This window comes from Lutjanus erythropterus, chromosome 23 (assembly GCF_056507025.1).
Source record: "Lutjanus erythropterus isolate fLutEry1 chromosome 23, fLutEry1.hap2, whole genome shotgun sequence".
In the NCBI taxonomy this organism is placed as follows: Eukaryota; Metazoa; Chordata; class Actinopteri; order Lutjaniformes; family Lutjanidae; genus Lutjanus; species Lutjanus erythropterus.
Genome location: NC_139339.1, coordinates 26,768,534 through 26,877,258, shown reverse-complemented (window position 1 = coordinate 26,877,258; position 108,725 = coordinate 26,768,534). Strand labels below are relative to the sequence as shown.

Here is a 108,725-nt window from a genome sequence, read left to right as displayed (position 1 = left end):
GGTTTCACAATCTAGACACGAGTATGTTCACATAAACGAGACACCATTTGCAGAATCTGACTGATCCCAATCGACCAGTTTACAAATGAAGAGCAAACTATAACATTAGACAAATAATAAAGAAGAAGGCGATCATAACCATCATAATCCAGACTGAAAGAAACACTCCTCCAGCTGCTACATGCACGAAGGACAGAAGGCAAAAGAAAAGAAATCTCTGACTTTGTGAATAATAATAATGTTGATACATTTATTCTATAGAGCGCTTTCAGGATCCTCAAAGACACTCTACATACGTTAAAATGATCACAGAAAACACACTAAAATATTTGCACATCACACACTTCATGAAACCTTCCACCCTTTTCTCAAAACTGTGAAAAATGTATATTCACAGCTTAGTACAGAAGATGTTGTGTACTGTAAGTGCCGCAAGTAATACGGTAATACAGATGACATTTTCATGAGCAGAAAATTATCAACAGCTACAAATTCTCTGTGCAACACGTCAGTTTCATAATCTCTATTGGAACTCATCATCAGCCTCACCATCATGTGTTTGTGACTTTGTCTACGTCACAAGAGACGTTCTCCTCTGCTGGACAACGGGGGAAACCCTCGAGACTTGACTCAACTCCAAACCGATCACCACAGGCCAAGTCGCCTGGAGAAAAAGTTTTTCCGGTACAGGGGTTTTGGCCACAGACCATTTACTGTATGAAACACCCAGTTGATGATGAAGTATTCTTATATCTGGAGTCTATTCTTTCCAGTCGGTTAATGTAAGCTACAGGTGTGATCTCTGTGAGGAGTGGGTGTTGCCTTGGGTAAATAAAGCTTGTGACTGTGATTGGTGTTGCTTTCTAAAGAAACACAAGAGATTTTACTGTAGTTTTGAATGTTGTGTATCTGTAGAGAACTTGTGTGTAGTGTTTTACAACAAGTGTGATTTAGAATTGAAAACTGAGTATATGGCAGATTGCATTTCAAGACCCAGTTTTAGTGTGTAAATAGATTCACATCATCAGAAACAAGAGTGAACAATTTTAAGTCACTGTGTGTAAATAATGATGATGATGATGATGATGATGTAAAATGTGTTTGGAGTTTTTCGTAAGAGTGAATGAATCAAAAACTGTACATTGCAGTACACTACAGCACCGGTCTTTATACTGTACGTAAAACTGCACCCTATTTTGGGACATAAAAGCACTAAGGTTTAAAAAATGAGTAAAAAGAAATTTTTGCAGAGTTTCTACACATTTGATTATGTAATATGGCCTCATAATGCAAATTTTGATGGTAGTGTTTTAAATTTAAATTGAGACTTAAATTTGACCACAAACTGAGACGAGACAAAAGCTTTTTCTCAGGAGCTGAATTTAAGAAGTATGGGAAAATGGTCAAAGTCTCATATTGGTCTAAAAAACTGTAAGTCATTCAGGGTTCTGCAGTCACATGAAAATATCTAACAGAACTTGGGAAGAAATATCTGGGAAACCTTATCTATCTTCACTGTGGTTGCTTACTCAGGCCTGCATCTATGTAGTCAAAACAGAGCCTGAGATAATGTTGAAAGTCTTCTGTATCACATGACAGAAAACAGATATCAAGTTAGCTTTATATTTGCCTTTCCAGACACGGTCTCCTGGCTAAATTAAATGATTGATCGCCATGTCCACACTGCCAGCCAGAGGGATCTTCTATTAGAGACAGAGCCGTGGACTCGTTTTACTGTCTCACTGCACCACAGCCTTAAATGGGAAAAAAAGCTCATTTGATTAAAGATTAAGTCCTTCAATCCGCCACATTTTGAGTGCCTCTGATCCACTGCAGGACTCACGGGACACAGCAAGTCAAAGTCACTGTTCAGGAAATATGCTGGATATTTCACGTTCATGAAGCGCCTGAAGTGGAGGAAGAGAGGGAGCACAAACAACAACAAGAGCAGCTCTGGAGAGGATGACAGGCTGCGATTTCACCAGTTCTCAGCTGTATTTCTCATCTGGGCAGAGGGGGGCGGAGGAAGGCCGAGGGCGGGAGAGGATCTGTTTATGGGAGAGCGAGAAGGGGACGGAGAGGATGACGAAGTGAGGGAGGTGAAGGGTGTCCTCTCCATCCCGTAAGGAGCTGACCTCACTTGCTCCCTGAGCCACTTCAGGGTAAAGCCGGTCCGCTCGGCAGCCCTAGCAGCCATGTCTGAGTCTCTATAAATAGCGGTATGCTCCGGCTGAGTGGGAACAAGCTGTACCCGTCACCCCGCGGGCCAGAGAGGAGGATGGGAAGCACTAAATCCCATGGAGCCTCTCTCTGAGGATCAACGCAAACTGATGCTTTCTGTCAGCCTCAGTAGACAGTCAGCCTTAAATACGACTGTCTGGTTCAACACCTTTATGTGCTCAGCGTTCTTAAGCAAAAGTAACTCGCTGCTTGTTAAATCCTAACTTTGAGGTTTCAAGAGGAAAGAGGAGGAAAAGGTCATATGAGTATTTTTGCCGGAAGAGGGGCGGTTGAGGTGTGGTCAGATTACAGATACACTTAAAAATGGGGATCATTTAGCAGGATTACAATTTTAAAATATTTTTTAAAATAAAGAATGATAAAAAATTACAACACTTAACAAATCTCAACACTATCTCATGTCTCGTGTGAAATCTTAGCTTACCTTACAGTTGCCAATTCCTTATCACTTCACTGGATGGAAATCCAGTCAACCCAATCAATCAATTAATAAATCACATACAACAAAGGGAGGAACAGCTGAACAAACTAATTAACCTACAATGAACTTTAAACTTTATATTACTAATAAACAGTTTTACCATATGTTATATTGAGGTAATGTAAAAGTAACTCAGAATAATCACGTTATGTGAGACTTGGATTATGTTTCTAACTACATTTTTTAACAGGTAATTAGTAACTGTATCAGAATACATTTTTAACATAAGCATCCCAGTCCTGTTTACGGGTTTATACATGTAATATTTATGTAATTTATGACATGTTCTGGTTTGCTTTAATTCTTTTAATTTCTAAACTTCCTCTGTCAGAAAACAAGCTTGTTCCAGACAGGAATTCACAACTTCAAACAATTTAAAAATGGGTTAAAAGCCTTCAAAATCCAAACCCAACAATACCAACTGATAACATAGGTGTAAAAATGTGCCATTTGTTTTAAAAAATATATGTTTGTGAAAATGCTGTGTCCCAGATTTCTGTCAACTCCGTCAGATCTTTACAAAAACATGATTTAATCAGGCACAAAAAGGGTTAGCAATACCCTAAGGACCCCTGTCTCTTTTCCTGGTTCAAAAAAGGCAGGAAGAGTAAAGCACTGAAACTTTTTTGACAAATTCATTAAATAATATTGCTATCAGATGTGTCTCAACCATAATAACAACTCTGTAGTCCTTCTAAATCAAAACTAAATAAGAATTATGGTTTAAAAACATGTCTTTTGATTAACATTAAGAGAACTCTGAGACACTTTAAAAAATAGAGTGGCTGCTCACTATGACTATGATGTGAAATTAAAAAAAATTGTCAATTCAGTTTAATCACTTGGAGGCTGGCCCATTACAAGGTTTAATAGCCAAGAGTTTGATCTTTTAAAATAGATTTTTCAGCGTTAAAAAATAAAACTCAAAATGCCCTCAAAAAATATCTTTGTCCCAGTTCTCAAGAATGAGTAGGGTTTTAGGTATAAAATATTTCACTCTATGTAAAGTTTCAACCAAGTGTTTGAACAAGAGGATACACTACATGGGCCTACAGGAGTGTTTTTACAGAAGCTGCGATGTGTGTATGGTGTCCAGTATGCCTCCCATTAAAGTTCAAACTTGAGAGATACTCCAACAGACAGAATTCCCACCACCGGACAACTTTGACTTCATCGTCATCGTCATTCTTTGTCATCCTGAGCTCTGGCCTGAATGGAAACAGAGGTTCCACAAGTACAGAATTGCAACTGAGTTGGATAAAGAAGATGAAGAAGTGCAGGCGTGTACTCTGTTGTATTCACTCGGAAGTGAAGCTGAAAACATCGTTAAGACCTTTGTGTTTGCTAATGAGGGGGATAAAGATGTGTACGACATTGTACTGGACAAGCTGGACAAATACTTTGTACCTAAAGTTAATGTAATCCACGAGATGGCAAGATTTCATCAGCAGGCACAGAAGCATGGTGAAAGTGTGGATGAATACATCCGCAGCCTACATGAGCTGGCGGAGAAGAGTGACTTCAGCGCTTGTGATCGGTGTCCCGGACAAAGAACTGTCTCAGAAATTGCAGATGATGTCTGATTTAACTCTGGAGAAAGCATGCAGACAAGCCAGGCAGTCAGAACAGATCGAAGGGCAGATGTCCGAGCAGAGCGGAGGTGCAGCACTGTGTAAGGCGACACACTCACATACATAAAAACGAGCCTACTCCGTGCAGCCAAAAGGTACGTTCAAGCCCGAGAAGAGAGTCAGCCGCGGGAGTTACAGGCTTCTCAAACAGCAGCATTCAGGCACGGGAAACTTAGCCCATGGCAAGTGCTCAAGGTGTGGAAAAAGGGGCCACTACGCCGTTATGTGCCACGTACTCCAAGTCAGTGATGTGTTCACGGGCCATATGGAGTTTTTTCCTGGGTGCTGTAATTGTGCAGGATTCCAATACACCGTGGCCAGTAACACTCCAACTCCAAGACAGTGATATAGAGTTCAAAATAGATAGCGGAGCAGACACCAGTGTTATTTCACAACACACTTATGATACATTCAAGACAAAGCCAAAGCTGGAATATTCACAAGCTGTGTTGGACTGTCCAGGGGGCAGGCTAAAAAACAAAGGCAAATTCAGAGCTTCCACATACTACAAGGGGACAAGATACTGCTTCAACATACACGTTGCCGAAGGCCCTGCAGTCAATAATCTACTTGGCAGCGAGGTGTCAGCGGCCATGGGTCTCATCCAGAGAGTGGAGGATGTGTCACACACACACAGCGAGACAGTAGGACTTCTGAAAACAACACCTGTGAAAATAAAACTGAAGGACGGAGCAGTACCATATTCTGTCACCACAGCTCAGCTGGTTTCCGTACCCTTACTCCCCAAGGTGAAGGAGGAGCTTAACAGGGTGGTCAAATGCAGAGCTATTGAGGAGAGGAGGTGTGCCCCAATGGTGCCTGTGCCAAGAAAAAATGGACGAGTGAGAATATGTGTGGGACTAAACTGCCTTAATGCACGCTGTGGAGCGTGAAAAATATGTTTTGCCCACTCTGAATGAGCTTGCTGGTTCAAGTGTGTTCTCACAACTGGATGCCGCTACGTGATTTTGGCAAATCCCATTAAACAAAGACAGTGCTAAACTCACGACTTTTTCATCACACCATTCGGAAGGTATTTCTTCAACTGCCTTCCATTTGGTATCTCAAGCGCCCCAGAAATCTTCCAAAGAGAGATGAATAACCTTCTCAAGAACCACAAAGGTACAGCGGCTTTCATGGACGACATAGTAGTCTATGGAGAGACCCCTGAGGTGCATGATAAACTCCTCGAGAGGGTACTTAAAGATGCTGGACTGAAGTTCAATGAGGAAAAATGCAAACTGAGACAAACTCAGATCAAGTTCTTAGGTCACATTGTTGACAAGCACGGTGTCAGACCTGACACTGAAAAGGTCGAGGCCATAAGGAACATAAAGCCGCCACAGAACACCACAGAGCTCAAGCACATCATGTACATGGTGCATTATCTGGGACGCTACCTGCCCAACCTCGCAGACGTCACACACCCACTCAATGACCTGCTCAAGGCTGACAAAGCATGGGTGTGGGCGCCAGCGCAGGAAGAGGCTTTTGCAAAAGTCAAACAGCTGTTAACAGAGGCACCCATACTAGCCTTTAATGATTTCAACAAACCAACAATTGTCAGTGCTGTTATGGGTCGGGAGGTGTTCTACTACAGGTGTTCTACTACAGGACCACAATGGACAACTTTGGCCAGTTGCCTACTGTTCTCACACCCTGACTGATGCAGAAACAAGATATGCACAGATCGAAAAAGGAGTGTCTTGCTGTGGTCTGGGCATGTGAAAAGTTCTCAAAAAACCTGTACAGCCTGGAAAAATTCATTATCCAAACAGACCACAAGCCACTGGTTCCACTCTTCAGTGTTAAGGACATTGATGCTGTGCCACTTTGTTGTCAACAATTACTCCTGAGAATGATGAAATTCAACACAAAAGCAGAGTATGTCCCTGGCAAACTGCTTGATGTGGCAGATACACTCTCAAGACACCCTTCTGCAGTGTTACACCGGGAGACGATTGAACTTTCAGATGACATACAGGCCCTGGAGGAGGCCACACAGACAGCATGGCCAATGTCAAGCTCACGTTTGGATGAGGTTAAAGAGCATACAAAGTCCAACCCAGAGCTGGATGGTGGATGGTGATGCGCTTTGTAAGCAGTGGCTGCATCCAAAGTGCTGGACAGTATCAAACCCTATTATGCAGTAAAAGACTCTCTCAACATGCCACGATCTGCTTCTCTAAGGTGATAGAATCACCATTCCCAACCGCCTGAGGTCAGAGATAGTAGAACAGCTGCATGATGGCCACATGGGCATAGTGAAGTGTCATGAACATGTCAAACAGAGTGTCTGGTGGCCAGGTATCAGCAAAGCTCTGCAAAAGTGGATTGAACACTGTAAATATTCCCAGGTGGCAAAACCTGCTCAGAACAGAGAGCTGCTCATGCCAACCCCCTTGCCAGAGAGACCCTGGGAGATAGTGGCTGCTGATATCTGTGAAGTGGACAAAAGAAATGACCTGGTGGCAAAGATGACACCTACATCTAATGACCCCACTACTTCCTCAGCCTGAGTTTGAGGAGGGAAAGGAAACAGACAGTGGAAAACAGCGAGAGCAAAGTGGACACACAACAACACAGACACCAGCCGATGAACCAGCTACTGTCACAACATCAAGTGGCAGAAAGGTTAGAAAATCATCTCACCTGAAAGACTTTGTCACTTAAAGACCCTGCAGTTAGTGCACAGGTCGGTAGTTGTTAATGGCTGCAAGTTCAAGTTCATGTTATTGTTCTGAGCGAGACAAGAGCTCATTCCCTTAGCAACTAAACAATCTAAAATGTTTACGATAAGATCCAGTATTGAACATTACATAGACAGCCCATCCTCAACTGATAAATATACCCTCTAGACCATACAAGTAGATTATTGCGGGCCATATTTATATTTATTGTTAGACACTGACCTCTAGTGGACGCAGTAATTATGACAGTAGCAGAGGAAGAAGCCAGGTCACGTAGCATAAAGAGCAAGAAAGAAAAGCCAACATTGACTTATTTAAAGTGTAAATTACTTGTGTTACATTATGACTTCTGTGACTTCCATTATGCAACTTACATAGCGTAGTTATTTTAGTCTATATAAAGGAAAAACTTCTAAACACATTAAAGACGTTAGAAAATAGTTGCTGAAAACCTGACAAGACTGAGAACTATGCAGGACTGAATTGTGGAGTTAGAACGTTATTCTGTATTCAGGATTTTTTGGGCGGACTTGACACATGTCCCAGTGACATGCCTGAAACATGGTCCCCCAACACTAAATTAGCCCCACGAACCGAAACATAAACAACACCGCCTCCCCCTGTCCTCACCCTTCCTAACGGTGAGTTACAAACGTACCTTCAGCAAATCTCTCAGTCCAAATCAGCCCAGCAGTTCACTTCAGCTCACTTCAGTTCCAAAACCCGACACATAAGTCACCGTCCTCTGGCTCTGGTGGCTCAAACATGTCTGGACATGTCCAATAAAACCGCTAGATGGGGCGTCCATGTTTCAGGTTGTTTTCAGGTCGTAGTGGTGTTTGACACTGAGACAGTGGAGTGGACATGACCACAGCATTTCAGAGCAGAGAAAACTGGTAATTTTCTATACTTAGTGTTTTTTTTTTAATCATTCAAATTTGGTTGGGTGGTTAATGACATGTTTCTGTGGTGTGATATCCTCAGAACACACATTTATTGTTGTTTTACACAATCTCTTATGACTTATCATGGTCATTTTATGATTCGTACAGTAAATAAATTACATATTACAGAAAAAAAGTGATTATTTTGTCCACACCGTGAATCTTGAATCTTGTTTGCTCAACAAACTTTAAGCTTTACCAAAACCAGATCCACAGAACCAAATTACGAAGGCAACAGGTTTGTATGTAACAGAGTATTGGAACAGGCCCAGAAGCCATCACTGCCTTTTTGTTCACTTTAATGGTTAATCTAGCTTCATTAGTGCGACTCATTTAGACTTAAATGCCTCAGCTTGCATAATCGCAGTGATGGATGGCGGAGAGGAGGCCTCCTGAACGCAGAGAGTGAACCACAGTGGGATGCGGCCTCTGATGGATCTCACAGGAACGCAGAGCAGCTAATGAATGCGAATGTGTCGTGTTGCCTCGTCCTTAATGAAGTGAGGAGCTAGCGCCAGCTGTTTCCTCAGCAGGGCCCAGGTCCCAGCTGTTTACCACTGGAAGGACCATTAAGATGAGATTCATCCACTGATTTGTTCTTATGTGGGATTACTAATTCACCATTATGTGGTATGTTGGTTGTTTCTTTGATTATTGTTGTTGACCAGGCTTTACATTACTTTGCTTTATAAGGAAATGCACATCAAATGCCTCAATCTAATCTTCAAATAGATGAACAGATTTTTTTTCCCTGTATTTTCCTTTTAATATATGAAAATGAGGTCCCTGCAGTCTATAGCTGAAAATACCTTCACCACCGCGGTGCACAATGTGGTTGGATTAGAGTCTGAAATATGCACAGTCAAACTTACAGCTCTCTCCAGTGTGTATTTGTGGCAGTTGAATATGTTAATGAAACAGATTCAAGTCACTCTAGAAGTATAAATAAGCTTGAGTCGATTTAGAGTATTAACATGCGTCATGAGTGATCCAATAACAAGTGGACAGTGCTAAGTACCTCAGTTCACACCTAGAATGTGTCAGTTGTAGCTGCCATTAGCTAGTTAGTTCAGTTAGCCATGTAGCTAGCGGGACTACTAACTTATCACTTAAATAAAGCTTTTTTAACCGTCCGATGCTCCTGTAACCTGGCAAACCAGACACTTTTTACACCGAACCATCTGGGAAGTAGTCTATGGAAATTGTTTGGAAAAGGGCAGGCACAAAAATGCTTGGTAGGTGATTGGATGAACCATCAGTCTATCACATCTAACACGGGCTTACTTCAACCAATCAGATCAAAAACTTGCCAAAGCCAGTCAGGAGAAGAGCGAAAACATCTTTTCCATGGAGAAAAGCCTTCAGTGTTGTTCTTTGCTCTTCTTTCAATGAAGAAATACTCTCTAGTTCTGATATAACTCATGCTACTGCTGTCATCACACCTAAATCCACTTCTGTAGCTGCCAGTAGTCCCTCCTAGTCCAGTGATTGGCTGTGCCACTTTTGGTGCTGATACAAACAGATAAGTTGAAACATGGCAAGATGAGTTGTCGCATGATTTTGTGATCAGCTCCCTCGCAAGGTAAATGCTCTTGTGCTAGCAGTGCGAACAAAAAAAAGAGGGCAAAATTGTCTAATAACAGGGCTTCTGATTTCATGGCTGTGCTAGCTCATGGCAGCTACAGTTAGTTGGGGGTTACTTTTAGCAACAAGTAAAGAAACTCAGACAGCGTGTTTCGTGTGTATATGCATGAGAATCCATTTTGCATGTTGTTGTGGCTTGTGTTGTTGTTTCGCACAAAGATATATGATGCTGTTGGCTCGCAAATGAGTAACTTTTATGTGACAATTATCTAGGCGGTCCTTCAATGTGCCCAATTTGCCAAAGTACCAGAACTCTCAGCAAGTGGTTTGAATATTCGGGTCACAATATCTCTTGGGGGTCATTTACACTAATATTAAGTGCTGCTTTCACTTCTGATCTGATCAGCATGTTAATACCAGGTGTAAACATGGTCTTCATGACAGAACAACCAAAACAGGCGACACTAAGGAGTCATTGCAAAATAAATGAATAAATGGAAATCTTAAAAAAATGTCTAAACAAAACAATCAGTGATGATTTCTTTTCATTAATATCTCTTCCCAAAGTGAGCATCTAGTAATTATAGAAAAACGCCTGTGATTATGATGCCTTGATTATCAGTAACATAATAAGTGGTTTCTCAATGCCTCCCACACAAGGCTGAGAGCGTAGAGCAGCAAAACTTAGATTGAAAAAAGATCAGTTGCCTCTTTTTTTCAGACCACTGACAAAGTAATGCAGTCTTAGATAACTTTAGTCTCATGAAATATGAAATATGTTGACAAACTGACTCCCAGGCTTCTGTACCTGTACCCACAGCACTGTGCTACGTAGTGGGCAACTATCATCTTTAGCTTTTATTTGGCTCCCCATTAGCCTCCATACAGTGGTCATCCTGGCGTCACCACAAATTGGACAATGTGGAAGAAATACTATGGTCATCTTGGATTTTAAACCAGTCAAACTTGTCTGGAGAGGGCTTGAATGTAATGAAGTCCTGCACTCCAGCTTTAAACAGTATAAACTTAAAAGGGCAGCTGCATAAAATCTTGGAGGCAACAGATAACTGGCATCATGCATGAATGAAATATTGATAAATATTTTAAACGACTAGTATTTCTGATGCCGACTAGCAAGGGTGGGGACGTTTAATCGTATAGTCAACTAATCGCACACATCCCCAATAAAAACAATAAAAAACAAAACAAAACAAAAAACAAGATTACCATGCAAAACAAGACAAAAATGACATACAAGACATAAGACCAAATCAACAAAACATAATGAAAACAACTATACTCAACAAGACAAAAACAATGTAAAAGATGCAACAAGACAGATATGATGTAACAAGACAAAAACATTGTAAAAATACACAACAATACAAAAATTATGTAAGACATAAGATAAAAATGACGTAACACAATAAAAAATATACACAAGACAAAAATGATGTAAAAAAAAAAATCCAACAAGATGAATATGACATAACAAGACGTAACAAGACAAAAACAATGTTAAATACAAAATAATATAACAAATAATAACAAGACGAAAACAACATAACATAACAACAATACACAGCAAAAATAAAAATAAAAAGTTGCAACAAGATTAATATTATGAAAATAATGTAACAATGATAATGATACACAACATGATAAAAAATAATGTAACAAGATGAAAATGACATAAAAGATGAAAACTTCATTAAAGACGTAACAAGACAAAAAGCAGACAGAAGATTTAACGGGATGAAAATGACGTGAAAGATGTAATAAGTCAAAAGTTTGGTCAAAAACATCAAGACCAAACAGACAGACAGGGAGACTCAACTAAGGAGGAAAGATGAGGTTCAGTTAGCTTTTCACAAAAACAGTCAGAAGAAATGTCCTTCAGAGGACAACTTTTTACTTTTATACTTTGAGTACATTTCACACCTGTACTTTTTAACTTTTTCTTAAGTAAAGAAGTTGAATCACTACTTCTTCTTTTACCAGAGTCCTTGTCAGTTTCAGGCAGCCTGTGGACATACAGCCAAACAACAGGAGGGTCTCAGGTTCAAAGTTCAGACTGACCCTCAGAAGCAGCAGTTGACAAAACAGTGTTGCCTTCAGGTCCATGTAATAGCTGTTTGTCAACTGTTGTTTCCACAGTCCTGAATGAACTCTGAGCCTCAGCTATTCAGCCAGCATGGATGAGAGGATGCTTGAGTGCTCAGAAAGACACCAACATCTGTAATTCCATGACAACTGAGCAAGCGTCTCACAGAACAGTGAAGTGAGATTGTTTTGCCAACAAAACATTCTTGTTACATGCTAACACGTTCTTATCATCTCTTGAGGCCAGCTCAGCGATGGAAAGAAATGCCTTTTCTCAGAAGGTGAGTGGATTGTGCGACTGCCATTGTGTGTTTGAAAGGACCTGAGGGAGTGAAGGTGGCAGAGGCCACACTTAAAGTTTGATTCTTTATCTGCAACATAATACAGAGCAGACTTTGACCCCTGCACCATCTCCTACACAATCACACATCAGCTATGCAAACATATACCAGATGGTTTCTGATGACCACTTCTAAAGCAAATGTTGATTTGATTGCAGCGAGCTGTTGCTGTCATATTTATATGCATAAGGTGCTGCATGTGTGAGTGCTGATGTGGTGTACGATCAGTTGGAATATGTTTCTTTTTAAGTTTTTTGTTCTTCACTGACTATCAGAGATATAGCGATGTGACGCCCCGGGCTTGCTGCTGTGAGGGAGGAGACGGACGATAAGAGACCACCAGAGTGATGGACAGATGAAAGCAATAGAATAGAAGATTCATGACTGAACACACAGATAAAGTTGAAAGGGCAGCTGATAAAGGCCGTGTACACGCTGTTAGAGCCACCTCTGGAAACACTGCTGCTGCTGTGAACTAAAGAGTGCTGCTTTGAGCCGGTGCTGCCTTTCTGTTAGTGGGATGAAAGTAAAGTGAAGCATTGATGAGGCTTTTCACACCTCATATCCTTAGCCTGCGGCTAAGTGCTGATCCTGGGATAATTTAGCCCGTTTTAACACACACATTGTTAATCCAGGGCTAACGTAAGCACATGTAATATGATTCACACTGCACTTCTACTAGCCCTGTTTTAAATATCTCTACGGTCTGTACAGCAACTACTGTTTATACTGGAATGATGTGACTTTAACACAGACTTTAGCCCCGTGTTTAGTCTATTTTCTGGGGCTAACCCTGCTCAAGAGCAGGCTAAAGTTGGAGTTAGCCCACTTTAGGGCCAGAGCTATCTTTAGTCCTGGGCTAAGAGTTAACTCTGGCTAACTCACCATTAGCCCTGGGCTATATCATTGACACTGTACTTTTTACTAGCCCTGGGTTAAATATCTATTGGTACAGCAACTGATTTGAACATTTTAAAATTCCTTTGATCTTTTAGCCCCGTTTCACACTGGCAGCTTTTAGTCCTGAGTTTATTCTATGTTCAGAAGATAACCCCACAAACGCAGGCTAAGTAAGCCCTAGGCTAAAATTGGAGATAGCCCACTTTGGAATGTGTCGGGATTGTGTCAGGGTGAAAGCGTTTTTAGCCAGGGTCTAAGATGGATCTAAGAATGGTTTTAGGCCTGGGCTAAGTGCAGTTTGAAAAGCCCTTTTGATGCAACACAACTTTTTAATAGTTCCCTATTTATAACTTGTAACTAATGATTTTAGGGCTTTTCACACTACACCTTTAGCTCAGGGCTTAAAGCATTCTTAGAATGTCCTGAGGATGACTGACAGGACAAACCAGGACTCATGATGAAATAAGAAATGCCTGCATTGTCAATTTGTCCATCCATCCAGCATGAGCAGAACCTGACAGTGCTCCACGATGATAAATGTCCAGGTAGAAATTGGGCTGTTTCTTGTCTTTTAACCCGCTGGCTGTATGACCAATCATCAAGCAACATTTCAACCACATGACTTGATCCTTTTGGTGCCCGTTTCTGGTGACACTTTCTAATAATTGTAGTACTAAAGTTTATAACTTGTAACAAGTGAATTTATGACTTTTCACACTGCACTTGAACGCAAGCTAAAAATGTATAATTTTGTATTTATGCAGTGTTCAGATCAGTCAAACTAATGCTCAAACTTTGAATAAACATGAGACATGTCTACTGAGTGCTTTTTTTAAAAAAAATAATAATAATCATTTGCTTCTGCATTTACTAATTCAGTTTGTGAATTCATTATTTAATAATCCAGGTTATGATTCTTCTTATTTGAAGAGATGCTTTATTGAGCCAAATGTTTTAGGGATTATGCAAATATATCACTTTGATCTAGTTTCTACCCAATGCACTGGGATTTTCAGCTTCATATGTGACTGTATGGAAATGACTATTAAGAATAGACACAACACAGATTCAGTATGTTCAACTAGAGGGTGAAGCAGAAAGCAGAAAATCTAAAACCTGTTAAACTTGAGTTGGTTTTATTATTATCTTTTCCACTTAAGGATAAAATTGCAGTGATGTTGTGGTGTTGTTTCAGGCAGTGACAGATTTACAGCAAACCATTTCCATGTTAAGTGAGAAGTGAGGAGCGAACATGACAGTAAGAAAATCAACCTGAAATAAGAAAAGTAAGAGGAACAAGAATACTGGAATTACATATCATATCATATCTAAACGTTCTTTTTATATATTCTAACCTTTGTTTTATATATTCAAGTTTTATTCATTCTATGCATTCAAAATTAATTGTATAGATTCAAAGAAACAATTCTATGTATCCGCACTTCATTCCATATATTCATGTTTAATTCCATATATTTATAATTTCATTTTATATAATCAAGTTTTTCTCATTCCATATATTAAAAAGATAATTCTATATATAAGCCCACTTTAATTCCACATATTCATTTCATTCCATAAATTCATGTTTAACTCATTTCATATATTTTGACTTTCATTTAATATATTCTATAAATTATCCCCATTCCATATATTCAAAATTAATTCTATATATCCTACTTTCATTCCCTATATTCAGATTTTCATTTTATATCATTTCACTTTCATTTCCATATATTTAAACTTCAATTTATAAATTCAAGTTTTTCTCACTGCATATATTCAAAAAATAATTCTACATAATCCCATTTTCATTCCATATATATTCACGTTTAATTCCATATATTTAAAGTTTCATTTTATATATTCTGACATTATTTTATATATTTAAGTTTTCTTTATTCCATATATTAAAAAAAATCTCTATATTCCCACTTTCATCCCATGTATTTGTTTCATTCCATATATTCAGACTGTCACTTTATATATTCAAGTTTCCTTCATTCCATATAGTTAAAATTTTATTCTATATATTCTGACTTTTATTCCATATATTCATTTCATTCCATATATTTATGATTAATTCCACTTAAATAAAATTTCATTTTATATTTTCAAGTTTTCCTTAACTGAATTCCTACTTTCATTCCATATCTTTGTTTCATTCCATACATTCAAGTTTTTTCATATATTCATTCATTCTGACTTTCATTCTTTCTAGTTTTATTCCATATGTTCATCATTTCACTATCATCACTGTGGATAATGAAACATCAGGTTGGGGACATCTGGCCTCATACTGTCATGGACAGGACATGGAGGACGGTGAAAAGTCTTTAAGTCCATCAGGAACTGAGTGGAGCTTGTAGTCAAACACTCATAAAGACAAAGAAGCAGACAAGCCTATTGTTCAGGAGCTTCATTGTGAAGCTGCTGTGTTGTAAACAGCAGACAACAATCTGAGTAGAATCCAAAGCAAAATGACAAAAAGAGAATCACACACACAAAGAGATGCACACACACACACACACACACACACACACACACACACACACACACGCACACACACACAGTCAGTGTTTCCAGGCTGCCGTGCTGTGATATCAGTGATGACAGGTGGACAACATTGTGTTTCATAAAGATGGGCTCCCATGAATCTTCTCACAAGCTGTCATGCTCTGCAACAGGCGAGCAGTGGAGCGTGATGAATGATAACCGTGCAGGATGAGACTGATGCTACAGCGCTGAAAGAGATCCCATCTGTCTGCGGAAGTTACAGCAGCAGGCTGCCCCGTGCCTGGCATCAGGATTCACTATGAATGGGAAAGTGATGCAATGTGTCAAAATGTTTGGAGGAAGCTCAGGAGTCAGGCTGGTATAATGACTGAAAAATCAAAATTATTCATTCTATTTATTTTTAAAACCACAGGAATCAACAGAACAGCTCTTCCTGTTCACATTCACGTGTCAGATTCACACTAAGATACTGAACCTGTGTGTGTGTGTGTGTGTGTGTGTGTGTGCATGTGTGTGTGTGTGTCTGTTTGTGTGTGTGCAAATGGGTAAATGAGAGGCAAATTATAAAGCACATTGGATAAAAGTGCTATTACTACTTAGCTGTGGTTAGGCAACAAAATTACTCATTTAGGTTCAGTCACCAAAAGTTAGATTTATGCACCAAACCTACTCACTTTGGTTCAGACACTGAAACTACTTGGCTGCGGTTAGGCATCAAAATTACTCAGTTAGGTTTAGGCATCAAAATCATCCAGTTGGTTCTAGGCATCAAAATTACTCAGTTAGGTTTAGGTGCTAAAACTTCTTAGGTACCTTGAGCACCACAAACCAAGTGCCATCTTGTTCCATTATATTGGAGAGAAGGCTGAAATCTCCAAAATCTCCAAAACTCTGTAACTCACACCAAAATTATCACTCTAGCTTTTAAAAAATGCAATTTTGATTTTAAGATGAACAGACCCTTCATTTTTCATTTTTTAAGAATATGCTTTGCATAAATATCTATCAAGTTACATGAAGACAAATTATTGAATTTACAAAATGTGCAGAATGAAACTGACAAGAACAGATGTTTCAAGTCATTTTCTGGGCAAGTAAAGCAAATTCATCCAGACTCAAACCTGCCTGTTTTCTTCCCGCTGCAGCTTTAATGAAACAGTGATGAGAAACATGACTGCATAATGACGCACGGGAGAAACACATCCTCGCATACTGCAGACCTCATTTCAGTGTAAGGTAACTGTCCTTCCACACAGCAATGGATTCAAGTGTCTGTGTATGACACTCAGAGGCAGTACCAGCCTATATGTTCTGTTCCAGTTCCCATCAGCCATTGTCCTCCCACTTCATCTGCACCCAGGAAGCTGTTTTCAATAAGGAGACATCATTTCAGAGAACATGTGACCCAACAAGTGGACGTCCTTATTTATGTGAGAGCTGGGAGGTTCGCCATCCCACAGGAATAAACAGAAGAAGATAAATAGAAGAAGATGTCTAATGTTACAAAAATGTTGCTATTTAAAAACAAAAAATAAATCAAGGGGAAATAGTGAACAAATAGACTAATTTATGTCATTCTATTTTTTTTATTTTGCTGTTCATTTTCCCACAGTTATGGACTGCCATTATGGCCTGATTATCATTAATTTGTTTTATCCCTTTAATTCCACTTTTGTTTAATCTTTCTGAATAAAATGATTCCAGTTTTCAGGTAAGAAATTGTCTGTTTCTAAAATATAAGGGGAAAAACCTCATGTCAGTTGAGAACAAGTAGCTCACCTCTAGATAACTAGAATGTTTAATGATGTGATTTGTTATATTCTATAGTGACTCATGATTGATGCCCTAATATTCCTATTTTAATGTGTGATTATTATGCTAAATGGTGGGGGAAAGGGGGGACTTAATGCACTTGAATCAATTATTCCTGTGCCTGAATTAACAGAACATAACATAATATGATATATTAAACATAAGTTTAAAGTTGCTCTAATCACCATTTTTACCTTGACAACTGATGCCAGAAAAAGCAAAACATATCAGTAACAAGTTACAAGGTGAAAATTGTATTACTATACTATACTATAGGAACTACTTTATTACTTTATTTACTTACTTACTTTATTTACTATAACAAGATGTTTTTTTCACATTTTACAACATTATTATTACAACATACAAAATTCTCATGTTACAGCAAGGAATATTTCCGTTATAATATAAATTTAATTATAACATAATGTGAAATGTTTTATGTTATGAAATTATTAATTTTATTATTTTTTGGGCCTTTATTTTGAAATAAATAATAAAATGTTGCATATTTATCATGGCTACCTTAAATGTGGAGCTCTGCACATGCAAAACTGTCACTAGAGAAGTTCCAGTGTCATAGATTTAAGTGCAGGGCCACTGACCAAGCTGCTGTATTTGATGAGTTGGGAGGAAAAAAGAAATACTATGAAACAGTTTTTTGTGCCTTTATTTTGAAAACCTACACAGATGTTGCATATGTATCATTGAACACAGAGGCCTGTATGAGGAAAACTGCCACTAGAGGGGTACTTATAGCATCATATTTGAAGCGTAAGGCCACTGATCAGGCTGCTTGAAAGTAGAGCTCTGCACATGTAAAACTGATGCTAAATGGGTACAACAATCTCATTCTTTTACGTGTCGGGCTACAGACCAGACTGCTGTATTTGATGAGTTGAGAGAAAACTATTATAAAACTAGTTTTTGCACCTTTATTTTGAAAATCTACCCTGCTGTTGAATGTTTATTATTGCTAATTTGAATGCAGAGCTCATAATTTTATGTGTAGAGCTACTGACCAAGCTGACACATTTGACGAGTTGGGAAGAAAAAAAAAAATGCCTTTATTTTATTTCTTATATTGAAAATTTTACCGAAATGTTTTATTATTTTCATTGTTAATTTCACTGTTAAAATGAAAAAAAAAAAACATTGAGAAAACCCAAAATTTCATGGCAACCGACTGCAAGAGATTTTTGGGTTTTGAGCCAAACTCAAATTCTTAAGTTTTGAAAAAGTTTTGTTGAGATGATTAACTTTTCTTCTTTAGATAAATTTAAAGCTTTGAATTTTCAAAAACTAAAAACTGTATTAAAAAAAATATGGATTAAATTTATTGAAGTGAAAGTGAAAGTAAATGTTCAAATTGATGAATTGTTAATATTTTCAATTAAAACTCTTTAATTTTTCAGACACTAAAGAAAAGACAAATCAGGTTCACAGCTCACTGTGACCACTTTTTGATTTTTTTGTTTGTAAAACTCAAAGATTCAAGTTTATCTAAAGGAAAAAACTAAGTTATCTCAACTAAATATTATAGGTCAGCAAAACTTTTTAAAGTTTATTTCAGAGTTAGAGTTGGGCACAAAACTCATTACAGTGCATTGCCTTGAAATTTTAAGTTGTCTCACTAACTAACTGCTGCATTTGACACATTGAGGGGATGGCCATTATTTTGAAAATCCTGTAGCATATCCTTGCTAATTTCAACACAGAGCCCTGCTGATGCCAAGTTGCCATATGTGACAAGTTGGTAGTGACATATTTATGTGTCCAGTTGTTGATCCAGTTGTTTGCGCACACAGAGTTGAACTGGACCCCCTGGATGTTAACCCTGTCCACTGCTGCTGCACAGCTGTAGAGCAGTGCTGTTTGGATCTCTGTTAAAACTTCCATTATCCTTCCACACTGGTGCTTTGGTTTAGGAGACGTTAAGCGCAGTGGATAAAATTACCACCCTGTGAGGTTGTTGAGGAAATACTCCTCTTCAGTGTTTATGTGCTCGGTGCCTCCTGAGATCATTGGAATTACACATTTTGGATAGTTCTCCGACTGTTTGACCTACCTTAGATCACATGTTAGCCCCCAACAATCAGAGCCGCAGGAATCCAGCAGAGCTGCTTCCTGTTGAGAAGGGGGAACCAACCCCTAGTGGAAGGGGGTCGAGGTCGCCGTTGCTGCATACCGGAGCTTGGATTCTCTCCAAATTAAATTAGCATGAATGTAAGTCCATACAGCGTCGGTTCAGAGGGACGCCGGGCTGCTGCAGGGATGGAGGTGACAGGTCACATCACACTTTCTAAACCACTTCACTGTGTTATTCCAGGAGCTCCTCCAGATATGTTTGCTTTGCTAATGCAATCTGAGACCTCAGTCTATCAATATGACATTGTGTATCTACACTAAAGGAAAGGGAATGTCCACCACAAACCATAGTCTTAAAGGGATAGTTTGGATTATTTGAAGTCTGGCCATAATTTAAAGCATAAAGCCCAAAATGTTGAACTATATTAGCCAAGTCCTCTTTGTTCTACAGTCATATAGGTTCAGATCTGTGGCAGAAGAAGCCCCAGTGGACTATAGTGCTGTTTTTGTTTGTTCTCACCATCTACATGCATCGCAATGAGATAGAGGGACATTAAAGAGATATTTTGGATTATTTGCCTGATTATATGCCTCAGAAGTCATAATGTATGCAGATGAGAAGAAACAAAATATTCCACAGGGGTTACCTCTACCACAGATTTGATCCTATATGTAGGGTTCTCACACCTTTTCTTCAGTTAAATTCAACCACTTTTCAAGCAGTTTCAAGTTTTTCCAGCACCAAAATACATATGCATGGTCAAAATGTTTAAATCAAAATGTTATATGTGCTATAAACAACAAAATTTATGCATCATGACAGAGTTCAATAGATGGGAGACAAATTAAAGGAGAACAAAGTTTCATTTCAAAATGTGATACCTGTCTGTAAGTAAACTCAGCATCCTACTAGAGCTGCAATAATTAATCACTTAATTGATAATTAAGTCAACATTCTCTGATTTCAGCTTCTTAAATGGGTTTCATGAGTTTAGTTTTTTTCTTTCTCTGGCAGTAAACTGAATATTTTTGAGTTGTGGACATTTGAAACATTTGAGGACATCATCTTGGACTTTGATTAACATTTTTCACCATTTTCTGAGATTTCATAGATTAAACAACTAACGGATGAAGAAAATGATCGACAGATTAATCGACAGTGAAAACTAGATTATTTGCATTTTCTGAAGAAAATGTATGATTGTTGCATCTGCATCTGCTCAATCCACCTCTCATCAGCCCACCGTCCCAGCGAGAAGTTTTGGCGATTCAGGTCTGATGATGCCACCCAGAATCAGTGGCAATCAAGTGTGGCACATTAAGTGCAGGAGCCCATGCCTCCAAAAGTTTGAGAATCAATTACAGACAAATGGGAGGCGATGCAATCAAAAAACATCAAAAAACAAAGTGACCGATATGATCTATCTAGGAAAAACTGAATGATGTGTCTATCTGTAGAACTGTGCAAGGAGTAGTGATCCAGAAAAGGTATGGAAGAATTATAATAAGTCAGCAAAATGATGAGCGAATATAACATTGTGTGACTGCTGCAATTGGCAGCAATAAAACAACACTCATTACAGGAAAGACATGACAGATAGGTCCAAACATGTGGAGCATTCAGACACACATCCTGACAAGATTGTGACAGGATTCATTCACTGATTCATCATTTTCAGTCATTTTTTAAGAAAAGTTCTAATTCTCTGATTTCAGCTTTTGTGAAAGTAATGCAATCACAATGCCAAGCACATTATTCAAAACCCAAGCACTTTTCAAACCATGAAAACTCTACATTACACAAAATTCAAGCATTTTCAAAGATTTCCAGCTCCCGTAACAAACCTATACCTGCAGAAGAGAGACTTGGCCAATCATTTTGGGCTCTGTGCTTTAAATTTACCTTCCTTCTGAGAATGAGATGAGGAGATTGATATCAATCTCATGTCTGTGTGTGAGTTACAGAGCTTAAAGTCAGGTCATGATTAGCCTAGCTTAGCTTAAAGACTGGAGGGAAGGGGCAGACAGCTGAATTAGCTCTGTCTAAAAAGCCAAACTTTATTTAATCCATACATTGGCATCATTTTTTCAAACTGAAATTAAGGAATGTAACATTAGTTCTTCATGGTTCTCTCCTGCAACTGATAGGATGCTGTCAGATTGGTTCAGACAACGTGGATTCTGGGAAGTGTCGACTTCCTGAGAATGAATAGTGTTTACATTTGCTGAGGCAGGAAATGAAGGGAAATGAGTTGATTCATGGATTCACACTTTTTAATAACAGGCTGTTTGTTAGCAGACATTGCCTCCATTCAAGCAACTTCCCTGCATTCGCAAATCCTAAGACGATAGGTTGGCGGCGACATCACACATCATCTGGTATCACAAAACTATGTTGTTCAGGGAGTGAAGGGAAATGAACTGATTGGATTCACACTTTTAAATAACTTTTTAAAGATCGCCTGAAACCGTTAAACTGTTGTTGTTTTTTTGGGTGGACCTGAAACATGGCTTGGTGATGTGCCGTGCCATGAACCGACATGAACAACGCCACCTCCCCGTCCCCCCACCTTCTCTAACGGTCAGTTGTGAACATACCCTCAGCAGCTCTCTCAGTCTTAATCAGCCCAGCAGTTCACTTCGGCTCACTTCCATTCCAACAACCTGACACAGAAGAAAAAAAAAACACCATCCCGTCACTGTCCTCTGGCTCTGGTGGTTCAAACATGTCTGGACATGTCTAATAAAGCTACTATGGAGCGTCCATGGGAGCATGATTTTGAGACTTTAAATAATTAGCAATTTGTCTCCAGTTTGCTCTTGTAACTCAACCAACATGGCATTTAGGATGAATTGTTGCTTCTAGTCTGGTACTCGAACTGAAATATTCATGGATCTTCTAACTTCGTCAGCAGACATACAAGCATGAAGTTCTCTAACCATGTTATAGTTTGTGTAACAGATAAATCAAGTCCACATTCCCTGTAGCTGTCTCCTCCCCACCCATAGCTCTTAACCACGAACACAGTGGAGGAATGAGGAGCCTGATCTGAGTAGGCACACATTCTTTCAGCATAGTTTTCATCCTGCAGAGGATTCATGGTCGTACACGCAAACAAGGGTCGTGTGAATGCTGTGTACCTTCTGCCCCCGTCTAATAAAACTGTGACCTGAGACATGAATGCACGCCTTTTCTCTCTCACACACATGTTCATTCCTCCTGTCCCTTACACTCTCTACACACACTTTAACACCGCAGAGTGCTCAGCAGAGGTGGGAAGTATTTTTACTCAGTTACTGTACTTAAGTAGATTTTTCAAGTATCTGTACTTAACTTGAGTATTTATTTTTCTAACAACTTTTTATCTTTACTCCCTACATTATAACACAAATATCTGTACTTTCTACTCCTTACATTTTCAAAACAGGCTTTAGTTTAGGTACTTAAGTTTCAATGCATCTGATATAATGAGATGAAAATGACATAAAAGACGTCACAAGATAAAAAAAAAAAAGACAACAAGACAAAACGGACGTAACAAAATGAAAAGGACCAAACAAGACAAAAATGACATAAAAGACGAAACAAGACAAAGACAATGTAACAAGACAAAAACAATGTAAAAACGTAATGAGACAAAAATAGCACAAAGAAAATGTAACAAGAACAACAAAAACAACAACAAAAATAAGATGTAACAAGACAAAAACTATGTCAATACAAAAATGATATGACTAATTTAAAAAAATGTTACGAGACAAATAGATGCAATGAGACAAAAAGGTGTAAGAAATGGAACAAGACATTAACAACATAAAAGACAAAACAAAACAAAAATTATGTAACAATATAATAATGATATAACAAGACAAAAACAAAGTAACAAGACAAAAATGGTGTAAAAATATAACAAAAAAAAGACAAAAACTACATAGTAAGACAAAAAAGACATAACAATACAAAAACAATGTAACAAGACAAAAATGGTGTAAAAAGGACACAAGACAAGACTTTACAAGACAAAAAAAGATGTAACAAGACAAAAACAAAAACACATAACAAGACAAAAGCAACCTAAAAGACGAAACAAGCCAAAAAGGATGTAACAAAACAAAAACAGTGTAAAAACTTAACAAGACAAAAATAGGATAAAAAATTTAATGAGATAATGACAAAAAAGACATATCAAGACAAAAACAACATAAGACAAATAAGATGCAACGAGACATAAACTATATAATAACACAAAAATGATGATTAAAAAAAACGTCTTTACAAGACAAAAATTATGTAACCAGGAAAAAATGGCATAAAAAAAATAGAACAGCGACAACGACAGCGAGGGAGACTCAGCCACAGAGAAAAGGTGAGGGTCAGTAGCCACATTTTATTTTTATACTGTGAGTACAACTCAGAGCCTGTACTTTTTCACTTTTACTTGAGTAAAGAAGTTGAATCAGTACTTCCACTTTTACCAGGGTCTTTTTTTAAGTCAGGTGTCTTAAGATAAGTGTCTGTACTTCTTCTTGAGTAAAGAATGTGTGTACTTTTGCCACCTCAGAGTGTTCAGTATGTCCTACAGGAATTATCAACCTCCACAGCAGATAGAATAACAAGCCTGAGCCTGGCTTGCCATGAGATTGCACTGGTATGTAATCACACAGAGAGACGGCTACATGCACGTGTTGGACAGAGCCTGTGTGTATATTTGTCTCTATACGTCCACATAGTGAGACATAGAGAGAGAGAGGTATTGAGCAGGAGGGCGGAGGTTAACCAAACAGCGCTCATAACCCGCCAAGAGGCAGCCATCGCCGCGGCTCGGCTCGGTTTATTTACTGAAACGCTTGAGACGAGGGCGACGCCGCTGCTGCCAGAGAGACACATATGTTGTATGCAGTGAGAGAAGAGATAACAAGAGGGGAGGACAGCTGGGGTGTTTCATTACAGAGGAACACACACACAACACCTCTGTGAGTGTCTGCACAGGATTTACACCACCCACAGTATCCAATAATGACAGGTACTGCAGGACACACTCATCAGACACACACACACTTTACTGTCTGTGAGCATCAGGGACGAGGAACAGTGAACTGTTTCTGTTTCAAAAGGTCCCTGCTGCAGAATCCTTGAACGTTAGAATTAAAGGTGGGCTCAGTGAACAAGGAACGGAGGTGAAGTTAGAGTTAAATTTTAGTCATGTTAAAAAGATCTGTAAAATGATTAAAGGGATAGTTCACATTTCTGAAGTGTGGTTGTATGAGGTACTGATCAATAGTCAGTGTATTACCTACAGTAGATGAAGGTCGACATGACAACAGTACAGTCTTAGATGTAAAGATTCCTGAAGATCTGGGGTTCTACCCAGAACCGTTTGCTTTGGAAGAACCCCATTTTGAAGAATTGCATCAAGAAGCATTTTTGGATGAAAGAGTTCTTCAAAGATTGTTGAAATTCTTCTTTCATCAGGGGTTTGCTAACAGTTTCTTGTACTGTAACTTAAAAGGGTTCTCTGTAGAACCCCCTGAGTGAAACCCCTAGATGTGTTCTCAGTAAAACCCTTGGAATATTAAAAGGATCTTGGTAGAACCCTGTGGGTGGATTCTAGATAAAAACCCCTGGAATATTAAAAAAAATCCTATTTGTGTAGAACCTCCCTTTGTGTGCTCTACAGGAAACCCTTGGAATATAAAAAGTTCTCAGTAGAACCCATTGGGTGTAACTTTGTAAAATGATATGGCGCCATTCACACAAAGTAGAGAGAGCATTTTTTTTAAAAAGAAAAGACTGACAATTTAATAAAATGTATAAATAATAGATAATAGAATATTAAAATATGTCTTTTTGTGTAAAATATTGCATTATTCATCTGAAAAGTTACTAATCGTGGTCAGATACTGAGGGTACTTTTGCCTGCCTGTTAATATCTGTACATGTGAAACAATATAATTTGCTTGTGTGTATGTTTTATTGCTCTCTGGACTGATGACACAAGATTAACACCATATCAGAGGACGTGAAGGTGGATGTTGTGTCACAGCCAGGTGTTGGTTTATGAATGTGTGCATGAATGTTGATTTTTACTTTTCAATTATGCTGGAAAATATGTTTTAACGGGCCAGACTCCTTGTGATTACATTTTTATTATTATTAAATGTAGAAGTTAATGTCTTACAGAGTTGACAAGATGATAGATTTTATTCATTTCACAGCATAGTCATAGTCATAGTCATAGGAGTTCTCTTAGTGCTAATCAAAATACACATTTTTAATAGAAAGAAGAATCATAATTCATCTTTAACTTTGATTTAGAAGGGATACAGAGTTGACATGTTATGGTGTAAACAAGGAAGTGAGACAGGGGTCCTTAGTGTATAGCTGACCCTTTTTATGCCTGATTAAATCATGTTTTTGTACAAATCTGATGGAGCTGACAGAAATCTGAGACACATTTCACACAAAAGGGCCAACATTTTCATTTTAAAAAATGATTTTAAGACAAAGATGATTATACCTATGTTATCAGTAGACAATGTTACTTTTAGAGTTGAAAGGCTTTTGTTCTTGGAACAAGGGTGTTTTCTGACACAGAGCAAGTTTAGGAATGATGTTCAAAATGTCTGTATGGAGTCAGACATACTCTCAGCTGAAGCTTCTTTTAGCTCTGTCAGATCATCAGGACCTACTTTCTGCTCCTGTCTTTCTTTAAAAACGTCCCTTGAGAGAATATCAGAGTAGAGGAAGATGAACGTCTGCCCTTTCTGTTCACTGTGTAATGAGATGAAATTGGTAATCACTTTTCTCCCAGTTTGACTTTCCTCTCTTTGCCATGTTGAGCCTCTCTTGAGGCCATTTTAATTCCCTCCTCTTTTAAATTTACCTTTGATTGTTTTCAGCTGAGGGCGAGCGGCTGTGACGGGGCAGATGGAAGCAAGAGGGTGGAGATGGAGGAGAGGAACTGATGAGAGATTAAAAAAAAGAGAGAAAGGAGGGGAGAGTTAGTGGGTGATAAGACATGAGCAGTGGAGGAAGAAGAAGGCAAAAGGAAATCAAGAGTGTTGCAGGAAATTGTGTCGTTTACATAATCAATGAAATGCAATCTATGATGGAGGGAGAAATCTTGTTGTTCTGCATCCGCAATCCACACCCTTCATATTCCACATCTTATTACTCTATTAATCATATGACACTCTAATGTAGATTATCAAAGGGATAGTTCACCCCAAAAAGGACAGTGCTGCAGAATCTCCCAAACAATGGAAGTGAATGGTGACCAGTTTTCAAATGCAAAAAACAGGTGGAAAAAAAGTAGATCTACGTTTCCCACTGTGTGATTTGCTCTGCCTCTGGGAGATGGATCTGAATCTGAATGCAGAGAAAAGTCTCCATCACTCTGTCTCCTCTGCTTTCTCTAAACTGTCAGTCACAAGTTTTCCTTTCTCAAAAAATAAAAAATGTAATCCTTCAAAATCCAACAAGACGGGAGAAGATAAACTTGTACAACTAGAAGTTATGTGATTTGACAGGAGCTGTGAAAATCAAACCATGCGACCAAACTGGCAGTGTGTGAGAAGAGCCAGGCTGCATCTGACAGAAACTTCACATGCTGTGATTGACATTACTGGGACAGTAAGAAGTCAGCATGCTGGGAATAAAGTTTAACTTTGCTTCTAGTAATTTAAGTAAACGCAATAAGGAAAGAAAATCAGGAAAAATGAAGGAATAAAATAACTAAATAAATGACATTCAGAAAACTGCAAAAACTAAATATACACTCAAAAAAGTTATTCCTGGCTTTTTATGTAAAGTGTAACTGAAATAAAATGAGAGTCTGTGTACCTGCTTCAGGCGTGTGCACAAGGATCAGGTCTGAGAGGCTACAGTTGACATTTAGGATAAAAACATGCTGTAAACTGTCTTTTTGAGTCAAATGTTAATGTTGTGGCTTACAGACACTTGGATTACACCAGCAGTATGGAGACATTTTGTGGGTTTTTTTGTGGTCTTTTTTTTACACTTTAAAACTGGTCACCATTCACTTCAATTGTACTGGATTTGGCTGCAACGCTGTTTTCCACTGAAGCTCCATGAGTGTTTTATGAACTGGAGATCTTCACCCATCCTCACATCAACACAGGGGGGAGGAGATATTGAGTGAAATTTCACTTTTGGGTGAACTATCACTTTAAACCGTTATCAGACTTTTATTTTGAAAGGGGTCAGTGCTGTGTTCCTTGGTAAAGATAATGAACTGTATCTTTTATATTAAAATGCAGCTTTATTCACTCAGTGCTGTACATCCATGTTGCTTATGTTCTTCTACTTTTGCTGCTACTGTTGTTGCAACTTGTATGCATCATGCATGATTCACTGTAAAACATCAAGTTTTGGAGATTGCCAACAAAATATTAGCCCACAGTGCAACATAGCAATTCATAAAGGATGACCAACAGTAGAAGTGCCCTTTATAACACTGTTGACTATTCCATTATTAGAGATTTGATCATTATTAGGATTTTATAGTGTCTGGCCCACAGCGGCCTGATCAGTTTTTCACGTGGCCCCCCATTAAAAATAATTGTTCTCCCCTGATCTAGAGGTTTTGTCTTATGTAACAAAACAAATTCACCTCGAGTAAGATCTGTGGTTAACACAGAAGAGGCACCACAGTGTTCTGCTCAATGTATTTAATGGTATCTATTGATAACATCTGCTCACATCTGGTTTCTGTTAGGGAATGTTTCCATATCGCCACCCACCAGTGTTACAGGGAAAACAATTGTTCTATTACAGGTCATTGATTGTGCGTTCATTTTGCTGGTTCAACCCTGCAGCTCTGATTCTGACTTCCTGCTGCTGAGGACTGGACTTTAGATTCTCTGCACCCACTTTAGTTTTTGTTTTTCCAGGTGAGCTAGAGGACAAGGTGCTGATGTGAAAGGACAGAAGTTTCTCTCAGCTTTAACTGGTTTCTTCACGTCTTTTGGGAGAAACTGCAGGTGACCTGGTGTTACTACATGTGACAAATCTTGCAAAAATAAGTCTCCTGTCCTCTAGCCTTCTGTCTTAACCTCAGTGATTCTTTGATTCTGCTTGTAAAGTCAGAATCCTGAGATTGAAGTCAGAATAACTGACTTTATTCTCAGAATTCTCAAAAAATCTTCCCAAAAACTGACTCATGCCTTTGTATTCTCAAATTCAGATTATTGTAATGCACTTTATTCTGAATTACTCCAAAAAACTGTTGATCTGCACCAGCTCCCTGTAATGTTTAAGATGAATCTTAAAATTCTCTCTCTTAATGGTTTAGCACCTTCTTACCTGTCGCCTTACCTGTCTGGGTGTGTTCCAAATCACTCCCTCAGCTCATCTGGTGCAGGTGATGCAGCCTTAAGTAGTTTTGCACCAAGGATTTGGATCATGGTGTCTTTGGATATTGGACAAGAAATGTCTGTAGACAATTTTAAGAGAGAGCTCAACACTTATTTTGTGGTTTTTATTTTAATTAAAGATTCCTTTTTCATTTTATCTAGCGTGTTTTGATTTTTGATGATTTTGATATTGCTGTTTTTATTTTATCTATTTTATTTTTATCCTTTCTGACTTTAAAGTCAGGTGACACCTGGCAAATTACTTGAACATGTATAATATTTATAACAAAGTATGAAGTGTATCTTAAAACTTTACAATTTGATGAAATACAAGAGAAATGGTAACCTGACACATCAGATGGTTTGTTCCACAGAACCATCAGGGAGGTCATCTTTAGAAACTGTTTGGAAAAGGGCAAGCACTTAAAAAAAAAACCCTTGGCAGGTGATTGGATGAACCATCTGTCTATCATGTGTAACACAGGCTAACTTCAACCAATCAGAGTCAGGAGAAGAACGAAAACATCTTCTCTCTGCTCTTCTTTCTTCTTCTTCCTCTTCTTTCTTACAAAAAAAATTCACCTCAAGTGGGTATCAGAATAGACACTGCAGTGTTTTTTTCTGTGTAGTGAATACTATTGATAACATCTGCCCACATCTGGTTTCTGTGAGGACATATTTCCATGTAGCCATCTACCACTGTTTGAGGGGACGGAACCGTTTCTGGAACACAAACTCAGTTTTTTTTCCAGATGAACCGGAGGACAAGGTGCTGCTTATGTCAAAAGAGGGACCTTCCTCTTAGCTTTAATTGTTCAAAGTTTCTTCATGTCTTTTGGGAGATATGATCATCAAATACCCTTCTGCTGATCTGCTGTTACTGTGTGTGACACAATCTTGCAAAAAATCTCCTGTCTCTTCTCCTCTATCCATTGTTTTAACCTCATTGATTTTTTTCTGGGGATGTAACTGATTATTTTCATAGATGATTAATACTTGTCTGTCTTAAAATGTCAGAAAATGGTGGAAAATGTCAATCAGCGTTTCCCAAAGCCTAAGATGATGTCCTCAAATGTCTTGTTTTAGTCACAGCCCAGAAATATTCAGTTCAGTGTCAGAGGAGTAAAGAAACCAGAAAATATTCACATTGAAGATTTAAGTTTGTTCATATTAGTTACAAGTTATAAAACCGCAAAGGTTTTGTTAAAATCTGACCCAACTGACCCTTCAGTAAGCCCCGCCCTACCCAAGACTATTCATTCTCAACACGTCAACGCCTAGTTCCCCAGATCCACTTTATTTGAACCAATCAAGTTGCAGGAGAGAACCATGAAGAGCTAACGTTGCGTTACTGATCTCCAGTTGAAAATGATCGCAAAGATCATTTTGTTTGCATGCAAAGATGGAGATTAGAGATACAAGAACTTCTAACTTCATCTGACATTTGAAATTTCACAGAGAACAGTAAGGTGAGGCTAATATTAACATAGCTGGCAAGCTAATGCTTAGCTCACCTTAGCTTAACAGTTAGTTAACTTTGTAAATCAATGACACTGGAATCACCGTTACATTATCACTTGTTTAGGACACAAAACTTGACTTTGGACTTGGGTGCAAAACTGAGAATTCTGACCTTAAACTCAGAATTTAAGCTTTACATTCAGACTTTTGTTTCAGAATCTTGATTTAAATTCTCACTTGAAACTCAAGCTCAAAGTCAGAGTCTCAGATTTACAGCTTCTACAATCAGTTCCTTGAACAATTCAAATAAGATACTTTGAACTGGACAGTGAAATTAAATATAACACTGCTGCTGTATGTGAATGTATCAATACATGCTTTTAACTTTGGAAAATGTCTTCAGAATTAATCATCTTATCTAAAACAAAGTATGTCGTGCATATTAAAACATTACAATTTCATCAAATAGGAGAAATGGTTTATTTTCTGATCAAGGGACTGGGAAAAATTAAATCTTAATATGCCCTACAACAGTAATTAGTCCATTAATGAGGAATCAATAAGAGCACAGACACAGAGCGATGTAGAAAATGACATTATTTATTTACAAATAGATATTTTGCAGAGTGATTCCAAAGTTTCTGTAAAAGATTGTCATACTAAAACACGGTTCTGTCATCTCTAACTTGAATTGTACAACAAGTGTGAAACAGTGAGCAGAAAATACATGCACATATCTGTACGCTCTGTTCCTGTCACCAAAATAGATCTGATTACAAAATATAGTGCTCAATATAAACATCTGTGGAGTTCTGTTTTTCCAGCTGACTCACTATTCATATTTCACAAGTTCTGAAAACACACGTTTGAAATTATTCTTCCTCTGGGTGTTGTGTATTAAAATAACGGAGCTGCTAAAGCTCAGCAAAAATAGACTCTGCAGTCTCTGTCGACGCTGCTCTCTGCATATCGTTACAGATGTGCAGCTTCTGCATCTTCAACAGCAAATACTGACGTGTCATTGTTGGCTGGGAAAAAATATGAAGCGTTTTTTTTTTCTTTCTACAGCAGTAAAGGCAAAACGAGCGTTTCGCCCCGATTATGTCTGAGGCTGAGCCGCTGACAGAGAAGCTCGAGATCAGGCAAAGGCAAACGAAAAAGCATTCTGAGTGACAGACAGCACAGCCTGCAAATTATATGTGGAGAGTGTCTGGGCTGTGTGGTGGAACGATGCATGATCACACATTACTGTTTGGTCTGCAATAATGAGATTAAAGGGAGCTATGTGCCTCTTTTTAAGGATTATACCCTGTATAATATTCCTATTATATCCCTACAGGGACTCAGAACATATCTGGTAGGTTTAGTGACCTAACAGTAATATTAAAGGGATTGTTTGGATTATTTGAGGTGGGGTTATATGAGGTCATATTAGTTGTTATACTGTATTTAGAATATTTTCACCACTTTACATTACTGTCAGACAGCCTTTTCTGATGGGAAGCAGCTGTTATATAAGCCAAATATCGCTCTCTCCAAAGCCACCAAACTCCATTTGCAAAATGCACAATTTTACCTCTCAGAACTTGGAAGTTGCTGGTCTGCCACTGCCTCGATCTGCTAGTTTGTTTGTGTTGTTGTGTGACTTTGGTGTTTTAAAGGGTTAGTTTGGATTCACTGAAGTCACACAACAACACAAACTAACTAAAAGATCGAGGCAGCAGTAGACCAGCGACTCCTGTACTGTCAAGATAAAATAAGCATTTTTGCCAATGGAGTTTGGTTGGTTTGGAGAGAGTGACATTTGGCTTATATAAAGGTGGTCTTCTGTCACACAGCAGGGTAAAGTCACCCACAGCAGTGCAATGCTTAGCTTCCTACAGGAGCTCAACCAAGACTGGGTTTTTGTGGCTGACAAGCCGGCAGCAAATTACCACTAATATTTTTCATTATAAATAAGTAAAAATACATAAATGTAAAAAATCAAAACTATATATATTTATATTAAACTTCAATTAAGGAGAAAGGATCAAATATATCGCACATTCTTGCGAAAGATGAAACTCTCAGCTTTCAAATCTTGTAAAAGGCCACAAAGTTTAGAAATTTATAAAATTAAAGCAAAAACCAAAACATTTAATAAATTATATTATAGTTCATATACATAAATCCTTAAAGAATACATCCCACCAAAAATGGAATTGGAATTAGGCTATTGGTTTTAGTACTTTTTAAATTTAATTTATGTTTTTTGGGTAGGACATGATTTGTCCCAGTTCTTAAGAGTGGGTGGGCTACATGAAATATTGTCTATAAAACTAAAGAAAAGAATTAAAAAAAAAAAAATTCAGTGATAGGCCAGTATCGACCGAGCGATATATCAGTCTCTCTGACTCTACCTCCTACACCAGTATTCCTGCTGCTTCTCCAAACTACTGTAGGAAATACACAACTCTGGATAAGATCCTCATACAACCACACTTCAAGCTTTCCAAACTATCCCTTTAATGTATTCTAATTTCCAAAGCCACTGTTATATTTTGATTCTACAGCGTTATCGTCAGTCACCGCCATTTTTCCATCATAAAACTAGAGGCCAAAGTCCGTGACCACTTTTCACTGGAAGTGGCTCATTTTTCAACACAAACAAAACCACACAGTATCAGAGCAAATTTAAAGATGCTATAATTGCATGTACTGTAAAATCTATGCATAGTGACTTTAAATGGGTTTAAAAATCAGATATGTCATCACTTCTATATGTTCAAATTTAACATTAAGCCAAACCCCAAACCCGTACTTTCAAAGCTAAATAAGAACTATGCTATAGCGAGATTTATGTGGCTTTCTGACTTTCACTAGGGCTCGGTGTATCAGTATAAAAACAAGGGGGATGGATTCAATCTTGAGGCAAGGTGTTATGGAGTATTTTTGTCTAGCTCAGGATGTTTGTAAAACTGAAATGAAACCATGATTTACAGGCAGCGAGTGGAGAAGCTGTGAGAGAACAACGTGGGAGGCAGAGGGGAGTTAAAGTTTAGTGTCACCTCAGGGCTCCTCCTCTCTGCATCAGTCTCCTCTAATGGGGCGTAATCATGTAGAAGCTAAAGCAAAAATAAGTTAGAGTGGATTGGTTTTGCAGTGACTGATGACTGATGTCAGAGAGGCTGGTAAACAGAATGGAGCGCTGCTCAGCAGCTCTGCCCCTCACGCGGCGCTCTGACGCCCTCTGCTGGCAGACTCAGGTAGGTACGGTACAAAAAATTTCCAAGTTCACCACCTGCCAAGAATGATTTTAACCGTCCGAAATGATAAATATACACACACGGCCTGTTTCAGCCACAGAATCTGCTGCTTTACTTGCTCAGTCAGATCACATGGATCCACATAAAGGATTTATTGCTGAAGACCCAAGCAGCCCACGTCTTCTTCACAGTATGAATATAGCTTATAGTGTTTTTGCTGTTTTGAGTTCCTCCTGTCACTTCAGATATCACCAACTGTAAGCTATCAATAACTTCAACAAGTGGAGTCACAGGTTAACGAGTCAGTCATTCAGTCCCATGAAGAATGTCGTCTAGTTCTGCAGTCCGGCTGTCTCACAGCGAGGACACTGGCTGGTTGAGCCAATCAGTCTATCAGCCAAATAAAATGCATTTTACACAGAAAGAAGCCAGTGATGCACCCTGATATCCCCTCTAGAGAACAAAAATATTACAAGATTGCACAGAGGTCCAGTGCAAATAACTATAACTGTAAAATGAAATGTTGGTCATAAATAAAAGTGAAGGAAAACATTTCTTTTTTTACAACTTGAGGGTCTTTTGTCAGTTTTGAAACTTATTTCTAGCTGCTTAAGGCTACTTAAGGCTGCCCCCCCACACTACAGGAGACAGATTTTAAAATCTGGTTGCATCACACACATCAGGAGAAACTTTCTCTTTTCTCTTAAGTCTAATCTTAAACATAAACACACTACAAGATTTGAAGATTCAAGATTATCGCGCCAGAGGAGAGGGCACAATCTAACACGATCTTGCATGATTTCATGTGGAATGTGATGTCACGTGAACAAGTCGCTGAAATAACATAAACACTTTGCAAAGACAAAAAACAAAAGCAGAACCTAAACGAGCCTGGATGAGGAGATGTTTAGGGAGATGCGATCAACACAGCATGTATATTCTTTAGGCAGAACTGGAGGTGAGATTTTAATGGTTTTAATATCTGTCAACAGTAGGGCTTTTACAGACTAGTCAACTAGCAAAAACACTTGTTGACACTGCATCATTGTAGACTAGTCATTTGTCTGTGGTTTTAACAAAGTTTAAGGTATTTAGAAAAGGAAAGATGCCCACTATCCCTGCAAGAAAGCATCTGTATTGTTACTGCAGTCGGACAGAATCTCCTGCTCACACAAGCTTGCTGAGGGTTAGTTCAATCAGCCTCTCAGAGCCAACCAAGGACTCAGCTATTTCATCTGTCCCCAGGCTGGTCCCGCTTAGATTCTTTGCTGACTGTATTTGAGATTTTTATAACAAGAATTGATCACTGTTATTGGGTTAAAAAAAAAAAAAAAAAAGATATATCTTGTGCGACTAGTCAACTGCTTTTTGGGAGCAGTCAATGACGTCAAAGCCCTAGTCAACAGTAGCATGAAAGCTAACATTAGCCACAAGGGATAGATTTACAGTTGCTTGGTAACACCTCTTTTACCTCTGTACCAACCTAATCATCTAGATTTTAGATTGTACAGTGGGTAAAGATTGGATCTGTAAACCTCTCACATTACTGGATAATCTGGTCCGAACATCAGTATCGACCGAGATATGGCCCAGACTTTGCAGAGGGGTGAATCTGGGGAAAATCGTCTTTAAACTCCTGTAGTGTGGGGCCAGCATCAAAAGACATTTAAATGGTCACTTTATAGTCTCAATTTAGATCCTCTGTTCCATGTTTTTCAGTTTAAGTAACTAATGAAGACAACATTTTTTTTAAATTGGTCCAGTATTGAGGGAGACCACTGCATATATCAGATGACCTGCAGTGTAAATCTTATGGGCAACTGTGCAAAACATGTCCATGCAGTGAAGAATAATTTTGACCAGACCAGAGTTGGTGATTGTTGAACAGTGACTGTTTCTGTCAAGTTTGAATGAAGTGTGTTTTATGACGATTACTGTTTCTGGAAATGGAGTCTGGTGGCTTTGGCGAAAGGAATAAATCATCCGTTTCTGCTTAAACAAAAAGGATCTTACTCTTTCTCTGTCAGGATCCCTTCCATAATGTTGCCAGAATAACAATCTGAGCCTGTCAGTGGCCAAATCGAGCACTTTTAGTGGATGCTCAATTGCCCCAAAAGATTACATTGCAGTCTGTCTCACTCAATACTGTATCACTTTCAAACACTGTTGAAAAATATCAAAGTTACCCTTTAATGACAAACTTCATTGCTAAGGTGAGTTTCCTAACACACAAATGGTGCTCAGACAGATCAAGGTGCAAGGGTTTTTTGCCTCACATTCACAGTTATTGGCAGAATGTTTTTCCCAAATCCAGCCAAGTGGTTTAAATAATTTGGTTAAACTATGGATATGTAATATAAGCAGTTTGTTGCTGCCCTATCAGATCTTTTAACTGTAGCAGCTCTGCACCTACCTGTGTTGGTGAGTAAAATATTGGATCAAAGTATTAAAACAAATCCCAGGTTCATAAATAAATGAGTTTCACCCTCAGCATGACAATTGATTCATGTTTTTTCTGGTGAGTTTTTAAACTAAATCTGTATACAGATGTGGACACTATGAGTTTTCCTGGCTTTGTATGGTGAATATACAAGTAGCAGCATGCAATGTAATAGCTGGAGCATTCTTGCCTCTATTTAACGACACCTGAGTGTTGGAGTCTTACTCTCCCCCCAGTTAAAGGCAATATATAACTGAAGCAAGAGAGTGGGAGCAGGAGGCATCAATCTACAGATTTACTGTGTGAGAGACGGCCTAACAAATCATAGAAGCAAATTTTAATAGTGAGTGGTTGAGGGATCCTGTGGGCCAGATGCCCAGAGTGGATATATTGGAATGGAAAAACTATCAACAACTGGCGTAAGAAAAAAAAAAAGTTTAGATGCCATTTTTGAACCTCAAAGTAAAAGATCCTCCAAAAAACAGCTGGTGGTTGACAACATATCACAACATATCTCCAGCTTTAAGACCAAAACATACTCTGTGTAAGGACACAAATGCAGATACTTCAGGCTGCAGAAACTCAAATTCAGGAGTTGCAGTGTTAGAGAATTATGTTGCATAAATCCTAAAGCTCTGGATTACGCTACACAATATGCACGCTGACAGCTGCAAACTTGCATATGGACACCAGAGCCGCACGCCCATTTGTACAAACAAAAATCGGGAGTCTGCATATGCAGATACATTTCACACATGCACAAGAGAAAACAAGATGGCGACCTCCCAAGAAGAGCTCCTTTGTTCATGAACATATCATGAGACAGTGGGCCCCTGGGCTCAGGCATGTATAAGCCCAACTCACCCTTCTTAACGGGGCCAAGACACCCAGACTGAAAGAGAGACGGTGTGGTACTTTTTTCATTTTGGTGGTCTCTTTGTTGTCATTTTCCATCTTTTCGGATCCTTCTTTGTACTCATTTTGTGTCTCAGTAGTCATATCTGTGGTAATTTTGTGATTCTTTGTGGTAGTTTAGAGTCTTTTTGTAATTATGTGTCTCTTGCTTTGATTTTTGTGTCTTTTTGAGATCCTTTTGAATCTCTTGTCTCTCTTTGTAGTTCTGTTTTTCTGTTGTCCCTCTCTCTCCTTGTAGTTGCCATTGTGTTTCGCTGTGTAGTCTTTTTGCATCTTTCTGCTGTCTTTGTGTCTCTGTAGTTGTTTTTTTCTCTGTTGTCCTTTTGCATCTCTGCTGTCTGTCTCTCGTTGTAATTGCTTTGTTTTTCAGTCGTCGTTATGTCTCTCTTTGTAGTTTTGATTCTGTGGTCAAAATGTCTGTCTTTGAAGTCCTTTTCAATTTCTCTGCTGTCTCTCTTTCTGTTATCGTAATATGTCTCTTTGTAGTTTTGTTTCTCTGTTGTCTCCATGTCAATCTTTGTGGTTGTTTTGTTTTTCTGCTGTCATTTTGTTTCTTTTTGTGGTCATTTTCCTTTGTAGTTGTTCTGCTGACTGTACATTAAAAAATATTAACAGTCACTCCTAACAGAGGCTCTGGTCCTGTGGCCCTCTTGGACCCTTTCAGCACCTGGGCCTGTACCCTGTAGGTCCACTCAAAAATCCATTCATGCCTTTGTTGCATTTGGCTAAGAACAAGAAAAAGTCAAAAAATGGTGGGTGCAACAAGAAGACAAAAGATGACTTTGCCTCAACAAGCCAATCATGAGAAATGGTGTGACAGTGTACACCACCACAAACCCTGCTTTCCGCGAGGGTCTGCTAGGGTTCGCATTAAGTCAATTTTTACATTAGAGGGTGCAGACAGTGTGTATGCCCCAAATCTGTTGTCAGCACGTGGCTATATCCACGTGGCAGCGTCACCAATCTTGTAAATCTACTGTGCATGTGTGGACTGGTCCACCAAACAAACTCCGGTAAGTAGTGTAACCAGAACTACACTTTTCTCCTCGTTTGGGAGTATAATCTAGGCTTTACAAGTATGTACAAGTAGTTTTGTGCACTTGCATAGAGTATGCTTCAGGCAGTATTAACAGTGACCCCTCCCCCGTACAAGCTATCCCATCATCCACCATCACCAACAAAGCTACCAGCACTGAAACATGCAGAGGTATATAAATAACCATTAATATATCATACAAAAACACTGACTGGTTCCAGCAGAACATCTCTCTACAAAAGTTCAGGTGTCTGAATTCAAATAAAGAAAAAAATCCAGCTGAAATGTTTCTGTTAAAAACAAGACCAGAACATTAAAAACAACTATGGATCATGTAGATTGTATTCCTGCCACCATTTTGTCTAATGGTGTATTTTTCCTATATCAACACATCCCTAATGTTCCTGTACTCCAGTGCAGCTACAGCAGGGTTATTTGCAATTGAACATCTCTATGAGCCTCTATAGACCAGAATGCAGTGCAGCCATAAGACATGTTGAGTTTGTAGTAGGGGTGTGTCTCACTGTCTTCACAAGAAAGATTTGCAAGACAACCCATTTTGCTGAAAGCAACAATTTCCATGTCTCACTCAGGAGGTGCTCAAAGGCATTAAAGGATAATTCTGCTGTATTACAACTTGGTTCAGTTCAATACAAGCAAACACCCAAAACAGGCTTAAAACCGCCTCTTTTAGATTCAATGGAACCCAACTAGAACTGCCCAAACTCACTGAGCCAATGCAACAAATTACATTTGAAAATAACAAAACCTGAACTTAAGCACCAATCTTTATCCAACAAAATGGTCCCAACCCAACCCCAAACCCTGAAATTGATATTGAGACCCGTCAGAGAGCAAAGGTCTGTTACTCAAGTCTTATTTTCAAACCTCTGACCATCATTTCTATTGGTTAATAGAGGCGAGAAACAGTCAAATGATCAGGTCATGAACAAGCCAATAGTTTTTTCAGGCAGAGGTTATTAGCACCCAAGTGTAAATAGCCAACAATGCTATTAGCACCCAAGGTGGAAGAGCCAAACTGACTATTAATACAAGGGTATAAATAACCTTGAATGGCACAGACAAGTACCCCGGTGTCAGTAGCCAACAACACTATTTGCACTGGGGGTGGAGTAGCCAAAGTTGACTATTTACATAAGGGTGTATGCAACCTAGAATAGCAGAGACAAGTACACGTGTCAGATGCCAACAACACTATTTGCACCAGGGATGGAGTAGCCAATGTGACTATTTACAAAAGGGTGTATATAGCTTAGCACAGCAGAGACAATTACCCAGGTGTCAGTAGCCAATGCTATTTGCACCCATGTTGGAATAGCCAATGTGACTATTCACAAAAGGGTGTGTATAGCCTATTACGGCAGAGACAGGCACCCAGGTGTCAGTAGCCAACGATGCTACTTGCACCTGGTTTGGAATAGTCAATGTGACGATTTACTTGTTGTAGTGTATAGGGTAAATCCCCACATTGGCTATTTACACCCTGGGTGTGTTTAAGCCATTCATCCCCCACTACCTCCTCTCTAGGGTGACTCTGTCTCTCTTCATGGCAAAGTAGGAGGTCGGGTGTAAATAACCAAATAGCTAATGTGTCACTGTTCTCACCCAGGTGCAAACAGACACTCAATTATCAGGTGCAAATAGACACCCATATCAAAACTACTTTGTTTGAGGTCAAACTGACAGCGAGCCCAAACAAAAACTGGACTAATCTTTACAACTAACAGTTTGAGTAATTAATTTTACTGGTCCCCTTTGTTTTCACTTAAAATAAACCTGACTCCTCTGGACGAATGGACTCTCTGAAATAACTCGTCATTTTATTACTACTGATGGAAATTAATGTCAAAATTATGAAAATAAGACCCAAGCTGTAATAAAGCAGAATTATCCTTCAAAAAGGTGAGGCAGGCTGAGTGGAAAATGAGTACACCAGAAATGTACATTATGACGCTTCATCACAAACTGATGAAATCTATCACCGCAAGAGGATCTGAGGAGGAACTGTCCTTCAGTGTTAGAACTCACTAAAACCACACATCAGGGTGGCAGCATAGGCCACACAGTACAGAGGCTGTCCTGAAACCAGACGGTGTTGGGTTCACTCCCAGCAACATGAACCCCCGCCTACTCAAAATGAGTCCCTCTGGGTAAGAGCATCAGCTGATTAACAGATGTATGTCATGTAAATGCACTGACATATCGAGGGTCCATAGACCATAGAAAATAGCTACAGATTTCCCCAACTCTCCATGGCAACTTAGCCGACATGGCTATTAGCGCTGTGGGCCCAAACTGGACCTGACCTGAACTCTAACTTGGCAAAAGAAAAACACCCTCAACTGCTTCATCAGTGGAGAGCAGAGAAGTGTGTGAGAGCAGGGATCAGGAGAGGCAGAGGGAGCTGGGGGAGGAGGCCAGCGTGCAGACTGGTGTGGGGAGGCCATAGTAGGAGGGGTCAGTGAAGGGGAAGAGAAAGAGGAGGAAGAGGAGGACCCCCAGAAGGTAGGAGGAGAGGACGGTTATGCGGTGGGGGTGCTCCAACGCTGTGCTAATGGCGGGGAAACCCATGTAGTTACAGAAGGAGTGGCAGAGCACCGGACCCATCAGGTGACCTGCAACACAGAGGAAGAGGAGACATTAATACTGGACCTTGCCATTGCACTGCAGTGAGGGATTTGTCTCAAACAATTGGGTACAGGATGTTGGGTCCAGTGAATGTTATTTTTAGTTCTGACCTATCTGTGAGAGAAACCAGAGTTAGAAGAGCCTCTGACATAATTTAGATCTGCTGTTTGGGAGCATTATGGGTTTTTAAAGTCCCAATGACATTGCTGAACTTAAGTTGGCCATGTCTCTGGAATCTCAAACATGCTAAACCATTGTCGATGGCATCACCCTAATACATCTATTAGAGGTCACGTGCATTTAGCCGGTCCATGTTAGGCCTGTCCTGTACAAGCTCTACTTGCAGTCGTCTGGGGATTATCCACAGCCCCAGCAGCTGGCATGAGTCTAAAGCCTCATTTGGACTGGATTCACTCCTCTAGTGGTGACATAACCCGTACTGGTCAGTGATTGCCAAGTTTGCCAAGCTGGGGCATGAAACAAGCTGCCTCTTAAACGCTAACAGCAAAAGCAGTGATGATTCTGAACATTTGCCACGTCAAACGTGTTCTCTCACATCCAGGCTCATCTTAGGCCAATTACACAAGGGCTTAGAAACTTTTGTAAGTTTTGCATCATAATGATAATGATGGAGAAGCAGTTGCTGGAGTGAAGATGGAACATACCGCAGCAGCAGGTTGATACTGGGGGTCATCCATGGGAGTTCTTGACAGAGCATCCGGCAATGTATTGTACTTCCCTTTATGGAATTCTACCAACTTCTGGAGGCCCACCCAATCGGTCACCTCTTTAAAGCGTCTGCTTTCCAAGTTATAACTCCATTTCTCCAGGGTCGAGACAACAGCAAGTCATTCTTGCTCTGTCCTTGAGTAACTCCACTCTGCCTGATTCAAAGTAGGGCTGGCGAAGGCAATGAATGGGAGGTTGAAATCCAGATCACCCAGGATTGGCAGAGAAAGCAGGAAGTCCAAATGAACTTGGCTCCTTTCCTCTCCTTTAGGGTTGTTGAGTGGTTTAGCAAGCTGAGACAATCGAAGCAATCAATGAAGTGATGTTCCCATCCAGCCATCCCAAGAAATCTTTTAAGTTCTTTGATATTGTGAGGGACAGGGATGTCCTTTACTACCATTATCTTCTCAGAATTGACTTCTAATCCAGCGGCGGAACCAATATGGCCCAGAAACATGGGTGACATCCAGAAGACCTGCCTCTTTTCCGTGTTCACAGTAAGGTTAGCCTCTCCTAGCTTGTCAAGAACTGTGTGTATGTCACAGCCGTTCTGTTCGGATATATGGGAATAGATGACGATGTCATCCAAATACACTAGACAGTATTTCCCTGTAGGTCACCAAGGACAAGTTCCTTCACCCATAGGCGAAGGAACAGAAAGTAGGCTAGATAGGGCATTCTGAAGTCTGAAGAGCATCACCTTGAATTGGTACAGGCCAAAGAGACAAATTAAAGCATTTTTTCTTGGCTCTTTACGCTCTATATCCATTTGAACTTACTTACATATTAACATTTGTATTGTTTTGTATTTGAGGGCCATCATTTTTACAGTAATAAATATGGCCACCATTTAAGATTACCATTTCTCAAGATAAATGAAAAAATGTACCTCACCATGAAGCCAAATCTCATTTAAAACAGATGTTGACTGATACTTGAGGGTTAATAAATGTGATTTGCTTACCTTTTACAAATTCTTTGGTAATCCATTTGTTGCAAAAACTATCTAATTCAAAGATTGGCACTGACATGCAAAAGATATTAGCAGAAAAATTAGAAGAAAATACAGCGTAGTTGATAAGTGTAGATGTAAATGAAAGCTGCTCACCTGTTCTGATGAAGATGAAGGCAGTGTAGGCCCCAAACACTGCTGTGTAGGAGAACTGGAACACTGTTGAAGACCAGAGGAACATGGTTCATCATCAGCCTCTTCCTACTACTGTATCTGTACCACCTCTGACAGTGATACAGTCACAATGAATGCACCGCACTCCACAGACATCATTAAAGACAGCAGTTCTCACCTGCAGACAGGAAGATCCCCGACAGTGTGCCCTGTCTGAACCTCAGCAGCTCAATCACATGGTGGAAATGAGCTGGAAGAGAAATGAGAACGTTGCTGCTGGATTTACATCAGGAATGTATCTGCTATGACTGCGAACTGATACAAAACAAAATGTAAGAACAAAATAAAAGAGTACCAAAATCAACAAAGAAAGTGCTCTTTTAGTCAATAATGTTTTTCCGAGGTGCAGATTAGCTTCTGGTTGGTTCATCATGTCACATACCAGATGTATCAACTCCATCTGTTTCTTAGCTGCTATCATTTGGCAAGCTTCTCCTCTCCAAGCTTTCTTGGTTATCAGGGTCACAAAACACCATCTAATTTTGTACTGGCTGCCCACAAAGTGATGACACCAGGGCCTTCCTGAATTTTTTTTCTCTAGGTGGTCGCATGTTGCTTTATAGGCTCTCTGTTTATTGGAAAGAACTGAAAGAAAGATGCTGGTGCTCAGACAAAAAAATGCTACATGGACATTGGGTCTTAGTCTATGTCTTTGAGCTCCGTTTTTGGTCTCCACCAGCTCCTGAGAAAAACATCTGATTCCTAGCGGCTAAATACTTCACTACATTCACCAGCTAGTTGCACAGCTAGTGCAAAGTGGATTTCTTCACCAAAAACACCTGCCTGCTGCTGGAAACAAGGTTGATGAGAGTGGTGAGACCGAACCAAAATAATAACGTGACTAAGAAGCTCTGTAGAGCTTAAGGTTAACTAATCAGATAACACCTTTAGTATTACGCAGCCATTTAATCCAGAGGTCATCAATGCTTTTCAGGCCAGACCCCTTAAATGATAGAGAAATGGAGCAAGGACCCTCTATTGCTTGTATTGCATTGAATATTTTTGCATCTTCTCTTCTTACCTGTAGAGGCTAAGACAGCAGCAGTTGTAATGTGGCTAATGTTAGCTGTGTTAGCCTTACACTCTGCACTTTCAGTGGTGGTTTCTGAGGTGAAGTGTATGTCAGCAGGGTTGGGCACCATCCTCTGTTGGTGCTTTCGAGAAGCTATTCACGTTAAATCAATCTGTGCCAAATTTCAATACCTGACAGCGATATTACAGCAAGCAGCGGCTTGTTTAAGTCACAGCAACGTTAGCGTACGATCCCAAGTGGTAACTATATATGTCTAAAATTGTAGGGTGTGGACAGGAAATTGAAGCTCCTGTTGACTTATGTGAGGTGTCAATCAAAAGGTCAGAATGCAGCTGGCATTCTGATACCAAATTATTGCTAATATTTATGTGCTAACTCACGTTATGATGGGAAAAAAGTGGAAGATCATGATATTTGAAATGATGCACTCACAGTTTGTGGGTATTTATCAATGCAACAGTGTGTTCTGAACTAAATATTTTACTGGATTTGACTGACTGGAGCGTTTCCCAACCCTGGTCCTCAGGGCCCGCTGCCCTGCATGTTTTAGATGTTTCTCTGCTCCAACACACCTGATTCAAATGGAAACGCTAGACTGGACCTTTGCAAAGGCCGTTTTTGTCAAAGTTTTATCAATCAGTGAAGCAAAATGAGGCTTCAAGGGGCGAGCTGCCTAAATTTTGTAATTGTTTGTTCATGGCATTGATTGTATTTTGAAATGGTTTGCATCAACTTAAACACAAGAATCTTAGCTTTCAAAAGATATGTCGCACACATGCACACTTTTAAACATAGCTGTTTTGTACTTAATGGTCCATGTATCATGGGAATACACTCCTCAGGCAGGCTGTCTAGGGGGGATATGAAAATGTATCATGCCTTGGAATAGTACAGCAAGGATTTTAAAATAGTGGTAAAAATAACACGGGAATGGTCATTGATTTTCATCAAATAAAACAGATGCTAATTTGTGACTAACTTCAGTTTAATTCCATTGTGGATTCACTTAAAACACAAAGTAATATCATAAATATACTTCAGTCTCTCCTGAGATTTTTAAGCCTGGAGCCAAAGTGTGACACTGGCAGAACTCACCCACACCAAAGAAGAGGGGGCAGGTGAAGATGGCAGTTGAAGGACCGGCACAGGGCACCAACATGGGCAGCATGCAGGCCCTGAACACCAGCTCCTCTGTCAACGGTGCCACCACCTGATTCCTCAACCAGCGCATGTCGCTGAAACACAACATCCAGAACCACGGGTCTGCAGAAAGGCAAAGACAGGGTAGAGGTCATTTCAGAACGCACTTTATCACAGAAAGTATTTTCCTGCAGCAGATATTTCCAAAAATCCAGCATGTTCTCACCAAAAGCCACCCGGATCCCGTCCATGAAGCTCCAGGGACAGTCCATAGCCAACTGCATGAGGGGGCCCAGAAACAGGACCTGCAGCATAGGACAGGTTTTAACCTGAGGGGGTTGGATTTGACTGAGAGGGAAACAGCTTATTAAAGTATCTTATCATTCTTGACAAAAAGGTGATCAAAGAAACAGATGATGTATTTCATAATGCACAGTAGAGGGTGACACGGAAGTGGATTTTTACTCCTGTGTGACCCTGACAAAAACATTCCTGTCCTGTCTCATTCCCATGTCAGAGAAAAACAGAATTCCTGTTCCTGTTCCGAGTTTTTATATATAAAAACCTGACCAATTGTTATTATGATTCCTGCTCCCGTTGACTTTTTTCCTGTCCTGTCCCACACCCATGATGAATAGTGAAGCTGACTCCCAGCAACATCCCAGTAACATTCCCAAAGAAATGCACACCGGTGCACGTCTCAACAATTAAACAGCAATCAGCAATTTCAGTCACTGACATCCACAAACATCCGTCCACTGTGTTTCAAAGTGCTGTGGAAGCGTCAAAGAGTAGCTGCAGGGCTCAACAATGAGCTTGCCTCGGGGAAGTAAGATACCATGTCGAGCAAGTAAATCTGGTGTCTCACTTATCTGATGGGGCAAGTTATGAAGGAGATTTACCTATAAAAGCAGCAATATTTCATGCTGAATGGAAGAAAACTGCCATTTTCAGCCTCTCAAATATGGAGTTTTCCCGCACCTCTTAGTTTGTTATGTTGAACTAGGGCTGCAACTAACAATTTTTTTTCATTGTCGATTATTTTCTAGATTGATCGATTAGTTGTTTGGTTTATAAAATGTCAGAAAATAAGGGGTGGGAGTGAGTTATAACTGGGTTTGTTCAATATCAATAAAGAGACTGAAAAAGAAAAGTCAGACAACAGTGAAAAAGCTCAAGATGACGTCCTCAAATATCTTGTTTTGCCTATAATCCAAAGAAATTCAGTAAAGAAACCAGAAAATTTAGGATTTAGGACATTTAGGAGGGCTTTTTCTTAAAAATAAATTACATCAATTGATTAACTAATTATCAAAATAGTTGAGGATTAACATAATAATTAATTACTAATCAATTAATCACTGCAGTTCTATATTAAACTGATTATCTTTGGGTTTTAGACTGACAAAAAACAGACATCAGTGTCTGTTTAGAAAAACTGGGATGGACATTTTTTCATTATTTTCTGACATTTTATAGATGTTGCAGCCCTAGATTAAACACAACAAATAATTTAATCATTTGTTGTAATTTTTTTCTTTAATAACAACTAATAAAACAATTTGTACAGGGGCAGGTAAACACTGACTTTCAGCAAGTAGAATTCTGCTCCACTTTGGGGGCAAGAGAAAAAAACATAAAGGTTGAACCCTGAATGTGAATATATTTGGATGCAGAGCTCTGCAGGGGCTTGATAAATATATACAGTATATTGACACGTTGATGCATTTTATTTTGTAGCCTGAACATGGTCTTAAATTTAAAAGTGTACATATACATATCTTCTTTTTACTCTTATTTAAGTAGATTTTTGTAATATTGCTCTTACTTCACAGTAAGATAGGCACTTCAGTTAAAGTGGCACTTAGCTTCAGTTCAGCCAATATGATCATAATCATGGCAGATCAGTTTCTTACCATGGTGAGCAGCAGAGGGAGTATGATGGCAGGAATCAGGCCCTCAAATCTCATCCCCATGAGAGCCAGTAATGATGAACCAGTCTGACACACAAACGAGACAAAAGCCTTTCTGTTAACACAACAGCCAATGTGACAGACAGCAACATGACAGCATTTATACAACCTAATAAACCTCAGGTGTTGGAACAGAGTGGTTTCTGGGTCGCAGACTCACCCTGACTCCTGTGAACTCCCTCCATGCCCACACAAAGAGAGGAGACAGGCCGGACACGATGAGGACGCTGGTGAAGCGTCTCTTTATCACAGTGGGGTGATCCCTGAGAACAGAGTGTGCAGTGGAGACAGGAACATGATCAGGAGGCTGCCACAGCAAGCCGAGCATCAACATGACTTCAAACAGTCAAATACTTTACCAGCCCTGACATGCTTTTGTTTATATCCCAGGAATAGATGAGCACTGTCCCCACGGACCACAGAGCCCCTAATTTTGGTGGCCAGTTTACATTTTCGGTGGCCCAAAAGTAAGCTTATGCAAAAACAATGCAGAAAAGGCAATTTAACACACCCTTCCTTAACAGTGACATGAACTGTGGTTCAGATGAAACACGAGTTTGACTTTTCAGTCACTTGACTAGTTGGATGTGTCATATTCTAGCCACTGTAACTCCTGCTTTCATGCACTCCTGCATTTTTGTTGCCTTTTTGTTTTTTCATAGTCCACCTATGTGTATCTGGTTCTTCTGCAAAGGCCAAAAAGCACTAAAAGCATCTGACACTCACATTCTGAAGCACATCCATTGTTCTAAATGGCAGAACACGCACTAAAAGCATCTTGACACATGTCAAACTGCCTTGACACTCCCACTCTGAACTTGTTTCGATTTTGGAGTGCAATCGAGTTTTTTTCTGCAGCCGTAGTACATGTTTGAGCAAAGTTAAATGGAATAAAAAAGGCATGAGCCTGCAGCACCAACTGAAACCAGGTAAAAGAAAAAACGTGGAACTGCTGCAGAGACGGAGGGAGGGAGAGGGAGTGTGAATATGGACAGATGTGTCGACGTGATATAAAAACTTTTTACCATCACAAATCATCATGTTACTGTACAGTTCTGTTACTCCAAGTCTGATTTGTGTTCTTTTAAGTACTTTATTACTCCATAACGTTTATTAATAGTTGCAAGAGAGGAGAGAAAGGCAGCAGAGAGGAGGGTGTGTGTCGACGTGATATAAAACTTTTGTTGATCGTGAATTCTGATGTTACTGTACAGTTCTGTGGTTTATACACTGCAGATTAGAGGGAAGTTTCTCAGTGAGATACAGGAAGATGTTCGCTGCCTCCAGGAAACATCTGTACTGCACTGCATCATTGGAAACCATGATGGACTGAACTGTCCAGATGCTGTCTCTCCCTCATCATCTCCTCTGTGTGTTGGTCTACATCATCCTGCTGCCTTAATGCAAACACATGAATATCATCCACCATTTAGTCATGATACAGACTGACCTGAATAAAAGTGAGGATTTTTTCCCCTCAGAGGACAATATTTTATTAAAGAGATACACTATTAATAATAATAAAAATTAGGGAAGTGCACGAGTAGTCAGCTACATGATTGAACGTCACCACCCTCGCTAGTCGGCACCAGAAATACTAGTCACTTAAACTATTTAGCAATATTTTATTCATGCATATGCACAGGTTTAGCTTTTAGGACAGTGTTTTGTGGACTAACAAAATAAACCCAACCCTCAATCAGCACGAGGGTGAGTAGATAATGACTGAATTTTCATTTTTGGAGGAACCATCCCCTTAAGGATCTTTCCAGCAGTTTGAGTAGGCTTCTTAAACCCAGACTTCAGTAGCCCTGACGTATCGGTAGCTAGCTGGAAATGTGTACTGTTTTTGTAAAAAGTTTAACACAGAGACGCAAAGGAATCTAGATGTATAACTGTAATGTTGTGTTGGTGAAGACTCACAGTATGAAGATAAAACTTGGTGGTCATGGAGCAACTTTTCGTAACCATGGTTAATGTTAAACTCTGTATGCAAGATGTCACAGCAAAATTAAATATCTTGTAGTTTTAAGCTTTTAATTCTCAATCCATCATATAAGCGAGTGCTTAGCACTTCTGCTAACCAATTTCCTAAAGGAAACCCTGAAAACGTTTAGTAAGTTAGTTATTATTGTGCTTTTATTGCGCTGACCTTTGATAAGACGTCGGCGTTGCTGCTATGTTTCCAAGATCAAGATCTCAGTGTGTATCTCAGGGTTATATTCAAAGGTTTATGATTTATATGGAGTGAAAAAAATGTTTTTGTTTAACTCCCTCCATGTAGAGCATAACTGTTTGAATATAACACCATTCACTAAGGTCGGTTGACAAAAACAGCAGCCCCCTTGTTTACATGGATTTATTCACAGGTCAGTCTTGATCTAGGCATCATGGCGGAGAACAAACAAACAAAAAATAATAACCCCAGGTGATCAGTAATAAAGACAATGTATCTGTTTATGTCTACGTTTACACCAATGAGCACACTGTGACATCACTGGAAGCAAGAAGAACAACAGATTTTACAGCAGGAGAACTCAGCTTTCTCAGTCGACATAGCAGCACTGGTTCAATTAACTACATATACCAGCAACACTGACTGGACAGCAACATGGAAAAAGTGGGGAATTTACCTTTAAATGCTACATTACGGACCACAGCGGCGCTAATAGTGTCTCTACAAATAGCAGCTGCTCAGGGAGAACATGTGCACCAATTATGATCTCTATAATATCTATAATGTTTGTGATTTAAATGTTGAAGCACACTGAGTCTTTAGTTTCATAGTCCTGCACAGGGAGGTAAATAGTGTATGAATGGACATAGTACACGTAGTAAAGAGCAGGACAACTTCACTGCGCGTGTCTCACCTGGGCAGGTCACTCCTCCACACGTACAGACTGCCGACATAAGAGCAGGCCAGCAGCAGACAGGACAGCACTGACACCCAGCACAGACCATCTGGAGGGACGAAGTCGCCATTGCTGTGTTTCATGTCTCCTGTCAGCAGGTTTGCTGATAAATCCTCCTCGTCCACCATGACGACCACCGGCTGACACTGAAGCAGAGAACCGCAGAGCCCCGGGCCGGCTGCTGGACCATCTAACACCGACACACATGCACCAACATGAGCGCTGAAGCTGTCACTTTCCTCCTTCCTAAACGTTAGCTAACGCTGCTAGCTGGAGGGCTAGCTTCTGCGGCGCTCTAAATCAACGTCATCATATGTCGCCCACTCCCCGGCCTTCTTCTTCGCGGTTTTACGTGTGCTCGTTCTCCCACTACCGCCATCTTGTGGAGGTAATTATGTCCGTCATTTTTCATGTTTTTGACTGTATATATATAGATATATGAGCCATTCTACAGAACAGCTTCAAAGTCAGAGTGTTAAACATCCTAAAATAGAAGAATATTTTCCCCACAACTTTGTGTTTGTGTATAAATATAAAATATATCATCTAAGGCACACATTTCTAGTCATTGTACAGTTAATTCACATTTGGAAATTTCAGACAGTTTCAGAATATTTTTCCTTTCCTTAAATTTGTCACTACCGAAACACAAAAATAAATTTCATAATAAGAAGGCTTATATAGACTTGAAGTTTGTTTAAATTACATTTAAAAGGAAATCTTTTTTTTTTTTAATGTTTTAACAGTTTAAGGTTAAGGAATACAAAATATAATTTTAACACATTTTCCTGTGTAACTTTTAAGAGTCATTGTATTTTGAATCCTTTTTTTGTTGTTAAGGGTTCATTAGTTTTAATATTCACCGAACCAAAATTACAATAACATCTTTGATAATTTGATATATTTTATTTTTGACTGTTTCAGTTTTAGAAAAGTTATGTTTCAGCTGGTAATCAGAAAATGTCCCATTACAGAATTTTGAATGACAGAGATTATACTAAAATAATTTTTCACTGATGGGCTAAACATTGTGTTTATTTCCCCCAAATAGAGGATCACCTGTTCCCTTTTGTCACAACAGTCAACAGTCACAACTGTCATTGTCATTGTTTCACTTGTGATTGTTTCAGTAGTGACAAATTTAGATCATTTTGAGCTCATCTCAAACATGCTAGTCAGCACATGGTTGTTAACACAGTTCTGAACAACTGTACACACAACAAAAAATAATAACAAACAAGAAAAACGTTCTTAATTGCAGAAGAAGTGTAACTGATATCTAAATAGATGAAGCAGCTGTGCCGTTTATTTGTAAGATTTCAGAAGGATTGACATGGACTCTGCAAGTTCTTAGTATAGGGGGATATTGCAATGTACAAAATAGAGTCAGGTGACTGAAAATGATCTTAGTGACATTGGTAGTGACATTCCTTAAAGGTGCAGTTCACCCAAAAATGGAAATTCAGTCATCTACTCCCCCTCATGCTGACTGAAGGTCGGGTTTATTTTGTTCGTCCACAAAATACTGCTGGAGTTTAACAGGAAAACAGTGTTGCTGAATCTACCAAACAGTGGAAGTAAATGGTGACCAGTTTTAAAACGTAAAAAACAACAGCTGCAACGGTGTTTTCCTGTGAAACTCCAGCAGTGTTTTGTGGACTAAAAAACCTAAACCTGATCTTCAATCAGTATGAGAGGGAGTAGATAATGACTGAGTTTTCATTTTGTGGTGAGCAGTTCCTTTAAAGTTACATCCTGGGAGGGACACATACAAGGGATGTGTCTAAAATCAGTGTCTGCCCATCGCCTTAAAAAGTTTCCATAGTGGCAAGAAAACAAGTACAGACATTTTGTTGATAAAGATTCATGATTTACAAAGAAAATACAAAATTTATTTCTTTCAGCTTCACTTTGAAAAACATCCAAAAGATCTTTTTTTTAAAAAAAAAAACAATGTAATGAAATACAAAAATCATTTTATTATTATCTTCTTGAGTTGAAGTTTAGGACTTAGGGTCCGGGACAGACACATCCCAATTCAAAGTCCACTACAAATGTTGATTTTATACAAATTAAAATTACTACTATTGCAACTACTGTTTTGGATTTCAGTAATTAAAAGGAGCATCTTCTAAGATTTGCAGACTTAAATGTATTTTAAATTTGTTTTATTGTTGTTTGCACCGATTCGGTAGCATGGCCCATGTATTAAATTATCTTTATTTACATTTTCTGACTCAAGTCCTTTGTCAGGCTTGTTCCATGATCTCTGTTCAAACAAACACTGTCTGGTTTGCTCAGTCTACCTCCACTGTTCTCCTAAAGTCTCCTAAAACAGAAAATTAGTTTGTCATCCCTGACCTTTTTCAGAGCAGCCATCTTGATAGTAAATAGTAACGTAAACACAGGTTTCACCAGTTATACTAATTTCAGACCATTTAGGAGCACAAAACATTTCCAGTGAGTTAACATGCACAGAGACCCTTTTCAACACTGATGTACACGTCTGAGTAATTATTACTTTTACACTATTAGACTTGAGGTAGCAAACATCTGTCTGCATGCCTGCTTTTTAAACATTTGAGCTGACATGGAATAAAAATAGTTCTGAATATAATCAAGTGTTATGAGTTGGTGTTGAATTCAGTGTGTGTGATCTGACAACCAGCACGTGTTTTAGTGAGAAATCTTCCTTTCATTTTCTTCATTTGCCTTTCATTGCCACTGTCTTCTCCCACTAAAATAGCACAGCTACACAGTGGAGGCTGGTAACAAGTTGAGGCGACAAAATCCAAAATGTTAAGTTTGTACAGAAATACAGTTTGTCTTTATGGATTATACTGAAACCGAATCGACAAGAAAATTGTTGACATATTATGCCTTTTATCTTGTGTTTCTAGAGTAATGAGTTTTTCCTGACAAATTGCAAGGAATTGTTAATAAGTTATATTTCTTCAGTGTAGTTTGGTGTAATACTTTCCCCAGCGTGCAGTGAGCTGTTGGTAACTCAAACTGTTAATATGTTTATTTTTTAAATATTTTGTCACGTTAGCCGCTGAAGCGCCTATGCCTTTGTGTTTTCATACCGGGATGAGGACCTCAACAGCAGATCTTACTAGTTCTTTCTCTTCCTGACTGATAAAAGGAGCAGGAGTGGCTGGATAAAACATTTCAGCTAAGAAAATATTATAAAAGATGGTGTAAACTGTGCAAGAAGGGTGATGTAGATTACTGCTAGATTACAAGCTGGATGTCAAAAGGTTTAATGTCTTACATTCAGTATGGTTTAAAAAAAAACCCAAATAATTCTAACCCTAGTAAATGACCAGTAAAGGATTCCAGTTTTTAGAAACACATACAATTACATACAATTTTACAAAAGAAGATAAACGTATGAAATTTTTCTTAATCCCTATAAACCATATCATTCAAATAAACAGCATGGCTGCCAACATTTCCTGTGATGTCATCAAATGGTGTCCAAAATGAATTCGGCAGGGTTAATATGCAGGGTTAAGAGGGTTACTTCAAAAATGTATTCTGATACAGTAATAGTACTTCTTACTTATAACATAATCCAAGTTTCACAATACTGAAGTAATGTAACTTGATGAGTTTCTGTTTCTGTTACTTTGTGTTTACTTTTGGATTACCTCAATATAAAATGTGACGAAACTGTTTAGCCTAATATAGTGTTTTGGGGGCTGTAACTAAGGATTAAGGATTTTCATCACTGATTAATCAGTTGATTATTTTCTGAAATAATTGATTGGTTGTTTGGTCCATGAAATTTCATAAATGTTGATCAAAGTCCAAGATGACGTCCTCAAATGTCTTGATTACTCAGAAGTATTCAGTTTACTGTCAGAGAGGAGTAAAGAAACCAGAAAATATTCACATTTAAGAAGAGAATTAGGACTTTTTTAAATGATAAAAATGACTCAAAACTAGGTGATCAAAATAATAATTAATAGTAGGTTAATAGATTAATCATTGCAGCTCTGAGTGTTTTATATTTGTTGTTAGGTTTATTCATTTGCCCTGCTGTTCCTACAACTGATTGATTAACTGATTGATTGATTTAAAGACAAAAATGTCGAAATTTCCACCCAGTGTATCATTTTTTCACTAGAGGTCATGATAATGAATTGGTAGCTGTGTGTTCACTGTGCATGGTGGGATATCATTCTTTATTTTAAAATTATAATCCTACTAATAATCCACATTTTTACTAAATGTATCTGTAATCTGATTACATCTCTTTTTATCTGTAACTGTAATGGAATACAGTTACCCTTTTTGCATCTAGATTACATAGTCACATTACATGTAATCTGTTACTCCTCAAGCCTGGTAATATGTGTCTGTATTATCTTTTGAATGATTCAATAACAGCAGAGCCTTGTTGTTTGTAGAAGACTGAATCTTTCACCAGATGGCGCCAAAGTAACACATGTTGAAGTCCTGTACATGTAGTAACATTCATTCTGACTGGGCTACATATGAGTGATGTAATAATCTGGATTTTCTACAGTATTATGTGATATTCAAACCTGGGCGCAGGATGAAGCCTGTGTTGGTGTTAGTTGGCACATAAATGTCAGAAGAACCACTCAGGATGTGAAAACAGTTGTATAGTATTCCTCTGTGGTTTTGGAGGAGAAGTCTGTAACCTGTCACCACACCACACAAAGTTTCACTACAGTCATGTGTGGGGAAACACCATCGATAGAAATAAAGAAAATATTTATATATGTCAATGGGAAACAGCAAATTGGACTCAACGTCAGAATAACAGTGATTAGTAGGAACTATTTTCTTTTTACTGAACTACGCCTGACAACCATAGCATTGTGCTAGCTAACTCAGTGGTGCTAAGATAAGATAAGATGAGATAAGATAAGATAAGATAAGATAAGATAAGATAAGATAAGATAAGATAAGATAAGATAAGATATTCCTTTATTAGTCCCACAGTGGGGAAATTTTCAGTGTTATAGCAGCAAAGTGGATAGCAAAAATAGTAAAATCAACAGCAAAAAGAGACAATAAATAGCAGCAAGCAATATAAACAGGGAGATATAACTGGGAAAAAATATAACATGGGAAATGGTAACAGCAAATATACATTATTTACAACTGTACACCATGGCACAGGGGGATTATGGATATTGCACATTGAGTTAGGAATTTTGGTACAGATATTGTACACTGGATGATAATACACCTGGTTGGAGTATTGATATTGCACATAGGAACACACAGTTGAAGTACATTATAGTGCAGTCAGTTTGTAAGACTCGTGTGTGTGTGTGTGGTCTACTGTGAGCACTGCTGGTTGTAAAGCTGTTGCTAACATTAGAGCTCAGCTGAGAACAACACTGTTAATGTTTATAACCTGCATAAGCCTCTCTTCCATGAGTAGATGCACACTTGCTTCTGTTAGGTAACATTAGCTGTCAAAGCAACAGGAAACTAGAGATTGTTGTACCCACATCTCACAGACACCTGCTCCACCACAACATCCTCAATTAAGCACTTGAAGGTGGACTGTGTCTTGAGCCGACAGAACGCAAGACTGACAGGACGAGGTGAGAATTTGACTTATCTGTTATATGCATAACAATAAGGGACTACAACTTTCATTTCGATGTGCAACCCTGTGTTGAATAAAGACTAATAAATTACACTGATACCTTGATAGTAGTGAAAGAGACTTAATCGATATAAATATTTAATATTGAATACTGATAAATTGCATAATCTGGCAAGCCCCTTTACTTTCATGCAGGCAGTGACATCAAACATTTCCCATTATACCATGATACTCTACCTTAAAAAGCTTCATTTTATAATCTGATAACTTAAGTTGTTATAATGTGAGGTTATAACAATATAAGTTGTTGTCATGTTATAACAAGAAACTTTTCTTCTTATATCAATATACTATCAATATACTATTTATCTTGTTATAAATTGTTGGTTGGTTTCATGTTATGTTATTATATTTAATGAAAAATGAAAACATGAAAAATTTCATCTTATAACGAGATACCATAACTTCTTATAATGTTATACAACAAAAAAAAAATTATTATTTTTTTATATGTTCTTTATTTATAACATTATATTTTTTATCTTATTATGACTTGAAGCATTTCTTATTTTAAATGATAATGTACAGTGAGCAGGTCATTAAAAATAAATGAAAAAATATATAGATTTTCAAATGATTTTATGATTTTAAAGTGATTTTATTGCCCCTCCAGACTCCACGAGCGGAACTGCGTCCCTAGCCACGGTCTGTTATACAGAAATAACAGAACTTTGAATGCTGTAATTGCCCAATCAGAATGGAGTCTTTAACAGAGGCATGTCATATAACAAGATAATGAATATTAGACGTTATAACCATATACTTTATCACGTCAGAATATGAAATGTTTTCACGTTATAAAACGATATATTATTGTTATAACTAAAAAAGATTTTTGTTATAACAAGAAAATCTCTTAATTGTTAAAACAATAAACTTATAACCTGATACTGGTCTGATTTTCATTTTATGGCCTGCATAAGCTGTCATAATAATTTAATAATACTTCATAAGGAGTGTCTTATAGAGTGGTCCCTTTCTTGTTTTGTAAACGATGAGAAGACATCCCATCCTCCAGGCAGGAGGACAGGAGGAGGTGGAGGGAGGGTGGAGTTGGGCTCTTCCAGTGAAGGAGAACACGCCCTCCAGCTATGATGCATAAAGGATATTTCGACATTAAGATTGGATGAGTTCTTGAAGGCAGCAGATGCGGAGCACCAAATTTACCAGGATCACTTAAAGGCATCACAATATTCGTGTGACAAGATTTTTTTTTTTTCTTCTACGGCCGGAGGGGGAGAGTGAGGGAGGAGGGAGGGAGGGAGAGACGTAGGCGTGACATCGGGCTGTCTGCTGGTATATCCGGGAGGAGTGAACGTGTCTCAGTCTCCGCTGGAACGTGAACGGAGGAGAGGCGATGCTACCGCTCCTGCTGCCCTGTGCTCCTTCTCCTTCTTCTTCTTCTCCTCCTCCTTCTTCTTCTTCTCCTTCACTCCTGTTCTTCACGCTTCCCAGGCCGTGCGGGGACTGACAGAAACCCGCACACACACCCACACGCACAGACACACACCCAGAGGAGGAATTACGCACAGATCCGAGCCGGTCCCGGACCTCCATTGGCAAACATCAGCGGGTACGGGCCTGTTTATCTCATTTCTCCCATCATCACCTGTCTGTCTGTCTGTCCTTCTGTCTGTGTGTCTGCCTGTATCCCAGCAGCTTCATCCTCAGAAAAAGAAAGAGAGCAGATGGCAGCTTTGCTGCTCCTGTAGGGAGGTGATGGAGGTTAAAGTCACCTTTTTTATCTTGACTTTATCACCTTTATTCAGGCTGACATAGGTGAAATGATTGGTAGGTGGTGTCAAACTGCCTTTAAATTGCGTTTTCTGGAGGATTCTGTTCCATTATTTACCTCTCCATCACTGCTGCTGCCGTGTGTGTGTTTGACAGGGAAATTTGTGCGTAAAGAGGGTGTGTGTGCGTGCTGATGTCTTCCCTGGGCTATATGTAGTGTGTGTTGTCTGTGCGGTGGAATCCCCTGTGTACAAACCCTGCCTGCCTGCGTTACAAAATGGCACAATAGGGCTGGTTGTGTCGCCAAAAACTGATATTTCATCGCCAAAAAAGAAGAAGAAACGGCAGATTTCTGCGTGGATGCTGTTTTTTTCTTTTTCTTTTTTTTTTTTTTTTGGCCAGATCCGATCAGGTTACTACATCATCATGTCTTAATAGAGAGTAGAAGAAGAAGAAGTACGCGTCCAGCATGGCCCTGGGAAAACGCAATCCGCTGCAATCCGCACACACAGAGCAGGAATAATAAAAGCAGACAGAGGCCATGTTTGAATCATCCCTTGGCCAGAAATGAAGCCTTTCTGGCGCATTAACAGTTTAATATTTCCCTGCTTCTAGATGCTTCCAGGATGCTTTGAGGAGGAGAGGCTTTTGGTGGGATGGTGAGGAGGGGAAATGAGCTCAAAATGGCTCACAACACAAAAAAAAGTAGTAGCAGTGCTTTGATGGTATTCATGATCCAACAGTATTATAGTTTGCTGAGTAATGAGTCATATAAGCTTGCTGTGTAAGGGGCCTAACACATAGATGCTTGGCGGTGTTGTGATTGGAATCAGGCTGATGCTGGTTGCAGATATGTGAGGCCAAAATATGTAACAGCAGATGGTACAGTCAGTCAGTGTCATACACTTCTGCCTTAATGGATATGATGCAGGTTATTTATTCATATTTAATGTAGAAGTGATCTATATGCTGATGCCTGGTAATAAGATGTTGCTAACTTGAAGTGATTTATTCTGATATGTTTTTGAAAAGTTATTTTCAATCTTTAATACTTTAATAATAGAAATGTAGCATCTTTACAAATGTAGTCTTACCTTAAAGGAGAAGTTTGGAATATATTTACTGTAATAAATCACAAAATGACCACAACGTTTCATCAGAGATCACAGAAAGTTGAAATATTTGCTTGTTTTTGTATGTTTATTTCACTTTTATCAGTTCAAATTAATGCCGAAATTTCACAGAATGACTAACTGTCTCTTTAGGAGTTGTAAGAAATCATTAATAATCTTGTAGAAAACATAGATGTTTACAAGTGTTAAATTGAGTTGATGTTAATGGCGTTTGGCAGGCAGTGAGGCAGTCACTTAACTGGATAACAGGTTTAACTTTATCTTGACAGACAATTGACAGTTACAAACAGGTGAACAGGTGGAGGACTCGTCAATGTTATTGTCAGTTTATGATGTTCCTGCAGAGCTCCTGCAGAGCTCCTGCAGCCTGCCTGTCGCAGTGTCCCCCTTTTTCATTCTGGATGAGATTAACTGTTTATTATGTCTGTTTCACATTAATTAGTTAAAAAAAATAATGCTGAATTTTCACCAAATGAGTAAGGGTCTATTTATGAGTCATAAGAAATCATTAATAAACTTATCCAGTCCATAGTTGTTTTTAAGTGTTAAATTGAGCAAAATGGTAATTGAGTTTGGTAGGCAGTGAGGCAGGCAGCTACTTAACTCATTGTCCAGAGTGTTGTTTCAGAGCAGTATGCTTTTGTTTTCAGGATAACATCACATTAGCAGACAATTGACAGTTACAAACAACTGATCATCTTACAGTGGAGGACTCATCCTCACTTGTTATTGTCAGTTTACAATATTGCAGGCATCCTGCAGAGCTCCTGCAGAGCTCCTGCAGCCCGTCACGGCATTCCACATGAAAATTTCCATTCTGGACCAGAAGAGCTGTTTTTTTTATGTCCGTTTGACATTAATTAGTTCAAATTAAAGCTGAAATTAAATCAAATAAGCAAGTGTCTGTTTATGATTTGCAAGAAATCAATAATCTTCTAAGATCCATAGCTGTTTGTAACTGTTAAAGGTTAATGGAGTTTGGCAGGCAGTGAGACAAACAGTCAATTAACTCATCGTCCAGAGTGTGTTATTTCAGGGTAGTGGGCTTTTGTTTTCAGAATAACAGGCCTAACTTTATATTGACAGACAACTGACAGTTCTAACAGCTGATCAACTTATAGTGGAGGACTCATCCTCGCTTGCTATTATCAATTTACGAGGTTGCCTGCATCCTGCGCTCCTGCAGAGCTCCTGCAGCCGGCCTGTTGTTGCCAAGTCTGTGGAAGAGGGGGTGGGGGTAAACAAGTAACTCCGACTAAAGATTATATATTAAACAGGATTACAACCTATTCAGTACACAATCTACAGCTCTAAATCTCTATTTGGGCTGCTGTACTAATTTTTGCATGTGCAATAGCTACATATTGCTCCTTTAAAGGCAGATGCAAGTGTTGGATTAAAAGGTCGATTTAACATTTGATTGAACTCAGTCTTTCTCTTACAAATGAAAAATTAGTAATAATTTACAATAAGACATACTGTTGTTCAACAGTCAGAGGTTTTGTTGCCACAGTCTAACTTGGTCTGGTATGACCAGTAGCTCATGAAGGCTAATATTAGCTAATATTAGTAAACTTTGGATGGATATTGTGGTCCAGGCTAACTGACATTACTGGCTGAGTTCACTGACTTTACGCTTCTCTGGGCTACTGTTACACAATGTTTTCACCATAAAACTGGTGGACCACCTTTGAATCTCTAATATCTAATGTTTGTGCATTAAATTGTCTTAAAATGATAATTAATTTCTGTGTCAATTAAACGCAAATTTGAATTTAGACTACTTGACTAGTCTAACAGTAAGAACACACTTAGGAAGTAATTAAAAGTGAGCATAAGTTATTAATTGATCATGTTAAACCTGGTCCAAAAAAATACTGCACGTGTCTAGACTAATTTTAAGCTGTTAATTGCATTCTTCATCATAAATGCGGCTGAAAACTCACTAAATGGCTCAACTTTTCAAAGTGGTTGTATACCAGCCACAGCCTACATTTGACCTTATTTTCATTTCCTACATCATAAAACTGACAAACCACACTGTTTACCAGCTGTCGTCTCTCCCACTTTGCTGTTAACCTCATCTGGGCCATCAGGGCGCTCACGCTGGGCGAGAAGGGCTGCTGTCTGCTGGAGCTGCAGCCCCCACCTAGTGGCAGGTGGCTGCATAACATCTTAGAAGCAACAGTTAACTGGCATTGCACATGAATAAAATATTGATAAATAGTTTAACCGACTAGTATTTCTGTTGCCGTCTATAGTGAAAGTGTCAACGTTTAATTGTATAGTTGTGCCTAAACTCGCACGTCTCTCAAACCCAAAGAAAACCATCATTTATTCAAGCTAAAAGTGCATGTCCTTCTAACTGCTACTTGCTATAACTTCTGTGAAAACACAGGATGTGTCAGAGGAAGGAAGTCAGCAAATGTGACTGAACAGAGACAGAGTTGCATAATAGCAGTAACAGCCCATCAACACTGAAGGAATTGTCTTTAAACATATGCTTAAAGGTATTTTGTCAAAGTTTAATGTCGGAGTTTGTGTTACTTTAAATTTTGACACCATGATTTTCATTTTTACTGCATATGTACTGTATATCAGTTCCAAATATCGATTATTGGTTTACTTGATTACTAATAATCGGTATCTGAATTGGCACTGAGAAAGAATTATTAACTTTGCATAAAACTGTGCTGTTGTCAACAAAAAGCAGTTATAATTACAGTGAGTGTTTCCCACCAAAGCATATTGTTTATTCTTAAGTCTAACAAACATGTTGAAGGTATCTTCTTTCTCAGAAACATTTCAAAACCTGTTTTTTACATCCATATTTTGCTAGCTAGCAGTCATGTTCTCTGCCCTTGGTGGTGAATTGTTATTTTTCTCTGAGCATTTTTGCCACCCACTGTTGATCCGTGCATGATTGGTGTACAATCATCAGTGGGGATACACATCACACCACTTTCACACCACATTTTTGTGCATGTGCATGAGATACAATCAGAAAAAAGGCACTTGCTCATAAAAAAACTTTTAGCAGTGCTATTATTGATGGTAGTAGAACAGGGATGGTAGCAGCTGGATTACTATTTGAAGTTGCAATAACAGTAAATCATTAAGCCATCTCCAGCTGTTGTAGCAGCATAAGTTGTACATATTTTAAGACCATAGTAGTATTTTTAGTGTAAGCAATAGTAAGTACTACCAGTACTGGTGGTAGAAGTTAGGGCTGGGTATCATTTAAAATATTCATGATAGCAGTACTAATACCAGTACCATTAAAATGATATTAGTACCAATAGAGAACTTCATTCAATACTGCAAAAACAAAAAAGTTGAGAAAATTCTAAATTTAAAGGCAACAGACTGTTATATATTTTTTGGATTTTGAGCCAAATTCAAAGTCTTAAGTTTTGAAAAAGTTTTATCAACTACTAATCTTTTGATGGATAATTTCCTTTTTTTTCTTTAGATAAATAGAAAATTATAGCTTTGAATTTTACAAACTCAAAACAGATATTGATAAAAGATATTGAATAAAGTCACTGAAGTGACAGCAAATTATTTAAAATGATTTAATTTTTCAGGCACTAAAACAGCTCTCTCACTGTGACCATTTTTTTTTTTTAAGATTCTAAAACTCTTGTTTTATCTAAAGAAGAAAAGAAAAATATCTCAATTTAAGATTATAGGTCAGCAAAACCTTTTAAAGTTTATTCCAAAAGTCTTCAAAGGAATTTGAGTTGGGCTCAAAAGTCAAAATTCTATTGTACTTGAAATTTTAAGTCATCTCCACTTTTTTTTTTTTAACAGTTTGCTTACCTCCATACTTTCAAACAATTTAGAAGAACATCGGCACACTGAACTGCCAACTTGATCAAATACATGTCACTTGACTTTTCACCACTTCTGACTGCATTTAGCTGCTAGCTGTAGTTGCTGCAGCAGTGAGGCCAGTCACACATCACATTAAACTGAAGAAAGCTTGACTGGGAGAAAAACCATGCAAGTACTAATTTTTTCTGTGTACTAAAAGGATTGAATGCAAATATCATTTGACTGAAGAAGTTCCGATACCTCTTGGTCCTGGGTTACTTTAGTCAATACCTCAACCATAGTAGCCGTAGTTAGTCTGTGGCAGTAGTATTAGTCTTAGTTATACTAGTACTATTACTTTCAGTATTTAACGTTATTATTGAGATAGAGCTGTGTCTAGAAAAACCTTCCAACAGTAGTAACTCAAGTTGTAGACTGTACAACTGACTAAAATTAAAACCAAAACTACAAGTACACCCTGATCCGATCAAAATGTACTAAGGTTTGTTAGATGACTACATGATGATCACAGTCTCTAAAACCACAGCTTCAAACAAGAGATTAGTGTGTATGTGTGTGTTTGTGTGTGTGTGTGGCAGCGGGATGAGGTAACAGCAGCAACAGCCCACCTTTCAGGCTCTTACGAAGCCCAGCGGGTCAAACTGAGAGGAGGTGAGCTTGCAATAACAGGAAGGGGAGATTTCAGATAACACAAAAATAGTTTGAGCTGCAGGTAAAGCGTTCTGAAGTGGTTCTGAAGTGGTGATGTGAGCTCTAGTTTAAACCCATTTCACTCTGACACCATTTCTCTTGGTCAAGGGTTGAAACGTTTTTCTGAGGGGGAAAAGTTCATCAAGGGTAAGAAGGCTCATTAGAGATCATCTAGGTGCTAAAATTATCCACCTTGTGGATGGATGTGACTGAGGATATCATACTGGTGCTTACCTGCTGTATACTGGCCTTCTACTAAAGATCTAAATTAATGCAGACCCCGTTTACACCTGGTATTAAGCTGCAACCTGTATCTAGACATCTAATCATGGGGCTTTGTATTCACACCTACTGTGACTAGGAGTCCTTACCACCTCAGTTCTGCCTGCATTCAGCCTGGGAACCAGACGAATCTGCTGAGCTCATGTTTTCATTTGCTCTGGCAGATACATCTGCCCCTCTTCAGGCCAGTCACAACCTTTAATTTAATATGGAGGGGTTCTATAGGATGACTGACAGAGGAGCATCACATGTCGCACATTTCGACACTATCTGATTGCGTCCGGTCAGCACAGCAGGTCTGTCCAACGCAAACCTCATCGTCCAGAAATGGGCAGTGCTGATCAAATGTGAATCAAGATTCTGTCATCACATTGCCTACTTTTCACCTACAGTGTGTTCAGAAACACATTTTAGTGTGCTGTTTGGCTGCAATACAAGAATGTTTCAGACCAGTCGGCTGCCACTTTGTGTCTAGCTTGACAACGGACCCAGCAGCACAGCGTCACACGTTTTGTTGCTCTGATTGGCATTGATAATGCCCCTTGGAAAATGAAAAGGAACTTTTGTGGACTAACCCAGAAATGATCATCAGAGCTGGTTCCCTCAACAAAAAGCCAATGGGTTCATTTCACTGGATTTTGGATAAGATAAGACAAACTTTATTGATCCCACATTTGGGAAATTCACATTAGTGCAGAAAATAAACTGTGGCAAACAAAAGTTTAGGATATGAACTGAACTTTTTGTTCAGCAAGATAATCTTCACAAATAAACACACTTTAATGAAAATGCAATCACCACAAGTAAAAAGCTAACATTAGGCTATAGACAAACTATGCCATGATCACATGACTTTAATGTCATCACCACTAAGTGACTGGTGTTCACAACCATCTTTTTTATGACATGTAAATGCTTCAAAATTCAAGAGTGGGGTATTTGCTGGTGCTTCTTATGTTCTACAATACAACATGAAAATCCCTTCAGCTTGTGTTAACCACAGACCTTATTTCACATCTAACCAAAAACCCATCCATAAAACTCATTGACTTCAAGATGAGAGAACTGGGAGTGCAAAAATGAAACTTATTTGCAGGTTTTAGGATTCATTCCAGCAACCATCTACTTAGTTAACCTTGCCATTGGTTGGATGGATTTTTCAAAAGTTTGCAGTCAAACTCAAGAAGTCCAGCAAGTCAAGAAATTCAATCAGCTAGTCAAACAGACAGGTAGGAAACAAACCCTCAGGGTTAGCCAAACGTATTGGAGGTGGTCACTGTTGTGAGGACAAAGGTGGGATGAAGTCATAGTTTTGCAAGTAATAGTAAAAAGTGAAAGTAAATTTCATGTCTTTGCAGTCAAGTCCCCAGTCACGATAGGCAAGTTTCGAGTTATGTGTCAAGTTGAGACTGATATATCCCAAATCAAGTCACTAGTCTTAAACTGTGAGTTTTTAGATAAGGCGTAACTAGTGTAATCCCTTTGTAACAACAGAGCTTTGACTTCTTGTTCTTTTTGCAACTTCAAATGTAGAACAAAGTTGTGAGTTCTTGCATCTCCATCTACAATTTTCAACCCCCACATTTTGTATACTATAATTCGTTTATTGTTGATCATGGCATAGTTTTTGTACGAAATTACCTAGTGTTAGTTCTTCTCGGTTCTCTCCTACAACTTGACTGCATACTGTTGGATTGGTTCAAACAAGGTGGATCTTGGGAATTAAGTATCAATTTGCTGAGAATGACAACATTAGTTGTTTCAGGAAATGAAGGAAAATGATTCATGGATTTACACACTTTTTCAAGGTATCGAGTATTTTCAAGTCAAAAGACTCAAGTGCAAGTGAAGTCACAAGTTATTTGTGTGAAGGCCCAAGTCTAGTTGCAAGTCTTTTTTAGTCTTAATTCATCAACTTTGTGACTTTTCCACCTTTTGGCTTGGGGGAACGTATCACATATCACATATCACATCAAGTCAAAATGTTGATTGGCTGGTTCTTTGCCTGTTTGTTTGTTTGTTTGGTTGGTTGGTTCTGATTCTGACTGGTCATGCTTATAGTAACATATGTCGATGTATGTTCAGTAACATACTTCTTCATCTTTTGGCTAGGTGGAAGGTATCAAGTATTTACAAGTCAAAGGTTTGGTTGGTTGGTTGGTTGGTTGGTTGATTGGTTGGTTGCTTGGTTGCTTGGTTTACAACCCGTCTAATTGTTTGACTGCTTGTGTTTTTTGTATACTCCGACTTTGCTGTAGCAATTAACTTGCTTAACTAAAAATATAAGGCCCATATATAAATCAAAATGATCCTATATATAATGGCATAAAACAAAACCCACATGAGGGCAATATTTAATATTTACACCCTGATTTTGCCGTAGCACCCAACAGCAATGTCAAATGTCAGAAGGCTATTTTTCCCAGATCAGTTTCACTTCACTTTCAATCAAGAAATTTCGGGATTTTGGGTGGAGGCACTATCAACAGCCAGTTAATCCTCACTTACCCCTGTGCTTTATTTTCTAAAATTGTTCAAAAATGCTGATTAATTTCCGTTTCTCAGAATTACAAACTGTGATGCTCTATGAGACAGCTCACAAGCTGTTGTCATACCTTATGTTGCATAGCAACAAGCATGATGTAACCATATGGTGTAAGGTGCCTCAAGCCACAGCGCTTGTAGCCGATCTTTGAGGTGTATGATCTCAGCACCTGGCCATATAATTACTGAGTCACTGGTGTCACTCAGAAACCCTGTCCCCATCTTACTGATTGTCCCTCCATAGATATGAAATATCAGCACAAAATCTCAGCTTCAGTGGGAAAAAAAACCCATTGTGACCTTCAGAGAGCTATTTCTGTCATCTGTTTTGGTCTCTAGTTGACTGCTTTCTGAATTGCAGTGACTAGTGCTTAATGATGAGAGCAGAGAACAAAGGTGAGAGTCTCAAACATTCCCCTTCACTTTCATCTCTACTCTCAGGGTCAGGCCCGTCTACAAACAGGGTCATGTGAGCCAGTCTCCTTTGATATTCAAATCGACCTGATGAGTGCTACAGGTGCGTTCTCTCCGTCTCCCCGTCTCTGTGTCGGAACGTTTCCTGGTGTCGGTCTCTCTTGCTCTTTTTCTTCATTTTCTATAACCTTACTGCATCCCAGACAGCAGGGCTATTTAGGAGCAGACAGGACTGCAGGACACATATTCCATCACAGCATAGCAGCACACACACACACACACACTAATGTAGCTCTGTTGCTTGCTGCATAGTACTAGATGAGTTTATATTCACGAGGAGAAACTTGTGGATTATGTAAGCTATGCATTGAGCATACTGATAAAAATATGTGTGGTAGCTCAGTGTGCTACAGTGGCATGACACAAGACTCGACTTGGAATTAATGACTTGAGATTTGACCAAGACTTGAGACACATTACTTTTTTCATTAAATATTTGCATTTTTCGTGATGTAGAGTAGTTAAGTTTTGTTTTTAGTTTGTAGTGCAGTCTGTGCAAACCTGAGAACCTTACCCAATACAGCAATCATGGATTGGACTAGTCCAAAAATAATACATTTGGATGAAGGTAGTAAGAAAAGAAAAGTGTAGGTGTACAGGTCATAAATCAATCATCACAAAACAAACTTACAAAGGTACACAAATGTGCCTTCTTGCGAACTTATTGGTTGGTCAAGCGTTAGCTACAAAGCTAATGTTAAATTTTATATAATTTAGACTTTCCTTTGATTCCATATTGAGAAGACATATTGTTAATGTAAAAGACACTCAGTGGGCTGACTCAGGCCATTTAACCAGTTACGCTTTGCAGGCATCTTATAAGCTAACTTGTCACTTGTTTGACTTGAGTAATGACTTGACTTGTCATGCTTATAGCAGGGACTCCACTTGCTTGATTCTCACCAGAGTAACTTGGGACTTGCCTGAAGCTTGAAGGTTGCCGCTGCTGTGCGTCTGTGCCGTCACTATATTGGAGCTTTCAAGGTCCACTAGCAAACTAGTCTTGTATAGACCTTGTTTGCATTTCTTTAAACCAGTCACAAACATCTTGTGTGGTGCTAAGCCCAGGATGCAGTGGAGGTGGAACTTGTTATGGTGGAACATTTGCACATTGGGAGTTCTGGCATTAAAATGACTATATCCATGCAAAAGAAAAGGTAGCAGCTGTTAGCTTGTTTACGTGAGCATCCCAGGCACAAATCTGGCATTTTCAGCATGTAGATTACAGCTTGGAGGTTGTTCTTGTTTCCCGCAAACTTTGAAAATGTAGATAGCGGACAACACGATGCTGCTTGAAACAAGTGACCAATAGCAGACTTATACCTGCAGTGTGCAACCAGTGAGTCAGACTACTCGTAAACAAATGAGAGATGCAGACTTCACTACAAAATCAACTGTGACTCAGTTAAATCTGAATTGATTTTCATTCATTCATTCATTTGATTTGTTCTTAACTTCACACATTGTAAGTGATAGTGGTTACTTACTAGAATAAAATTCCGTTATAGGGGCAGTTCAATCAGAGCGTTAACCTTCTGATAACTAACCACATCACCTCACATAAGAAAGTGTGACAGACAAGAGGCTTGTGTTAGTGAAAGCGCAGGATGTAAACATTAATGGCATCCTCCTTGGCTGAGCTGTAACATTAGCACAGTTAGTGGGTGTGGTTAGGTTGAGAGAAAGTAGTTCCTATGTGAAAATGCTAACAACAAGGTCTGTGGATTATCTTGAGTAACCAGGTTGTGATTTATGGAAACAGACATTACTGTTGATTTGAGTTTGTTTGTTTGTTTTTGGGTGCCACCAACTGAGTGGCATCTAAAAAAATGTTGATATTCCTACAGCCTCATCTTTTCATTATGCCTCAGCATTCCTGCATTAAGTTACCTGCTTGCTAACCTGCTAAGCTTCAGCATCTGTAGCTTCTAGACACTGACAGTTTTGCCATTGCTTATCAAACGCAATCTCATGACATGTGAACAACAAACGTATCACATACACAACTTCCAGTGTGGTAACCACAAGCTCACGAGATCCATTTCATGCCAACATGAAGACCACATGTAAAGCTATAATATGTTAATATTTCTGCCTTATCTTTTTTTTTATCCCAATTTCTATTATCCCAAATTTTCCAACAATGTTGAAACCCAAAGAAATATGGTATTTATTAGGTAACAGTGTGTTTCCTCAGTAACATCCAGGGAAACACAAGATTTTGAATATGTCACAGTGTGAGGCAGGAAGTCTGGAAACGTGACTAAGCCTAATATGAAAACTAGATCAGTGGTTCCCAAAGTGTGGACTGGGGCCCATTGATTGGCCATGAAGGCTCTGCTGGTGGACCTTGAGAAGTCATGAAAAATAAATAAAGCATTTTTAAGTTTCAATTTTATAGTCTTTACATTACCATAAAATATTTGAATAATATCATATAATATGCACTTAATTTTAAAAAGTAATCAAAACTAGTAAAACAAAGCCGTGGGATTTAAATAACGTGTATTTCTTCATTTATCTGACATAGTTTAACAGGTGTTACACTGTATTTGGTAACCTGTCACATTCACACTGAATGTATCTGGAATGGACTATATGACACTACAGGTAGTGGAGCATTTTTGATTTTGGGGGTGAACTGTCCCTTTAAACCCTTAAGCGTGTGCTTGATTTTAAAATAACAAAGGAGGGAAACAACAACAAAAAATGGAATGGAAGCAGAAAGAGAAAAGTGAAAGAGATGGAAGGTTTGGAGGCTGGATTTGGTGGGTGGGGGAGGGGAACATAACCGTTCATAACACTGGCTTGTAGGATTTGTACAGTATAACGTGTTACATAATGTGGAGCAGACATGCTCTCTGGTTCTGCCATGCTCGCAGATATGAAAACATACACAACCAATCTGTGTGTGAGTCACTGCTTCATCCTGTTATAGGTTGGATTAAAAATACATCTTATTATCATTTAATTCAGTTCAATTCAATCACATAATAACCCTCTCTATATGACTTATCAACCAAAAGCACTGTCTCCGTCCCTCTGACTAAGAATACATGTGAGGAGAGAAGAGGAAGATCTTTATTTAAACAGGTTGAAGGGGAGAAATAGTGTGATGAGTTTTGTCATGAGGCCATAATTCACTGCAGAGTTCATTTGTCAGTTTGGGGTATATTTAGCTCACTGTTCATTTGTTTCTGGTAGAGACAAATTTGACTCTTCCTTTCTTCCTCTCTTTGGTCTTTCTTCCTCTCCCACACACTCCACACACACTCGCCCTTCCTGCAGTAGGCGGTGGTTAGAGAGAGTGAATGCTGGGAGTGAAGGAGAGGGAAGCCAGAAAAAGAAAAAGAGGACTACAAATGTCCAAGAAAAACAGGATGGAGGGGGGATGTTGAGCTACAGTATCAAAAACAGTGTTGTTATGATAGTGTACACAATTTCATGTACTCTCTCTATATATATATATATGTATGTATGGAATATAAAAATAGTCGACCAGCGTGGTGTTGGGCAACTGACAGAACAAAAACTGTTGATTGCCTTTATTTGGTGCATATATTCAGTGTTTGTTCATAACCATCATGACATGTCCTTATGGACCGTTTGACTGTTTGCCTTTTGATGAAAGAAAATCACCCATTCTTGAGAAATGGGACAAATCATGTCTTAACAAGAAAAGAATATTAATATCAACACTCTAATTCAAGTTTTTTTGGTGAAAATGTATTGTTTAAAGATTTATATATGTGAAATATTTGTAATATATGAAATGTTTTGGTTTGCTTGTACTTTTTTAAATTTCTAAACTCACTCTGTGCCAGAAAACACCCCTGTTCCAGTTAAGAATTCACAACTTCAGACCATTTAAAAATCTGTTCAATCCTTCAAAATCTAAAACTAACAATACCTACTGATAACATCCGCATAAAAATGTGCTATTATAATCAACTTAGTTTTAAACTTGATATTTTTATGAAAATGTCCCAGATTTACATCAACTCTGTCAGATTTTTACAAAAACGTGATTTAATCAGGCATAAAAAGGGTAAGCTGTAACCTAAGGACCACTGTCTCACTTGCTGCTTCAAAAAAAGGCGGGAAAGCTGCTCAAGCTCATGTCAACTCTGTAACCCTTGTAAATCAAAGCTATATAAGAATTATGGTTTAAAAATGTGTATTTTGATTAACATGAAGAGAACTCTGAGACACTTTAAAAAATAAAATGGCTTCTCGTTATGACTATGCTCTGAGATTAACATTTTCTCAGCTCTGTAAGACATCAACTCTGACAGAGATGACATCTACATTTTATGAAAAATTTCATCACTACGAAGTTGGCCTGTTACAAGGTTTAAAGAGTTTGATCTTTTAAAATGTATTTTCCTGCTGAGTTGAAACCCCCCCTCAAAATATGGTTTTATATATAGCAAACTCTGAAGGAAGACTTTTCATTTTCAAAGTTACGTAAATTTTATTTATATAGCGCCGAATAATACCAAAAGTTAAAGCAGGTCTTCATAATATCATTTACAGAGACTAAACTTTTCCCGCCATGAGCAAGCACTTGGCAAAAGTGGTGAGTAAAAACTAGAAACCTCGAGCAGAACCAGGCTCAGAGTTTGCTGGTTGGGTTTTCTTAAGGACCAATGAAAGGAATGCTGAGGTACAGAAGCTCATGGACGAGAAAAACAGAAAATGATGTCAGCTTTTTATTACTGTGTTGAATCATGTTCCTCTGTTGCATTGTGTTGCATTTTCATGTCGTGTCAGATTGGAGTCCACTTTGTTTTGCTGTATTACACATTGATTTGTCATCATGAGTTGTGTTACGATGTTGCACTGTGTTGTCCTGTATGTTTTCCTGTTGTATTGTTTGTAATGTTAATATTCCCAACAGCCTTGTCTTTTCATTTTGCCTTGGCATTTCTTCCAGTAAGTTATAGTACGCTAGCTTGCTAAATGGTTAGCCTCTGTGACTACTGACAGTTTTGGTGTCCATGCTGCTGTTGCCTAGCAAACATGATCTCACAACTTAACAACATGAACACCAAGCATAATATGTACATCGCTTCCCCTGTCATAACCACAGCCTCACCAAGCTCTTCTTTTTTAAGCATAAATGCCATTTTTAAAGCTATATGTTAACATTTCTGCATTTCAAGTTTTAAAAAACACCAGACCTTTGTTCTATATTTTGTTGTGTACTTACATTATCTTAAATGTTTCCAACAGTGATGAAACCCAGAGAAATCTGTAATTTATTTAAGGTAACAGTGTGTCTCTTGCTAGCCCCTAGTTCCTATAATTCCAGGAAAAATACAAGATACAGTGGGTGAGTCACAGCGTGAGGAATGAAGTCGGTAAACGTGACTAAATGTAAAGTGATGTCTGTCTGAGTCATGTCAGATTTTCATCTGCAGTGAGGGTTGTTTAACAATAAGGAATACAACTCCCATGATCCTACGCTACTTTAGATGTCATCAAACTATGTTTGTTATTGTTTTAATGTGAGTGACCCCGAGTGGCAGAACTTACATACTGTGCTCTTAATTGACCTTTAATGAACAGATTTCTTTATGTTAAAAAGTCAGCATTTTTTTTTTTTTTTTTATTCTTAGGTAACTGTTTTTTTTGTTTGTTTGTTTGTTTGTTTGTTTGTTTGTTTGTTTGTTTGGTTGGTTGGTTGGTTTTTTTTTAATGGATGTCACTGTATTTTGAGGGGATTCTGACTTTTACTCTTTAAAATATATTTTAAAGATAAAACTCTTTGCTATCAAAAAATGACATAATGTTCATTTCACAGTATAGTTGTTGTAAGAAGCCATTTTATTTTTTAAAGTGTCTCAGAGTTCTCTTAATGCTAATCAAAATGCACATTTTTAAATCATTATTCTTATTTGGCTTTGATTTAAAAGGGATACAGCGTTGACATGTTATGGTTGAGACACATCTAACATCAATATTATTCAATGAATTTGGTGAAAAATAGAAAGTTTACCAGAGCTTGAGCAATTTTCCCGCCTTTTTTGAAACCAGGAAGTCAGACAACAGTCCTTGGGGTAAAGCTAACCCTTTTTATGCCTGATTAAATCATGTTTTTGTAAAAGACTAACAGAGTTTGACAGAAATCTGGGACACAACTTTAAAGGGCTAACATTTTCATTAAAAAAAATAAATTTTAAAGCAAAGATTATTATAATATTGCATTATTATACCCATGTCATCAGTAGGTATTGTTAGTTTTAGATTTTGAAGGTTTTTAACACATTTCTAAATTGTTTGAAGTTGTGAACTCTTGTCTGGGACAAGGCTGTTTTCTGGCACAAAGCAAGTTTAGAAATTAAAAAAATTAAAGCACACCTAAACAAGTAATAAATTACATATTTAACCCCAAAAAATTGAATCAGATTGTTGGTATTCATATTTTTTATTAGGACATGATTTGTTAATTAAAAAGTGAACATCAACCAAAAAAAATAAAGCAAACCAAACCATTTCACAAAAAATGGAATTAAAGTGTTGTTATTTATAATTTTTCCTTTTTTTTTAAGGACGATTTGTATTAAAGCTCCAGAATGGCTGATAATGCTGTGTGTGTATTGTCACACCTTGTTTTGTTGCATTAGCTTGTGTTGAGTCGTATTCACAGCGCTACAGTCTGTTGTGATGTGTAGGTTTGTGTTGTTGTAATGCGGTGATACAGCGTGTTATGGTGCGTGGTTGTGCTTGGTTTATTTGCAGTGTGTAGTGTTGTGTAACACTGTGTGAGCACCATGAGCAGCAGCAGTCGTTCTACCACAGACCCTCCAGCCACTCCACTCTGCTCCTATGGACTGCATTCCCTTTATCTATTTCTCTTTATTATTCTCTCCTTCCTTTGTCTTCCTCCGTCAGACAGCTTCTCTTTGTTTCACTCCTCTGTGTCCTCTCCCTCTCTCCACCCCCAGGATGTGGCTGTGGGTTGATTAGAAAATGCGTGGCACAGAACAGGCAATCCATCACCCTGCCAGAGCTCGCCACTTCCGCGCATGCGCTCGCTGACACATACACCCGAACACACACAAACACACACACACACACACACACACCCTACGCCTCGTTCTCCTCTTCCTCGTTTCCATCCGTTCTTCATCGTCCACACAGATGCGTTCAAGCCTCGCTGTGTGTTTTTCTTTTTCAAGAGAGCAGCATCATCTCACGTGTGCCCCTCCTCTCACGGCTTTCCTTCACCTCTCCTTGCCCTTCAAACCCACTCCTCCTCCTTCTCCTCCTCTGACTCCCGCCTCCCACTCCTCCCGCTCGTCCACATCCACTCATCCACCCGTGGCAGTCATGCCTCTTTTGCTTTTATAGATTATCCTGATGGTAATTCTGCTCACTTAGATCGTTTACAGTGCAGAGACTGAGAGAAGTACAGAAGGAGAGGAGGGGGGCGTTTGCAGTGAAATATTTATTAACCCCTCACATGATCACACAGGAGGTTAATCATCCCTGCAGTTTTGCTGTGGTGATGTCTGCTGTTTAAAGCAAACAAATCATCTTTATAGTGAAAACCACTGATGGACCTTGACCATTGGACTAAGACCTTTTCTCCACCTTCTATCTGCTGTCAGGTAGTTCAGAGACATTTGCAGGGTTTTCTTTTTCTTTTTTCATTTCAAAAATACCTCCTGATGGATAGAGATGCAATAATTAATGAGTTAATCAATCAGTCTGTCTGTCAACAGAAAATTAGTTACCAACCATTTTGATAATTTTTAAGCACAAATGTCAAATATTTGCTAGTTTCAACTTCTTAAATGTGAGAATTTGATGCTTTTGTTTGTCATCTATGACATTACATGAAGAGTCTTTAGGTGTGGGGCAATTGGTTGGACAATATAAACAGTTTAAAGGTGTCACTTTGGGCTCCAGGAGATTGTGATGAGCATTTTTCAGCATTTCGTTGAAGAACTGGTAGATTAATCGATAATGAAAATAAGCTGGAGGATAGCAGATCCAGGTGAAGGTTGGAGGCTAGCAGGCAGGGAATAAAGCTGGAGGCTAGCAGTCATTGCCAATAGCTGGAGGCTAGCAGACCTAGTTGAGGGTAGAAGGCTAGCAGACTGCTGTTCTGTCCCCTTAAGTGCTGTACTCCAGAAAGTGGAATCTGGGTTGGCCTCAAACAGTCCAGATTTAGAGTTCTGTGGCAATCCAATAACACCTGACAAAAATATATAGTCTTAGAAGGCATCAGCTATCGTCTCATCACGATTTAACCTCTTGGGGCGATGGGCAATTTTTCAGGGCTTCTGGTGTAGCCAGCAGATATCTGGGTTCTAGATATCCAGACCAAGACTTCTTCTTCTTCTTCTGTGTGCGGGTCTTTGTTGTTGTTTGATTAGAAACTTGAAACACAACTTTGGAGTTTGGGTTGAGAGACAACATCTACGACAGGATTGTTTCACAAATGTGAATGCAGATGAATAAAAAAAATGTGGTTCTAAAAAGCTAAAGCCGATTCCAAGATTAAATTTTGGCCAGTGCTTTCTGCCCCTTTAGCTTTCCACATGGATGCATGCAACCAAAGCCAGACTACAAACAGAAACTAGAACCCTTCCAAATTCTTGTCCCTTGCCAGCAGATTCTGTATATTCATATGGAATCTGTTCAGCTGTCATCATTTGAATTACATACAGAACTTTAGTGGAATATAAACAGCTGATCGAAGACAACAACTCCATTTGCTGATAAAGATCAAGAGACATGGATGACAGCTCTGAACAAAGCAAGTAAGCAGACCTTGAATTAAGATTATTTTGTTGAAGCACTATTGCCATTTAAAATATGATTTGTTAGTTTCAGTGTCACTCCAGAATGCAGCCTCATTTATAATTAAATTATCAAAGCTACCTAAAGAAATTCTAGTATTTTTTTTACAAGTAGCTGTCTACCGCTTGACAGGATGGGACATGTATATATCTTTTCAATGGGATGCACCAATCTCATACACAAAATATAGATATAGTATTTGGGGCAGATGCTGACTAAGTAATTGTTTTGCAAATCATATGTAAGTCTTAGCTAGGTCTTTGCTAAAGTCCTAATGTCCCAAGTGGAGTCCCAAGTCAGGACTGACATGTCCCAAGTCCTACACTTTTGGTTACAAGTCATAATGTAACAGTGATTTTCCAGCCTCATTCATTTGCAAATTTACTTCGGTGTTAAGCTAACGTTAGCTAAGTATTACAATAGCTCGCTAACTATGTTATCAACTTTCTGTTCTTTGTGCAGCTTCAAATGTCGAGCTAAGTTTGAAGCTGTTGCATCTCCATCTGTAATTGTCAACCCCACCTGGAGCTCAGTCATGTAACATTAGCTCTTATTGATTCTCTCCTGCAACGTGATTGGATGCTGTCAGATTGGTTCAAGCAAAGTGGATCTTGATAATTAAGTGTCGATTTGCTGAGAATGATAACGTTAGTTGATTCAGGAAATGAAGGAAAATTATTCATGGATTTACACACTTTTTCAAGTATTTTCAAGTCAAAAGACTCAAGTGCAACTGAAGTCACAAGTTATTTGTGTGAAGGCCCAAGTCAAGTTGCAAGTCTTTTTTAGTCTTAATTCATTAAGTTTGTGACTCAAGTCTATACCCTTGGTTGATCAGGTACGTGACCGATCTACATTAAGTATAGCTTCTTCACCAGTCATCCTCACCAGTCCCTGGCCTCATTTTACCACACCAACCTGATCTGGAATCAGTATTTGCAGAACAGGAGGCTTTTCCTAAAACTGACCACATTGCAGTGGGGTTGAGAAAATGAATTCTGGCATTCCGATTGCAAGATAATTTATTTTGGGATTATAAATACATAAAACCAAGTGATGCTGTTAACACTCTATGAAGGTGACTTCTATAGTACATTACTAGCACATTCATAAGACATTATGATGCATTTGTGAGGCACACTATTCTTAATAATTGTATTTAATCATATGCATGACAACTTATAAGGTTTATAAAGTATTATAAGTAGTGGACATAATGTATTATAGGTGAGACCAGTGTTTGGAAGAAGAATGTGAAATCTTGGGTTACACAAGACATTGAAACTACCAAAAATTTAGCCAGTTATGAAGACACATTCTAAGTTTCTGAAATGCAATGTCTTATAAACATTAATAATGTGCTACAGTGAGCTTTGTGAACAGTCTGCAGCAGGTTAACAGTACCATAAATTATATTCATTAAAAAGTTTCTACTATAAATGCTACTTAAACAGCTACAATGAATAGTTTAACAGGAGGTCAGAGTCCATTACAGGTCCAGTGTGTTTTATTTTTATGAATAAAAACAGATCAAAAACATCCTCTTTCTAGCTGGAGTCATATTTTTAATGGTAAGCATGGTGTGATGTCATGCTGATTTGACTATGTTCTAAAAGTCTAGCTGACCAATCAGATTGCTTGGTTGGAACTACCTGTTGTATAATCCTCTTTAAGACACTTTGAAATGGAGCTATAAAGCCTTATGAATGTTGAACTTATAATACATTATTTCCACCACCTAAAATACTTTCTAAACCTTGCTAAGTTGTCAGGAATTATACTTTAATTATAAAGAGTTTTATAAAGCCTTGTTTTTGCATGCATTATGTAAGGGATAATGTACAGTAAGCAGGTCATTATTGTGAAATAAATCTTGACAGAATGATGCAGGATGTCTTGAATCATCCTGAAGGGATTTATTTCACAATAAATGAGCAGGCCATTATTGTGAAATAAACCCTTGCATCATCCTGTCGTGACTTATTTAACAATACCTGCAATACCTGCAATACAATGACCAGCTCACTGTACATTATCCCTTACATAATAGACCTTACAATGCTGTAATTGACAAATCAGAATTGAGTATTCAACAAAACCATGCCATTAAATACTTCAGAAACCTTGTTATAAGTTGTCAGGAACAGTTATAAACACAAGTTTTATAAAACCTTAAAAACACATTATAATGTGCTTGTAATGCATTATAGATTTTAATAGAAAGTGTTACAGTGATTCCCTTGTCGAGATTCCCCACAATCTGTCACCAGAGGAAGCTTCACTTTCTCTGTCTTCCTCTCGCTCTCCTTCTCTTCCCTCTCTCCTCATTTGCTTCTGTCCAGCCGGCCTCCCATGAGTCCACTCTGCCTCCACCTCTGCATCGCCGCCGCCGCTCAATATCCAGCCGGCGCAACAGAGAGCCTGGGTAATGAAATGGCCTCTGGACGCCTGAATCTGCCTTCTGCCATCCGTCATCTGATTATGAGGAGGCATTCTCCTCATCGGGCGCCATCGGGCGGCCAAAATTCAGTTACATCTAATAATGAGCGTGCAGTTCACTCACTGGTGTTGTAGTCTGTACGAGTTAGTTTGTGTGAATGACTTAATGCTGACACAGAAAAACCAAACAGGAAGGAAGAGGGAAGCGTCCAAACTTGGGATAGTATTCTCAGTATTATTATTACGTTCACAATCCCAGGATGATTATCTAATCTGCTCAAAGGGAGAACAAAGCTTGTAGGGCTTTGTCATGCTTTTGCACTGCTCGCTTTCCACCGTGTAGGTGGTCTCGCCCACCTTTGATTAATAATAGGCTTGAGCATTAAGAACTGGCTTAGAACCTGTGTGCAGAGACAGGGATTGAGCTTTGTTTGACTTGTGTAAAACGAATGTCAAAATATCCACATAGTGACTCATGCTGCATGTGGTAGAAGTGATCCCACTCTTTTTTAGCATAATATTCATATTTCCTCTACTCTCTCGCCAGTTAATTAAATGCTTGTCATTGACATTTTGTTGGTGTATTCTGGATTTCGGTTATCAGAAAATTGTATGTTGAGCCCAATGAGTTTAATACCAAGCCTTTAGTTTAATTTGACAGGGCTGCAATCGAAAGCGTTGAAATGCCATTGTAATAAAGCTCCGGTAATGAAAGGCAGTAATAGTGAACCCGCTCCACCTCTCTCGTAGGTGGTGGACGCTCTGGGAAAGGTTCCCCGCCTCCAGGGCTTCGTTAAGAATCTCAGATACGACAGTTTGTCAATTGATGGTTATCTGGTCGTTAGCTGTGAGAGCCTGTGAAGGGGACACGCTCTCTCATTTCCAGCTGTCCTTCCTGGTGTAATTCATCACCGCAAGTTAACTGACAGGCCACAACACCGGTATCATCAAGTATTAACAGGGTTCATAGATGCAGGTATCAGTTTATCTGCCTTGGAGGAAAAAAAAAAGCTGGATCACTTGTGCCCATCCAATCCTATTAGCATGGGCCGGCTGTTCTGTAAAGGCCCTGGGTCAGCAAACAGAAAGCACTTCAGTCACATAAAGAGGATGACAATTACCAGAAGAGCCAGCGTCACAGAGACTGAAGCTGGACACCCATGCTGTGGTGCAGTAATAACACACATTCAGCCAATTACTCCTGAATTAGATTTGTTGGCTATTTTGGGGGGTTTAGCATGGAAGGGCTGTAAATGAGTGGCTTTGTATTACCATTTGATCTGGGGCACACCTTTAGGGCAGTGACCCCCCATCATCATTGTGCCCTCAGTTGGCTAATAAAGGGTTCGATCAATGGTGTTAGCAGACTTCTTAGCTGCTAACAGGTAAATATGTATGACAATCTAGGGCATTTAAGCTGTGTTGTTTTGATGTTTTAAAAGCTTGTATGTGGATTGTGTCATTTTCACTAAAGGCCCACTACACATGAAAACGCTTTGCACTGGCTGTCCCATTATTATGGAGAGAGCGGTGGTGCCCAACCAACCGGCACTGCTACCCATGGCGCACCGCTCGGATCGGCCGCTCACTGCTGCGCCCAAAGTTCAAATTATTTGAACTTTGACCTTGTTTGCTGCTGACCTTTCAAAGAGCAACCAATGAGATAACAGCTGAATGTGACATAGCCAGAAGTGACACACACAAACAGAGGAAGGAGAGAAAATGGAAGAAAAACTCATCCTCTGCGCTTCCGAGTTCCCCGAACTGTATAACACCACATTAAAATCATACCACGATCTCGGCAGGAAGAGTATTGCTTGGCGAAATGTCAGTAGTCAGATCGGGCTACCAGGCTTGTGATTAGGCAGAGTTTACGAACTACTATTAAGCTAAATACAATGCTAACGTTAGTTTAGCTGTTTGTGTACATTTGCTATTCCAGGCAAACACAGTGACAGGATCAGCGCTTCATAGATATAAACTGTTGTTTAGCTCAGCAATAGTAAATCCTATCATGTTGTTACATAGAGCTGTGGTTTGTTTTTGCAGAAGGGGAGTCTGCTTTTTCCTCCTTGTCCTTTTTCTTTCCGGAGTGACAAGTACCGTTTGGTGTTGCCCAGCAACGGTGAATAGCTCGCACTTGTTGATGATGTATACCTGAGCTCCACCGCATCCACTCAGCGCCTCTGCGCCCGACCTGGCGGTGAGCGAAGAGCAAATTTCTTGTCATGTGAAGGCCCCTTAAGGGGGAGTCTGCAGTCTGCACATCTGGGGCATGGCCGTTCGAAATGAGTCAATCACTTGGCTTCCAGAAGAGTTCTTGTAGCATTTTCAAGAACCACTCATCTGATTGACTTCACACTCAACACTGTACTCCCTTGGGTCCTTAGCAACACACCTACAAAGTATGAAATCAATCTGATGTATGGTTCTCGAGATATGCCAAGGACAGTCATACACACATACATACAGACAAAGATTCTTTCCTTTATAGTTAAATGATGCGGTTATAGCGCCATCTATTGGCCAAATTTGTCATGGTTGTGCTCACTCAGATGTCATATATCCAGTAAATGTGTTTGCAATGCTACAAAGCATTTAGGAGTTATGACAGCCCTGCAATGAACTGGCCTCTTGCCCAATGTCAGCTGGGATAGACTCCAGCCCCCCACAACTTAGCAAGGATAAGTGGTTACGGACAATGAATGAATGAATGACAGTTTTGTATTATGAGCAAACCTTAAGCGCCAGCTGTAGCAAAACTGTATGGAATATCAAAAATTTGGTAACGATTGCTCAAAATTTGTAGGATGGAATAGCGGAAAAAAGAAAGATTAAGACCAAATTCAAAATGCCTGAAAATGGAATTGACACAAATAGTTGCTGCTTATATGGATAAATTCATTTTGATCCACACAAGTTTGTTTCTAAGACTTAACGCTCAAAAGTTAGAGGCAAAAATGTAAAGTTTGTTGTTGTAGCGCCATCATCAGGCCAAATTCAACACTGCACTCCTTTAGGTCCTCAGCTATACACTTGTCAAGGCTGAAGTAGGTGAGCGGCTGTCAAGAAAATCAAATGATAGACAGACAGACAGAGATTCTTTCCTTTATAGCCTGACAGCAGTCAAGTATTGACTGACAGCTAACACTGGCAGATAGCAAACAACAACCTAATGCCTCTAAAACACATCCTATCAATTGACATTCAGATCTCTCAAGATAAACACAATTCAAGGCATCATATGTGTCAGCTGGGTGAAGTCATTATGATCTTTATGACTATGGTTGTGATGAATAATGGTGCTGATGTAAATGACAGAATTTACAGCTGGGTGAGTCTGATGTATTTAATAGACAAACCTGCCTGAGCTGCTTGTGAATATATTAAATAAGTATGACCAAAATAAAAAGAAATCTTAACTTAATAACCACCACATACAAAACCCTTTTCTCTGAATTTATCATTGAACAGATTTCAGTCAGAGGGACTTAAATCAAGGAATTTCCATTTATAGCAGCCTAATTTTCTGCCTGGTGGTATCTGTCCAAATATGACTGTTCAACATTTTTTTGCAGTCTGTTTATTTGGCCCAAATAGCCTTGTAAAATAGATGTTACCTGGAGCTACCTAGCAACAACCATGTGTGTATCTTTCAGACAGCTCTACACAAAAAACTGTTGACTCTGTTTTTTACTCATCTCTGTATGTTCTGAAGTGTAGTCCTGAAGTCCTGTGGCCAGTTGCATAAAACCACTAAGGTTAAGCTTTCCCTTAAATTTTCATTTGAGGATGCCATAGGAAAAAATGAGATGCAAAAAATTACCATGAGCTTTACCTTATGAATGTAAGGAAAACCCTTAAATCTCTAAGTCTCCCTTAGTTATTTAAGTATTGTCTTATGTGTTGCTACAAGGTTCTTAACAACCATTTTCCTCAAAAAGTGGAATTCTTCATGGAATGGCTGATTTTATGGTGATTGAAGAGGAGGAGGAGACACCAAGACACATTTTCAGGACAGAGAAAAACCCTCTGGAGACTTGAGCAATGTGCAGCTTGTTAGTGTACAGATTTGATGTTAGCACTAGCAACTTTTTAGCTAGCTAGCCAAAAGTTAACATAACTCCGTCTCATATATTAACATTAGCTTTTGTTGAAACTCCTCTCAACCTGTCTTCCTGTCACAGTAATATTTTTATATTCCTTCATGACTCCATCTGTTCATTTCACAGCAGGTTTCTCACACTGATTTTGTCAGTTAGCCTTCTTCCTGCCACAACTTCTTCTTGTGGCTGCTGGGATTCATATACTTTGGATTATGTGCTTGCGCTTTCCATATTCTTCAAGGGGAAAACATTATCATCTTCTTTTTCTTCCTTTTGTTGCCTATTTTGGCGACGCTAGACAAGACAATAGTCTTGCTAAAAACAGGAAAGTTCTGTGTTCAGATGACAACATTGTTTAGACAATCCCTGTGCACATGGTTCTGCAAAAATGACTGGAAATTCTGTAGCATGCATGCCAGGCCTGTAGTTGGTGGTGTAACTTTGTAATGGGACACCACAGAATAATACTACATGCTCTGCCATAGTTTTGGCCATTTGACGCAAATGTAATATGCATGCACGTGACATCACCATTTTCACAGGAACCACATATTACCAGTTTACACGGCAACAGTAAAGATGGCGTTTTCAAAAAATTACAGTCCTGGACCCAGTTTCAAAAGTTTGCGTTTTCAGGCTCCCAAATTATTATTGTCGCATTAACAAAAAATACAATGGAAATCTACCATTTTACGCTGAAATCCCTGTCATGTAAACAGCACCAAAGTGTGTTAGCTAAGCTAGCTAACAACTGTCCAGCAACAAAGAAAGATGTGCGTGAAACGTAACCTTGGTAACTGGAGACAACTTAAAATGCTTTATGCAACACTCCTAAGTTACCTGCTCAGCTTAGGGGAATATTTAGTATTATTAAGGGACAAACTTACCTTTAAAACTCAAGGTGGTTTATGCAACTAGGCACTGGGATACATGCAAATTTAAGCTGTAAACTGTATTATGAGTCCTAGGTATTAGCATATCGCATGATGTTTATGTTTATTAGTGGAGCAGGACTCTGATTTACACCTTCACGTATCATCCAGTGCTTTTTTGCCTGTTTTCCTTCATCAGCAACACAAGATTTTCTGACTCCCTCTTTCTCTTCCTCCCCTTCCTAGCAGCGAGCCCCAGTTGTGGCCGGTGGGCATGGTTTTGGAGGGTAGCTCAGAGGCGCTGTGTCCCCCCCCATCTCTGGAGCTGCGCCCATCCTGCAACAAGAGCCAGCCCTCGCCTCCTCTGGGCTCAAGCTCGCAACCCCACGACGGAGTCTTCCCTGAGGACAAGGAGCCCGTCAAGTACGGCGAGCTCATCGTCTTAGGGTGAGATACTGAAGTGCCATCTCTGCTGATCTTTATAAGTCTGTCTGCAGTTGAGTGTGAGCTTGTGTGACTCATAGGTGTTCACTCGTCCACTTGGTTTCTAGTCTCTGAGACCTGACCCAGGACCCCGCTTGAGTCAGATCCAAATTACATTCAGTCTAATCTTATAGGGTAGGGTTCCATTGTATTGCTGAAGGTCTTGGGTCTGTGTGTGGTTTGAGTTTCTTTTTCCACAAGTCCATTTTAGTCCAGAATCTCTAATGAGTGTTTGGCTTTCAAATGATCATGTCATCAAGTTCAAGAAGAACTTGATGTCTGATGTCTTGATCTCAAGTTCCTGTGTACCCTTGGCTCTTACTATCCGAGACCCAAACTGGGTTCAGAGTAAGAATCAGTCTGATCAGGTTGGGTAAAGTTACAATGTAGTGTTTGTGTTTTTCACATCTGGTAGCTAATTCAGATCAATGGCATCTTAACACGTCACCTGAGATACAATTGACAACTGGACTGATGTACAGTGACCTGAAATATTTTCAACTTATCTATCAACCATGAATTGATCACTGATGGTCCAAGGTACTGTAGCCAGATGGGAAATGTTAAAGCATCATACCAGAGGCTTAAAAATTATTCTATTTTGAGGAAAACTATTGCATAATTTCAGATAAAATGGCTGCAGGACTTGCTGCGTTCAGGGACGCACCATGAAGTCTCACTTTAAAGATGCACAGTCACAAATACGATTCAAAAAACATTTCTAAATTACTAATAATAAGATATCTTATCAAAGGAGGCACATCAAAGAAAAAACATGCATTTTAGAAGCTATTGTGATGTTTAAATGTTGCTCTAGACATCGAGGCTACTCTCCAATTTGTTGTGTCTTTGCTCTGCACTATAGATGTGAGTTTTTAATATCCCACAGCACTGGAAGGCATCAAATTATTGTACATTATGGGACATTTGGCATTGTTGATCGTACATTGTACAAAGGGCCAGTGTTGCCAGATGTATGATGTTATCGTACAAATACGATAACTGTAACGATCACAGTTTGAGCATCCACTCTGATGAATGATAATGTTCTAGAAACAGTGGCGCCAAGCAGGCATTGAGCACTCCCACTATGTCACCATCTTAGAGAAACACAAATTCTTCAAAGACAACAGTTAGGAGAATCCAACACTCTGGTCCAAGAGTTGCCCTTAGGTGACAAATAGTATTCATACTTCCGTATGGGTCAACTTTGATGAGATGGTATCCTGGCAGTTGTTGAAGAGGAAATCAGTAGAGATCGAACATCAGCACCAAAGACTGTTTGACAGCATGTCTTAGGTAAAATGATGGTTTGTTATGTGTAATTTGCAGCCTAATATGACATTATATAAGAGTTTAATAAGTAGCAGGCTATACCCTGAAAAGTGTGGATTTTGATTGGCTATCAGAGTTTTTATTGTCCATCAAATCACTCTGAAGAAGATTCTGTCCGCCATTGTTGTAGTTGTGGTGTGGACTCCATCCGCTTGAGTTAGAACAAGTTTTAAAGTGATATATTTATAGTTTTTGTTATAGTTATCATCCTTGGTGTGGACGGCCCTTAAGTGTGCATTTTGTCCATGGATCATCTCCTCTGGAACCTTGTACACACTGTCTACAACCAGTGATGTGTACGCACTGCTGCATTTTTGTCAATGTGCTTAGATGGTCTTCTTGGGTCCACTTAGTTCTTAGTATCTGAGTCCCAACATTGGACATGAGTCAAGCCAAGTTTCATACATGCAAGAGATCCATCAAGGTCAGTTTTCACAGCATGATTTTAGTGTAAAATATCCATATTGAATTGACCAGGCCTGGCAGCTGTGGATAATGGTTTAGGGAGTAGTGCAGTATTTTGAGCTTGAACTGAGCATCATATTTGGTTGCTCACTGATTAAAGGCTCGGCCAACTACCCGCAAAGTAATTCCAGCGCTTAACCATGGTGCTCCAATTCCATGCCAGTGCCTGTTGTGTTTTGCCAATGAACAAAGCAACCCCTATGGTCAGATTTTGCAAAGTAATGGCCGGACATGTAGGCGAGCGAGAGAGAGGGGCATCTGTACATGCAGTTCTGTGCAAGAGTTCAGGAGTACATGGCAGTTTCCATTTTATGCCACAGATGAACAGAAAAATGAAAATTTTCCAGCTCCTGGCTGTAACTATATTTGCAGCACAGATATGAGAGTGGTATCGACCTTTTTTATGTATCTCTTGGAACAAAAGGTTTTCATTTTCCACAATGCCAGAATATTCCTTTAAAGGTGTTGTGTTTTTTTTAGTTGTGACATATTCAATATTAATGTGAAGTTTATTCTAACATAGACATTCCCAACAACTTGGCTGCGGTCCACTGCTGGGCCTCAGAGCGCCATCTAGTGGGCCTTGGAGGCAGGGATGCAGTCTAATGATTAGGTTAAAATGGGAAAAACAGGGTCATTTACAAACTGAGTTTTTATATCTAACTCTTCCAAAAGGTTTATAAAAATAAAATACATCCAATTAAAATGCGTTATTTTGGCAACCAGTTTTAATATCAACACACCAATCATCAGGTAGAGACGAACAGGCTAGGTGGTTAACTTTCCCTCAGATGCAGTGATACAAAATGTTTAGGCTTGGAAGGTGGTCCTGAGAAATGTTTTAGCATCAGAAGTGGAACCTCTGCTCTAACACAAACTGTAATTTTTACATTTATATTAATGAGGGGATTACTCAAAGTATAGAATAAAGGGAGGCTAGATATTTACCCCTGCTTCTGGTATTTATGCTAAGCTTGGCTAACTTCACCATCCGAACTGGGCTACTCCTTTAAGAAATCTAGAAACCTAAGCGGTCTGGAAATGCTAGTGACTAGCCAAACCAAATGGCAACCCATGGGAAACCATCTGGCTTGGCTAGGACATATTTTTGTACACTAACCCAACAGGAAGTTAGCATCGCCCTGGCTCCCTCTGCAGAAAATAAACTCTGTGGCAAACAAAAGTTTATGATCCTTACATGTTTTGAACAAGATAATTTTCACAAATTAGCAACACTTTAATGATTTTTGATGCAGAAATGCAAAGGCTAGATTTTTCTGGCAATTATTACATATATCCAGCTGTATAAGTTTTAATGCATTTTGTATATATGTGTTGGTCAAGTACTGTTGTGACCAAGTTAATACAAAAAAGTATTAAAAAAACAAAACAAAAAAAACATCAGATTTTAGTAGTTGTGTCTACTTTTTCTAGGCAACTTAAATATTTAATTATTTGGAAAGTATTTAAATTATATTTAACAACCTAAAATTAAAAACAAAAGTTACTATAAAAAGTACTTTTTCTTGGGTAGCTAAGGAGCAGTATTTTACTTTTGGTATAAGGCAAAAATTTGATTTGGAAAAAAAGTTTAAATTTAAGTTGAACTAATGCAAACTTTTGATTTGAAATGACTCAAATCATTAACTTAATCTTAGACTTAAAGCAACTGTGTTGATCTAATTTGTTAATGATACGAGAAAACTTAATTCATTTGTGTTCTACCAATTGAATTAATTTTTTTAAGTTGGTCCAACTGTGGGCTTCAGGGGCTAAATCAGCCGCTGGCTACAAATTTTAACAAACATTCCACCAGATTCTTAAAGACTCTTACATCTTCACTCACTTGCCGTCCAAAAGCCCTTTCACCTCTCTCAGGGGTTCCTCTGTCTGACAGTCTGGTGAGGTGAATGAAACCATATGCACAATATACTGGAAAATACAGGCCTGTTTAAGACAGTTAGCCAGAGGGAAAACAGCTCATTTAACTCCACACAAATATGCCATTTAAACCTTAACCTCTAAGAGAAAAGACAGATAGATAGAAATGTTATAGATCGCACATGAGTGTGAGCGGACAATATCACTCCTACATGCATGGTCTGGTGCTATTCCAGGCACAGAGACACTGACGTATTGTTCCACTCCTCGACCTATTGATCCGTGCACTGATGAATGATGAAAACGGCTCGGTTCTCTGTCAATGTGATTACAGAGAGGGGGGGGGGGATTACCTGCCACCGACATTTTACAACATCCATCCAATCATGGCTTCTCTGTGGCCAGAGGAACATGAATGCAGAGTGTCGCTCCAAATGCTGCGTAATATGGAATAATCATAGCTGCTAATACTGGATAACTCGCCCAATCTGAGCTAAATCCAAGGATTATTTTATTTGGACTCAAACATTTTAGCAAGAGTATGCATTATTCGTAAGTGTGCATTATTTATAAGAAGAATCGAATCTGGGTTAAGGAAACTATATTCCACAGAATCAGCCCTTGTTGATCTGTTTAATATCACCAGATTCAGGATTAATAGTGGGTCATACAGACATGGTCCAAATCAACCTTCAGAACACATTTGATACAGTAAATCACTACATTTTATGCAGTTTATTGCAGGCTAGTGGGAGTGATACTTCAGTAGTAGTATCAGATCCAGGAGTCACGTGTGGAGTTCCACAGGGATCAATCCCAGGACCCTTCTCCTTCCTAATTTATATAAATGTTACAAAATCTGCAGCTGATTGTGATCTTTTTCCAATGATGACTCTACTTTATTAGTGAGTCCTAAATTTGTCTTTGACATAGAAAAGTTCTTTGTCAATAAATTTCAAAATTACATACATGGTGAGTGGACAGCAGACTCTTTATTTATAACAAATGGTTCACTTGCTAAGACCAGATTCATTACCTACAACAGAGTTACAATAAAATAGGCCACACTTCAGTGACTGATTTAGGTGTAATATTAGATCCAAATTAACGTAGCAATTCTATGATTAAAAAATGATCCCATCTAAAATTTCTAAAAAGTCAAGTCAGTGTGTGTTGTCTTATCAAGTTAAAAACAAGTTTGCCTGTACAGTGAGATTCTTCCTTTGTCTCTCTGAACGCTGTTGAACACTGAAACACATAAAACATGAAGAAAAATATAAAAGCTAAAAATAAAATTGAAAATACTGATATAAAAATATAGAAATACAAGAGACATAAATAAAGATATCAGGAGAGATAAAGAGAACAAACAACACTTCGTACAATTATAATATACAGTATCAAGATTCACATTATATGTATTGTCCAATATACAATAACCTGTATCAGAGACCATGCAGAAGTAGCAGCATTATAACAAATGTAAAAGATGTGTAAATGTAAAAAAAAAAAAAAAAAAAAAAAAAAGGCTAAACACTGATGTCAAGAATTGACTCTCCATGTAATTTCTTTTACATTATTTTAAAAAATAAGCCTACTTACAGATTGTAAGACATAAAATGATATGTTGTATTTTTGATTATAATAGAAGAACCTTCGATATAGGACATTTTAAATCAATGCAGTTGTTAAAATATTGTTAACAGGGTGCAGTATGTCGCTGTAAGTCATGTGTGTATTAGTGCCTGAATGGCCAGACATCAGACTGTTTACAGGTGTTTGAAAGAACTAGAGACCAACACAGGTTTAATACTATATTAAAAACAATTACAAATGTACACATATGGTAGTTTTGGATCTAATCTTTTTTCGTGTGGGGTTAAAAGTTGGACCTCAGAATCTATAATGGTTTGTGAAAACAGGTATAAAATCTAAACAGGTAAATTCCACCAGGTGCAGCTGCATTGTGCTACAGCTGAACCACGTCAGCACGAACTGATCGCAGCCATTCGATACGATGCTTGTGATTCCACCAGCAGCGCCTCGGTGTGTCCCAGAACTTTTGACGGATCCAATGGGCAGGAAGTCAAATACAGAAAAGGCAGTGAGAATCTGGTTATTTTTCAAAATAAAAGACCCCGTGCAGAGAAACTGTTTAACCATGTAGCCTCCTTGTCCATGGTAGAAGCACAAAGAGCAAGGAAGGAAAACCTCATCAACAAAATCCTAGTGTTTTTTTTCTCATTTTAAGTCTAAGTCTAATTTTCCTTATTCAACAAACGGCTCTGCTGGACAAAACAATAGTAAATGAGGTACAAATTACTGCCATGACCATTGATTAAATATCCATGAATATAATTTTAATTGGTTAAATTCTTAATGGCAGCTAATTAATTAATGATCAATCATTAACATCCTGACTCCAAATGTTTGCTGCCACTGCATTTTGTTTTGTTTTTCTTCTATATCTCCTGGTTTTCATTGGCCCGTTTGTGATCTGATCACCTGATTGGCTCCCAAATTACAGATGAAAGGTTTGGATTTCAATTCAAATACTGCACTCAGCACTCGACTATGATTTCAGAAGATTACACCTTGTAATGCATACTCAAGTACGAGTAAAAGACTTTAAAAATCCACAAGTACCCAAAAAATACTTAATTACAGTAATTTGAGTATCTGTAAATAGTTACTTCCACTCCTGGTAATGAGGAAAGATGATGATATTTAAGTAAATATGTATAATTTGTACATTTTTCCCTAAAGTATAAAGCGTTTCTGATTCTAATCCAGCTTGTATCTACTATGGTTTCTTTTCATTTCTGTGTCTTTCAGGTGCTTTTCAGGCAACATAATAATCTGTGTTGTTTTTCTTGATTTGGACCAGGACCACTATGGAAATAAGTTACTTTAACTTTAAAATTTCTTCTTTGTCATGACTCAGTTTTATGCAAAACACTTTCAAAGGTGACTTTAAAATGTGCGTCATCACATGATTGTTCTGAGGCTTCACTTCACGTGTGTCCTTCAGCGTCACAAAATAGTAAATACTCAGCAGTTTATTTCATGCTGTGAAAAGTAAATTGAGATTCTTCACTGATGAATCATCAATATGAGTCATAAGTTTCCGTAGTGTTGAATAACAGCATCTAACATATCTATCAAAGGCAAAGCATTACATTATGAGAGGAGTGTACACACTATTGATTTTATATTTTAAGTTTTACTACTGGAATTTGGGTCACAATCTTTGTTGCTTCAATTTTTTAAATAAAAATGTAGGCCCTTTAAAGTCATGTCCCAGATTTTCATCAACTCTGTCAAGATTTTTTCTATAAAAACATGATTTAATCAGGCATAAAAAGGGTTAGCTAAACCCTAAGGACCCCATCTCACTTCCTGGTTTAAAAAAAGTGGGAACACTGCTCAAGCACTGGTCAACTTTCTATTTTTAGACAAATTCATCAAATAATATTGCTATCAGATGTGTCTCAGCCATAACATGTCAACTCTGTAGTCCTTCTAAATCAAAGATAAATAAGAATTATGGTTTAAAAATGTGTTGTTGTTGTTTTAGTTTTTTTTTTGTTTGTTTGTTTTTTTGAGAACTCTGAGACACTTTAAAAAAATAGCAGCAGTGACTTGTCCTATAAGCAGTTCATGATAACTGTCTTTTGCTGCTTTAAAAACCAGGAGACCCAAATAGTAAAGTAGAAGCAAATAAATTAACGAGTTAAAAGTATTTCTGTTAAAAGGAGAATAACAGTAAACGCATGACAAATGTATTATCAATCCAAGTTATTATTATCATATATTATTACAACTAAGCACTTTTTCTTCTTCTCTTTCCAGGCACAATGGGTCACTGGCCAATGGGGACAAGGGTCGCAGAAGAAGTCGCCTGGCCCTCTATAAAAGACCGAAAGCCAACGGGGTCAAACCTGATGTTATCCACAATGTCTCAACCCCTCTGGTGTCAAAGGTGAGACGTCTTAGCATCAATCCTCACAGATCAGAGTGTCATTCAAACTGAAACTGGGTCATGTGATCTCTCCCTGAACCAGGTAGAAAGAAACCAGATTCTGTACTGTAGGACACAAGACTTTACAGTACATCTGTAAAGTACAGGACAGTTCCTTCTGTAACACATCAGTGTGAAACCTCTGAAAGAACTGTATAAGAAAAACTAGCAGATAAGATAAGATAGAATACAAATAGCAAAAAAGTAGAATAGAATATTAAAAGGAGATTAAAAATATGAGATATGAATTAAAAGTCTATACACACAATCTATATACAAAATATAGACATCTCACTTATGGAAATACATAGATATATGCAGGTGATTGCAGGATAGTTTCACAAATGTTGTGATACACATGGTGTGTACAATTATACAAGTAGAATCAATATAATAATAATAATATTGCCTTGTATAAAAGGAGAATTGCACAGAGACACGGCAGCAGTGTGGTTTCACAAAATGAAAAGTATTATTGCACAGAAAAAAAGAAATTCATTTAGTAATTGATTACTAATCAATTCAGCTGTATTTTAAGTGCATTTTATATGAAAATTAAATGCACTGAAATTATGTTGAAAGATCAAAACGATTAAACGTGTGTTTTGTGACGTGACGTTTTAGCTGGATGGAAAGAGGGTGAAACAAGTTCATTATCCCAAACCAATCACTCCTCATGACTAAAGTTAACCAATAAGACCAATGAAGGCATTAAGTACTAGCCAATCAGAGGAGGAGCAGGGTGAGTCATGGCTTTGCCCTGTGTGAAACAACCACAGTTAACAGCCTAATATATATATATTTTTTTTAAGATTAAACATCACATATTAGAGTGTCCTTTTATTTTGACAAGTCCAAACACACCTGTGCAATAATCCTGCATTTTAATCAGCATCTCTGTCTCAGCAAACATTCAAGTTTTTTTTTCTTCTAAATTTGTGAGTTTTTTCTTGTATAGATACCACTTTAATTTCAGAGACTGATAGAGATTTTTCTCACAGACGTGTGTCTTTATAATCTCCAAGAACAGTCACATTTTTCTCATGCAAATTTGTGATTTTTTCTTGTAAATTCACCGCATTAATCTCTGAGAATTTCTTAAGTTTTTTCACAAATGTGTGACTTTATCATCTCAAAGAATATTCAGGTTTTTGTCTCGCAAATGTGTGAGTTTTTCATGTAGATTTACCACTTATATTTCAGAAAATAACTTTTTTTCTCGTAAATTTACCACTTAAATGTCAGAGAATATCTGATATTTTTCTCACAAATTTGTGACTTTATAATCTCATGGAATGTTCAAGTTTTTCTCTTGGAAATTTGTGAATTTGTTGTGGTAGATATACCACTTTAATCTCAGGGAAAATTTGATATTTTTCTTATGAATTTGTGACTTTATAATCTCAGAGAACATTCAAGGTTTGGTCTTTCAATTTTGTCTGTTTTTTCGAGTAGATTTGCCACTTTAATTTTAGAGAATGTCTGAGATTTTTTCTCCTTAAATTTACCGCTTTAATGTCAGAAAGTTTCTGAGATTTTCTCACAAATTTGTGACTTTATAATCTCAAGGAACGTAACATTTAGAGTATTCTTTCATTGCGAGCAGTCCAAACACACCTGTGCAATAATCCTGCTCTTTAATAAGCTTCTCTCAGATGGATGGATTATAAAGGAGAGGCAAAGGAGAGGTGCTCACTAACATGGATTTTAACACATTTGTGAACAAAATTTGAGAGAAATAATCATTAAATATACTTCAACTCATGACTGAAATTACATCTGACATGACACTGACACAGTGAACTTGTTTTGTTGTACACTTTTCACATCATGTTGTTCCTCTTCAAGTCGACTGTTTTCTATATTGTATTATCAATAAATGTATGTGTTCTGAATGATCATTTAAATATAAAAACCTCTCACGCAGCTTCTGGACATTAAGTTATCTCTCCATCATGACAGTATGACAGCTGATAAAATGATATCAGTCATTTTAAATGAGAGCTGGCATTGTTCCTCCAGGACAGGAAATGTCCTCTGGGTCGATTTTCCTGGAGGCCAGACCTTCAGCTCTCCTTGTCATGTGACCTGGATAATGTCTTTTTTCCATTGGCAGGCACTCAGCAACAAAAGCCAGCACAGCATCTCCTACACACTGTCACGGAGCCACTCTGTCATTGTGGAGTACACCCATGACACCAACACAGACATGTTTCAGGTCAGTGTCTGCACACACACACACACACACACACACACACACACACACACTCACACACACACGTGCACATGTGCCATGCCAACTCGACATTTTATCTGTGACCTACTGCAAAAATAGGACGTTTGCAGCGGAGGCATGTCGACTGCAGAAAATGTCAAAATGTCATTAAAAAGAAGGATCACTAGATGAGAGAACTAAACCAAGCTGATGTCAGTTACCTGTTAAAAAATGGAGTCAGTAAAGTAATCCAAGTGTCACAATATTAAAGTAATGTAACTCTTACTTTTTGATTACCTCAGTCTACATTTTGGTGAAATTGTTTAGCTTAATATAGTGTTTTTAGGGCTGCAGCTAACCAATATTTTCATCATCAGACATTTTCTCGATTAATCGATCGATCTTTGGTCCATGAAATGTCAGAAAATGATGAAAATTTTTGATCAAAGCTCAAGATGACGTCCTCACATGTCTTGTTTTGTCCACAACTCAAAAATATTCAGTTTACTGTCAGAGAGGAGTGAAGAAACCAGGAAATATTCACATTTAAGAAGCTGAAATCAGAGAATTTTGACTTTTTTTAATTGAAAAATGGCTCAAAACGATTAATCGATTAATTAATCCTGTCACAATCTTGTCACTTGAAAAACAGGTCCTAACGTGGAGCAAACAGACGTATGTCAGGACCTGTTTTCCGAGTCTTTCCTGTAACAATTATTTTCATTATCTTTTAATCTTTCAATCATTTTCTCCATTGAGCAATTAGTTGTTTGGTCCATAAAGTGTCAGAAAAATTCCCAAGAAGACGTCCTCAAATGTTTTGTTTTGTTCACACCTCAAAAATATTCAGTGTACTGTCAGAGAGGAGTAAAGAAACAAGAAAATATTCAATTTAAGAAGCTGAAATCAAAGAATTTGACTTTTTTTTATTACAAAATGACTCAAAATGATTAATCGATTATCAAAATAGATGCAGATTAATTTAATAGTCAATTAATAATTGATTAATCACTGCAGCTCTGAGTGTTTTATGTTTGTTGTTTGGTTTATCAGTTTTTCTAGCTGTTCTTTCTCTTGTTGTGTGCAATTTGATTGATTGATTGATTGATTGTTTGATTGATTGATTGATTGTTTGTTTGATTGATTGATTGATTGATTGATTGATTGATTGATTGATTGATTTATTGATTTATTGATTGATTGATTGATTGATTGATTGATTGATTTAAAGACAACAAATGTTGAAATTTCCACTATTTATGTAATCCCATTACATGTAATCTGTTACTCCCAAACCTGCATGTAAACAAGTTTGAATATGGTCATTGATAAAAGAAACAGCACAGTTGTTTCTGCTAAAAATACCATCAAGTGAACTTTGTCAGTATCAATCATATAATTGTGGGTCTTTCATATTGTCACAGTAAACAGTAGTATTGTTTTATGATGTTGTTCTGGCTTCCACCCACAACACAAACCTGTAAAAACACCCTGAATTAAAAGTAGCCCTGCAGCCAATTTCTTTAGTGTAGTGAAACCCATAACTCTTCATCCTGGCGTTCATCAGTAATCTGTGCTGTTTCCACTCGCTCATGAAGCAGGCTGAAAGATGTCTGATGCTCGCTCCCCACAACAGTGTATTATTGGTGCCATTGTAGGTTTAAATAAATTGGGGAAGGGGTGATATTCTGAGAAAACACTTAACAATTAAATTCATAAATTAATGAGATTTTTTTTATTATTATTATTTTCTGAGATTATGAGATTAAAGAGTTAAACTGAGTTTTTTTTTCTCAAGTTTTTTCTTGTAGATTTACCTCTTTAATTCCAGAGAATATCCTTTGTTTTCTCTTAACTTTACCACTTTAATCCCAGAGAATTTCTGAGATGTTTCTCACAAATGTATCACTTTAAAATCTCAGAGAATATTCAAGTTTTAGTCTTGTAAATTTTTCTTGTAGATTTTCCACTTTAATTTCATAGAATTAAAGAAAATTAAAGACAAAACAAATATAATGACTGCAGTAAATATGAAGCTTTAGGCAACAACCCTTTTCAAAGATGTCCATTTGTGTTTGTAGATTTCATGTTGAGATTTTCTTTGATAAACTGCATGACTCAATTATTGGAAAAATCAAAGGTGAATCTTAAATTGGATTAACTATTTGGATGAATAATCAGTTATACAGTATAGATGTACAACGTAATTGAAAAATTTAAGAGCCAGCCTAAGCTTAGCTAAGCTAAGTACGTCCTGACATATTAGCATGAGACCGATATCCATCATCTCATCTCACTCTTCACAAAGAAAATTAAGAAGTATATTTGCCGAAACAGTGAACTACTCCTTTAAGTTGTTGTTTTCATACTTTGATATTCAGTCAAAGAGTCTGTGTAGAATCAAGGACCAAAATGCAGCAGGCCTACACATCTTTGAGTGAGTGAACAGCTGATGTGTGAGCAGATTTGTCAGACTTCTGGAGAATGCCGCACCATGACGGAGCGGGGCAGTGAAGGCATCAGAGACATTCAGAGGAAGGGAGTGAAGAGGGAGTGAAGAGGGAGTGAAGAGGGAGTGAAGAGGGAGTCAAGAGGGAGTGCAGGAACCAAAGTATGAGCCAGAAGGAGGGAAGACAAAAGACGGAGGAGATAAAATATACAAGAGAAGATGAGTCAGACCTGTCTGCTCTCAGCAGCTCCTCCAACCACCTTCTCTCATCATCAAGGAGATCCACACAGAGCCGTGACTCCAGCAGACGGAATCAACAGGCAGCACTCCACAATCATCCACACGTCTGTCTCCCTCCCTCTGTCTGTCTGTCTGTCTGTCTGCTGGGTTAAAGGGTCAGTTCACCCACATTACAGCAAAACAGAACATCTTCCTCACTTTCCTACTTTGTTTTGATTTTCCCACGCCCAATAAACTTGTGACAACACCAGTGCTACGGATTAAACTGGACATTTTATAAGAAAAGCAATCATGGAGCCCATCGGCTATTATCTGAAAATGACTTAGCCTCTGGGGGCAATGGCTAATGTTTCATGGCTTCCAGTGTATATCCAGATTAAAGATATCCAGGCCAAGACTTGACACAATTTGACTTGAGATGTAAGAACGGTTTTAGAGTTGAGACACGACAGACGACAGACAGAATACTTCTGTTACCAAAATCTTGTCCCTTGCCTACAGATTCTGCATTCACATGCAGATATCTGTTTATAAAGATTATAAGAAAAGATATTTGTCAGTGGTGCTCAGTATCTGTAGAGTGCTGACTTTGATCTTTAACATAAGATCTTTAGATCTTCCTCTTACAAAACAAATGTTTAGATGGTTGGTTCATTATAAAGTAGTTGTCAGGTCTATCAGACATCCTCCACACTGACCCCAGCAACTGAAGCTGACGTCCTCAGACAAGTTGTAAAGTTCAATAAGGGCATGCTGGTTGTAATGTCAAGGCCTGCTTGGATTATAAATAATAGTAATCAATTTTATTTTCATGCCACATTTCATACAAGAAATGCAGCCCAAAGTGCTTTGCAACAAAGAATTTACATGCAACAAGTGTTTCACATAAAACAGACATAGAATTAACATAAAAACAGGAATATTATGCCATAATTTATGTAAATGAGATGATGAATAAAACTCACATGTAAAAATAAGAAAAGATGAGAACAGAGTAGAATGAATAAAACTGACTAGGTAATGCTAGTAAAACTAAGATTAAATATAGATTTAAAAAAAAACAGAAGGCATAACATGAAATAGAAAGTGAAATCTGAAGTGCGAAACAAAATGCAGAGCAGAGTCTCATTCCTGGATCAGGAACATCATAGCTTGTTAAAGGCTAAAATGAAGAAATAAGGTTTTAACTTTCTTTTAAAAAATATGTATCAAGCTGATTTCTCTGCATTCCAGAGCTTTTGGGCGTAACCGACCAAGGCCACATCCCCGACTTTCTTTCTGCTGTTTCTGGGAAGCTCCAATAAACCAGCGTCAGACTTTCAGTGTTTGAATTTGAATTTGAATTTGAATTTATCGAAGGATAGCCCCTTGAGATGTAGCATCTCATTTTCGAGGGGGTCTTGAAGGCTAAATAAATCTGAAGTCTGCTTAAGAAAAAGGTCACTAGATCCAGCCATCTTTAACAGCTTTAGCCCTGTCTCCAAACGTCCATTCCTGACCAGTGTTCTAGGAAAAACAGTTGCAGAACAGGTCATTTCATTTATGCCCAGACGGGGTGAACACTGCTCAAATTGCCCCCTGATCTTCTTTTAGCAGCTGACTCTGGCCTCACGCTTTTATCTCACACTTTGATACCATAGATCAGTCGTTCCCAGAGACTGGGTCGTGACCGATTCATAGTCAATTAATAGTTGCAGTTCTTGTCAAGATAATATAAGGTGTTGCAGAAATGGCAGTAAAAATGGTAAGGAACATTCATTTGTGCACAAATTAAGTGTCTTGTGCAATGGTTTGTCATTTTTAAAAACGGGTCACAAGAAAAAAAAAAGTTTGGCAAACAGTGCCATAGATCATTCAATTTTAACTAAGCATCTGAAAAATGGGTCAGCATTTTTGGCTCTGTATTATACTAGTTTTACTCGTATCTCCGCAATAGGATTTTTAGTTTTGCCGGTGGAGTACCTCAGGGATCAGTCTTTGGTCCCCTGCTTTTCTCCATCTACATGTTACCACTAGGACACATTATCTGCAGACACAATATTAGTTTCCACAATTTTTTACACAAATGACACACAGCTTTATGTCTCTTTTGACCACACCACTAACAACCAATCAGTCTCTGACAGGGCGTGCCTGAATGAAGTCAGGATCTACCTGTTGAATAATTTCCTTCAACTGAATACAGAGAAATCCAAAGTGATTCACCATACGTAACCATATCTCATCACAACTCAGTTCATCCTCCAACAGTGATACCTCTAGCTGCAGAAATCTTGGTGTCATTTTTTATAATAATCTCACATCTAAATTAGCATTTCAATTTCAATCTACCAGACTCAAATTCACAAATTCAGCAAAGGGGTACACATAACCCTATGTTTAGCTTCACCACACTGGCTACCTGTGTGTTTTAGAATTGATTTTAAGATTTTAATCATCACTTTTAAGGCCCAGATGGAACTGACTTCTGAATATATCAATTACTGCCTAATTCCATATCAGCCTGAGAGATTCTCTGCTGGGTCCCCTTCAGAGATCCCAAGATCTAGACTGAAAACCAGGGGCAACCAGGCCACATATGTTTCTGAGGCTATGTAGTTCCAAGGTAGAAATCTCAGAGGCAGATATTTGAAATTCTGGGCAAATAAAACCAAAACTGTTGACATGGCTAGATATTGCAAGAAGAAAGATGTATATGAAATATGATTTCTGTAGTTTGGGTGAAACAGCCCTTTAATAAAATCATGATTCTACATGAATATTGTTCATTGTTCTGTAATACTGATGCGTCTCTCTTGATGTTCTCAGATTGGCCGGTCCACAGAGAGCATGATCGACTTTGTGGTGACGGACACAGCGGGCAGCGGCAGCGGTCAGGGCGGGGGTTCTGGAGGGGAGGGTGGCGGCGGAGGCCAGTCGGCCCAGAGCACCATCTCCCGCTACGCCTGCCGGATCATGTGCGAACGCAGCGCTCCCTACACGGCCCGCATCTACGCCGCCGGCTTCGACTCCTCCAAGAACATCTTCCTAGGGGTGAGTGCTCTCCTCCGTGGGTGCCAGGCTTCTCCTGGTGAGCTACACGGGGGACTGGTAACCATGGCAACCATGGCGAGAGCGACAGCAGGGACAGGGCTGCGCCACCCACGGGTGACATCATAGCTGTGAGGATGGGTGTCAGTGCATGTGACCTGGCCTGAGGAAGCATGAGAGAGGAAGGAGCAGTGTTCTCCACGTGTGTGTGTGTGTGTGTGTGTGTGTGTGTGTGTGTGTGTGTGTGTGTGTGTGTGTGTGTTGGTGGTGGTGGTGTTAGTCATGTGTGTTATGAAAGTCTTTTGCTGTAATGTTCTGCTTCTGGTCGTATGTCAGTGTCTAAAGTTACTGGCGAGATCTGTGTCTGATTACATAACCAGTCAGTGAACATACTACATATTATAACATGCAATATATCAGTGCGTCCTGAAACACTCTGTGTTTGGTACTGTATGTGAAGATCAAAAAATATTTTGATGCTTTCTTACAAAAACAAGAGAGAGTCCTTTGTTTAATCCGTTCATCCACCACATCCTTCTTGCTTTCTCACTCTGTGTAGCTAAACTAGGAAGTCAGGTTTAAATAGCCAAACAGCTGCCATGTGAATATTTTTACCCACATGCAAAGAGATTCAAATAAATAGATTTTTTAGGGTGGGGCAGATGGTATTAGCACCCAGGTGTCAGCAGCCATGGTGAACTAGCTAATGTGGTTATTTACACCCATATGGCAGGACCATGATCTTTTCCTACACCTAACTAGGTACTTTTATTTCCTTAACCTAAACAAACGGAAAAAATAAGAAAAAATAAAAAAATAAGAAATTAACTAACCCCCCTTTCATACATGCACTGCAACTCTGCAGTTATCTGGAAACCACCTGGAGGTGCTCTATGTGTGAACACAGATATCACATTTTTTTGCCGGGACTTATCCCTGCCATCTACCTAGCCCTAAGTTCAGATGAGCCTCATGTGTGAACAGAGCAAGTCACTGTCTGAAGCGCACCATTGCACATGTTGATGATGCTGGACAGTGTGCAGTTGCTCACCTGTAAAGCCACTGACAGTTTAGTTTTCATACAGACTATCTGCTGATCAGTATCCGCTTACATTGGTCTAATATGTTACTGCCTGACACTGGTAAAAAAAAAAAAAACAGGAACTAGCCTTTAACAGAAAGCAGCACACTGCATGTTCATTAACGCAGCACAGTCATGCACCATCAAGCTAACTCAGCAGTCCTCGTCTGCTCTCTGACTTGCTGTATCTCCAGTTCAGTGAGCAGGCCTGTCTGGAGCCTGACCCTGCTGCACAGTTCAGCTTACAGCAGCTACAGGCTAATTATGAAAGCTAACCCCAACCCCAACCCATCTGGATATCAGAATGTAAAAGATTTCAAATGAACCAACCCCTGTGCTGTACGTGTATTTGTCCTTCCTCAGTTAGTGGCCTGTTCTTTGATATATTTGAGGATATGAGAGCTTCCAGACCACAGCTGATGCTCCTGGGCCGGGGCGGTCTAAAACGTGACATGGAGGTACACAAAGCCATGCAAACCAATAATAGCCCTTTCTCATGACAGCATGACTTCATCCCATGCAAGATTCATCAGGACCCCCGACAACTAGGCCAGCAGTCAGAGAGATAACGTCAGCAACACACACACACACACACACACACACACACACACACACACACACCACGACTGAGGCTTGTATAACTCCCTCAGCCATCAGGACCACATTTACACTGATCTATGGAGCAAATATTGTCCTTTTATTAAAAATCAGGCTCTGTGCTTCACCTCTGAACCGTATGATGGATGTGGATGTGGAGATATGGGCCTGAGCTAGACAGCAGTTGGCCTGTGGTGCTTGATGTGCCCAAAAAAAAAAACAAACTCAACAGCAATGTCTCAGTCCAGAAATCGGTTACTCGAGATAATCCACTCACCTTGTTGTGAGCAGTCTCATGCAGGAACTACTTTTTTCCTGCCATTTGTTGCCTGTATCACTCCACAGAACGCAGCGTGTGTGTACTCATGTGGGAGACAACGCAGGATGTAAATTTTAATGGCAGCCTCCTCAGCTGAGCTGTAACGTTAGCACCTCTGAGCTACCTGAGCCGAGGTTTAGCTCGTCACCCCAAATCACCTTTGATTGAATAAATTCATATCCACGCCCTCTGGATTAAATTTTTTCCTTCCAGATACCGATTTCGATTCCAGAACTTTGTGTATCAGTATATGTATATGTGTACATATATTAGACAAACTAAAACCAGTGTAAACTAATCCTAATTTTGTTAGCATATTGGTAGTAATAACAATTATTGCTGTGATGTTATTGTTGTATGGCCTCGCTCAGATTTTAAAAAATCTGGCTTTCATGACGTTACTGGGAAGTAGCAGGGTCTGATTTCAGGGCTAGTAGATTACATGATAATGTAACAGTGCATATACTTGTCTACTTGCCAATACCTGATCCACCAAATTTTAGGCTGTATCGGAGCTATTTCTGATACTGGTGTACTGGTATCAGTATCAGAACATGTCTTTCCTTAAAACAGAAGGCATACTTGACGTATTACTTGATACTATATAAACGTATCAAAGGAACTCACAAAAACGTTTGCGTGACTTATTACTATTTAGTTAGCCTGCTACCATATTTTTTAGCTATTTTTAAAGTCTATTTTTTTTCTGGCTACTTGGGGGCAGTGGAACAAAGTAAAAACACAACATTAACATATTGTTTCCTTGTCATGTTAATATGGCTAATGTGTTAGCAAACAGCAGACATGTAGCAACATTAGCATTTATTTGGATTTTCTGAATATCTAATAAGTGTATATAAGAAATCAATATCACACTCTGGCTCTTTAGCTACTACATGTTCCACTGTGTTCATCAGCTAGTCTCTAACATCCTGAACATAATCCATTCATTCTTGAGAACTGGGACAAAACTGTATTTTGAGGGGTTTTGATTTTTCTTCTTTCTTCAGTTATGCTGGAAAATGTATTTTAAAAGATCAAACTCGCTTGTAAACCTTGTAATGAGCAAACTTCCTTGTGATTACATTTTTTATTGAATGTATATATCAACTGATAGAGTTAACAAAATGTTACAATTTTTTTCATTTCACAGCATAGTCATAGTGAGCAGCCATTTTACTTTTAAAGTTGCTCAGAGTCGTCTTAATGCTAATCAAAATACACATTTTTAAACCATAATTCTTATTAGTTTTTATTTAGAAGGCCTACAATGTTGACATGTTATGTTTGAGACACATCTGAAACAATATTATTTAACGGATTTGTTAAAAAATAAAAAGTTGACTAGCACTTGAGCAGTGTTCCTGCCTTTTTGAAACCAGGAAGTGGGACAGGGGTCCTTAGGGTGTTGATAAACCTTTTCATGCCTGATTAAACTGTTTTTTTGCAAAATTTTGATGGAGCCAGAAATTGGGGACACAACTTTAAAGGGCCAAGATTTTCAGAACAATTCTATGTAATTGTTAGCTTTAGATTTTGAAAGCTTTCAACACATTTTACAATTGAAGTTGTGAATTCTTGTCTGGGACAAGGGTGTTTAAATTTTCACCATTATGTTTTTTTTGTTGTTGGTGGTTTTTTGGGGGTACAACATGATTTTGTCCCAATTCTCAAAAATGTCTGAAGAGTCCACTTGGAGGACACGTTTTACACATGTGCAGACAGTATTCAGTAGCTCATGTATTGGTCTTGTGGACAAGCTGCTGACGTGTCCCTGCAGTCACAACAAATTGGAGGGACGTGGATGTCTGCACAGAGCCTCCACCTACAACCACTGATGATAAAATGTAGGTCACGCTGACCCTCACGTACTCGCAGACACAGAAAGATTAATTTTAGCTTAACTGTGTCTGTCCGCTGTTTGGTGCCAAGCAGGTGGAGTTCAGTGGGTTTATCAGACCTCTGTCACTGGAAAAAACAGCTGCTGCTGGAAACTAAGCTGATGAAGAGGACAGGAACTGAGCCAAAGCAGGAAGTTTTGGGACAAAAAACCAAAACAATGAACCAAAACTGACATAAAAGCTCTGTAGCTCTTATTACACAGTCACATATTTGAATCTGTATAATATAATATTGATAAACGCACCTTAAACTAAATATTAAAGGAGTGATTTGTAGCAATTGCATGTAGAAAAATGAGCACAGCCGTCCAAATAGTGCATTGGGAGCCGTAGACTGTATATTAAATAGGTTGAAATCCTGTTCCTCTCCAAGCTCCAGCCGGCTGCAGGAACCCTGCAGGACTGCAGGACACATACAACATCATAAATTGACTATAACAGGTGACAACGAGTCCTCCACTGTAAGTTGATCAGCTGTATAAAACTGTCAGTTGTCTTTTGATGTAAAGTTCAGTCTGTTATCCTACAATCAAAAGCCCACTGCTCTGAAAATACACACTCAACCTCCATTAACATTTTGCTCGATTTAACAGTTATAAACATCTACACCTTCTACAAGATTATTAATGATTTCTTACAACTCGTAGACAGGCACTTACTCATGCTACACACATTCGGCATAAATTTGAACTCTAATTAATATAAAACAGGTAAACAAAAACTGTTATTCCACCCCAGAATACAAATTTCAACTGGCTGGAGCACTGTTGTCAAAGTCTTTGGACTTAACGTGTTTCCTTGATCTCTGATGGTCATTTTATGTTTTATCACAGTAAATATATTACAGATTTCTCCTTTCACCTGCCACTTTCCTAACTTCTTTTCCTCCAAAGCAGCTACAGCCTGCAGCATTCAATTGTTTTTTCACTGCGTCGGCCCTTTAAAAGCTTTTTTTAAATGAAGCCACACATGCCAGAAATCTGCTGTTTCATTCCATGAGAGCTAATTTGTGTTCATAACACATCGTTTCGTTCTCTCACAGGGATGGTTTATTCTTAGCGTGGGTGCATCTCTGTGCATTAGTCAGTACAGTAGTCACTCTGTGCGCAGCTAAATTTAGCAGCTCAGAAGAGCAACGTTGGCTGTTTTTCTAGCCAGCCACCTCTGACATCCACCTCCACTATCATCCCTCTGTGCCTCCCCATCATCCCCCTAACCTGTGCATCTGTGTGTGTCTGTGTGTGTGTGTGGTGGGGGTCTCTCAGGAGCGTGCTGCCAAATGGAGGACGTCGGATGGTTTGATGGACGGCCTGACCACCAACGGCGTGCTGGTGATGCACCCGGCAGGGGAGTTTGTGTCTGAGCCTGCTCCAGGCGTCTGGAGGGAGATCTCAGTGTGTGGAAACGTCTTCGCCCTGAGGGAGACCCGCTCCGCCCAACAGAGGGGAAAACTGGTAAGCTGAAGGGGGCTGATGGGAAATGGAGTGTCTAAAATGAGGTCTGAGGTTAACTATTACAAACAGTGAACACCGTCTTGATAAGTGCTGTTGCATCACCTGCATGTTCTACACTGTAAAAAAGTAAAAAAAATTATGAAACTCTTAAGTTTTAAGTTTAACCAACTACTAATCTTTTTCAGGGCATTATGAATGAATGAATGAATGATTGAAGTAATGATTATATTCATCATTGATTAATCTGTCGATTATTTTCTCAACTAATCAATTAGTTGTTTGGTTCATAAAATGGTGAAAAATGTTGATCAAAGCTCAAGATGATGTCCTCAAATGTCTTGTTTTGTCCACAACTCAAAAATATTCAGTCAGAGTATTTAGATGCAGATTAATTAATAACAGATTAATCCCTGAGTGTTTTATGTTTGTTGTTTGGATTATTAGTTTGTCCAGCTGTTCCTTCCTTTGTTTTGCACAATTTATTAATAGATTGACTGATGATTAAAAGATAAAACATGGTGAAATTTCCAGTAGAGGCCATGATAATGAATTGCCAGCTGTGTGTGCACTGTGCATGGTAGGATATTGTTCTTTATTTTAAAATTATAATCCTACTAATGAACACCGGTTTTACTAAATGTATCTGTAATCTGATTAGGTCTTTTTTTATCTGTAATGGAATACAGTAATCTTTGTGTTGTATCTAGATAATGTAAACCTGTTACATGTAATCAGTTACTCACTAAACCTGTACAGCAGGTTCCCGAGTGTCCTCAGATCAAATCAAAGCGATGGTCCTTGTTGAATGTCCCTCTCGTCTCTGCAGAGCCCGATTAAAAAACACACTGAGCACACATGGATCAGAAAGGACAAATTCATTCATGCAACAAATGATTAGGTACCAACCTAAAAAAAAATCCATGATGTATTAAAATGACTGCTGCTTAATTAATTATGTCATCTTGTCCTCATGTTCATGTGAAGGTAGCTGATGGAAGCTGTAGACACCTGAGCACTGGAGCAAACAGAGCAGCTGCACCCTCACTGTTAGACTTGGTGGAGAAAACGTGTTTCAACAACTACATCGCCTGATCATACAACTTTAGAGCTACGCCAAGGCAAAGTCTTTGCCATCCCACCAAGTTTAGATAAAATCAAACATGACTTAATGTCATCTAGATTTAATTTATCTTTAATATAATCAGAGAGCCGGTGCTTTCTCTCCTGCACCTGGTTTGTCCTGCAATAAACCAGGTAGTTACTTTGTACTTACACAGCATGTATCTGATCCACCAACCAGCACTTATTTCAATGAGAAATCCCAGCCTTAGCCCAGCAAACCAGCAGAGGCTGGTAGCAAGTTTAGGTGACAAAATCCAGAATCTAAAGTTGTAATTTGTCCAGAAATACAGTTTCTCTTTATATTTTATTGATTATATTGATGCCGAATTGACGAGAAGACAATCAACATATTAGGTCTTTGATCTTGTGTTTCTACAGTTAACTGTTTTCACTGAGATGTAAAAGATTGTTAAAATGTCATGTTTCTTAAAGGGAGTTTGGTGCGATATTTTCCCTGGAGAGTGCAGGGAGCTTTAGTTTAATTCAAACTGCTAATGTGTTTACTTATTAACATTCTGCCATGACTACAGAAACACAAGGTAACTGCTACAGTATGATAAGGTTGTTTGACATTAACAGCACTTAGTTTGGTTTGATTAATGGTTTAATAATGTGTGTATTGATTAGTGACGGTGATCAGGCTAATTATCAGCTAATTGTAGTGTTTATAACAGCAGTATGCAGTAAATGGTTGCCCTTTGTGTGTGTTTATGTGTCGCTCAGTGCTGAAAGTACAGAGAAAAACTAATATTTTTTTTAAATTACAGTGCAATATACTGAGCTTTATTGGTCATGACTGAGACTGTATATTACAGGAAATGGCTCTTTCACGTGTTCAATCAAATGAAACTTTTCTTGCCATACTGATTTGCACCCCCACTTTTAACTACAACAAGGCATGGAACATGATGGAAACACAAACTGATTCACATTTTCCAGAAGTTTCAGACTTAAAACTTGCTGGAAACATAAAAGTCATACTGTACAATCCACAGGTCCACTCCTGTACTGACTGGTCTGCAGACCTGCTGCTGGTGGTGGTTTTGTGTTGTGATGGGTGTTAACTGTGTGAAACAGAACTAGTTGAGCACAGTGCCATCATGTGGTGGTGGAGAAGGAGAATGCTAGAAGGTTCCCTGGTACAGAGTGTATCAGTGCAGAGTGTTCCCACTTTAACAAAGCCTCCAGTACTGAAATAAATCACCAGGGCCTGTTGCACCAATGAGACTTACGTCTGGTCTTAACTTGGTCTAACCTAAGATCTTAGGCCTCGTCAGGAGCAGTGTAAAGTCAAAATGTAGGTGAATAATACAGATATATACAGCCTCTAGTCACAGATAACTTCTATTTTGTGCTGTGAACACAGAGACAAGTTATTCAGCAGAACTGAGTGGAAAATTAAAGCAGTACACTTGTCAGTCACATATAACATCAGACATAAGAATCAAACACCATTTGCAGAATTTGCAAGAAACCCCAAATAATGAAGAATTTGTTGCAGTAAATTTATTGGGACAAAGTTTAAGTTCCTCCTCACTCAACAACTCTTAAAACTGCATGATTTTTGAATGGAGTCTGGGGATGCTGCAGTCACTGGATCAATGGTGAAGTCAGTTGAAACAGTGTCTCACTAACATCTGTCCTTCTCTCTAACCTGAACAATTATTTGTTTGTTATTGTTTTTTTATTTGTTTATTATTAATTACATTGGACTAATCAGCAGTCAGCATTTTCTTCTTCTGGGTGTACAGCTGGAGTAATTTCCTTACCTCAATGTGAAATTAAATTGCTTATTTTTATCTTTGATCCTCCATAACTTTGCTGCAAAATAGAAATAATTAGCTACAAATCAGCAAGACAGCAGAATATTGTTAGCAATGTATCCTAGTAACGCACGCTGCTAGACCACAGCCATAGTGTTGTGGGCATTCACATGAATGCAAATCACTAAGACTGGGTGTAGTCGAGGCTAGGCTCAAGTCTCACTGTACACTCAACACTGTAAAAACACAAAAGTTGAGAAGAAGAAAAAATTCAAGGCAATGTACTGCTTTAGATTTTTGCCCTCTTAAGATAAACTTTAATCTTTTAGTCTTTGAGAAACCCAGAAATTTAAAAAAATGATTTAGTATTAAACTGATAGAGAATGATAGTTACAATTTTAATATTTTCAATTGAAACCATTTAATTTTTAGGCATCAAAATAATGACACCTCACTTTGACCAATTTTTAAGACTTTTTCTTTGTTTTTTGTTTTTTTGAATTTCTAAATCTCAAAGATTTAAGTTCGTCTCATGAAGAAAAGTAAATTATCAAAAGATTCTTGGTCGCCAAAACTTTTTGTTTTTAGTTGAGTTTGAGTTGGGCTCAGAACTCAAAAATCTATTGCAGTACGTTGCCTTGAAATTTTGATTTATCTCAGCTGTTATTTTTTACAGTGCAGCTGCTCTGTCCTGACAGCCCTCTGATGGAGACTGATGTCCCCTCTCTTCTTCTTCTCTTTCATCCTCTGTCCTCCTTTCAAGGTTGAGAATGAGTCCAACACCCTGCAGGACGGCTCTCTGATTGATCTTTGCGGGGCCACCCTGCTGTGGAGGACCCCCGCCGGACTGCGTCACACCCCTACCCTCAAACAGCTGGAGTCCCTCCGCCAGGAGCTAAACGCCGCCCGGCCCCAGTGTCCCGTGGGCTTCAACACGCTGGCCTTCCCCAGTCTGGCCCAGCGCGAGATCGTCGACAAGAAGCAGCCGTGGGTCTACGTCAACTGCGGCCACGTGCACGGCTACCACAACTGGGGCTACCGCAAGGACAAGGGCCCCGCCGGCCCCGGGGGCACGGCGCCGGCCAGCACCGGGGAGAGGGAGTGCCCCATGTGCCGGCGAGTGGGCCCCTACGTGCCGCTGTGGCTGGGCTGTGAGGGAGGGCTGTACCTGGACGCCGGGCCCCCCACTCACGCCTTCTGCCCCTGCGGCCACGTGTGCTCAGAAAAGACAGTGGTGGGATGGAGCCAGATCCCGCTGCCCCACGGCACCCACGCCTTCCACGCCGCCTGCCCCTTCTGTGGCACCTGGCTGACAGGGGAGCAGGGCCACATCAAACTCATCTTCCAGGGCCCCGTCGACTGAAGCTCAGAGCCGGGGGCCACTCAGAGGAGACTGATGGAGGACTGGACGGAGGTAAAGACTGTGTGCGAGGACACAATGTGGACACTTTGTGTGGGACGAAGACTGTTGACATGATGCAATAGTAGATTGCCAAGGCTTCACATGGAATATGAAGTGTACGGAGACTCTGTAAATAAATTGTGTTGAAATGAACACACGTGTTGTGAGCTTTTGTTCTCCTCTTTAGTCTCAGAACACGACACTTCAAAAAATAAGTTCCTCTGCTGCCTTAAAAGTGTGAGTTGGCTGAACTTAATTTAAATAATTAGTTCAAAGTTGTCTAATAATTGTGTTTCTTTTAAAATTTAATTTGATGAGTTGAGCGAACTCACAGCCATGAATTCATTTAGTCATCATTTCAAATCAGAACAACACGTTTGTGAGTTCTGAATTTGTGTAAAAATAGAAACTATAAATTTTCAGTCGCATCAACTTCAGAATAATAAAATCATACTTATGTATGTTTAGTTAATGAGAAAAAATTAGTTGATTATACTAAATTCCTGGATGATGCTGTTAAGTTGGAGCGTGATAGCCTTACTTTGAAATGTAGTCAGTTTCTGATTCAGTAATGTAATCCATTGGATTAGAAAATAATGTAATCTAATTTAAATGCTTCTGGATTACCTTTGAGTAGCATCAAAATCAAACATTGAATATATTATACTTTATACTAAAAACAATGGACACAGCCACGATGCCAATAAAAAGCATTTTGCATATTAACATTTGCAGTTCACAATGTTCATCTTCCATTTTTTATCATAAATAAGAAGGAATAAAAACTCCATAAATAGTATCCATAAATCAGCATTAAAAAAACTAGTCGAGTCACCATTAACAAAACTTGCAACCTGAGAGGAGTGACTTCTGTTGAACATATTCAGCCTATATATTCTTTATAATAAAACAAAATACTAAAATATTCAGAGTATATATATAATATTTATAATCAAAGTA

General features: G+C 38.7%; 2 protein-coding genes across 5 annotated transcripts; one reads left to right on the top strand and one right to left on the bottom strand.

The window, feature by feature from the left end:
- Positions 1-25,949: 25,949 nt before the first annotated feature.
- rce1a (Ras converting CAAX endopeptidase 1a) lies at positions 25,950-49,554 on the bottom strand. Of its 2 annotated transcripts, XM_084712538.1 has the most exons (9): positions 49,385-49,554; positions 46,675-46,777; positions 46,458-46,541; positions 44,768-44,846; positions 44,497-44,664; positions 42,487-42,558; positions 42,291-42,353; positions 26,217-26,294; positions 25,950-26,104 (listed from the first exon to the last, which is right to left on the bottom strand). In XM_084712538.1, the coding sequence occupies exons 1-9, from the start codon at positions 49,552-49,554 to the stop codon at positions 26,019-26,021; spliced, it is 903 nt and encodes a 300-aa protein (XP_084568664.1). In that variant the 3' UTR covers positions 25,950-26,018. The 2 variants fall into 2 exon arrangements, with proteins under 2 accessions (XP_084568664.1, XP_084568663.1); XM_084712537.1 differs by lacking the exons at positions 25,950-26,104; positions 26,217-26,294 and adding an exon at positions 38,409-40,440.
- Positions 49,555-49,685: 131 nt separating this feature from the next.
- On the top strand, positions 49,686-107,918 carry peli3 (pellino E3 ubiquitin protein ligase family member 3). Of its 3 annotated transcripts, none has more exons than XM_084712536.1 (7): positions 49,686-49,814; positions 82,254-82,454; positions 90,024-90,153; positions 92,309-92,410; positions 97,905-98,129; positions 103,290-103,478; positions 107,127-107,918. In XM_084712536.1, the coding sequence occupies exons 2-7, from the start codon at positions 82,282-82,284 to the stop codon at positions 107,724-107,726; spliced, it is 1,419 nt and encodes a 472-aa protein (XP_084568662.1). In that variant the 5' UTR covers positions 49,686-49,814; positions 82,254-82,281; the 3' UTR covers positions 107,727-107,918. The 3 variants fall into 3 exon arrangements, with proteins under 3 accessions (XP_084568662.1, XP_084568661.1, XP_084568660.1); XM_084712535.1 differs by lacking the exon at positions 49,686-49,814 and adding an exon at positions 56,371-56,655 and having other exon boundaries at positions 82,257-82,454; XM_084712534.1 differs by lacking the exon at positions 49,686-49,814 and adding an exon at positions 56,371-56,655.
- Positions 107,919-108,725: the final 807 nt, after the last annotated feature.

What these genes read in the sequence shown, in the direction of transcription:
- peli3 (XM_084712536.1), top strand. Translation starts at nt 82,282, where the DNA reads ATGGTTTTGGAGGGTAGCTCAGAGGCGCTGTGTCCCCCCCCATCTCTG. An exon ending in GGCGAGCTCATCGTCTTAGG is followed by an intron (nt 82,455 to 90,023) that starts GTGAGATACTGA and finishes TTCTCTTTCCAG; the next exon opens with GCACAATGGGTCACTGGCCA. An exon ending in CAACCCCTCTGGTGTCAAAG is followed by an intron (nt 90,154 to 92,308) that starts GTGAGACGTCTT and finishes TTCCATTGGCAG; the next exon opens with GCACTCAGCAACAAAAGCCA.
- rce1a (XM_084712537.1), bottom strand. Translation starts at nt 49,554, where the DNA reads ATGGTGGACGAGGAGGATTTATCAGCAAACCTGCTGACAGGAGACATG. An exon ending in TCCCTCTGCTGCTCACCATG is followed by an intron (nt 44,847 to 46,457) that starts GTAAGAAACTGA and finishes CCTATGCTGCAG; the next exon opens with GTCCTGTTTCTGGGCCCCCT. An exon ending in CGGGATCCGGGTGGCTTTTG is followed by an intron (nt 44,665 to 44,767) that starts GTGAGAACATGC and finishes GCCTTTCTGCAG; the next exon opens with ACCCGTGGTTCTGGATGTTG.